Source organism: Peromyscus maniculatus, chromosome 1 (assembly GCF_049852395.1).
Source record: "Peromyscus maniculatus bairdii isolate BWxNUB_F1_BW_parent chromosome 1, HU_Pman_BW_mat_3.1, whole genome shotgun sequence".
Classification (NCBI taxonomy): Eukaryota; Metazoa; Chordata; class Mammalia; order Rodentia; family Cricetidae; genus Peromyscus; species Peromyscus maniculatus.
In genome coordinates this window covers 180,819,882-180,941,777 of record NC_134852.1, presented here as the reverse complement: position 1 = coordinate 180,941,777, position 121,896 = coordinate 180,819,882, and the positions used below count along the sequence as shown (strand labels likewise).

Below are 121,896 nucleotides of genomic sequence, written 5' to 3'. Positions count from 1 at the left end.
AAGCGGTAGGTGCTATTGGTGGAAGTGCTTGACTCATGGTGGAAACTCGTCATGTGAGATCATCTGGTTCTGCGTAAGGGAAGTTCAACTCGGGCATGTGATGGCATCCTTTGTGCACTGAGTCATGCCGTGTCCGAGCCCTGGCAACCGACCCCCTTCCACAGCCTTGTGGTGATCCCCCACTTTTCACTGACTGTCAGTAGGTTCCTACTCTGTGCTCAGTACAGTACTCAACCCTGTGGGGAGAGGGAGGTCATGTTAGGTGCAAGAAATGGCCTGTCCCTATTGGAGTTTCTATCCTTACTAGAGGACAAGATGTCCTAAGTGTGGTTCTCAGAAAGTGTTGCAAGCTAAGACTCTGGGATGATTTGTGACCGTCAACCACAGGAGGTTTGAAATAATGGTGGCTAGGAACTAAAGAGAGATGAACCACCAAATGTCCCCTCCAGTCTCCCATGACATGTTTAGATTCTCCAAATATAAATGTATAACAACAGAAGACTCCATGGCTGTGTTTAGTGGTGTAAAATAATGATACTGATTTAAGTGAGGCTTGTAGAACTCACTTTCATTATTTTTTAGCCAGGTCTCATATTAACTTAGTAAAAGGCAATATCTAATCATGTGATGAAATATTGTTATTTCTCTGTGTTCCAGGAGGTAAGAAACATTGGACCTTTCAGAAAGAAATTTAGGAGAAGTAAAGCATTTGAAGAAGACAATGGCCTGTGTAGTAGGGAGGAGGAATTGTCCCCTGGGGGCATTTTCTAAAGTGTCTTAGATATGAGCCCTAAAGGCTTTAGACTTTGTGCCATGGACACTAAGGTTTAGGGGTGAGAGAGTCGAGTACTTTCTAATGAGCTTGCTTGGAGCTTGGAAGTGGCTGGTCAAGCTTGGAGGTGGGGAGGAAATCAAGAGGCAGCCATCCCATCTAAGTGCTGTTTCAAAGTCTCTGGGTGTGTGGTGGGGGCCAGGATCCCGATCCTCCGAGGAGGCATAGGGCTGGTGACCTTGAGCTGAGCTGTAAGGCAAGTGTGGCATAAGTAATAGGAGCGAAGCATTGGCCAGGAAAATAATCTCCGTGGAGATCGATCTCAGGACATGGGCTCCTTCATTTCCTAACTCTGTGTTCTTCATGAGCTGTGAGGCAAGATGAACTTGGCGACTGGGAGGTCAAATAAAGTCTTTTGGAAAAGGACTCTCTTCTTTTTCTTTTATAGTCTCTTTGTAACAGGGTGGCTAGAATACTCAGAATACTTGGTGTGGGGTACTGAGAGGCAGAACAGGGGGGTTACATGCACTGGAGGCCTGGCCTTCTTTTTTTTAAATCTTTTTGAATTTCATTCTCATTATCAAGGTTTCATTGTCGTAAATATGCTGTAGAGGATTTTCAGGTTCTACTAGCCATGTCTAAAGGGCAAAATCCTGGGCAGCATCTTCAGAATCAACATGGTCTACTCAGGGCTTCCCCATTGAAGGCCACAGAAGAGGGACTCAAATGATTGCACTAACCTCTGTAAACATGGGTACAACTCAGATCCGTTGGATTCAAAGGCAGGAAGAACCATTGCTACCCGAAGATGAGGAGGGGGGAAGGGTTGCATTCTGGAAATACTACTCAGTTCAGGAGAGACTTCTGGAAAAGGTTCTGAGGTTGGTGTGGGGTTAGTTCAGTTTAAAAGCCCAGAAGAAGCTGGAAATGGGATCTGAAGTTTGGCCAGGGCAGGTGACAGCCACTTACATTGTGTGGCCGTATAGTTTTGGTAATCATCGGTGTAGAGTGATAGCTGTGGTAATGGACGGCTTTCTGGTGGAATGGCACGGAGAGACACCAGAATGATACAGAGCTTGTTCACCCATCCCTTAGTATTCACGGTCCCCTGTGCATTTGCCAGAAGCTGAGATCCTGAGTCAAAAGCAGAAGGAGGGGTAGCTTAGGAAGGTGTCAGGAAACGCGGAGGGGAGGGACAGAGAGCTGGATGGTCATAGGCTGATCGAAGTTGATGAGTATTGCAGAAGACCGGAGGCTGATGACTGAGGAAGTGCCTGTTTGGATTTTGCTAACAGGGCATTGGTTACCTTGGAGGTTAGGAGAGCTGTGTGGGTGGAAGGCAGACTGCAGAGGATTAAGACTTTAGCCATGGGGAGGAAATGAAGGCAAAGGGGAAACTGATGAACAGCTTAAAAAGTGTGGAGGAAAAGGAAGAGCAAAACTGGGCTCCAGCTTCTGTTCTGGTATCTGCCAGCCTGCCTCTAATTTTGTAACCGATAGCTCTTCTGGAAAAAATTGGGCTTTGATTGAAGGACGTAAAGGAGATTTGGGTGGAAGGATATATTAATGATATCAAATCAGTTATAAGGAGGGAAGGCCAAGCCATTAGGTGAAAGGAGGGTCATAGATACATTAATTACCCATAGCCAGAATGGGAAAAATGGGGATGGAGAATTTGAATAAGGAAGTTTGGTTGGAGCAAATTAAGTGATGTGAGAAAGCACAAACAACTTAGAAAGAAGAAACTGGATGTTCTCCTGCACCCCTGCCTTGGCTTTGCCAGCATCTTGAAGCCCTGTAACTAATTGGCTAGTCGGGAAGACTTGGAATCATGTGTATGTCCTAGCTGGGTGAACTCGGGCAAGTAACTTGGTAGGCCAATTTCCTCATCTGGAAAACAGGGCAATAGGAGTGTTAAAAAGAACAAATATGATTATATATATATATATATTATTTAGCTCTGTGCCAGCACATGATCAATGCATGATCTCATTAATGTATTTAAATCGCTTTATTGAGGCATGATTGTCATGCAATAAGCTATTTAATGTGTATAATTTCACATAACCATCTGTACAGTATCACCCGTCACCACCTCCAAAGCAAGCTTCCCTCCCTCCCTCCCTCCTCCCTTCCCTTCTCCTATGTTCAAAACCCTTAGCAAAATTGTAAGTATTGCAATGCTTTTTTTTTTTAATTATAGGAATTATGCTGTAAAGCAGATCTCTACCATGATTCTTCAATGTCTTGAAATGTTTGGGTCGCCTGAGACTTGAGTTAAAGTGAATCACATACCACCACCTCTGTTCCTTATGTGACCTTGGGAAAGTGTCTTAACCTTTTGTGCCAACTTTATTTATTTATTTTTTGGAGGGGGCAGGCGTCTTGGGTTACTGGAAAAGATCACTAAGGTGAGAGGGTATTGGAGTTGCATGCCCACCTGTAACAAGTCCTTTTTCTGTCCCACCAGCTAGCTCACAAATAACAACACAGAAACTTCTTCTTAATTACGAAAGCTTGGAGAATTTTTATTAATTATGAAAGCTTGGCCTATAGCTTAGACTTGTCCCACTAGCTCTCATAACTCAAATCTACCCATTTATATTAATCTATGTTCTATCATGGCATTACCTCTCTTCCATCTTGTACCTTCTGTTTCCTCTCCCTGTTTCCTGGCATCTCCTGTGTGCCTAGATTATCTCCTCCTACTTCCCCTCTCTATCTGGAAGTCCCACCTATACCTCCTACCTAGCTATTGGCCATTCAGCTCTTTATTAAATCAATCACAGCAATACATCTTCACATAATGTACAAATATCCCTCAGCACCCACCAGTTGTGTGTCTCTTGTGGTTTCTTGTTGAGCAATTACTAATTGTAGAATATCAGTGCAGATGCGTATCTTATCATCAGTGCTTTGCCAAGGCTGTGCAGAACCCCTTCCCTCCTGCCACAGAGGGAAACTTCTTAATCACCTGCAAAGCCATTATGGCTTCTGCTCCCCTCTCCTGATCAGCAAGTCACACTGTTTCCCATGGTGACCTAAAAACAAGGATGGGTTTTTAATAACCCAGAGAGCTTACAAAAAATCAAAGTCCTCCATTGGTATTGGTAATGACACTCTCTTTTGGGAGAAGGCTAAGCTCATGTACTGGGCCTCTGCTCAGCTGCACCAAACTTTGTTCTAAGGGGCTGTGTTATTGGGAATGTTCGTTCCCACCCCCACATTGCAATCAAGACTCTGTATTCCTGTGGCTAGAAATCAACTGACATTTGTATGCTGCCCTTCTTCAGTGGGGCCCAGGAAACTGTCTGTTCCTTTGATATCTACCATACAAATGAGTCCCCTTCTACAGAACTTGCTTGATAAGTGGGGTGCTCAGGTAGGAGCATGCCATCCCATTCAAGGGCACTTCAAATCCTGCCACTTGTAATTGGTAATCCTATCTCAGAGGGTAGGATTGGCCCTTCAGTGAACCAAATCATCACCCTATTTGAGATATGGCTGCCTTCCATGATAGCAATTTCTAGCAAAATTCTATTTTCATTTCAGCCACAAAATATGAGCTCAACTGTCCATAATGAGCCTGTATTTCAGCCTTGTAATCCTCACTGGTAAACATGAAGGATCAGTATGTTTTCCTCAAGTCCTGACCTCTCATTCTCGGGGTGATAAAGAGTTTTCAAACCAATCGTCTCTGGTTTTAAAGCCAATAATCATAGAGCTTCTTACACTAGCCCCGCATTTTACCTTTCCACACCTACCCAGGTAAATAAGATAAAAAAATAGATAAGAGGCAGGAAGATAAGGGGGCAAAGAGTGGGAGAAATGTTTATTGAGAAGGAAATGGAACATGTCCTTTTTCACGGTTAACAGCACAGGGTGTTAAGTGGCTGGCTACAAGGAATTTGTGAACAGCGCTACCAAACTCTAGTGTCCCTAATGAGAGCCACCAGATAAGGGGGACAGAACCATTCATTTCTAAATTATTCATTCAACTTCATTTCGACTTCCTATAAAGAATACTGATATTTGTACTTCAGATTTCAGAGTCATTGGTCACTGTGACGTTTAGTCGGTAATTCAGTGTCCATTTCTTGTAGCTTTCAGGTGCAGGTGGCCAATCCTGAGCTCTCATTCACCTCCCTGCAATCTTTGGCACAGTTTCTGGCTTCTTAAATATAAAACCACGGGTGTACGGTGGCTAGTGAGACTACAGAAACAGTGGCGTTAAGAATCTGTCTCCATGTCAAGTACAAGTTTTTGTTGAGCTTTATTTACAGGATGAGGGCAGAAGTGTAGACTTTTAATAAGCTGTCTTCAGAAATGAGCAGGAGAAAGACAGAGGACTCGAAGCAGCAAGGCCAAGATTCTCCAAATGATCCTTTCCTAAGGAGGCAGAAGGAAATGGAAACATTTTCCCTGAACCACTGGCACCAGTAGCTCACGGCCTGGGTTTTATTTTATAAGAATTCAGTATAGAGCTGGGCGTGGTGGTGCACACCTTCCAGTCCCTCACTAGGGAGGCAGAGGCAGAAGGATCTCTGTGAGTTTGAGGCCAGCCTAGTCTACATAGTGAGTTCCATGATAGCCAGTCCTATGTAGAGATACCCTGCCTCAAAAAAAGCCCCCAAAGTAAAAAATATATAAAATGAAAAGAATACAGTATAGGGATCGCTTGGTCCCCTTGCAACGTGGCTTATTCAACTTAGGCAGCCTGTCTTGAAGCACAGCTTGGGTGATGGCTTGCCACTATTGTCTCTGCCATCATGGGCAGAGGGAACCAAGAGCAGTGAAGGGGCAGCCTTGTGAAGTGGGCCTGAGTTTCCTTGAAGAGCGAAGCCTTGAAGCCTTCTGTTTGGATCTGAGCACATCCAGCCTTTGGGAGAGCTGCCTTTGCAAATGCATTTACTCAGTGTCCACAGGGACTCCTCCCTGGAGGGAGCTTGAGCCCGGGAGTTGGAAATGATTGGCTGTGCCACCATAGAGTTCCACCATAATACATTTCTGTTTTAGGGGTGAAACACAGTAACCAAGCAACTTGATGTCTTATCCCAGAGCTCCCTGACAATGTTCTGGTGAGCTCCAAAGTATACCTCAGCTGGAATTGCAGGATTTGTTTGTTTGGTTACTTGGTTGGTTTTTTGAGACAGGTTTTCACTGTATAACAGTCTTGGCACTCACTTTGTAGACCAGGCTGGCCTTGAACTCATAGAGATCTGCCTGCCTCTGCCTCCCGAGTGCTGGGATTAAAGATGTGTGCCACTACCACCCGGCTTGGAATTGCAGTTTTGATTCAAGTACAAGGAGAGTGTCTTATTTCACATTGATAGTTCATTACTGATCTTTGTCTTGCAAATTATATGAAAATAATAAATATACACACATATACATATAGTTCTATACCGAACACTGGCTAAACAGCTACCAGCATCCCAATACAGTACATTGAATAAAAAACCCTCTCCCTTCCCCTAAACCCCACAACTATCTTAAACTATTATTGCAGAATTATGCTGATCCTTTTCTTTTCTGTTAGAGTAGTTTGAGAGTGACTGAAGATGAGGTCAAATGGAAAATTTGGCACTTTAACCGGGTAGGGAGGGCTGTTGAGATGCATCATAATCTATAAAAAGTGAGAAGGCAAAGGAAGTCATGCCAATAGAAAGCCTGAGTAAAAATTTGTAGCCAATAATAATAATATTGTTTAAAAACACTGGTCTATGCACAAGAAAGCAATTTCTCTTCCATATCCATCCCCTAATTCCTACAGTTAACTACTTCTTATGCTTCCACACTTTGTTTTATAGAATTAGAAAATCCAGATAACACAGCTTTCTTAATTTTCTTTCATTCTACCCCACCCCCAATTCCCAAACCCAGAGAACAAAGGCTATAAAGCCAAATATAGAAAATAATCTGGAGGTCTGTTTATCAAACTAAATGTACAGTTGACTCTTAGTGTTTCTCTCATTCCTTAATGTTGGAGTTTGCTAAGAGATGGCTCCCGTGGAAATGTCCGTTCTCATCCCAGTCATCGGGAGCTAGGCCTCTAGAACTGTGAGGTCTGGGTAAATGAGATGGTATCAGATTTGTCCACTGCAAATCCGCCATTGACATAGGACTTCTTGGTATCGGAGTCTTCATTGTCGAGGATTGTGGGTTCCAAGGCAAAGGGGTTCACGATGTTGACTTCAGATGAAACATCCATCTGCTCCAACTCCTTCTTTGAGAGTTTCTCCACGATGCCGGTCCCAAATGCGTCACCCAGAACATTCACCATGGTCCTGAACCGGTCCCTGGGAAAGAGACAGGAGAGTCAGAATGAGTCCAGGTTTCATCTTCCTTCACTGATGGATGGAGAAAGAAAGGTTCTGATGCGTCTGGTTAAGATTTAAGTCAATGCACAATGCTGTCCCCTGACTCACCAGATGCCTCACTGGCCTGGGGCAGAAGGTGGCTCCCAAAGGGACAGAATGAGAAAATGGGCTCTACTTGGTCCATGCTCCCAGACAGTAGCAATGACCTTTCCTAGTCTCCAGAAATTCCCTCCTTTCTTCCCAAATAAGAATGGGGTCTCCAGAGATACCTGGAGGGTACTAAGGATGGTTCAGAACTCAAGAACTTGTCTTTGAGCTGACTTCAGTTTTGTGGTTTTCCTAGGTGCCCTGGCATTATGGGCTGTCTTTTGGCTAAGGCGAGGGAATCTGAATATTTGGTTGGGGTGGACGGTGCCAAGTATGTGAATCTCAGGTGTGTCCCCGGTATACTCATGTCTACCAAATAAGGTCACTCCATGAACAACCTGGCAAAGACATGGGAGAACATGGCATCCAGAAAATATAGGCCAGAGAAGAGGCCAGTGGCAGGAAAAGCCTGTTGTGAAGGCCTCCGGAGGGTGTGTCCATTTTGATACCGAGGATTTGGTGAGAGAACTGTGAACATGGGCGCGCTTGTGAGATGGCACTGTGAGACAGGAAAGGACAACAGTGACTGCACATGCCACTGTGGATGCCCTTCTGACAGGAGACGTGCCACAGAGTGCACTGGCCCAGCATCCCTGCATCCCATAGTTTGGACCTTCCACTCATCTTGGCAGTGAAAGTCACTGCTTCTAGGAAAAGCCAGGGTTCAAGTCAGGCCGGTTCTTCCTTTACCTGGGATGCCCATTCCTGTGCAGAAGTCACAGCTCCCAAGCCAGGTACAAGGTTGGCACCTCCACAGCATGACTGTGTCCCTTTCTCCAAACCTAGCTGCTGTTTATAGACTGTACAACCCTGGTCTCTCTCTAAGGTGAGGTTCAGTATGGAGCTGTATTCAATCTGGTGCCCAGGAGCAGAGCCACACCTTGGTACTGGAAGGCAGGTGTGAGTATCAAGACTAAAGCCAGAGACCAGGCTGCTCCACTTTCAATTCGGGGCATCAAGGAGGCATATCCTCAGACAGATGTTCTGTGTATGGTGTGTGTGTGTGTGTGTGTGTGTGTGTGTGTGTGTGTGTGTGTGTGTGTGTGTGTGTATGAGATACAAGAGAGGGTAAGGGGCTAAGTGGTTTGATGCATTGCCATCACAGCAATAGAACTTGCCCTAAGCCAAGCATGTACCGAACTGCCAGGCATACTTCTAGACACCTGGCTCAAATGAACCCTTTTGGTCCCTACAACAAGCCACTGAGGTAGGCATAACTTTTTCCCATTTCACGGATAATGCCATTGAGCCTCAGAGGGGTTAAGGAACATGTTCGAGATCCTAAACCTAGCAAGATACCAGATGAGGATTTAAACACAGGCATATGCTAAAACCTTTGTTCTCGTCACCAGCCCAGAGGATTCCAAGACAGCTGGAAAAAGGCTGGGGTTTCAAAGCAGGTGGTGCCCTGTTTATGAAGCTAACTTGGGGCTGGGATATGTGGGTCTGGCTATGGGGTTTTGTCCCATGCCTCCACTACATTGTCTCATATTTAATCTTGTCCCATACCCAGCCCCTAACCTTAAGTGTCACCAGGCATACCATGAACTGATGGAGTCACTGGCTTTTGAGAAACCCTGCTGAAGTTTCGAAGGGTTAAATTTAAGCATGTTACCAGACAGCTTGGCTAAAGGGAAGTGAAAGCAGCAACAGATGGCTCATTAGGCAACATGAGGAGGAAAAGCAGCACACTGAGAAGATTCTGCATGGCTAGGAAGCTGCCTGCCCAGCCAGCAGAGGCAGGGGAATTTATTCCAACTCACAGGAGCCAGTCCACGGCGATGATGAGGGTGACATCCTCAGCAGGCAGGCCTACAGCGCTCAGCACGATCACCATGGTCACCAGGCCAGCCTGGGGCACGCCGGCAGCTCCAATGCTAGCAGCTGTGGCTGTTATACTGTAGCCAAAACACAATGGCAGGAAAGGGTTAGACCCCTCTATCGCCATCCAGGCCTCAGGCCTGAAACAGGCTCTGTGTTCGTTAGGTTCCTATAGGGGACAGGTAGAACCTATTTGTTAAATATCAGTTCTGACTTTCTGACTCGTGTATCTATTGATCTGCCTAAAATCTGTCCATCTATCCATCCATCCATTATATATATAATGTGTGTGTATAATATATATATGTATACACACACAGATGATGGGAGCTGCTGAGGCTTACGAGGAACAGAATGCCATGGAAGCAGAAGAGCATTTGGCAGATCACCCTAAAGCAAGGAAGTATAGAATAGCAACAAGTGACATCAACACTGAGGCAGAATTACCCAGAAGGATGGTAGGAATTTACCAACAGGAGTTTTTATACAAGGCTTTATCTACCCATCCAATGCCCTGATCCCAAGTGTCAGACCCCTCTCTACTTATGTCCTTCCTCCTCCAGTCTCTGCTGCTCAGTCACATGCAGAGCACTTAGCATATGCCAGGGAAGGTGAGAAGAGCGACAGACAGTAGAGTGGATGGGCAAGGATGCCTGAGGTGAAGGAAAATGGATGAAGCAATGGTTAAGCTGGTTTTACATAATTTCCCGGTATCACAAGATTCTTGCCTTCTCCAAGAACACCTGTTTAGGGCACTGAATTGAGAAACTGTGTGATTCCATCCAAGGTGTGAGCATTCCTGACTGATCCTTCTTTCCAGCAGATGTACTTTGTGCAAAAGGAGGTGAGATCCAGAATCCAGGGTAGGTAGCTGGAGGAACTTCATTACCATGTGTTTGACAAGATCCCCCTTGAGCACCCAGACTAGGGCACAGGGATTCTTCTCCTGGTAATGTGCAGCTTCTCACCAGCAGTGCTTTTATTTTAACTGGGTCATTCCAAGCCATCAAGGCTCCCCAGGCCCTGAAAGTCCTCTGAATTGAAGGAGCAGGCAGGGACACCCACAGTGCTTTCTGAAGTTATGGACTCACCCTCAGGCTAGAGTACCATTTCCAGATGTGGGTGGGCACAGAGTACAGATGCAGAAACTGCTGAGTTCAACGAGATAAAACCCAGATCTAGCCGCAATCCATCTTCCTCTGGGTCCCAAAGGTCTCTGAATTCTCAGAAAACAGATTCCGCTGCCTACTCATCTGTCTAGTGCTGTGTTCTAGAGGCTGCTCATGGGTCAAAAGCCAGCCAGGTTCTTTGCCTAGTACGTGTTCCTTTAGAGGCTATGGCTACCGGTTTACAGTGACTTAGAGAGTTCTGGAGCTGGACCAACATCTCTACATGTTTCAGCCTTACATCATCCATCAGAGCTGTCCTTCCTAAGTCCTCTTTTGAAAAACCCTACATTATTTCAATGCTGGTTGAAAAAAAAAATTAAACAATGCATCAATAGGTTTTCTTTGTCAGAATGGATATGTGCCCAGGCTCATTGACCCCCCTCGGAAGCCTCAATATATCATGGTTAGCCATTCTGAGGCTGGGCTTCAGAATCCATTCTGCCTGCCCTTGAGCCTTGAACTTGCTCACAAAACTTCTATCACTTGACTGGCTTTGGTGTGACATTCAGAACATTGTTATCTTCAGATAAGGGGGAAGATATGAAAACCTATTCATCTGCTTCAACAATATCCTGCTTCAGCAAAAGGGTTTTCAGCTTCTGAGATACCAAGTTCTCTCCTAGCACACTGGCCCAGCAGGATTGGAGGCTGGGCTGTGAAGTAGTGTGGACACAGGTTTCAGAGTCAGACACATCTGGCTACGTTCCAGGTTCTGCCAATTTACTAAGAGCATTTTCTTCAGCAAGATGTTTCTCTGAAGCCCGATAAAGATCAGGAGAGTACCTGTGCAAAACACTAAAAATATGCCACTTTTGCTGTTCGGCTAGGACCAATACACATGACACTCTGAGTATAGCAGCCACTACCAACTTCCTGGTTGAGCATGCTGAGGGACCAGAAGTCTTAACAGCTCTCTGGTAGGCAGGCAGGCAGCGCAAAGAGGCGCTAGGTAGATTAATGTACTTTCCCATACACATTTAACATGGCTGACTTTCTTCTCCCTCTTTAAGACAAAGACAGATGTTTTTCCTGCCAGAGGAGACTCGCGTGCTGACTTTTAAATGAAGGGAGGGGCTCTCATGGTGGGAACCAATCAGCTTTCTTTCTTTGTCTGGATTACCCAATCCATTGCAACATCCCAAACCAGCCAATCCCGAGGGAGAAAGGCAACTCATCCATCCTCAAACATGGAAAGTTTTGGCTCTGCCTGGAGAACTCAGATTCTGGCTTCTGGACCCTCTCTACTACTGGAGGAACCTGTCTCTTTGTGTGTGTGTGTGTGCGTGTGTGCGTGTGTACATGTGTGTGATGTGTGTGTGTGTGCATGTGTGTGATGTATGTGTGATGTGTGCGCGTGCACGCATCAATAAAACCTGGCTGAGTGCTGAGACCATGCTTTTCCTGTTTTTCTATTCTTTAAATCATCAGAGAAGAAGACTCTGTTCCTGCAGCCCTAGTGAGCCTCACCATGATGACGTCAATACCTAATCTGGAAATCCAACATCCTAAATGCTCCAAAATCTAAGACTAATGTGACAGTATGAATGGAAAATTCCACACGTGGTCTCACACAACCGATCACAGGCAAAACCTAAGCACACTACAAATATTTCATATGTATATGAGCACATATGGCTATGTACAATGTATGGCCTGGCTTCATCAATCCTGAGGTCAAGTGGAATCCCAATCTGTCACTCAAAGAGTGCCATCGAACAGAGCTTTCTGTAGTGATGGGACTCTTCCACATCTGTGCTACCCAGTTCAGTCAGCCATTGGCTACACGGGGCTAGTGGCTACATGATGCCATCCTAGGAATCAACTCCAGTGGAATTCACCAATGCCATCCCTACCACTTTCTCACTTTTCATTTGCCTTGAATTCTTTTTGGCATCAGACACTGAACCATTCTAACCCTTAAGAATAAACCACTTGTCTCTAGGTTCCCACAATGCCCTGGCTTCCTCCCACCTCCATTCTTTCTCCCTCTCTTTACCTCCCTCATATCCACCTCTAGTAGGACTTTCTGAGGCTTTGCCTTACTTTCTCCTCTACAAACTCCTCCAGCATAATGTCACCCATTCCTAACATTTCCTGGAGACTCATTGTGTCAACACCAAGACTTTATAAACATCCTCTTTCTTAATTATCATATTTGAATAAATCATAGGCACTGTTATCTCCTCCTTTTACAGGTGAGAAAACAGAACTTAGATAATTCAAATAGCTTGCCCAAGGTTCCAGTTATAACTAGTTATAGTGTTATGGACAGATTCAGACACAGACTCCTGACTTGTAACCCACATGTCTTATGACCACTGATAAGCAGCTGACCCTGATTTTTGGGTTTGTAATTCAGATCTATAGCATCAATCATATCTGCATTTGATTTTTTAAAATTTCCAATGTTTTAAATTTTTTTTTCTTTTTGGTTTTTTGAGACAGAGTTTCACTGTGTAGCTCTGGCTGTCCTAAAATGCCCTTTGTAGACCAGGCTGGCCTCAAACTCAGAGATCTGCCTGCCTCTGCCTCCTGAGTGCTGGGATTAAAGGTGTGTGCCACCACCACCTGGCTCGTACTTTATTTTTATTATTTTGTGTGCATGTGTTTGCGTGTACACATGTGGACATGTGCATGTGAGTACAGGTGCCTATGTAGGACAGAGATACTGGATCCCCTGGAGCTGGATTTCTAGGCAGTTTTGAGCTAGCCAACATGCGAAGCTTCTTGGGTCCTCTGAAAGAGCAGTTAGTTCTCTTATCTACTGAATTATCACTCCAGCCCCTGAATTCTTTTTTTTTTTTTTTTTTTTTTTGGTTTTTCGAGACAGGGTTTCTCCGTGTAGCTTTGCGCCTTTCCTGGAACTCACTTGGTAGCCCAGGCTGGCCTCGAACTCACAAAGATCCGCCTGCCTCTGCCTCCCGAGTGCTGGGATTAAAGGCGTGCGCCACCACCGCCCGGCCAGCCCCTGAATTCTTAAAGGCATTCAAATTGAATGTGTCAAGAAGTATAAACTATTTTCCTCCTGTGTCTCTCGTTCTGATGAGCTCAAACCATCAATCTCAGCCTTTTCCTGTCCCTTAGCCTGAATCCAGATAGTGGCTCTTTGATTCACTAACTCAGAGGTGTGCTCAGTGTCCATCTTGATATAGGTCATTTGGAGACTAACTGATTTAGTTGGTGGTCCTGCTCCCATCCAAGCCTCCCATCATACTGCTAGTTATCTTTTTAAAATGCAAATCTGTCTATGATATGATAAAATGTTATACTAGATCCTCCACACAGGGCTCTTTATGGCCAAAGAATCTTGACTCGGATTAGGCCATGAGCTATTTCTGCTGTTCTCAGCTGTTAGCTTTTGTCTCTTTTTCCTGCTAAAATTCTTGTTCCTCATCTAAGATTCATCTATACTTCCAGCCCCTCTAGGAATCCTTCCCCCCTCTTCCCAGGTAGAGTTGATCCTTCCCTTGTTGGGGCCATCCTGTGACACCCCCCAATCATTTTTTTCATGAGAGTCCAACCACAGATGCAGCATTTATTTGGGTATTTAATCCCCACCCACCAGGGACTCCCATTAGAGCAGGGGCTGATGCTTATTTAACCTTGAGTCTTAGGAGTCTAATCTGTGCCTGGCACTATCTGGCACCTATTGGTCACACTAAACTGAAGAGAGAGATGCTTTAGCTACCCAGATCCTGAAGCAGGAATCATATGTACCACAAGTCTACCCCTTGTCTTCATCTTGGGTGGGGACCTATGAACCAATAGGACATTTCACCTCTGTGTCCTTCTTGGTCTGTCTTCAGGGGTCATGTTAACTTGAGGCAGTCCAGGTAGCGGTGATGCAAAGGAGAGTGACAGACACCGTGCCTCACCTGATGGTGATGATCTGCCCGATGCTCAAGTCCAAGTCATTCAGCTGCGCAATAAACACGGCTGCCACAGCCTCGTAGAGTGCAGTGCCATCCATGTTGATGGTGGCACCGACCGGCAGCACGAATCTTGTGATCCTCTTGTCCACCTGGTTCTTTTCTTCTGCACAGCGGAACGTGACTGGTAGAGTTGCTGAACTGTGGGATCCAGGGGAAAGAATTTAGGTTTAAGAATGCCAGGCCTCAGTCTCCACCCCAAAAGAACCCCTGTCTTCCAAAAATTGAACAAAGGGCCCCATAACATGCTAGTAATGAAGAAAATAGTTGATTCTTATTTTATTTTTATGTGTATGGGTGTTTTGCCCAAATGCATGCCTGTGTGCCTGGTACACTCAGAGGCCAGAAGAAGTTGTTGGTTCTCAGACATTTGTGAGCCAGTATGTGGGTGTTGGGACCTGAACCTGGGTCCTCTCCAGCCCGTGTATGCTGGTACTTTTGGCCAGTCCAGGAATCAGAAGGCGCTGTGCCTACCACAGTTACAGCAGAATATTTTCTGGGTATCAGGCCACAGCAAGAGTATAGGAAGTATTCAAAAGGGTGGAGAAATACATTCAAGGAGATGGACAGAGAATATAGGCACCATCTCTCAAGGGTGTCTATCCAAACTCCTGAAGCTGGAGACATCTCCACCAAGTGACAAAAGCCGAAGAAGCATCATCTGGAGGCTCCTCCAAGACACTCTTCTAGTTACCTGGAAGATATCATGAGAGCCGTCAGGAGAGCCTGGGCCATGCCCAAGGCAAATCGGAAAGGATTCTTGCGCACAATGATGAAATAGATCAGCGGCAGTACTATGGTGGAGTGGATTGCAAGCCTGCAGAGGAGAGGGAGAAGGCCTTAACAGCACTTCCTCAGACCTGAGCCTGGTTTTCAACCAGCCTTTCCAATTATGACATCTTTAAGCTTTCGTAAAGACCCAATGAGATGGGGATGCTGACAGCGAAACCATGTCCCCATTCCACAGGTGGGGATGTCAAGGCTCAGTCAGCAAATGAGACACCTTGTCAAAGTTATCAGCAAATCATGTAGCTGAATAGATTTCCAAGCTCATTGAGGGTCACATCATCTCCATCTCTGTAATTGACATTCCTGCTCAGTGTGCGATGATGTTCCTCTCTGCCACCTTCTACAGAATTCTCTCTCTCTCATTATAGCTCTTATCACAGCCTCCCCCCCACCCCCATCCCATTCTGGACTAGGCTCGTGAATGGTGTCTACTATCGAAGACAGAAGTCAGAGTTTCAATAAGGAGAAACTTGTGCTTTAGGTCCGGCCCTCATTTCTTTATTATCCCTGTCCTCCCAGAGTGCCTCACGCTGGAATCTACAGGCTGCTCTACATGGGGTTGACTAAAGGAGACCCACCAGCAGATGGTGTGGACACGTAAGCACAAGCTGACAGTTCAGTTAGACAAGATTGAATAATAAGCAGTGATTACTACAAATAGGAAGCCTGAGGGTCTGAGGAGAGGGGCCTCCTAGTCCAGGGAATCATGAGATCTTAGCTATGACGTTAGGTTAGACAGAGCAAGAGACAAGCACTCAACAGAGCCCCATTATGAAATGGCTTATCATCCCAGACCTCAGCCGCACCACTGCCCACCCCATCCCTGGTATTGCCTGTCTCAGCAGCTCTAGCGCAGGGCTGGGAGAAGGTAGAAGCCCCGCCTCTCTGATCTCTGTGGTCTAGCAGTTCAACTCCGACCCCCACGCTGTAGGACCAGGCTGCTTCTGGACAGCTAGGAAGCTGTGTTTTTAGCACACCGGGTTAACAACTAACACTGTGTTGTGGGAACTCCTCAGTGTAGCCAGGTTCAGAGAGGGAAACCCATGGCTCAAGCTGGGTGTTTGGCCCAGTGGAAAACTAAATCAGTCATTTACTCATTCTCTTGCCCCACATTTCTCAGTATATAGGACCATTCTGTCCTTGGCCAGGTGTTTGGTGGCACCATTCATAACCTATGACATCTCTTCTGAAGGAGCCAACAGCTGGATTGTAAGAAATATGCAAGGGACTCAACCCTGTCGCCTTCCTGTTTGTTTTATGGATTCTGAAAGGTCTCAGACACTTACTAAATAGCCAGATGATCTCCCTGGCACCCTGACACCCTGGTGACACAAGACACAGCAGTAGCTACCAGCCCAGCAAGAACATCAGAACCAAAACCAGTCCTACATGCTTGAGATGGAATTTATTTAGGTCCTTCTTAATTTCTTTCAGCCTTGGGATATGGGGGAGGCATTCTTTCCTGCTTGATTAGTTTACATTCTGAAGGAAGAAGAGGACAGGCGATAGCCCCAAGAACCTACAAATGAGTTTTTCTCTTGTTTTAAACCCAACCAATAGAGGCAATGGCAAAGTCTGGTCCAAGCTGTTCTGCCAGGAGCTGGCAATTAGCCCAGCATGATCCACCTACAGCACAGCTGTTAAAGGGCAGCCTTGATACTCTCTTATCTCCAAACCCCATCTTTCCCTGCGCAGGGGAGAAAAGCCTCTTCTAACCAGCTACACCCTGGCCTTTCTGCAGGGGATTCGGTTTCTTCTCGAGTCCGACATACCCACTCAGGACCGTGGCCATGTAAAGGCCCAACTTGCGGAATATTTCCCAGTCTTCAACTTCTATGATCTTCCCAGCAATTAGGAACAAAATGCCAATGGGCATGTAACTAGAAAGCAAGCACAAGAAAGACACAATTCAGTCATCAGGGGCTTTCTCAGACAGGTTGCTGGGGAGGGAAGAAGCCAGTGTGGGCATGCTCAGTGTGCATGCTCACTCCACCAGGAGGACCACAGGCTATTATCAGGAAGCCAAGGGTTCAGCTTCAAGGCCGGTATGCCTCTAATGTTCTTAGGACCTGCACGCTCTCTTCATTCTACTCAACTCCAAATTAAGGGCAGCTGACAAGGATGTGCGCTACAGAAGCACACACACAGTGCACATATACCCTAGTGACCATCATAGCTGCTCATCTCCTATGAAACAAATCTCTCCAGCCATGATCATCTTGTTTCTCAGGTGTCATGGATAGAGGCAATGGTAGCAGCAGCGGTGTGACCCGATAGCTCCATTTGTGGACCTCCATTTAGCTATGTCTTACGCTGGGGAAGTATTTTACACACATCATTTCACTGGATGTTCTTCCCCTAGCCCTGGGGCAGGTTTTACTATCCTTTTCTTGCAGGTGATGAAGCTGCGGTTTTAGTGGGATTAAGTGACTTCCTTGGCTGTTACCACTGGATATTTTATTGTCAGTTCCTGCCATTTGGGTTATAAAATGTCGAGCCAATTCCACATGAACTAGGGGAGCGAGGGGCCTCCCAGGAAAGCTGAACTTTTGGGCATCTCAGAGGCAGGACAGACAGGAGGTGTCTCTGGATGCCAGGAGACAGTTTTCTCATTCAGATGTGGTTGTGCCCAGGCTAGAAAAGTTGTGATGTTTTGAATTTCATTTCTGCACTGGAGCCTAAAAGGAAAGCACCTTCTGTTCATATACCCCAGGAACTTTCTGACAGGAATGCTGGGTAGCTGCAGGTTGCTCTCTAGGCCTGAGGCAAGAGATAATGGCTGACAGACTTTCAGGACTAGACTAATTCTAGAGGAGGATGTGAAATTAGTTAATACTTCTGTGGTGATATATTGTGTACCAGCCACTAGATTAGATACAGAGGCCAGGCAGTGGTGGCACACACCTTTAATCCTATCACTTAGGAGACAGAGATCTGTCTGGATCTCTGTGAGTTCAAGGCCACACTGGGCTACATGAGATTGATCCAGTATAGGAGAGAAAAACAGAGCCAGGCAGTGGTGGCACACACCTTTAATCCTAGTACTGGGAAGCACACACGCCTTTAATCCCAGGAAGTGATGTCTGGGCAGAGAAAGGTATATAAGGCATGAGGAAGCAGGAACTAACTCTCTTTAGGCTAAGCATTTCGTAGAGATAAGAACTAGTGGTTGGCTGTTCTGCTTCTTTGATCTTTCAGCTTTTACCCTGATATCTGGCTCTGGGTTTTTTTATTGAAAGACGATCTTAGATTCAAACAACATAGTCCCATGTTGATTTTAAATATCTGCCTTCTCTAGGAAGGACCCACTGAGGAATGTAAGCCTCTTCTTTACAGTTCTGAGAAGGTGTTATCAGGGGAAGCAAAATGGCATTAATCAGCACTGCTCACCACATGATGATCTGAACGATTTTCATGGTTGCGTCACTCAACGCATTGAAGAAGTCCACCAGAATCTGTCCCTTTTCTCCCATCTTTCCAATGACAAGTCCGAAGACAAGGCAAAAGATGATCAAGCCCAGGACATTGATGCCATCCGAATACAGGCCCACGATTTTGTATTCCTTTGTCGTGTTCTGTGGATCAAAACCAAGAAAATACACTGAAGCATGATGGGAACCAGAGTGATCTGAGTCAGAGGTATAATGATAATGAGGAAAGCCTACCCATGAAATGCTCTGCCCCCTGCCACTGAAGTTTAAGGGCTTGTTTTCTTTTTAACAAGCCCATCTGTGAGCATGTCTTTTGAAAAATTCCAGTGCTGCAATGTTGTGATTTTTTATGAATTTTAGAATTGAAGCATTTTTCAGGGTTAACCACTAGCTACATTTGGAGAATTCTTTTTTTTTTTTTTTTTTTTTTTTTTTTTTTTTTTTTTTTTGGTTTTTCGAGACAGGGTTTCTCTGTGTAGCTTTGCGCCTTTTCCTGGAACTCACTTGGTAGCCCAGGCTGGCCTCGAACTCACAGAGATCCGCCTGGCTCTGCCTCCCGAGTGCTGGGATTAAAGGCGTGCGCCACCACCGCCCGGCGGAGAATTCTTTTTTAAAAGATAGAAATTAATAATGCACGAACTACAGAGTGTTTACCAGCATGAACATTGGGAGGACATTATACCATCTGTCCCTTCCTGATAATGAAGCCAAGGGACATTCATCACCTATCTTCAGTCTGATGTGACCAACAGGATTTCAAAGCTATGAAAACCAGCCCGATAGCTGATACTATGAATCATTTCTTCATTCTGAGCAAAAAATAGCACAAGATTTACTAAGAGATAACATAATCTGTGTGGGACAGACCGGATCTATAAAGAATTATCCTGATAAGCTCCTGGGGTACCAGTCATTTCTTATTTATGACAGAACAAATGTTTATGGTAGAATGTTCTAACTGCATAGGCTATGGCACAAGGTTTTAAAATGTAGCTGGAGAGACAATATGAACTGTGAGAAACATGAGCCAATACCAAGATGGTATTAGTATCTTAACTGCACAGCCACAGTATGAGTTACAAGTGTCACACAGAAACTAGGACATAAATGCTATCTGTGAGGTGAGGGAAAGCTAGGCGAGGGTCTTAGTTAGGGTTTCTGTTACTGTGAAGAGACACCATGACCATGGCAACTCTTATAAAGGAAAACATTTAGTTGAGGTGGGAGCTTATAGTTTCAGAGGTTTAGTCCATTATTATCATGGTAGGACATGGCAGTATGCAGGCAGACAAGGTGCTGGAACTGCAAGTCCTACATCTTGATTGGCAAACAACAGGAAGTGAACTGAGACACTGAGTATGGCTTGAGCATATGTGAGACTTCAAAGCCCGCCTCCACAGTGACACACTTCCTCTAACAAGGCCACACCCACTGAAACAAGACCACACCTCCTAATAGTACCACTCCCTTTGGGGGCCATTTTCTTTCAAACCACTGCAGTACTCAAAAGACAAAGAATGTTTAAGAAAGATGCACACCATAGGCAGAAGATGTGATGCACCAGGCCTCTGTAGCCTGTTTCAATGATTCCTCCTCATCCTTTATGGCCCCCAATGCTCCCAAAGCACCCTGGTTTCTCTGAAGATGACATTTGTCACTCCTTGTCTGAGGATGTGACAAGTCTGTCATATGTCACATGATATCTTATCTGTTCTTCCACTATCCTCTTAATGTGGAGCAGCAACTCCAATATGGAGGGTGCTCAGAACACTATTTGTGAAATCTGATCAATAGTTAGTAATAAGGAGCAAGTAAAGGGTGGATCTGAATAGAAGAGAGCCCCACCCCCACCCTGGGAGTCAATAAGAAACCTGGCTACAGAGGACCCATGGCCATAATTGGGAGAAATGGAGGCGTTTTGCAGTAGGAAGCCGGAAGCCAACAATGGCCTACTGAATTTAAATTATATTTTTTCACTTATTTGTTACGTGTGTGTGTGTGTGTGTGTGTGTGTGTGTGTGTGTGTGTTTATGCTATGCATGTGGGGATGCTCATGGAGGCCATAAGAAGGTACCAGATCCCCTGGAACTGGAGTACAGATAGTTGTGAGCTATCCAATGTGGGTGCTGGGAACTGAACTCAGGTCCTCTGGAAGAACAGCAAGTGCTTTTAACCACTGAGCCATATCTCCACGTCCCTACTTATTTATTTAGACAGGGACTCACTTGGTAGCCCAGGGTGGCTTCAAACTCATGACCTTGCCTTAACCTCTTGAGTGCTAGGATTACAAGCACGCACCATCATATCCAGCTTTAATTTAATCAGTAAGTTGACTGAATATTCTTCTTCCTAAATTTCCCTCCTCCTCTCACACTTCTCTCTCCCACTCTAAACACAGAATAAATATTTCCTCTGAGATCATTCAGAAGTCTACTGTGGGCCTAAAAACTACAAATCTGATTCTCTTGAAACCTCAATAGCTCTCACAGTCTATTGATTTTCTTGGTAACTTTATGGTCTACTCTTTTGACAAAATCTCTTCTGAATGGAGATGAGGCCACTGTGTTTCTTACTTGGCAAAACATACATGATTTTGTTATAGAAACATTGGTGGCACTTGATTCTGGAATGGTGCTGGATTCCATGAAGGAACCTGGCACACATGCCATGCGGTCCTTCTGAAGTCTCAGATGATCCGGATTCAGATGCACATACAGGCAGAGAGATTCAGGCAAGAAAGCAAGGGCCTGTATTCTGTGTTTATAGCCTTGCAAACCTAAAACAGTCCCCAAGGTACTCAACTGTATGGAGCGGCCGAGGTACAGTGACAAGGCTCACCATTCTCTCTCTATGAATAATGATGCTCCTTACTCCTGGTAGTCATGTTCTATAAAGTCCCCATGGGGAAATACACAGCCTTGTCAAATCATTTGTATCAAGCAATCAGTGCACGGCATTGTTTCATGTGCATTTCTATTTTAGAGACGATTTTCTATACGTTGATTCATTAACATGGGATTCACAGCTAACAGGACTATACTCACGTCTGAATGAAGCTTCTTTAACACATATATTTTCTCTGCAAAGTGTATCACTGTGTTCTTGTACTTAGAAACATTACAGAGCATTTTATTACTATGCTTCCATCCATTTTATATAGTAAAGTCAACAAATAGCCAATAAAGATATGAAAAATGTGTAATATCTTTCACCATCAGGGAAATACAAATTAAAAGGACACAGAGAGTCCATCCTACCCCAGTCATAATGACTGCTGGTAAGAAAACAAGTGCCAGTGAGCATGCAGGGGTGGAGCAGATATAATCTAGCAGCCCCACTCCTGGGCACACCCTCCAAGTCCCCGTGGCATAGAAATACCTGCACATGGATGCTCACTGCAGCACTAGCCACAACAGCAAAGACAGGGGAGAGGCGCTCACTGACAGATGAAGGGACGGAGGAAATGTGGTGCACAGACACAGTGGAGTTTCATTCATCCATAAAGATGAGGGAAATTGTGTCATTTGCAGGAAAAAGAAGTATACATGGAACAGAAACAAAATATGCCAGACTCAAAGATGAGGGGTATTATACCATTTGCAGGAAAAAGAATTATAGATGGAATGGAAACAAAATATGCCAGACTCAAATATTGCATGTTTTCCCTTACATATGGACTCTAGATTGAAAAGTCTATAGGGCTGGGACATAGCTTAGTGGTAGAGTCACACACACATACAAATATGTATACATATGAGAGTAGATGGGATTCTTAGGGAGGACAGAACAGAAAAGATTATGGGGGTGACTATAAACAAAGTGCACGAGAAATATGTAAGTACCCAAAATTACAGAGAGAGAGAGAGAGAGAGAGAGAGAGAGAGAGAGAGAGAGAGAGAGAGAGAGAGAGAGAGAGAGAGAGAGAATGCATTGGGGGAACTAGCTCAAGGGTAGAATGCTTCTCTGGCATGCAGGAGACCCAATGTTCAATTCCCAGTATCCCTTGCCACCCACACACATAAATAGTCAGGGGAAGAGATTCTCAATGAAATACAGGACAAAATAAAATAAAGAGACCACAAAAATCACCAAGAAAATGCACGAAAGGAAAACAGAAGTGGGATAAAACATATAACAACATGGATGCGTGTTTACTGAATGAAAACCAAAATGAATTAATATATTGTAGCCTCATTCAAGCTCAGTTTGGACTCAGGTACTGTGGGTGACTCAGTTTTGTGCCACTCTGGGGGAGGGGGATGACTGTGAAAGGTTTCTGGGCTGCAGACGAATTTGGAGAAGAGGTAAGTTCACAAACAAAGATTCTGTGAAAAATAAAACTGAACATCTTTCTCCCTCCTGCCACTCAAGACTGGCACATGCCTGCCAGGGAGGGGTGGGGTGGCAGATGGTACCTTAGACATGGTTGTCATGGCGGTGGTGACAGACACCTCTGTGGCATTCCCCCCAGGATCACTGACAGGCTTCACTTCTTCACGCTTGGTTTTGTACTGCACATTGGAGAAAAACAATTGCACCAAAAGTAAGAAGTGTTTTTTTTTTTTTTTTTTTTTTTTTTTTTTAGCATCCAGTTGGGGCTACACCACAGGGATGTTATTTTGGCCAAGTAACTGTCGTTTAAGGGTTCTACTGATGGGGCTTCTGTTGCCTCTAGCTTTTGATGATCCTTCCCAGGAGGCACTGGGACTAACACTGGGATCTAAAAATCCAAACCCCCAGTCTCCCACAACTGCCATTCAGTTCTCTCTAAAATGTTCTCTCCCTTTCACGACAGGGGAAAATGAATGGAGACATAATGCAAACAGAAGCAGGGTTTATCCGGAGGTACTTTCACAGACAGGGAGATTCCTGTCAACCATTTCTGTTTTTTTAAACTCATCATTTTTAATCTGGAAAAATAACCTTAGCAATTTGATAAAAATAGTCACGATGACTAATAAGTTCCGAGAAAGGTGTAACTGAGTGGCTGTGTCCAAATCAACAGTTCCTCCAGGGCTTCGCGGTGAGTGAGATTTCTGTTGAATTTCTCCCATCAGCCAGCCCTGTTTGGTCCCGTGAGGCTTCAATCATGGTGGCTTGAGAAAAAGCTACTTTATTATGATGCTAGAAAGAAACGTCCCCCATGCAGAATCTCTGCCAACTTGCAGCTCTACAAACGACCACTGTAACTGAGCTGCAAAGGCACCCCTTAAATAGAGGTAGTTCTGTTCCTGGTGGGGGCTACGGGGTAGCAACGCAATTGCCATTTCTGTTGGTCTATATAGAGGTCTCTGTCCATGTAATTTATGTAAATGAATACAGCAGTTTGCGATCTACTCAGCTGTCTTAAGGAGCCCAGATAAACAGAAAAGGGGTTTTTAGTGGCTCAAAGACAATGGTAAACATTCATTAGGAAAAAAAAAAAATCTAAAACACCCATGGCTTTGCTGAGGAGCTCCAGTAATGGACACCTAATGTGAAGGAAAAGCCCCAGGTTCTGGGTGGGCTGGTCAACACGGTGTGAGTTGGACACAGATGGTCACCATGAAAGGGATGGGAAGGAAGAGATGGACAGCTCTTCTGTCCACGGCATTGCATCTGCAGGAAGTCCAAGTTCTTTACAAATAGAACATGGCTCTCCAAAATACAAATAAATAAAATAGAGCATGTTGGCAGACTCTTGCTTTTCTCTATGTGAAGAGAAGATCATGCCTGAGAAGAGAACTCTGTCAATAATGGTATGCATTTCATGACAGCCTTCACAGGGATACTTTTTGCTGTCAAGTTTTGATGGGGTCATTTCATTTCTTGTGTCGTTGGGGAAAATGAAGTCTCAGTGGGTTGTGGAATCACAGGGGCAACTCAAGAGCAAAGCCACTGATGTTACCTGCTGAAAACAGGCTTGGACCAGGTTCTCCGGGAACATGTTCCTGTTGGCAACACAGAAAGAATGATTATATCAGGAAACAGATGGTTTTGGTTGTTAAACTATAGATCAATACAATTGGGGGTAGCATAGGATAGATTCTCCAGTTTCTCTTCTAGCTTCTGCTCTGCATAGTATCCCTTGAGGAGTCCCCCTAGTCAACTTCCACTTAACAGATTCCTTAAGTGACACCCATGCTGTTCTTGGGGAAATGCTGCACAGGCAGATGGATACAGAGTTGAGACAGTTTGATTTTCTGTATCTTTCCATTTTTAGAACAGTCTGTCATATTTGTTCTGGAGTACTTAATGCCAGTTGCAAATTCTGTCATAATCACCAAATTAAATATGTGAACTAATAAAATATGGGTGTGAAGAAAACTGTATGGACCCTATAATTAGCTAAGTTACATGCCTTGGAGACTCAAGAAACCCGAGTGACTGTATTTTCTGCAGATAAGTTAGGTATGGTAGGACAGTTGAAATATAAAGAGAAAACTAAAGATTTAAGTACTTGGCTTTCTTGGCAATTTCTCATGATTCAGTTGCTCCATTCTATGGAAATGGAACCTAGTGATTCTAACTATGCATTTATAAGTCAGCAAATTCAGCAGAAATTGAATGAAATTACAGTGTACGGTCACAAGTAGAGATAATCTTAGTCCCCAAACTGCTCAATATGTACATATCCTATAACTTTTTTTTTAACATTTGTTCTGCTTAAATTGATACTTTCAATTTGTTAATTTGCTCGTGGCACTGACCACTTTAGAAAAGAGGGTTTCTCTATATAATAAAAACATGAAATTTTCCAAGTAACCCCCAGAACTGGCCATCTACTTCTTCTGCCCAGCATCTTTACGTAACAAGGGTATTTCCTGCATTTCGGTCCCTGCTAAATCCTCAGACAGGGTCCTGTTCTATCCATGGCTTTCTGAATCTAGCTTGGCAAGTAGAAATGACTGGCAATATAATTTGTAGGATTTATGGCAAATGAAGATGCATATTAATTTAAAAATTATTTAAAATGTTAAGATGTTGGACTGGGGGGGGGATGGTTCAGTGAGTAAAGTACTTGCTCCATGAGCATAGGATCTGAGTTCAAATCCCCAGAACTCATGCAAAGCTGGGCACCTTAGTACATATCGATAATCTCAGTGCTTATATGGTAAAAATGGAGGCAGATACAGGAGAACCTCCAGAAGCTCAAGGGCCAGCTGTCCTAGCACATACAGCACAAAAGCCAACAAAAAGACCCTCACTCAAATAAGGCAGAAGGAGAGGGTCAATTACTGAAGTTGTCCTCTGACCCCCACGTATGTGCACCATACATACATTCACTTAACACACACCTACAAATGCTAAGACATGGGAGCATTACATCACTCATGCGGCCTTGTGCGACTACACGGACAACCCATCCAGGAAATCACCCACCATCAAGGCTCACCTGATCAGGTCCAACATGGCATCCACTGTGCTCACTTCAGGGGTTTTGCCTGTCCTGTTGATTTCACTCACTTTCTGAGTGACACCAGGTTTGATGCTCACGACCAGCACAATACCTGTGGCCAAAGACAGTATTCACAGAGAATTAAAACCTTCCAGGGCATCCTGGGGTGTTAGAGAACCAGTTGACAAGGTGGCCAAGGCAATACTGTGACATGAGGGGCTGCAAGTTCCCTATAAAATGCTAAACCTTAGTTACTACCTTACCCTGCCCCCCACTGAAGTGAACAAATGCATGAACAAAGAAGTCTTCTTGCTTTTCTTTTTAAAGAGTGAGTGACTTCCTAGAAATGCTTCTGGCCACACTAGGTCCAGTTCTTTGAATTCAGTCAGCCACAGAACTATCTGAAGTAAAGGCACTTCATTTGTTTGATGCTTTTCTGTTTTCTACTTGCAGATACACGGCAACCTTTCCGGAACTGTCTTCTACCGCTCCAGATCAATGATCTGGCTTAAGATTATAATAACTCTTGGCCCCTCGTCTTTCTCCCCAGTGATACTGACAGAGCACAGAAATGTCACTTTCTCTCTGTTTCTTATCAGAGACTTTGATACCCAGTACTACGGTCAAAATTCTGTCCTTACAGCATTTTTTTTCACATTAAAGGTATTATACAGACTCAAAGACAGCAAAAGTCTAAGAAAATCTGACAATATTGCTTTCTGGCTAAAAAAAATGTGCATTTTAAGAAGCCCTATTACTTTTTGAACACAAAGTTACAAATACATAGAGGAGGAAGTTAGAAAGAAGTGTCACCGAGGATCACAGCAATGATGGTGGTGCAGAAATAATACACCACAGCTCGCAGACCGATCTTTCCAGATACATTGGAATCCAGTGCAGCGACACCTGGAGGGAGAGGGGAGAAAGGTCAAGTCACGCTAAGGTCAAAAGGCAGATTTCCAGCACAAGGGACTCTAATAAAGAGCTGTGAGGCGCGTCTCACACAATTGATAAGATGTAGCAAACACTTTAAAACTGCAAATTCAGAGTTCAGAAGTGGAAGGCCAGTGGGGCACAAACTCCCTACACAGCTCATTTCCATGGCCATGGCCTCTGGGTTTCTTGGCGTTGGTCATAAAATAGAAAGAGTCCCCCTTCTGCAAGTGATGTATGGATGCTGTCAAGATTTGTACATAATATCACTCAATAGCAGAGACAAACTTCCTTTGAAATTCAGTACTGAGGAACCATTTATCTTGAACCAAGTTAATTGTCTTATTGTGCAGTGACACTCAGGCAGATCACAGTTGTGTTCATCTCTGTCTTTTCTATCAGGAGACTCAGGTTATATGAAGATAACATCTGCCTATAATTATTAAGGTAATAGCTACTGACCACTCCTGTCCACAAACATACTTTATCTCACCAACTGTAGTTAACATTCTACCAAATTTTCTTCTCAAAGTTTTGTAAACATAGATAATTTTATAGTTAACATAAAAGTATTAGTCTTCACTGTCACAAACTTACCCTAAAGATAATTTAAATTGGTATATAATTGTCTGACATGTACCGGGTGGTGGTGGCATATGTCTTTGATCCCAACACTCAGGAGGCAGAGGCAAGCAGATCTCTGTGAGATCGAGGCCAGCCTGGTCTACAGAATGAGTTCCAGGACAGGCTCCAAAGCTACACAGGAAAACCCTGTCTCAAAAAACCAAACCAACCAACCAACAAACAGAAATTGCCTGACATGTGGCTGGACTATAATGTGCTTTTTGGTCCCTTGCTGTTGAATCTTTAGATTGTCTCTGAACCTAAGTGTAGGTGGAAGTTTCTCTCCTCGCCTGTTCCCAAATACCCAGCAGCCACTTGGATTGACTTGGAGGCTGAATATTATTTATAAATGCTTGGCTGATAGTTCAGGCTTATTACTAACTAGCTCTTACACTTAAATTAACCCATAATTCTTATCTATGTTTAGCCATGTAGCTTGATACTTTTTCTCAGAGCAGCATTCTCATGTTGCTTCCTCTCATCTAGCTGGTGACTCCTGACTCCATCCTTCCTCTCCCCAGAATTCTTCTAGTCTGATTGCCCCACCTATAATTCATGCCTGGCTATTGGCCAATCAGCGTTCTACTAAACAAATTTGAGTGACAAATTTTTACAGCATACAAGAGTATTATCCCACAGCATTCCCCCCTTTTTGTCTAGTTAAAAAGGAAGGTTTTAACTCTAAGATAGTAAAACAAAAACAGTTATTAAGTAAGAATTATAGTAACAATATCCAATCATTTGCATTTGACAAAATTAGAGAAAATATTTATCTATCTTATCTTGGTGAGTATAAGTTTTATATCTAATTTACTTTCTATTATAACTAAGGAACACTATAACTATTAGTTTTCGACTCCATCAAAGACCCTAGAAGGGTGAAATGTTACCTAATGACAGGGACATCAGGCTGCCTGGACAGTCGCCAAAGTTCCTCTGCAACATTGGTGCATTCATCTTCAGCCTACAGGCCTAGCATATCTGACAGACTTATCTGTGAAGCAGGATTTTTGAAGGATTGCCCCACTCTATCTTGGAAAAGTTCTGTAGTCACTTTCTTTTGTGTCCTGCTTGTCCAACTTGTATAGCATACTGTCAAATTGTACAGCAGTTGAGGCAAGGGCACTTTCTTTGCCCACATGGCTAGCTTTTGCCATAAAGAAAACAAACCCCATATGGAGTTTCTTTGATGCCCATCATCCTCTTTAAAATAATTGGTGCTGCAAGAGCAGACATGTCTCACTGTTGAGAAAAGTCTAAGTTCTTAAAACATTTTAAATGCCATATTCTGTAGGTCTGTGAAGTGTTTGAAGATTGCCTATCTATCTGAAATATATCCCTGTATGACCTTGAAAACATACCTTACACAACTATAAGTTTGCTGTTATAGATGACTATTAATCTGTATTTTTTAATTATATATTACATTTTTATTATTTATTTATTTTGTTTTTTCAAGACAGGGTTTCTCTGTGTAGTTTTGGTGCCTGTCCTGAATCTCACTCTGTAGACCAGGCTGGCCTTGAACTCACAGAGATCTGCCTCCCTCTGCTTCCTGAGTGCTGGGATCAAAGGTGTGTGCCACCACCACCCGGCTATATTACATTTTTAAATGAGCTGCATGAACATGATACCCTAAACAAGAGTAGAAATATACATACAGTATAACAAAATTAACTTTAAATTTGTATCAATAAACCAAAATCCATACTAATGTAAAATATGCAAGATTAATAGTTGTTTTGTTTTTTTTTTTGGATTAGAGTCAATAATCTACCCTTTTTTCCCTGTCATTTCTATATCCTCCCCTTTTATTTTCAGAACAAGTTCCCTAATCTAATCCCTTTGTTTAGCTTTTTTCCTGACCATTATCCATAATAACTTGTAACCAACCCCCCAAATGATGACAACATTCATAATTTAATTTTGGGAATGTGGGCATAGTTCTCTAGGCTACTTCCTGCTGATTGGGGGTGCTGTTAATCTTATGGGGACCCTCTCAGGGATTAGGATTATGGTCAAGTCCTGACTGGAGTAGTCTGTGAGGCTGGATCATCTCAGCCAGCAGCCTTGAAGCCTTTCTGGATGCAAAACTCAGAGGAAACTGCAACAGAGGCGCTCTGAAATATTTAATCATCTGGGTCATCTGTTCCCATTGGAGATTTTTCAGGGGGTCTTCCTTAATCAAACCTGATTTTTCTTAACACAGAATGAATCCACAGCCTCTTACTTCCTGTGGAAATAAAAGCATAACCTCTTCTCCAAAGTAACATATCTTTTGACTTAAATTTTGAAGTTATTTTCAAAATATATTGGTTGAATTAATCCAGCAACGTTTATAATCAATTGTCTCTTAGCAGCTGTTGCTCCTTCCTTAGCAATCAAACAACTCAAAGACAACACAATAACATACAGTGTCCAGACTCTGTGTATTTTCCATCTTTACATGGCTTATTATATTTTTTATTACTCTATTTCTTTTCTAAGGACTTTCTCTATCCTTTTATTTTTCTCTCTCAAGCCTATGTATATTTTTAAACACATTGTAACCTGTTTAGAAGTTTTTTTTTCCATCTGAATCTATTTTATTGTGTCTCTGTAATCATTTTCTGACCATTGCTTCAAACTGCCGAGGGGCTAGGACCAAAGCAGCCACCCTGGCTGCTGGCTCTCAGTCCTGCAGGCAGAGGCTGGGAGAAGCCTCTTGGTTCTGCCCCCTGTGGGAGGGGCTTCAGAAATCTGCCACACCGCTCAGCTCATGGCAGCTGGTGGCCAGCTCCATCTCTCAGGCAGCTGTCTGGAGATGCATCTCTGTGCTGCTGATGGTATGAGACTGTGAGACTAGGAAGCCCAGTGGGGCTCTGTTTCTGTGCATTCACAATCTTTTTTAAGCTTTTTCGGGTCTATGTGGATCAATGCCCAATGGTGGGCACCAATTGTAGCTGGAAGTTTTCCTGTGTCCTGTCTGACCCACAGCAGCTTATAAAATAATCACTCAGAAGCTTAATGTTAATTGCAAACTGTTTGGTCTATGGCTCAGGCTTCTTGCTAGCAAACTCTTTCATCTTAAATTGACCCATTTCTATTAATCTATGTTTTGCCACGTGGCTTCGTGGTGTGACCTGTGTTCCATCACATCTTGCTCCCCTGCAGCACTCAGCATCTCCTCTGACTCCACCTTCTTCTCCTTGTCTCTCTCTTTGGATTCCCCACCTGGCTCTATTCTGCCTTGCCACAGGCCACAGCAGCTTCTTTAGTAACCAAGGATAACAACACATATTCACAGGTACATAAAGACCATCTCACAGCACCTAATACAACAATAAACCATAGTAATTTCATTATCCACCCTAACATATTTCCCAGCTCTTTTCATAATTTCCAAAACTATTCCTAGATGAACAAATGTATTATACATGTTTGCTACTGTGAGATACCTCAAAAAACCTAAGACTGGAAGAATATAAATAATTTCTCTGGCACTGGAAAGCCAAGAGACTTAATGGCCACATTGTTAGGTCTACTTTCAAATAGTCTTAGCTACCAATAAAATAACCGAATGTTGCCTAGTCTTGAGAGGTTTGTCTGAAGGGATGGCTGTATTACAGTAGAAGGCACTGTGGTGATATTGTGTTCCCCAAAATATTGTGCACCCTAATAAACCTATCTGGGGTCAGAGAACAGAACAACCACTAGATAGAGAGGCCAGAAAATGGTGGCACACACACCTTTAATCCTAGCATTCCAGAAGCAGTGACCCATATGGATCTCTGTGAGTTCAAAGCCACACTGGAAACAGCCAGGCATGGTGACTCACACCTTTAATCCCAGGAAGTGATGGCAGAAAGCAGAAAGGTATATAAGGTGTGAAAACCAGGAACTAGAGCTGGTTAAGCTTTTAGGCTTTTGAGCAACAAACAGTTCAGCTGATATTCATTCTGGATGGGGACTAAGAAGCTTCCAGATCAGCTGAGGAATTGGCAAGGTGAGGTGGCTGTAGCTTGTTCTGCTTCTCTGATCTTCCAGCATTCACCCCAATATATGGCTCCAGGTTTGTTTTTATTTTATTTTATTTATTTTTTTTAAAGATTTATTTATTTATTATGTATACAGAAGAGGGCATCAGATCTCATTACAGATGGTTGTGAGCCACCATGTGGTTGCTGGGAATTGAACTCAGGACCTCTGGAAGAGCAGCTGGTGCTCTTAACCTCTGAGCCATCTCTCCAGCCCCCCAGGTTTGTTTTTATTAATAAGATCTTTTAAGATTCGTGCTACAAGGCACCACCTGTCTCTGCTAGAAACACACCCCTATATCAGAGATGCTTACCCAAATGGAGTCAATTGATGTTCTCTGAGTTTCCAGGAGAGAGATGGGACAGAGTGAGAAACTTTCCAGCATGCTGTCATTTGGATGTTTCAAATTCTACACTGCCTGATTTCCAAGCTGAGAATCCTATTTTAAGCCAAAGTATCACCATAGAAAATGATTTTGCATTTTTAATACAAGTTGTCCCACAACAACTGTGTGCAAATCCTGGAGTTCAGGGCAGCTGGAAAAGGGAAGAGGTTGTCACAAGACAACTCCAAAGGGAAGCCATTGGAGCTGAAGGGCTAGCAGGTTGCACAGGTGGTGTTCAGAGGCATTCCTCGCACCATAAAAGACCTATCCATTTCCTTAAGTGGCTGGAGGATTGTGCTCCTCATATTTCCTGGCACATGTCTGAAGTGCAGGAAAACTCTACAAGGATGTCATTGCTGTTAGGGTGACAGAACAAGTTATTTCTCATTCTAAACAACGTTCTTTGACATGTGGACTGCCCATCTGGAAGGTAAGCATTTGGAGAAGGCCTCTGGCCTTTAGCATCCACCCAAGTTGTTGTTAAGGTCCGTTCACCAACTTCCAGGACAAGACTAAAATTCAGACATCCTAGAATAACCTTGCTATCAGTCTAGTCCTTTGTGTGTGTGTTGATGGGGCGGGGGGAGTGAGCGGGAATGGAGTTTGGTGTGCCGAGGAAAACTTATTTTCCTGACAGTAAGGCAATCAGAAGTAGCAGTTGCAATAGTAAAGACAACCAAAATACCCAAGAGAGCTGAAGGACACAATTCAAAAATGAATAAGCTTATCTTTATGGAAGATGTCATGTGTACTTTACAAGAGTTTCAATGTAATCATGGCTTAAGCTTTGTTGTGCACAAGGGATTGAGTTAATTATCACCAGGAAAAATTTCCCCCAAATTGTGCTGTGCTTAAATATGCCTAAAATAAATTACTGTGAGTCAGACTCTCCAACTTCAAACCAACGTTGGCTACTGAGTCGCACTGAACTAAATTTCCTTCTTGCCCTCCCTGGACTGACACTCTGCTGATCACAGTGTTTGCAGAGATCCCCTCATGGGGCAATCTCATCCCTGGTTCCTCCACTTTTCTCTCTGTTTCTTCTTCCCAGGAGATGAAATACCTCTCATCACCATGAGTTCAGTGCTTCAGCCTCGATTTTAGGACTTAGCTGGCAACAAAAGGCTGTCTAAAAATGGGATTTTGGGTGGAAATGCCTTAGATATATCCCAAGTAACTGCAGCAGCTCTCTTGTGCTCAGCCTTAGGAAGAGCTTTGTTGCGAATTTTTCTCATCTGCCTCAGTCATTAATGTTTCTGAGCCAGACAAAAATTTTGCTAAAATCAACAATCCTACTTTTCTATATTGTTCACTCTCTCTACCATTGTAGTTACAAAAAAAGGGAGGGTACCACAGCCCCCAAACCCAGGTTTTCGGACAACTTACAGTGCATCATGGGGGGGGGGTTGTTGGTGACTACTATAGAGAGAAGGAACATGGGGAAAACAGCTAAATCTTCAAAACTATCACAGAAACAAAGAATTTAATGAGTATGAAATGTCTGTCTGGATACTATAAATACGTCATATCTGATGATGATGATGATGATGGCAACCAACACTGTCTTGAGCGATGACTGCACATTGATCACAGATATCCTTTAATTCTCACTTTAACTCAATGAGGTAGGCATTATTAGCCCATTTTTAGAGAGGACACATCTTTGGCTCAAAGGGGTTATGCAACATGCCACCAAGCTATGGATATGAGTGGTGGAGCTAGGGTCCCATTCTCATGCACCACGACATCTCAACTTCTTCCGTGTGCTATGAAATTCCAAAGCAGCACTGCCCCATGTACCTCCCTGTGCTGTGGAAATTGTGTTTGTCTTGTCCACTGACATAGACTGGAGCTACATACGGCTAGCAAGCACTTGCCAGGTGTCTAGGTAACTGGAGCACTGAATTATAATTTTACTTAATTGAAATTACTCTCTATTCACATAGCCATATGTGGCCCATGACTATCATATGGACAACACAGCACAGTCTCCACACCTTACCAGACTGTGCAGCATTAAGTGGGCATGCAACCATGTCAAGGGAACAGACTTAGACTTAACTCCATTAAGAAAATTCCTTGAACCCACTCTACCTTGCCATCATAGGGGCAGTGGAGAGGAAGACACAATAAACTCCATTCTCTTGCATACGGTCCCCTACTATTTCAAGGCTTGAGCCTCAGTCTTCCCTAGATCATCGGTGCGGTAATTAAAGTACTCTGTGAACGTTTGTACTCCAAGCTTTCCACGTGACAGGAAGAGCTGCGCTTTTTGTTTGTTTGTTTGTTTTTTTGAGACGGGGTTTCTCTGTGTAGCTTTGCGCCTTTCCTGCATCTTGCTCTGTAGACCAGGCTGGCCTTGAACTCACAAAGATCCGCCTGCCTCTGCCTCACAAGTGCGGGGATTAAAGGCGTGCACCACCACCGCCCGGCAGAGCTGCACTTTTATAGGCTATCATCCCCCCAGCTACCCACAGGTCCACTGTGTCAGCTAAGCAGGAAGTCTCCTCAGAAAGCTCCTACACACAGTAGCTTAGTTCAGTTCCCAGAGTGGCCAATGAAAATACTTGTCACCAATAAAAAAGTCCACAAAAGAATGCATTTAACTTCTCAGTGTCCCTCAAATTATTTCCTTATTTGTTTTCCAAGAAGGGTTTCTCTGTGTAGCCCTGGTTGTCTGGAACTTGTTCTGTACACCAGGCTGGCCTCGAACTCACAGAGATCTGCCTGCCTCTGCCTCTGCTGGGATGAAAGGCATGTGCCGCCACTGCCTGGCTCCTCTTCATTACTGTGCACCCACTTCCTAGAGCCATGCAGATGTTTGTTCTGTAATTCCTACTTCCACAAAATGTATTCATTTATCATAGTGTAGACAGGCTAGCTAGATCTGTGGCTGGTTAGAAAGTTCTCCACACCACTTCATAATGAGCTACTTCATGAAGTCCTGGAGCAGAGTCCACAGGAGCAGGAGGTGTCACCGGGGAGAGAACATGACACACAGGACAGAATTGGATGGAAATGCCTAGGGCAAGATCACCATTCATAACCAGAGACAGTTCTGAGGCTGGGCTGTGGCCTGGAAACAGGGACAGAACTCAAGGTTGTCCTTAGAGGTTAAGGGCACCTGCTGGCTCTTTATTTTAGGAAAAAGGCATTTTCTTCTTTATTTACCTCAGGAGGAGGCTCTGAGGAGCAAGCAGGGAGGCTGGCGCTTGGCCAGCAGAATAATCATCTGAACTTTTTATAACCGCGCCACAAAGGAAGCAGGGTGGGCTAAACAATAGCAAGCTTTAAAAATAAATATCCGAGGGCAAGAGACTCCTCAGAGTGCTCTCTGACGAAGCTGCCACCCACCTGAGAATGGAGTTTTCGTGACAGTCGCTCCCTTCTAGTCAAGGTGTCGTGATGAACTCTGTCACCGAAGTCAGGCGTTCGCTAGCGCCTGAGTGGACATAACATCCAAGCTCAGGGTTACACAGGCGTTAAACCACTGTCCGGGTGACTCTAGCTGGGTCACCAGCAGAGAGGCAGGCCAGTCGCACGAAGAGAAATAAGCATGGGTTTTGTCCCCAAGCTCGATGTACTCCTGTACACAGCGGTCTTTAAAAGCCTGTGTCTCCTTCAACTTGCTAGTGAGGAGAAAGCTGGGTGGGCAAGCCCGGCCTGCGCGGCCTGTGAGGATGCCACCTACAACTGCGTCATCAGTGGTCAGTGATGTGTGTCACTGAGCCACAGAACACACGTGATAAGCGTCCTCATAGCCATTCCCCCTCCCTCCATCCTTCATTGCACAGTCGTTCAATATAGCTTTTAAAACGTTAAAAATTTCACACTCCAGTCAGTGTAATCCTCCAGTGGTATTGAGGCTAGAATAGTGAACTCTTACCCTGGGGGATGAGACCCCACAGACATCTCTCCAGCCTGCACGTGTACCTGCTGGATACATCACATCCCCCTGCCCTCTTTGTCAGGCCAAGCTCCCCCTCAAAGCCTTCACTCATGCCCTTCCTCTCCAGCCATTATTCCACACTCCTCATCTGGCTTTTAAGTCCTTTCCTTGGGACCCTTCTCTGAGCACCAAGGGTCCATGCGTGGCATCCTGCTTATTGTGTTTCACTTATAAATGAACATCAATGGACCCATTAACACTTTTCTTACTAGCCTATAAGCCTCATAAAGTCTCTCTCTCTCTCTCTCTCTCTCTCTCTCTCTCTCTCTCTCTCTCTCTCTCTCTCTCTCACACACACACACACACACACACACACACACATACACACACACACAAATATAATGTGTGTGTGTAAATGATTAGCATATTCATGTGTGGTTGTCTACCCCAGTCTTCTGGAAAGCAGAATGTTCTAGAACGGAATTCATCCGTCCCAGGTGCTGCCCTGTGATTAATGTGATCTCGGGAAAGCAGCTTAATCTTGTTCCAACCTCCGGTCTCCTTATCTCTACAGAGGGAGACAAGACTCCGCCCACTTGACCACTTCTTAGGGTTGCAACAAGGAGTAAACAAACGTGTCACCATTTTTAAAACCGTGAAATGTTTTCCTTTCATTTTCTAGGGAAAACAAGGCTGGATATAATCTGACTTTGTTAATCGAGGGTCCTGGAAATCTCAGCTATCAAGATGAATACTTCTGGGATGGAAAAGGTAAAAGAAGTATGCAGAATGTGTTTTTTGTGTGCATGTTTCACTGTGACATTTCTATTTCTTAAAGACACTCATACAAAGAATTTCCTTTAAAACAGGTTGCATCACAACTCTACACTCTGTGAAGTTAACAAAATAAACTCATCCTCAGATAGGATGAGTACTGATCCAGGTTTGATGGTTCAAAGCCTGTCAGGAAACAGTGAGTAGCGTGGGAATACAGCTCAATTGGCTTAAGGGCCTGCTATGTAAGCCTGGGGATTGGAGTTTGGATACTCAGCACCCACAAGAAAAGCTTGATGTGGTGGTAGAAGTTTGCAAGCCAGCATCATGTGGGGGAGACAGGTGGGCCCTGCTAGCCAGCCAGCCTAGATAAAATGGCAAGTTCCAGGTTCAGTAGCACTCCGTTTCCAAAAACAAATGTGTAAAATGGTAGAGGAAGACACTGACCTGTGGACTCCCCATGTGCACAGGTATGCATACCTCTACAACACATCCCACTGCAGTGGGCATGCACACACACACACACACACACACACACACACACACACACACACACACACACAGTGTATGATTCTTCTGCTGTTTGGGTTTTTTCTGTATCACAGAATATTGGAGACACTGGTGTTTGGGGGCAGTTGTTCAGAAGATCCCAGGAGCTCTTCACAGGCTTGTTATTCAATGAATGCATTCAACACAGTACAAAGAATTGGTTCTCAACCTGTGGGTCAAAACCCTTTTGTGGGTCGGACAAACTTTTCACAGGGGTTGCCTAAGACTATTGGAAAACACAGGTTTTCCTATTTCCTAAGACTATTGGAAAACACATTACAATTCATAACCATAGCACAATTACATTTATGAAGTAGCAATGAAAATAATTTTATGGTGGAGGGTCACCATAACATGAATTGTATTTAAGGGTCTCAGCATTAGGAAGGCTGAGAACTGCTGGTACAGAGGATCTGAGTAACTCAACTATTCTCTCCCAATATCCACCCAAAGGTTTTTACAGCAACAGCTAGCACACAGCTCAGTGAGGTGATTTTTGTTTCATAACACAGCTGTAGTGTCCTCATTTTCAGTTCCTAATTCTCTACAATTGGTAGCTGAGGCTTCTAGATAGAACGTATAAGCTGGTGAAAGTCAGGAGCTGTGGAGAGAGTCTTTTAATGTTGGTGGCATTTTTTACTCCATCACCCGTGTTTAACTGAATCCTAATATTGACCATTGTAACTTCTGGTGCCAATTCAGGGACCTTCTAAAAACCTCTGACAGTTGACCCAAAGCACGAGGATCCAGTTTTTACAGTCGCGTACAAGTGATGTATCCAAGGGTTCACAGTTAGTGAATGGTAGAATCGGTGTTGAAAGCCAGGCGACGTGGCTCCCAGGTCTGACTCTCCTGTTTAGCTGTGGTGGATCCTTCCCCATGAGGAGGTTCCTCACGGTGTCCATTTGCACAGAATGACTCAGGTGGAATCACTGCTGTAACTCTCTTCCTGAGTCTGCAGGCTGGGCAGAGTCCTTAATGAGTTACATGAAGTCTTGCGTGTGTCCTTCCATCTTACGCCCACCTCTCCCTTGTTTCTGGAACTCTGGTTGAAGTCTTACATCTACCCTGAGATGTTATGGCTTCTTCCATTCCCTTCTGATTGGAATTCCCTTCCCCTCTCTTTTGACTTCTAGCCTTCCTTCAAACCCCCCTCTTATTTGCCTCTACTGCCTTATTCCCACAGAACACTGCAATATCCTCCTTCTCATTAGAATGGGCCTTAACTTTATGTATTGTGGATGTACCACAGAGCCCGGCTCACTGAAGATGGAATGAATTAATGGTCTCCTAGATCCAGACCCATACTTTTAGAACATTGGAGAGTCACTAAAATCTCTGCAGTATTTCACACTCCTTTATGAGGGGGTTTCTTTTTTTATAATTTAATTTAATTTTACATATCAGCCACGGATTCCCCTGTCCTTCCCCCTCCCACCCCCCTTTCCCTAAGCCCACCCCCCATTCCCATCTCCTCCAGAGCAAAGACTCCCTTGGGGATTGAGTTCAACCTGGTAGATTCAGTCCAGGCAGGTCCATTCCCCTACTCCCAGGCTGAGTGAAGTGTCCCTGCATAAGCCCCAGGTTCCAAACAGCCAACTCATGCACTGAGCACAGGACCTGGTCCCACTGCCTGGATACCTACCAAACAGTTCAAGCTAATCAACTGTCTCAATTATCCAGAGGGCCTGGTCCAGTTGGGGGCTCTTCAGCTATTGGTTCATAGTTCATGTGTTTCCATTAGTTTGGCTATTTGTCCCTGTGCTTTTTCCAATCTTGGTCTCAACAATTCTCGCTCATACAATCCCTCCTCTTTCTCACCAATTGGACTCCTGGAGCTCTACCTGGGGTCTGGCCATGGATCTTTGCATCCATTTCCCTCAGTCATTGGATGAGATTTCTAGCACAACTATTAGGGTGTTTGGCCATCCCATCACCAGAGTAGGTCAGTTCGGGCTTTCTCTCAATCATTGCCAGTAGTCTATTGTGGAGTTATCTTTGTGGATTTCTGTGGGCCTCTCTAGCACTTTGCTTCTTCCTATTCTCATGTGGTCTTCATTTATCATGGTCTCTTTTTCCTTGTTCTCTCTCTCTGTTCTTGATCCAGCTGGGATCTCCCACTCCCACAGGCTCTCTTTCCCTCGAACCTTGCCCTTCATTACCCCCACTCACGTCCAGGTTGTTCATGTAGATCTCATCCATTTCTCTGTCATTGGGTGATCCCTGTGTCTTTCTTAGGGTCCTGTTTTCTAGGTAGCCTCCCTGGAGTTGTGAGTAGCAGTCTAGTCATCTTTGTTTTACATCTAGTATCCTCCTATGAGTGAGTACATACCATGTTTATCTTTCTGAGTCTGGGTTACCTAGTCAAATGGAGCCTTGAAACTCCTGGCTCCAGTTCTAGCTGAAGGCCTGCTCACTTGTGGTTGATACCCTGAGACTCAGGGTCTTAGTGAAGCGAGGCCACTTCTCTGCCACTTTTCATTTTGTCACCGAGCAAGCAGCACATTCATGGGAAGGCTACCACTTTTACAGTATCTGTCCTTTTCCTTGGGTGGAAAGCATTATAGAACCCAAATTAATGTAGTAAATCCTCTAGTGTCAAAGCTACGTCCTTGATCTCTGGAGGATGTCTAAGTTGTCTTTACAAAGCTGCCCTGGCTCATTGCCAAGTTCCCAGACAGGGCTGGGAGAAGGAAAAGGGGGCATTTAAAATGCAGGATGAGCCCACTGGCTCTGGATGTCATGTTGGGCCTCATCCTTGCCTTCTCCAGCCCAGGGTTTTCAGTCTCTAAACCATCTTGAAATGGCAATTTCATAAAAAGAAAAGAAAAAAGAAAAAAACTGAGTGAAATAATGAACTACTGAAGCTCCAGGAGAGCCAGCATGCTTTCTTCCTGATGTTCACGTCCAAGCTGTCAGCCACCTGCTTTTACAAGCAGGTGGCTTCCAGGGAACACCAAGTTGTATGACTAAGTGATACACGCATCTTCAGGTCTGCCTGTCAGGATGGGAACACCCATCTTGGCTATCAGAGGACCTTGGTTCCATGAATAGGTGGGTGGCTGGAATTCACCCTTTCAGAAGTGGGTTTGCTTTCTTGTTAGTTTTCATGTCGTTGGGGTTAATAAGCATTTGTTAATAAAACTGAGTGAACCCTGCCTGAGAGAGGCCCTGGCATGAGTCTTTCTCCTGGGTGTGAGTGTTTCCAGCACACAGCAGACCATGAGTAAATCAAGATGGATAGCACTAAAGAAAGGTAGACTTTGAGTCTGGATAGTTTTGGTGTGTGATGCTTTTTTACTTTCAAGGTGTTTTTTTTTTTTAAATAATAAAGGTTGCATATGAAAAAGAATGCCTTCACCAGCTGAAGCAAGCTGATGGGTCGTGTTTTACAAGACCCAGTGTAAACAGCGAGGCTCTTCAGTTCTTCAGCCCACTTCACTTGGTTCTCGTCCACCCTTCCATTCTACAGCACCGTCTCAAGACATTATATAATTAATAATCCTTTTTCTATACAGCGTCTTAGGTAGCCCAAATTAGGTTCAAACTCACTATGTCACTATGTAGCCAAGGCTGGCCTTGAATTTCTAGTCCTCCTGTCTCCACCTCCCACGTGCTGGGATTACAGGCGTGAGTTACTACACCTGCCTTAAAACCATAAGGTCACAGAAGGCTTCAGTGGTTAAAAAGTTATGGGAAAAGAGGGGTTTCCTTTTATAGTGGAAGCCAAACCTGAAACATTCTGCAATCCTAATCTAGAAGCTAAAGTAACAATCACTTTATAATCTGTAGCAATATTTTTGAGCACAAGTCAAAGTATCTTGGAGAATCTCACCACAGATATACACCCAATCATTCAACCAGTGCTATCCTGGCATGGCTGTTTTTGAAAAATGGAGGGCAGACAGTTTGTACTGATGTCTAGTGTTTGGTGATGTGCCCTGCTCAGGAAAGGGACTCAGTCCTGGGATTCGCACACACGGCCTGGGAGAGACAAGGAGGGAAAGAAGGAGTTTCCTCAGCTCGGCATAGACTTGGAATGCCCCGAGCCATTGGTGAGGGACGTTTCCCAACTCGCCCGACTCATTCTGCGCACCCTTGTATGCTGTTGGCATTTGCAGGCAACAGGAATGAGCTTCTCCCTGACCTGGGGAAGAAATACACACTGAAAGCCAACATTGATCTGATTCACCCTCACCTGGACATTCTCCAGGATCTACTGGCTACGTGGATATCCAACAAGCCAGCAGGTACTAGGCTTAAGTACTTTGATGGTGTTCACAAGCAAAGACCAACCGTTCAAGGCAGCAAAGGAGGCTTTCTCTAAGGTGGATGGATGGTCTCCATTGGTACATATTACAGGAAGAGGACACACTTCCTGGGACAGGACGTCTGGGTGGTAAGGAAGCCTTTCCGCATTAGAATCAGGCGTTGGGTGTTGGGACCAAGGTGTGACATGTTGGAATGCTCTCATGTACAGGCAGAAGCTTTCCACGGTCTTGGAAGCAGGATGGCTAAGCAGAGGGGAGCCCTGTTGAGGAGCACAGACCCCGAAGAGCCCTTTGTGGGAGGGACTGGATACTGATGTCTCAGCTGCTTCTGATTATACCTAAGTTCCTGGCAATGCTCAGTCCTCATGCACTCTGTGGAGAATTGTTGAGCCCCTTGATTAGATGGAGGAATGGAGGGGAACCTTGTCAGGATCAGAGGTGTGATGGCAGCCACAGCACGGGGCACAGGTGTGCCTGATGGAGCACAGCTCACCTGGGTGGTAACTAAGAGCATCCAGGAAGATGTGCCTTAGAATCCCGGAGTGAGATGGGAAGGCCAGTCTTTTCTTGTGCTGCTGGTGAAGACTCCAGCCATCAGACTTACTGTACTGAAGAAATGTGACCCAGATATAAACCCATGAGCCGTGCAGACCTGCTCCTGGGTTTTTGCAGAGCCACAATTCTCAGGCAGCTCCATCATTTCCCCCATGATTTCTCTAGTGGTTTGATAGAACTTAGCTTAGAAACTGAAACTTTCCAAGAGCATAAGCACACATCTCCACCATGGCAGGAAGGCACTCCTTCTTCAGGATGTAAATCATGGTGAGAATTCTGGCTTCCTATGACACCCAGTCTCTGGAAATCCCATCACTAAACCATGCCCCGCCCCCCTCCATTCTAAAGTATACTGGAGATCTTATGTCAGTTCACCTCTACCCAGGTCCATGTGCATTTAGAAAATAAGGGCATTTTGTTTAGATATCTGCACGTCGTTATCACCTCTTGACTAAATGATTAACAGTCACCCCATACCATTTAATATCAAGTCTAGATTCCAGTTTCCCTATAAACATGATTTCCTAACCACACATCACCAAGAAGGATGCTCAATGTTTAAAAAAAAATGCAGCTGTAACATACGCATTTTTAGTCCACAAGGGACATTGATGACAGGTTAGTTTTTCTGTTATTTTGTTTTTTTCTGCAGGAGCTCACTGTGTTGGTCTTGGGTCCGAGTCTTAGCAGTTCTGCCTCTAACTATTCCCAGAGAACTGATTAAATCCCACCCTCAACCGGCAGCTTCCCAGACACTTCCTTCTGTTGTACCCCCACCCCCACCCCTGTCCCCTCCAGGAACAGATTAGGCTATTGCCCTGTGGAAAGGCATTTGTAAGGGGCTCAGCCTATCTCTGGGTGCAGGGGCAAAGATGAGTGCAGGGAAGGACTGGCATGCCAGGGTAAAAGCGGCACTGCTCTGGCAGGGAAAAGAGCTGAAAAGGGAAGGAGGCAGGGGAATAGCAGAGGCAAAGTCTAAAACCCACAGAGAAGAACTCAGCCACTCTCCAATTTCCTTCTTAAACAAAACAAGACAAAGAAACATCATAACGAAATAAGACCAAAAATGTAAAGAAAGCACAGTGGATCATATTTTACTTCTATTCTCATTGAAAGGCTGTTAATCCTTTTGGGGCCAACTTTTAAAAATGCAAATACAATATGATACAGTCCGGACTGTCACACTGTCTTTTGTGTTATATGATCTGTTTCTTCCTTTTGTTCTGAGTTATAGTGGGAACATTCTCATGGGCCATTCGGTATGTAGCCAAGCAGGCCTTTAGCAGTTGCAACATGTTACCGTATGTGTGTAACATGCATTCACAGTTTATCATTATTATGAAAGCACATCGTGAGGGTCCTACACCTGAGTCTTGGAATGGGTCTCTATGAATATACCCCTTTATGATAAAAAACTGTCAAGAATTACTAGCTAGAAGTGTCAGAACATGTTCCCTCCTGTCTTCCAGAGGACTTCTAAGTTGATATGGTGACGGAAAAGGTATAAATGAGTCCTTTTCCCCACACTCCTGCCGACCCTCTCCCCCACCAGCCTGACGATGAGACACATGAATGTGGCATCTCCCTCCCAGTCCCGCTTTTGCTGATGCTCCTCAAACCTTTGATCTTTCAGTGTTTCATATCAAAAGGACGAGGTGTGTCTTTGCTCTGGCTCCTGGCGATCGGTCGGTGAAGGGAAAGAGGCGAGCTATGGGCTATGGTTGGGACAGAGCTGGGCTGTTGATGGAATCTGAGGGCTGTAAATTATTCCCCTGCATAATTTGCAAGGCTAAGATACACACAAAAACTTCCAGACTGCAAATCAGGAAGAGTTATTTACTGCCAAGAATGATACTGTCCAAACATACACTATTATAGAAGTAGCATATTCATACACATATTTTTACCCTTTCTTCTAAATTTTGGCTTACTATATGAATTGCTGTTTATTCTGGACTAGGTTCTTCTCTTTTTCTTTTTCTTTTATTTTTTTTTTACTTTCCCCATAAACCTGTAGACTCAAACCATGTCACACATAGCTTATAAACTTTGTATAGATACATGCAAAATATTCTATATATGCACAAATGTGAATATTTTTCTTGAGAGAGAAGCCCAAGACTTCGTATTGTCTGAAAGAGTATAAGAACTGATTTAAGGATGTTTAATAGGGAGAAAATTCTGTTATAACTGCAGTGCTTACAGGGGCCTGGCAGGCAATGACAGAGTACCGAATAGGGAATGGTGGTTGGTGACTTTGGTGTCCTCAAATGCATTTGTGCCAGCTAAATTGAATAGCTGTCTCTTGCTCCAGGACACTATTGATGTGGGGAAACATGAGCCCAGTGTTTGCTGATTTGATTTTTTTTAAAATGCCAGAAATCTGGGTATTTATAAGAAATCTTCCAAACTTTAAATGCTTTCAATAATTTAACTAAGCAAATATTATATGAGACAAATAACAGATCTTTTGTCCCCCACTCTGACCCCTCAGGCTATTAGGCTTGAAAGAAACTGCTAATTTTTAATCACAATTAAACCCATAAATAAAAGTAATTAAATGTTCTCTTTAGTTTCCAATAAGCCAAGAACACCAAGATCACTTAAGAAAAATAGTCCCGTGGGGCTCTGGTCTGACTGGAGTATAGCACTTGGGAATAGTCAAATGTGACAGCTTTTCAGAGAATGCTCTTGGCGACAGCAAATGCTGACACTCTCCAATGTCAGTCTCAACACACTGAGCCTTTGCCCTAACACTGAGAAGAGAGTTCTGGAAAGAGGACATGTCAAGACTCCTAATTGCATAGTTATATAAAATCTTGCGTTTTCAAGTCCATAACACTAGTGAGAGACATCATGTCACCTTTTACCAAATTTAAGTCAGTGTAAGAAGCACAGAATGCACCCAGCAGCATACCAACTCCAGATAAATGGCATTAAAAAAATCAAGTTAATCTCTACACAAGGACATTTTGATCTGGAAGAGAAAAACCATTTCCAAATTCAACTGCGTTGTGAGTGCAGATTGAAAAATACCAGTCTTCTAGACTAAGATGCAAACTCCAATGAAACCTTTTCCATGGCTCTTGGCTGCTGACGCTATGGCAGACTTGCAGGGCAGGTACGTAGCTAGTGTGGAGGAGAGGAAGTGGGTGAGGAGCCAGGAGGAGAGGCACCCTCAGGAGAGCTGCCCAGAAGTTAGTGGGCAGGAAAACTGGAGCTGGGCACCAAAGGAGCCAGCTACTGAAAGTATGATCAAAACTGACAGCCATATTTTTCCTGAGGACATAAGCTGACATTTCCATGGCCAAATATGCATTTCCCCATTCTGTGCCCTAGATAGGGTTTTACTCATAATACATTTAAAAATGGCATCTTGAGCACAAGACATCACATGTTGGACAAACGAAGGTTTGCACTGTGGTCAACAGTGCCAGAGGGACAGTGACACAATGGAGCAAGGCCACTTTGAGAATCTCGTTAGACTTCAAGTCAAGGGAAATGTGCTTTGGGCTTTGCAAATGAGGGTGCATTCCCCCCCCCCCCCGTGTGTGTGTGTGTGTGTGTGTGTGTGTGTGTGTGTGTGTGTGTGTGTGTGTATCTGTGTGCATGCCTGTATAATGCACTCAATGAGTTTTGATTTTTCCATAATTAGTAAAGAACAACCCAGGTTCTCATGGGCTCCTTAAATAATCAGAGAACACAAGGTACCTGTGATCATGCTGGATATAATCAATGGCAAAATGACAAGCTTCAGCATCCTCATTAGAATTTCTCCAGGAAAAGCAAAGTAGAATTTATCCAGATTTGAGAGCTCACTGTGTCCACGAACCAAGACTCCTATGGCAATGCCTAAGAAAAACAGGGAAGAAAAGGAAACACTTTTAGTTCTCTTGCATATAATTTGGGGGGGAAGTACTGCAGAATGCAAATTTCAATGGCAAGAAAAGCTGTTTAGAGCATCTCTTGCAAATCTAAAAAGTTTAGACTTACAAAATCCAGAAGGTAGTGAATAGGAAGCATGCATTTTAAAAATGTAAAAAATAATATTCTTCACATGAAAGATTTTGTTTTCATTTCCTCCTCATTGGTTCTATACATTGTAATGACACATCAGTAAAGACTAAACCTCATCATCACAAAGTTCTTGCCCCCTTTGTCTGTTTTCTTCTCTCTCCTGTCCCCTCTGTTGTACCCAACAGCAAGTCCAGGTTTCGTGCACACTCAGTGAGTGCCCTAACACTAAACTCCATCCACACTCCCCAAATCCATCATCTTTTGTAACCCACTATAAATCTTTTCACAGGTCACCTTATACTTTATCCATAGCAGAGACCGTCTATGTATTTTATGGTTTATGTATATTTGTATTTTTCTCATAAGTGCTTTTTACAAAATAAATTTTGGGGACTGAAGAGATGGTTCAATGGTTAAGAACACTTGCTGCTCTTACAGAGGACACAAGTTCAGTTCTCAGTACCCACACGGAATGTCTCACAACCACCTGTAACTCCAGTTTTGAGGGATCTGACTTCATCTCACCTCCTTATACACCTGCATGCATGAGTTGCACCACACACACACACACACACACACACACACACACACAGAGAGAGAGAGAGAGAGAGAGAGAGTAAACAAATCAATTCATCTGTTTATGCAGTTTTTATAATTTTAATGGTTCTGTTTGGATTTTAGACAAGTCTCTATGTATTCCATAGGTGGCTTTAACCTTGTAATCCTCCTGCCTTAATGCTGTGTGGTGATATATTGTTTGTAATCTAGGAAACAAAGCTTGCCTGAAGATCAGAGGACAAAGCTAGCCACAGAGTTAGCCATAGAGGTCAGGCAATGGTGGCACACACCTTTAATCCTAGCACTTAGGAGGCAGAGGCAGAGGCAGAGATCTGTCTGGATTTCTGTTGAGTTCAAGGACACCCTGGGCTACATGATTAATCCAGTCTAAAAGAGAAACAGTGCCAGGCAGTGGTGGCACACACCTTTAATTCCAGAACTTGGGATCACACACCTCTAATTCCAGCACTAGGAAGGTTGAAACAGGAAGTGATATGGCTGGGCAGAGAAAGGAATATAAGGTGGGAGGAGATAGGAACTCAGCTTTTTCAGGCCGAGGAGTTGGTGAGGTAAGAGGTGGTGGCTGTGGCTTGTTCTGCTCCTCTGATCTTTCAGCTTTCACTCTGATATCTGGCTCCAAGTTTTTATTATAAGACCATTCAGGATTTGTGCTATAGTGCTGAGATTATAGATGTGTAGTAGTACCACATCTAACTAAATTATTATTACTTTGACAAGTATAACATTTTGGAACACCAATGTTGTCTAATGCTTTTCATTCATTATTCCAGTTATTTCTAAGTCATGGAATACTTAACTCTATCAAATCAAGAGTCTTAAAAAAAAAGACTATTTTTATTTTTAGTTATGTATATATGTGTGTGTATCTGTGTGTGTTGGGGGCATTGCACACATGAGTGCAGTGTCTGTAGAGGACAGAAGAGGGCATCAGATCCCCAGGAGCTCCAGTTACAGGCTGTTGTGAGCTTCCCCAGGTGGGTGCTGAGAATTGAACTCAGGTCATCTGGAAAAGTACTAAATGTCCTTAACTTCTGGGCCATCTCCCCAGCCTCAAGAGTCCTTTTATGAAGTTTCTAGTCTTGATTTCCTTATATTTAGGATTTGTAATTATGTAAACACAAGTATGCTGTCATTATTAAACAATCTGCAGGTCCCCAGAAGTGCAGTCTCATGAAAGCTGCTCTACTTTAGACACCAATCATAAGCCCTGGGTAGTGGCCTGAGTTTCTGGCTGAACCTCTCTAAATCAGGGTGCCTATGGCCCTCCCTTGGGTTCAGTTAGTTTGCTAGAACAGATTACAAAATGAAGCGAACATTAAGGATATTACAAAGCACGGGGATGAATAGCCAGGGGTGGTGACACACAGGCCCACAAATGGGAGAAGGGGCACAGAATTTCCCTGCCCTGTGGCATGCCACTTTCCAAAAACTCCATTTGTTCATTTATTTAGAAGTGTTAAAACCTTTTATAAAAGCCTCATTGTACAAACACGATTGATTACATTATTGACTATGGGTTTATCGACCCTTTCCCCCTCCCCTAGGAATGTCGAACCACATGGTTGGTTCCCCTGGCAACCAAAGGCATGCTCAGGCTAGGAAGGTCTCTCACTAATCTCAATAATGCAAAGATTTTGTGTGTGTCCAGCAGCCCGGGGGTCCCCATCTTATGTACTGTAGTTTCAGTAAACTACATGAATCTCAGTCTTAAAACACTGCATGGAAAAGTGCGGAAATAAATCATAGGTTATTTATAAATTGTTTTTAAAAGAGAAAAAGAAACAAGAAATGTTATAGATTCTCTGAAATCTTGCCTTAAGATGTCTATGTGAAAACCAGCCGCTGTGTGGAGGCCCAATTTAACAATGACTTTGATCACTAAAACTCATAAAATATTAAGATTTTTCTTATATCTTGTTCCAAATCCTTCAAATAACGTCTAATCGCTCTGTTTTGCCCTCCCCTCAACACACACACCTTTTTTAAAATGAAGAAATAAATGAGCTGGATGACTGTCACCCCTTTCTTCCTGCATGTGACATGTTAGCCTGATGAGTGACATGTTAGCTGGAGGGGGAAAATGACTAAATCACGGGAAGTTTCACAGAGGATCTCACTGAATATGCAAATTCAGAAACTCAGATAGTTTAGGAAACCTCCGAGTCATTTGGGCACAGTTAGTCACCACAAGGCAATGAGTTATAATGAACAATATAATCTTTATTCAAATACAGGTATCCATCCTTCACCCACTTCTAGTCTAAGTGGATGAACCCCACAAGATACATTTTGAAGAACCTTAGCCTTTACCTAAATTTTGGTCTTCTATATATTCTGCCTTGACTCGTATTGATACTTAGATATTTCCCAAATTGTAGCTATAAAACAGAAGAACTGAATTATCAATCCAATGCAGTTCCTATGCTAAAACCTAGAGACTCGTAAGTAGTTAAGATACCAAAATATTCAAAATATTTTAAGTAAATTTAAAAGTCATGACATTCTCTTTTCTTGCTTTGCAAATTGCCTGTGTTCAACTGTTTCAGGTAATCTTGGGTTTTTATGTAAAAGGAATCTTGGTATTTAAAAATAAAGGTGTCTGTACTCAAAACCAATAACAAGAGCAGCCACAGACTTGCTCCACTGAGCAGCAGACCCTACGTGTTCGACCTTTGCATTTAAATTAACAATGTACAAGAACTAGGCCTGTAATCATCTCCGAGCCTGTAATCATCTCCTACCCATATGAGTGCAGGCTGGCTAGGAAAAACTGTATTATTCTTTTCAGCCTTTAGCCAGATATGGATTTTTATGGGAGAAACAAAGGAGCTGCTATGTGGAATAGTTGAAAGTAATGCATGATGAGCAAATAGGTCATTATATTTGGTAATTATGATTTCTATCATGCTCGTTTGAAGTTGAATGCCACAGTACCCTAATAGCTCTCCTTTCAAAGAATAGACACGTCAACCAAGTTCTGAGGGAGCAATCAGAGGTTTGCAGCTGGCACCCTGGCATCCTGACCTAAAAGGGTCTGGTGAGTAACCTCAGCCAAGGGGTACAACTTGAGAGTGAGTGTGCTTTACTTTGGTTTCCAGAAAACTTGGAAACATCAGATTCAGGACAATGGTAGCAACTGAAAGCCTATACTCACTAAGGATGTCTGTTCAATGCAACAATGTCGGCTGTAAGGGAAACTCAGAAATCCCTGGGACCACTTGATTCTGGAAGTTCATGAATTATAAAGCTAGGGTGTTAGTGCATAAGAAGAAAGGCATCTTCTGAACTCATGCCCACGACTAATGGAAAGTTCTAGACTTACACAGCTCAGTGAAATGCTTGCCTCTTCCTTTGTTTACTGAGCAACCTGGCCAACTCTCTGGTCAGCACTGGCTCCCAGTTGCTCAGGAGCAATAATTTCAATGAAGTGTTGCCTATCTTGTTTGTGATGTTTAGCTTGTTTCTTATTCACTGTTTCCATGCCAACAAGCGCTGTGGAATAATCCTTCTATACACTGTGAATATGTATTACTCTCATTGGTTAATAAAGAAGCTGATTGGTCTATAACAAGGGAGGGTAAAGTTAGGTGGGACAATTAAGCTGAGGACACTGGGATGAAGAGAGGCAGAGTGAGAGAGTCACTAGCAGATGCAGAGAGAGTAAGATGGGCACACCACACTGAGAAAAGGTACCAAACCACATGGCAAGGCATAGATAAAAAATATGGGTTAATTTAAGTATAAGAGTAGCTTGTAACAAGCCTGAGCTATCGGCCAAGCATTTGTAATTAATAGTGAGTCTCTGTGTCAGTTATTTGGGAAGCAATAGCAGCGAAGGAAAACTCCACCTACAAACAAGTATCCACATCTGGTATCAGGAACCCTGGGCTGGGTGAAGGTGCACAAAGTCTCCAAAGCCAGAGGGTGCTGTGAAGAACTTCTAACCTGGAAGTGAACAGCCAAGTTCACCTAGGAAGGACAGTTCTCCAACTAGGGAGGGCGAAGATCAATGACCTCTCTAATAAGAGAGAACTTTGGCCAGGCCAAGAGAAATCCTCAAAGATATAGTTATTAACTAGACACAAGCTGCCCTAGAAATGGACATATATATCATTCTGGGGTTTCCTTACATCTGCATACATCTGCAAGGTGATCCCTAAGCAGGTTCAGAGGTAGATTAGGAAGAATACTGGCAGTAGTTGAAGGAGCTCAAATTCTAGTTCTACCAATAGTGAACTTAACTTCTTTAACTTAATGCTCCCTTAGGCTGGGGCAACCGTTACATCAGCTGACTCCAAAGAGCCCTCCTACTGCTCAGGAGGCTGGATCTCACTCTAGCTTTGATTCTCTCAGCTTAAAATCAGAACACAGAATGTCTCCTGAAACCTGCCTATGCCTTCTCCAGCTCTTATGCTAACACACACACACACACACACACACACACACACACACACACACACACTTTAGTAACCGAGAAGAAACTAATCAAAACCCCAGCTAAGGATTCTTAAATTTGAAGACTCAAGTTTGAAAGAGAAGATTCAGGGAATGCCATCATTTCATTTTCCATATTCTGGACAAATAATAAAGCAAAAAGCAGGGGTGGTGGTGCAGCTAACATCAGCTCAGTCTATTGTTCCTCCTCTTCCAACCTCAGGCCCTTAAACTTTCCATTTTAAATTATAGTTCACTAGTACATAAATTAATTTGAGCTTGAAATAAACACTACTGACAAAGGAAAAATAATTATCACCGGAATACTTGCGGAGCCATAGCATCACCCTGAGCATTAATGTAACGGGCCTTTTTGGCCTCCTGGAGCGATTTTGAGCCGCACGTTAGTGATAAGCACAGAAGGAACTTTCATTATGGCAAGAGGCATATGCTGGGTGTACAGGGCAGCTCTCTGTCTTTCCCTACACAACAGTGCGCCTGTACCTTTTCCTTATCTTTTCTCGCTCCTAAAGCTCGTCACAGGAGTTTTATCTTAGAAACCAGATGCATGGGTTTGTAAAGCTTTTATTTTTTTGTTTTCAAGTCCTTAAACACAAAACACTGTTCTATCCATATTGGTAAAGATATACTGTAAATAAAATAAGTCCAAAAATTCATCCACAGACTCACCAACTTAAATATGCAAAAGGCAAGATTGTTTTTATTTTCCTATCATCTATCACTGCAGCTACTCATGTATTCTATGTTAGCCATGCACTGAACTACCCATGTTAGCTATGCACTGAACTACCCATGTTAGCCATGCACTGAACTACCCATGTTAGCTATGCACTGAACTACCCATGTTAGCTATGCACTGAACTACCCATGTTAGCCATGCACTGAACTGCCTATGTTAGCCATGCACTGAACTGCCTATGTTAGCCATGCACTGAACTGCCTATGTTAGCTATGCACTGAACTGCCTATGTTAGCCATGCACTGAACTGCCTATGTTAGCCATGCACTGAACTACCCATGTTAGCCATGCACTGAACTACCCATGTCAGCCATGCACCGAACTACCCATGTTAGCCTCTACCTATGTTAGCCTCTACCTATGTTAGCCATGCACTGAACACCTCCAATTGAATTTTCTCTTACATGTCATCTCTTGTCATTTTAATGGGTATATAATTAGAGGATATTTTAGGGGTGTGAGCAGGTGTGTATGGATATTTGTATGTAGGGTACATGTATCTATGCAGGTATGTATGTGGGCAGGTGCATGTGTGTGGGTGTACATACATGTATGTGCACATATGAAGAACCAGCCTGCCTCCATCTTAGGCTTGAAAGCCATTTTGTAGTAAAGACAGATGAGATTCTTCCCTGTTTATGATTAAACCTCTGTTTCTCAAAGATTGGGCTATGCCCCACCTGTAAGCTTAACTACAAACGTTTCTGTACTGCGTGTTCCAGGAAATGGCAACCATGTCTTCATTTCAAAAAGTTTTTATAAGCATTGTGCAACTTTACCTGTGCTTCACAAGGTTATGTGACTACCTGTTATGACTACCTGTTATGATCGCCTTGTTTTGATCCCCTGCTTGTCCTGCTCCTGTTACCCACCTTTCTCCTTTGAGATACTTTTGTCAAAATGAGAAAGAGAAAGGGGTGGGGTGGGGGGCAGAGGACAACGTCTCCATAGAGGAGGAAACTGCCATCTAGTACTCGAGCTGGCTTTGTATGTGATAATTATTGACTTTCAACTTGCAAGCGCTGGGGGGCGGGGTAGCCTGGCTTTGAGATCCCCCTAATGGGGATCATTTACTACCTCCAAACAGGTTTGTCTTGTGTGTTGGACGATTAAATTCTTAAAAAACAAATAGGCAGTCTGCATTAGTTAAAATGTAAAATGATCTGAAAAATGATAAAAATAACAATTCATAATAACAAGTTCTTAAAAATACTACTGAAAGTTGAAGTGAAATGCTAAAATAAACTAATTTTAAAAATTAGAGTTGATATCAAAACTCAAGGTAAATTCTAAAAATGTGCCCCTCCTCATCTCCTTCTCTGGCCCCCCTACTTTATCTCCCACCTATCCCAAGTCCACATTAACTTGTCTCCATCATACAATCCGGTCGGTCCTGAATCCCCTTTGGTCTTAGAGGCAGACATCTCAGTTTAGACTGTCCCTCCCCAACATTCCTAAGGATTTGTGCTGAAAGCCATCTTCAAGCTTAGTTAGTGAGTTTTCTTTTTGGTCATTTGGCTGAGCCTGTTAAACAGAAGTTCTGTGTCCTTGGCTTCTGTTTTTCTGACCAGAACCCCACTAAGTATCTGAGAACCACTGGCACAAAACGGACACTTCTTTAGATACCCTGCTCCCGGGTCACACCGCCTTTCTGGGGACATCCTCATAAACCTGATCCCTTATAGACCCTATTTCCTTACCTTTTAGAGAGCAGCCTGAGACACAATAGAAAAGTACTTCCCCCTCAGCTAGAGAGAGAGAGAGAGGAAGAGAGAGGGAGAGGGAGAGGGAGAGAGGGAGAGAGAGGGGGGATTATCTTAAATCTGTGCTATAAGCTTCACTTTTTGGTCTTCTGTGTTACTCAGCCTTTCTTACATCTTAAAGAAACAGAGCTATATAAACTTGCTACCATCTTTTTCTAAAGCAGGGCACCTAGATTTTGTGTAATTGTGTCCTGCATGTCTGTGATAATTGTTTTCATATGTTGTTTGTGTCAAAATAATTTTTTAACAAGTTGGGACCACTTCAGTTCTCCTTTTTTAAAAAAAATATGTTTGTTATATGCTAAAATTGTATTTTGGCATGCACAATTAAAATGCACATGCAGACTTACAAATCTAAGTATTGATATATTAAAAGACCTAATACACACTATCTTATTAATGTGAGTACTCTTAACATCTTTAGACCTACTAAAATAATATCTTTGGGTATATTAATGTTTCATAAAACCTTAAAATGCTAATTATTTATATAGCATAACATTCATTAGTCACAAGATTTGATTGAGCTATAAAATTTAATGTTATATACATAGATTTTAATAAAGGTTTGTATATATTATAATATGTATATATAATATGTATATATTATAATCAGTATCTCATATAATGGTTAGCATAAGAATCATGATTTCTTTTTCAAAATATTCTTAATATAAAACTTAATTAGAATTTATTTATTAAAGCTGGACTATATATAAATTAATGGATATATATATATTTACTAAAGATTCTTGTATTAATTTTCATTTTCATCATGGAGAGGATTATAGGAAATACAATCCCAACAAATAATAACATTCAAAATCTCTAAAGGTCAAAAATAAAAAGACAACACATTCCTCTGGGGCTTATAGCAGATGCTCCAGTCACAAGGGATAGGCGGCAGCTATCAGCCTACAGGACTTGTGAGGTCACTCATGATGAGTTTAGGCCCTCGGTCCCCAACTTTTCCTCAGTGGACAAGAAAAGCAGTGATGAAACATAAATGGGGAATGGAACATAAGGACCACCTGGCAGATGGCTACAGGAAAGCACAGCCTGCAAATACCGAAGAATACCTAGATGGGGCACTGTCTGGGCATCTGGGCGGAGTTTTAGTGAGACATAATAATGTCCTTTATACCAGAGGTACTGAAGAAGATGAGGAAATGAGAGAACAGCTCTGTTTCCTGGGGATTTTAAAAATATTTCTGTATTTCTACACAATAAAGATTTGTTTGCTTTTTTTTTTTTTTTTTTTTATTTTTTTTTTGGTTTTTTCGAGACAGGGTTTCTCTGTGTAGCTTTGCGCCTTTCCTGGAACTCACTTGGTAGTCCAGGCTGGCCTCGAACTCACAGAGATCCGCCTGGCTCTGCCTCCCGAGTGCTGGGATTAAAGGCGTGCGCCACCACCGCCCGGCTGATTTGTTTGCTTTTTAAAAAGAAGATAATCCACTTCAAAACAAGCAAAGATTTTGAATTCATATATCTCCATATAAGATATAAAATAACCAACAGATACATGAAAAGAAATGATTAGGGAGTTGGGGATTTAGCTCAGTGGTAGAGCGCTTGCCTAGCAAGCACAAGGCCCTGGGTTCGGTCCTCAGCTCCCCTCGCCAAAAAAAGAAAAGAAATGATTAGTTATGAATAAATCAAAATCATAAGTTAATATTTCTATATAAAATATAAAATGACCAACAGGTACATGAAAAGAAATGATTAGTTATGAGTAAATCAAAATCATAATATTTTGTGCTCATTGGGCTGGTCATATTAAAACACCAACAATAACAAACTTAAGTTAGAAAATGTGTAAGGACGTGGGAAACTGGACTCCTTCCATCCTGTGGGTGGGATGTAGAGTGGAGCGGACCCTGTGGAACACTGGCAGCACTTTTAACAAGTTCATCACAGTTACCTTACAACCCAGCGGGGCCACTCCAAGGCGGATAAGATGTCTACCCAGGAAAAGAAAAGACATCCCCACAGATCCCCACAGGAAATGTTCACAGCAATAGTAGTAATGACACCCAAAAAGGGAAAGCCATCTGAATGTCCATCAACTTCTAAACAAAGGAAGGCACATTTCCACAGGGGAATGCTATTCGGCTCTAAGAAGCAATGCAGCACTGACTGGCACACACTCCAGCCTAGCTGAGTCCTGAAAACCTTATATAAAGAAAGAAGCCAAACATATAAGCTATTACTATGTGATTTCATCCGTGTAAAATGTCCAGAGCAGACAAACCACAGAGACAGACGGGAGAATGCTCATTGCCATGGGGGAGGGGAAGGAGAACATGAATAGAAATAGGAAATTAGATAATGATGATGGCTGTATTAAAAAAAAAAACTACACCCAGCAAATACCATTGAATTGTATACATAAATGAATTACATTCAATTAAAAGGATACAAACACACACACACACACACACACACACACACACACACACACACATGAAAATGAAGCTTTCATGAAAAGCTTAGGTTTTAACACTTCTAGATAAATGAACAAATTGATTAAAATGGGAAGAAGAGCCAGGTAGTGGTGGTGCACGCCTTTAATCCCAGGACTCCAGAGGCAGAGGCAGGTGGATCTCTATGAGTTCGAGGTCATCCTGATCTACAAAGCGAGTTCCAGGCCAGCCAGGGAGGGCTACACAGAAAAACCTGTCTGGGGGAGCAGGGAGAAGGGGGGATGGGCGGGGGAAGCAGATACTAACACTGAGTGTGATCCATTTACATTTTGATTGATGAACAACTTGATGGCTTTTCCTGGGGTGGGAAGGATGGTAGCAACATAAGGAAACTTGTTTATTCTTTTCATCATCATATTAACGGCACAATGATTGCCAAAGCTGTGGCATTTGTTCCACTTGGGAGACCGTGTGAGAGCTTATCAGATCTGAACGTCTCACCATCTGGAAATAATAGTTGGAAGCCAGACATGTTTATTAACAGCTTAAAAGGAGACTCGTCGGTTTAAGAAAAGTTGTGATTACAGACTGTGCTTTATAACCTGCAAGGGTAGTGTTTGAGCGTCTCATTTTCACGTATACAGTATAAAAATGAATCAAAACGACCAGTAGAAATCCAGGATTATTGTAAGAGGAATGTTACCTGCAAAGCACTGGAAGACAAACCAATCAAAACAAATGATGTTAAAAAATCATCTGTCATTAGTGAAAGAACGACCTTCATGCCTGTTACTGGCAACCATCTTGCTAAGCTTTGTGGAAGGTCCTGGTCCCTACACGGTTTACAGCCTCAGTGGGTCTGATTTATTTCATGCTTTTCCTGCATGCATGGATGTGTACCACATGTGTACCTGGTGCCCACGGAGGCCAGAAGAGAGTGTTAGATCCCTAGAATTGGAGTTAGGAGCTGCCGCGGGGTACTGGGTACCAAACCTGCATCTCCTGAAAGGGCTCTTAGCCGCCGAGGCATTTCTCCAGCCTCCCTGATTTCTTGCAAGGAATTTCCAGGAGATTTTCCATCCTGGAGCTGAGTCCTCACTTTCCGTTTCAGTGTGACTGCAAACTACTTAACCTCAGTGAGTATCCATATCAGTTAAAGGAGCAGCCAGGCACCTGGCTATTGTGAGTGCTAAATGGCCTAATGAAAGCAAGACTCAGCCCTTCCCCTGTCCCAGGGGAGAGCTCAATCAGTGTGTGCTATGATTGAAGAGTGACAGGGGAGGGGAGGGGAGGGGGTGACAATAATACCAGCAAAAGCAGGCAGAACAGCACTTCCGAAATACTGTATTCCCTAGTACAAATATAAACAGAGTCAGATAACGGGAAGAGAATTCAAGAATCTGGGTTTTAATTCTATTTCTATCACCAAGCTTTGTCATCAAACCTTTCACTTTTGGTTGCTTTGCTCTGAAAACCTCAACAAAGTTATTTAGGAAATAAAAACCGAAGGAGAAAATGCAACATAAGAAACACTTTGCATTCTCAGTCAATATTGTCCACGGTTCGTATTGTAGGACATACAGATCTTTTACAGTTATTCTTACTTCCCAGAAAACCACTCCAATTATAGAGATATTTTGGGTGAAAAACTCGCAGGCCCAAAGACATTTCCCAGTGGATGGCGGAACAAAATTTTCCACTGAGAACAGGAAGAATCCCAACTTCAGTTTATTCCAGCTCAGCTCACAACACACTTCAGACTAACCAACATGTGTGCAAGGCCCAGGCTTAGAGACAAGGCAGAAAGATGCCAAAGACCCCAGAGCAGACAGGAAAGAGGGCAAACTTGGGATGAAGTATAAGGGCAGGCATGTATACAGGCACACGATTGGGCCAAATTCCTAGTTTCAGGCAGAGGGTAAATGGCAGCATCCCTGTATCTTTACCATGTCACAGGTCAGGAAAGATGACACCTGACCCCGAGACAGGTTGAGCACTAGAAGTTGGTAAGACATGCCCCATCCCATTTGTCCTTCTCTTCAGGGAGAGTAGAAACCCATGCTGGAAATGATCAGAGTTATCTGACAGCTCATGATGGCTGCTCCATCTGAAAGCAGCCACAGACATGACATTGGCAGATGGCTGGAGTTGGGAGGGCTGACGTCTCCTCCACAACAGACTCTAAGCAGAGAGGTCCCAGATGGCTGCCGCAGAGACGGTGTGCATGTAACAGCAGAGCCTTCCCATGGCTCCAGGAAATCACACTCCTTTGGTTACCTGTCCTAGACCCCAATAGTTAGCTGAGTCACTTTTCCACACACAGCCCTGTCGATTCCCGACACAGACAGCATGCAAGCCTCTTGGCTCACCCCAGGCTTCCTCCGACCTTGTTCCTCCACTGTTTGAATTCTGCCCATGGCCCTGGGCCTTTGCTCATTGCTCCTCCGCTCTCCTGCTTGCCATGTCGGCTACTATAAAACTCAATATATGGGTGTTTGGAAAACCTTCTCAACCTCCTCGTGATAGCTATCTTCTCCCAACTGAAACATTTCCTCTTAGAAAGAGGAGGGAGGTTCATAAAATTCAGGACGCTAGCCAGGTGGCGGCACATGCCTTTAATCCCAGTACTTGGGAGGTAGACGAAGGTGGATCTCTGAATTCCAGGCCAGCCTTGTTTACAGAATGAGTTCCAGGACATCCTTGACTCAAACAACAATAACAACAAAATAAATACATAGATAACAAAAATAGAAAAAATATTCAAGAAGCTAAAGAAATTTATGAGGTGCAGGAAGACCACAAAATTTACAGAGGTTTAGGAAGCTCAGAATGTCCCTCCCTAAGTTTATATAAGCAATAAACAATTGCTAGGGAAAAGCAGAATCTTTACTATAACTGCTTGTAAGTTGCTCAGGGAACTTCAGGGATTCGGCTTTTGTTCTTAATGATGCCTTTGTCTCTTTGAGACTATCACATAGATGGCATCATATAAACTGTAATTTACTTATTCATTTACTTATTGAAGGACATCTGAGGAGTTTTCTATTTTGAGTAGTTAGGAGTAGGGCTGCCTGTCAACATTTATGTTCCAGTTTTGATATGACTATAAATATTTCTTTCTCTAGGGTCTGTATCCAAGAATGAGATTTTGGGAGATAGTACGGATATATTTAAGTTTATAAAAACCCATGGAAGTGCTTTAAGAGCGGCCCTAGCAATGTGTAGGAGTTCTGGGTCCTCCACTTGCTCATCAACACTTGGTGCTTTATGTTTTACTTTAGACATTCTAATAGGTATCTGGCAGAAGCGGAAGGTTGTCATGTTCAGGTCCCTAGTGGATCTGATGCTAAACATCTTTTCATGTCTTCATTTTCCTTTGTTACGTACTCTTTGGTGAAGCAACTGTCTATCTAGAAGTTGGGTGGTTTGTCTGCCTACTATTGAGTTCTGAAAGTTCTTTCTATATTCTGGATACGAGTGCAGATGTATCGGAGAAGTGATATGCAATGGTTGCTGCCTACTCTGCAGCTTATTGGTTCATTGTTTATGTCTTTCATAAAAAGTTTATTTTTTTATAAAGTAAAATCTTTTTTTTCTTTTAAGAATTTTTTCCTCCAAGTTTTATATTTTGTTCTTTTCCTTTATAGTTGTGATCCATTTGGACTTAGTGGGTTGTTCATTATTATTATTATTATTATTATTATTATTATTATTATTATTATTACAAAAGGTAATGTTTGGTCTGGGGGTCTTTATTTATTTATTTTTTTGACCTAAAATGTCCAGCTGTTCCAAAGTCACCTACTGAAAAGAATATCCCTTCTTCTTTGAATGCACCTTTGTCAAGTGTCAGCTGGGCATAGTTTTGCAAGTTTATTTCTGGAATCACTTTTCTGCTTCATTGAACTGATCTGTGCCAGGCCTTTCATTATTGTTATATTAGTTTAACTAACCGTGTTAGAATAACAGTATGATTCCCCAATTTTCTTCTTATTTACCAAAATTATTTTAGGTCTCATCCATTTGACTTTGGCATAAATTTTAGAACCAGGTTATCTGACTTACCTGAGTAAAGTCCTGGTGATGTTTTGATCAGAATTGTGTTAAACCTATAAACGAGCTGTCGGAGACCTGACATCTCTGTTGTTTTCAGTCATCTAGTCCATGAACCAGTGTGGGTTTCCTTTGAATCACAGAGTCCTTGACTTCTTCCACCACTTCTGTATTGTTCAACCTAATGCTCCCTATTCCACAAAAGATATGACATTAACTGCATGGTATTTTTTGGCATGTGGAATTTTCTAGAATCAGCTGTATGCCCAATCTTTTGCCCTGGAGAGCTAATCTATATATCTAAAAATTTCCATTTCCAGTTGTACATTATTATAATATAGAAATAACAAATGATTTTTTGTATGGTGACCTCACAACCAGCAAACATGCTAATAAGGATTATTTCATAACTTCTTACATAGAAAATTGTGCCATCCATTAGTAAGGACTACCTGCCTGCCTGTCTCTGTGTCTGTGTCTCTATCTCTGTCTGTCTGTCTTTCTCTGTGTATGTGTGTGTGTCTATCTGTCTATGCCTCACACTTCTTTTTCTTGTCCTATTGCACTGTCTAAGGCTCCACTGAGATGCTGAATAGATGTGAGAAGATCTATTGTACATCTTTGTCTTATTCTTACTTCTGGGGCAAAAGCATTCAGTTTCCACCAAAGACATATTAGTGCTATAGTATTTTTTAATGTGTGGATTTTTTTAGTTCTAGTGTTTTTTAATGTGAGGAATTTTTACTTCTAATATTTTTTTAATGTGAGGAATTTTTTAGTTATAGTATTTTTTAGTGTGAGGATTTTCAGCTATAGTAATTTTTAGTGTGAGGGATTTTTAGCTATAGTATTTTTTAGTGTGAGGATTTTTTAGCTATAGTATTTTTTAATGTGAGGAATTTTTAGAATAGAACTTCCATTGTAATCATTGCTTACTTTTCCTCCTCCTGTTATGGTCTGAATGTTTTTGTTCCTGCAAATTTGGTGTGCTGAATGTTTTAAGACATGCTCTCTCAAACTTTACCATGGTTTCTGTCTAAATTTAGTCAAGCTCAAACTATGTGCTACCATAATTTCAATACCCCACCCAAACTCTGCATGCTTAATTCTTATTCTGAGGAGTTAGAGACAAGCCCTGAGAAGCAATGGGGCCATTTAGAACCCAGCCCTCAAGAACTAATCCATTTGTGGATTAAGGGGTTAATGCAGTGGCTCCCAACCTTCCTAATGCTGTGACTCTTTCATAGAGTTCCTCATGTTGTGGTGACCCCCAACCATAAAATTATTTTTGTTGCTACTTCATAACTGTAATTTTGCTACTGCTATGAATTGTACTGTAAATATCTGTGTTTTCTGATGGGCTTTGGCCAGCCCTGTGAAAGGGTCATTCAACTCCCAAAGAGGTCACAACCCACAGGTTGAGAACCCCTGGGTGAATGGGTTATCTTGAGAGTGGATCTATTCTAAACACTAGTTTGGGTCTGTCTCTTGTGAGCATCTTTCTTGCCATATAATGCCAATGCCAACTTGAGATTCTGCAGAAATTTCCAATGAACAAGAACAGTCTTGCAGAAGCAGCTCCTAAACCTTGGAGTTTGCAGCCTCCAGGACAATAAGCAGAATGAAGCTTTGTTTATTCATCACCTAGTCTCTGGTAGAAAATAGATTAAGATGTGGTTAAAATGGCTAAACAGTCACTCCAATGACTTTTCTGACATTATGAATTCAGTAAGATTTAACTTAAAAGTATGTACTAGCCGGGCGGTGGTGGCGCATGCCTTTATTCCAGCACTCGGGAGGCAGAGGCAGGCGGATCTCTGTGAGTTCAAGGCCAGCCTGGGCTACCAAGTGAGTTCCAGGAAAGGCGCAAAGCTACACAGAGAAACCCTGTCTCGAAAAACCAAAAAAAAAAAAAAAGTATGTACTAATTCTTGCCAGGCAATAGTCTAGGCACAGAGCAGATGAAAGTCAAGATGTTTATGGACATCATCATTCAGTAGTTATGGTTTTGGCTGTTAATATTAGATCTTCCAGTTTTCTCATACACCAATAGCAAACTCCCTGAAAAATGAATTAAGAAAGAAAATTCATTTCCAATAGCTTAAAATGATCTAGAATGTCAAGCATAGTGGCACACGCCTTTAATTCCAGCACTGGGGAGGCAGAAGCAGGAGGATCTCTGAGTTCCAGGTCAGCCTGGTCTATATAGAGAGCTCTAGGACAGCCAGGGATACATAGAGAGACTCTGTCTCAAAACAAACCAACAACAAACAAATATAGAAATAAACTTAACCAAGAAGAAAAGCCTCTATGGTAAAAACAAAACAAAACATTGAAGAAAGAAGTCAAAGACACTAAAAAAACAAAACAAAACAAAACCGGAAAGAACTCCCATGCTTATGAATTGGCACATTTAGTATTATAAAAACGTCTGTATTACTGAATGATGTCCATGTTCAATGCAATCCTATAGAAATCCCAACGCCAGTCTTCACAGAAATAGAACAAACAATCCTAAAATGCATGTGTAAGTACAAAAGACCTAGAAGTGCTAAAGCAATCCAAAGCGAAAAGAACAATGCTGGAGGTATCATAGCGCTTGATTCAAAATTATACTACAGAGCCACAGTGACATGGCCATCGTAGTCCTGGCCATGTGACATGGCCATCGTGGTCCTGGTACAAAACCAGATATGTAGACCAATGGTATTGGGGACTCAGAAATAAACGGACACTGTTACAGCCATGTGATTCCTGACAAAGGTTTCGAAAACATGTTGGAGAAAAGACAACTTCTCTAATAAATAATGCTGGGGAACCTGGAGATCCATTAAAATGAGACATCTACCTCTCATCCTGTGCAAAAAAAAAAAAAAAACTGATTCAAAATGGATCAAAGATCTCAATGTAAGTCCTGAAACTTTGAAATTACTGGAGGAACATTATAGGCAAAACTGTTCAAGACATGGCACAGGGAAGGAGTTTCTGAAAAGGCCTCTAACAGCTAAGGAAGTAATAGCAAGAATCGACAATTAGAGTATACCAAATTGAAAAGATTCTAGGCAGCAAAAGAAAAAATGACCACAGTAAAGACAGAGAGGAAAGAATAGGAGAAGAATTTAGCCTGATGGGATTGATACCTGGAACTCAAAGTAATTAGATGGCAAAAGTAATTAGATAGATAATTAGGTAGTAATTAGATAGCAATATGATCAGTAAATGGGCAAATGAGTTGACTAGATAGTTCTCAAGAGGAATATATATATATATGACTAATAAATATATGAAAAAGTGTTCAACATCTTTAATTATAGAGAAAATGCACACCAAAACTACATTGAGATTTCATTTCATCCTACTCAGAATGGCTATCGACAGAAAAACACAAAGTATAATGACGCCTATGTATTAACATGTCACAGTGAAACCCAAGACAGAAAACAAACCCTTAGACACTGGTGGTGGGGATGTAAATAGGCGCAGCCACTCTGGAAACCAGCATGAGGTCCTTCAAAAAGCTGAAAATAGAGCAACTTCATGATTCAGCCACACCACTCCTTGGTATATACCTGAAGGAAGTAAACTTAACTCAGCCATGCTAATCATGACACCATTCCCAATGGTCACGTTGTGGAGTCAACCTACGTGCCTGTCAGCGGAAGAATGGACAATGCTGTGTCTATACACTCAGGGGAGCTAAAAGAAAGCTTATGCCATTTGTAGGAAAACAGATAGAATTGGAGATTATCATGTTAAGCAAAATAAGTCAGACTTAAACAAGTATTGCATGTTTCCTTTCATATGTAGAAACTAGAAAAAAAAACCCAAACCAAAGACATGTAAGTGAAAAGTGAAGCACTATGAAGAGGTAAGGGACCAGGCAAGGAGGAGGGGATGATAGGGATGAAAGTGGTCCAAAGATGTTATGTGCATGTACTGAATTGCCGAGATGAAATCTATCACCTTATATAATATATAATATGAAAACTGGAAATGTAAAAGAACAACAACAAAAACTAGTATACCTCCTAACTCTCAACGGGTTCCAGGAGCAGCAGTCCCCCCACAGCTACTGGAGAAGTTTGAGGGAACGGGATAGGATGAAGGAGTGACTCCATCTGGCCAATTCTGTCTCAGGACTTAGTTGAGGAATGAGTCTATGACCTAATTAAGGTTGAGGGAGCCTCAGGGGAGGCTGGGATGTGTAGCTTGAACCGACAGGATCAGAACCTCTCTCTTGCTAGTGCAGAACAGGAAAACACTGAATACTGGGAACTAGCTCGCTAGCCAGGGGAGTCTTGTGCCCACTGAAAACAACCCCAGAGTGCAGAGATGTGCAGATGAGACACAAGGAAAGAATGAGTTCAGATGACATGGGTTCAATCCCGGGATACAGCTCTACCCAGGATTGAATACACCATATTTTTGGATGCCTAAGTTATGAGAGCCATAGATTCTCATTCTCCTCCATTTCTAACTTAAACCTGTTTGAACTGGGTTTCCTGGCACTTCCAATTGAGAGTCCTAGATTACAGGTGGGAAGCCGGTGAGACGGTGACTATGGTTCTCTGAGTAATTCCTTCATCAAACACACATGGCCTAGTGGCAGTGAAGACAGGCTGGTGATGTGGGTGCAAGGCTTTTCGGATATGGGGCCAGAAATTTGTGGGGCAGGTCAAGGGAATGAAAGTGGTCTTGTTGGTACTGAGCTACAGAAGGGTGGAAGCCATTATTACCTCACCTCCTACAGTGGCCATTAGAGATAGCCACTAATTATCACCAGTATTGTGGAAATAACTCCTGGCCACTCATGGATCTTCTGTTTCTTTTCAATGCTTATTTCTTTGGATAATGGTGTCCTGAAAATGCTTCAGCACAGCATCTGGTGCACTTGCTTCTGGGTGCCTCAGTCTCCACTTGCCTCCCGGGTTCACTCTCTGCCACTCTTTGTCCTGCTCTGTGTGCTGGCCATCTAACCCAGGGTTCCTTGCTCTCTGGTTCTGGATGTAGTCAAGGAGCAATACAAGCTGGAGATCTTGATTGTGGAACCAGGGATGGGTATTTTTTTAATTTTCTCCTTTCTTTCCTTCCTTGCTAGGGTTCTGACAGCAGCTTTGTATACACACAACACACACACACACACACACACACACACACACACACACACACACACACACACACGGTTTTTTGAGATAGTGTTTCTCTGTATAACAATAGCTCTGGCTGTCCCAGAACTTGCTTTGTAGACCAGGTGACTTGGTTTCTTGAGTGCTGTAAAAGCTCTGTCATTTGGTCCCTTGGCCATAACCTCAGCCCATCTAAGACTGGGCTAACGCGGCCTGTTCAGGCCCCAGGGAGATTATAGCATGTCACAGCTGTTGGTCCCTGGGCTCTCCCAGCCTTCCTGGCTCCCTGTAACTGCTGGACTCTATCATAGCCCTGTGATGGGATTCTGTTTGGGGAAACTTGTCTGAATAAGTGTGCCATTGCTTTCTGGTCGGTTACCTAACTGATGCAGGCCACCTTCCCAACCTTGGTCTCTACATTTCCAGTCACCACAAACTCCCTGATTCCTTTTTTTGGAGGAAGAGTTTGAGAGAGGATTTCTCTGTGTAGCTTTGAAGCCTGTCTTGGAACTCACTCTGTAGACCAGGCTGGCCTCAAACTCACAGAGATCCTCCCTGCCTCTGCCTCCCGAGTGCTGGGATTAAAGGTGTGCGCCACCACCGTCCAGCCCAATGCCTCTTAAAGATGCTCTGTCGTGTCTTGCTTCCACGACCCTGTTCACACAGATGCTCCTCTCTGGAAAACTTTTATCCTGTCGCTGCCTCAAGATGTCTTCCCAGTCCTCCTTAAACTGCCTTTCTTTTCGGTCATGCTGGCCCCTACTGAGTCTTATCTGTATGTCACCACCTCTGAGCAGGCCCTGTCTCTCTGTCCCAAGCTGGGGGTTGAAGCTCCGTGTGCCCAGCCCTGTACCCCACCTCCCAGCACTGAGCCTCACATACTGTATGTAGGTCTCTGACACCTGCTATACCGAACTGAACCAGCAATGCTTTATCGTTGCTACTTACTGCGCATGTCCAGGCAGCCACTGTCTCATCCACCTTGCAAGCATCAAACCTGATCGTGACAGGGAAAAGGAAACTGCTGGGAAGTGGCCATTAGAAGAAAGCTAGGCCACAGGAACAAGCTTGGGGATAAATTCTGCCATTTTCCCGTGAAATTCCAGCTCTGAGATGTATCTTAAATGTGACCCAGGCAGCCACCTTGATTCATGGGCTGGTTCTCCCTTGACTGTGGCCAAGGTGCTGCGAGCATGAAGTTCGAAGCTCGGGGATTGGTTCCTACAGCTGGAGGCTTCTCCCAGGCTTCTGGGGGCCCTCCCGTATCATATCGGAGTGAAAGTTCTGCCAGGCTTCTGGGGGCCCTGGAGTCTGGGGAGCCTCCTGTATCGGAGTGAAAGCAGAACTGGCCGGGGAAAGTCAACTAAAGGGAATCCTGTCTCTAGAGCAGGCGCCCCACTGGTTGAGAGGCCTGGCTTGTGGTGACTGCCTCTCTGTCCCGTGTAAGTGTGCCAGTGCTATGAGTGCATGGTTAGGTTAGTTCCTGACCTGAATAATGGGTTCTATACGCATGACCCCAGAGGGGTCGAGACCCCTGGGTTGAGAAGCACTACTTTAATGACTAAGTCCAGTGCTTCAGCACTTTGCTCAAGGTCAGCGGTAACACGCAGCAGACTCAGAGAAAGTGGAAGAGGACAAGCAGAGGAAGGACTCTTGGAGGAGGGGCACCTAGTCGTAAATTCACTGTAAGGTGTAGAAGCAGCTGAACCGCTCCTTTGAGATGTCCGTATGCATCTGCAGCTGCGCCAGCCCGAACTTGAGACCCAGTCATTGGAAGTCAGAGAAATAAGCCACTTTGCTCCAGAGAGCAGGCTGGTTCTTGCTCTGCTTTCATCTCGTGGAGGGAGGGGTGGGGTGTGGTGGGTGGTGCATGCACACCGATGTGGACTCTTCCACGATTCCCAATCCCACCCTGTGGCCGACATCACTAATGAGGACAATGTTCTTTACTACCGAACTCTGTCATGGACCCAGCATCCTTCAAACTGTGCTGTTGACAGCTTTGGTCATGCTGAGCCCTCTCCACGGTGGCTGGGGAGTTGTTAGTAACCAGGCTCGATTTTTCCCTGGGACCTAGAAAACTAGAACTTAGGCTTAGATAACAGTGTCCGCTGACAAGTAAAACTCTCCCGGTAGTGAGCAATAAGTCAGATCAGGCCAAATTAATAACGGGTTCTCACTCTCTTAGCCTGATATATTACTGCAGGAGGAGGCTATCATGAGCTGAGGCTATTTCCTCTATTTCAGCGGTTCTCAACCTTCCTAATGCTGCTGCAGCGACCCTTTAATACAGGTCCTCATGTTGTGGTGACCCCCAACCATACAATTATTATTGTCGCTATTTCATAACTGTAATTTTGTTACTGTTATGAAATATAATGTAAATATCTGATATGCAGGATGGTCTTAGGTGACCCCCACAAAAGGGTTGTTTGACCCCAAAGGGGTAGTGACCCACAGGTTGAGAACCAGTGCTTTATTTCATTTCTTCCAGACACACCTGCTTTTCCTGCTTTTCTATCATGAGCTGACACGCACCTCACAGCCCTGTGCACTTGGACTTGTCAGTTTCCAGAGCTTTGCACTCAAATTAACTATTTTTTCCCAGTTTTGAATTTTACAAGCAACTGAAAAGAATAAAAAATAAATAAAAAATAGTAGTTCCATGCAATTTGAAAATCAGATGTGAAGGAATAAAGCCCTCTGACTCTGATCTTAAACTTCTATCTGACCTTGATATTGCAAATATTCTAGCACACCTGCCCCCACCTGCTCACAGCCACTGCAGCTGTGGCTCTGCTAAGAACCCCCCCCCCAATTCCAGTTCTCCTTTGAAGTCGAGGAATGTTGGAACATCCTTCCAGAATTACCTTCTGTAGTCTCATGTGAGTGATACTTGCACATGTCTTGCTACTAACAGACTGAGGCAATAGATCACAGACATCTGACTCTGCATCTCTTGCCAGTAATGTCCATTCTTGTTCAATTTAAATTGCTTTCCTCGTTGGCTGCTAAATAGATTGATTTTTCCTAGCCATAGACACACTTTTCATCTCATATGCCTATTCTGTTTGATTAACAGTGACTGCCTGGAACATAGTTTAAAGTATCCAAGTAAAAGGTGTTGTCATCAATTAGTAATATCTGCCACAGGGTAGGCTAGGGGGTGATGATGTGAATATTGATAATTCGTGAATATAAATTTGTGGCTATAAGGGTATGAAGAAGGGAGATGACCTCTGACTGAGCAATCTGATAAGTCTATACAATAAAAATAGGAATAAGAGCCATCATCAATAGACAGGATAATGGTAGATGAAACATCTGAGCATTGATGCCACAAAGTCCAACCCACCGTGAGAAAGCAAGTACTAGCTAAATTCCTTTGAGATATAACTTAAGACAGAGAGTTTATGTAAGTTTATGTGGAATAATCTTTGTGTATACTGTGAAGAAGTGTCTCTCAGATTGGTTTAATATAAAGCTAAATGGCCAATAGCTAGGCAGGATTTTCAGGGCAGAGAGAACGCTGAGAGTAAGAAAGGTGAAGTTGGGAGGGGACACCAAGGATGCACAGGAAAACAGCATAGGCAGTATGGAGTAACGGCAATAAAGGCAGAAAGTAAATTAATAGAAATGGGTTAATTTGAGTTATAAGAGCTAGTTAGAAACAAGCCTAAGCTATCGGCCAAGCTTTCATAATTAATAAACGGTCTCTGTGTGGTTATTTGGGAGCCGGCAGGCAGGACAGAAAAATCTGCCTACAGAGAAAGGACTAAAGAGTGTGAAATACTCCAAATTAAAGGACAAAGTAAAGAAGAGTCCAGAGACAGAGCAGGTAGAAACCAAGAGGAAATTCAAGAGCCTTTAACTCCTTTGTAAGAAAGAGGTCTGTTACAGTGTCCTTAACTACCAATTAGGCGCATCAGGATTTCCTCAGATGGAAGAAACCTTGCTTAATGCTAACTTAAACTTTAGAACCAGACAGTCCCAGGTTTGCACCTCTGTTCTTACCCCCATGGCCCAAGGCCCACGTTTCTGTTTTCTCTTCACCGATCGGATGCTTCCTCAACTTACTAGCCACACTGGTGGCAAATGAAGTCCACAGGAAACCAACCCCCTGTAAATATTAGCATCACTTTGCTCAGCCACAGACAAGAACTTCTCAAAGGAGACAGATGTCTCTGAAAGCCTCACAACTCCAGGAATCCTATATGAAACCAAGGTGCCTAAGTGGCTCAGAACCTAATTATATGAGATATGCATAGAAACTGGGTTCATTTTCTAGGACTGTAGAGAGGCAGGAGGTCAGGCTTCCTGCAATTGGATGTTCTAGTGAGGTACCTTTGGTCACCGTTCTTGGCTTAGAACTTTGCTGAATTATAAGTAACCAAATAACTTCCAGACTGTAGCACAGTAGTAGAAAAATAATTTGACTCACCTAAGCTCTCTCCCCTGAGGATTTTCCCCTTGACTGAATACATGCTATAGTTTTAAGCATCTGAACACTGAACCCAGATGGTTCTCTCAGCAGCTTTATAAGAACAAACATACTGTGGACCATCTCTGGGGTGGTATTCTAGCTCCACTCCCCACAGTCACCATTTTATCCCAACACGCAGGCCAAGATCACAAGAAGATGGGGTTGAGACCCTTCCTTGGCACATAGAGCTATGATGAACATTGTCTTGCCTCTGGACCTCAGGATGTAGGAAGGAAGGGGCCCAGGAGCCACAGCCTCGGGCTAAGCAGAAGGCCGTTGGAGATCCTTACTCCTCAGTGCTGGTTCTGGTCAAACAAGGTACATTGTTCCCAGCTGGGCTGAGTGGAGATGGCTCGTTGGAGCTCACACAGCTAGGAGAACCTGACTGGGAGAACCCATTCAGGACAAGCTATGTAGAGCATCCACAAGCTGGGGCAAAGGTCCCCTCCTTCTGGGATATGCACGAGTGTTTGCCGGAAGGTCATGGAAAGGCTGTTGGCAGGTACTGAATCAATGGGGCAGCATTTCTGGAAAGAAGTGAGTCACAGAAACACTTCCTCTCTAACAACAGAGGTGTCACCATTGAGTGTGCTAATGACAACAGAGCACCCTGTCACACTGAAGGCGGTTCCCTCAACAAGTTGAATGAAGGCACTCCTTCTACAGCTACACACCTTGCTAAACTCAGGGCTCTGAAGAGAATTGTGGGTTCGTGGGAACTGTCTCCAATGCTGTCTTCTCTCAGATGCATGTTCAACATGCAAAATACAAAAGGAGTTTAAAGCATTTGCCGCTGTAACGGACACTGTTGCGGGGAGAGGGGGTGTCCAATGGTCACTCCATGTTGTCTGTGACAAGCACATTTCCTTCTAAGTGCTTGGGTCCCCACAGTCAAAGTGACCCTTGGTCTCCAGTGACTCTGGGGAGGTTTGCAGCTCCTTAGGTAAACACTGCTTCCCTGGCACCCGGCCAGTATGGTGCGACTCTCTAGGACATCTATTTTCAGTCTCAGCTCTGTCAAAGGTAATCACAGTTCTCACAAGTAATTAATATGGAACACTTTATCTGTGTGAGCAGGAGCGCGCGAGCACGCGCGCGCGCACACACACACACACACACACACACACACACACACACACACACATACACATACACACTCACATGTTCTCCGTAGCTGAGTCCTCATCCTATTTCTCACACCTTCCTAGGCTTTTCACACACCTTAGCTATTCTTTGAGTGTCAGCATACACTGAATCAGCATGCAGAATTTTCTATAAAGCATGTCTCCTTTTGGAGTTTATTTGTTATGTCCAGTGCTCAAAAGTTTTGGAAGGTAACAGTTTGGATAAGTTAAAACAAAACAAAAACAACAAACCACTGTGTTTTAGATGAAGTAGCATTTAACAAGATATTTAATCTTTGTCAACCATTAGCAACTTACATTTAAAGCATTCTCAAAAGGCAGCCATTAAGAAGAAAAGGACACATATGTGCAGAATTTGGTACGAGAAATCATTTGTAAGAATCATTCTCTAATTTTTGCTTAGATAATTTGTTTTGGGTTTTGATCTAGTAGGTTTGAGGTAAAGAACAACATTCCAAAATTAGAATCTTTTCTGAGATTTTTTTTTTCCAGTCCCGTATGATCTGGCTTCATTTCAAATTGAAAGCAGTCACAGGCGTCTAAAGCCCGTTTTTTCCTTTTCTTTTTAAAGTTTCTTTTGAAGGTTAGCATGCAAACTAACGAGTTGTATTGCTGCATCTTTATATGTACCTGTATCATTTGTTCTCACCCACTACTCCCCTGCTCTCCCCCCACTCCCCTGCTCTCCCCCACTCCCCTGCTCTCCCACCATTCCCCTGCTCTCCCCCACTCCCCTGCTCTCCCCCCACTCCCCTGCTCTCCCCCCACTCCCCTGCTCTCCCCCCACTCCCCTGCTCTCCCCCCACTCCCCTGCTCTCCCCTGTTCTCCCTCCACTCCTCTGTTCTCTCCCACTCCACTGTTCCTCCTTATTCCCCTGCTCTCCCCCCACTCCCCTGCTCTCCCCTGTTCTCCCTCCACTCTCCTGCTCTCTCCCTCCACTTCCCTGCTCTCTCTCCCTGCTCTCTCCCTCCACTTCCCTGCTCTCTCCCCCTGTTCCCCTGCTCCCTTGCTCTCCCCCTACTCCCCTGCTCTCCCCCTGCTCCCCTGCTCTCCTCCACTCCCCTGCTCTCCCCCACTCCCCTGCTCTCCCTACCTCACACCCCCATTTAAATGTTCTCCTCTACAATTGTTTCCTTCGATTTTCTTAACTCTATTCCATTGCCCTCTCTATTGCTGCATCTCTGAAGATCTCTGACACATTTTTCATGACCTCACTTCTAGTTTTGTAACTTACACACACATACACATATATAGTCTTAAATCTAGGTTCCACATGTAAGAGAAAAGGTGTTTGTCTCTCCGAGTCTGGCTTATTTTGTTTAACATAGTGATTTCTAGTTTGGTCCATAGTCCTGCAAATGCCATAGCTTCATTTTTCTTTATGCCTGAATAAAATTCCACTGCACATATGTATTACGTTTTCTTCATCCATTCATCTGTTAATGAACATCTAGGCTGATTCTGTTTGTTAGGTATTGTCAATAGTGCAGCAATAAACATGGATGTGTAGGTATCTCTGTGGTGTGCTTAGAATTCCTCATATACATATGGACCATATATGAGTTAGATGTCTGGGTCATATGGTAGCTCTATTTTTAGCTTTTTGAGGAATCGCCATCCTTATTTCTACAGTGATTGCACAAGCTCACACTCCCATCAGTAGTTGCCCTTTTCTCTACATCCTCACCTGCATTTGATGTCATCTGTGCTGTTGATCATAGCCATTCTGACTAGGGTGAGAGAATTTAAAAAAATTAATTTTCATTTCCCTTGATGGCTAACAATACTAAATACTTTCTAAGTGTTTATTGATCTTTGAACTCTTTCTCTCTAGAACTGTCTATTCAGTCTGTTAGCCCATTTATTGACTGAATGATTGGTTAATCTCTGATGTTTAAACCTTGCAGTTTAAAAGAGATTTTTATTTCATTTTTAATTATGTGTATGTGCATGAGTATGTGCACATGTGAGGAGTTGCCCATATGGGCCAGAAGAGGGCATCAGATACCCTGGGGATGGAGTTACAGAAAACTGTGAGCTGATTGACATGGGTGCTGGGTCTTCTGCAAGAGCAGCAAGCACTCCTGCTGGGACATTCCTCTGGCCACTGGTGTTCTTTTTATGTTCTAGATATTAAACTCCTGTTTGATGTAATATTGATAAAGATTTCCCCCATATTGTAGGCTGTCTCTTTATGCTGGTGATCATTTTCTTTGTTGCAGGGAAGCCTTTTAATTTTCATATAATTCTATTTATCAATTCTCAGGTTTCTTCCCTTTGCTACTGGATTCCTGATCAGAAGAAAGCCTTTGTTTATGCCTGTGTCTTGAAGTGTTCTATGTTTGTTTTACTCTAATAGTTTCAAATTTCAGGTCTTACACTCTCTTTGATCCACTTCAAATTAATTTTTTTTCTTAGGGCTGGAGAGACAGCCGTGGGTGCTGGGAATCAAACTCTTATATTTTTGGTTGTGAGCCTAGCCTTTAACGGCTGAGCCATCTCTCCAGCCCTCAAATTAATTTTTGTACAGAGATAGTTTTATTCTTTTACATGTGGAAATCCAATTTTTTCAGTACCGTTTATTAAAGTGTTTGTCTTTTCTCCTATGTATGTTTTTTGACAAACTTTGTCAAATACTAGATGGCTGTAATTGTGTGGGTTTCTGGGCCCTCTATTCTATAGCTTATCTACATATCTGTTTTTATACAAGCACCATGCCATTTTTATTATCATTATTATTATTATGGCTCTGTTATATAATTTGAGATAGGCTATTGTGGTACATCTAGCATTGCACCTTCTGTTAAGGATTGCCTTGGCTATTTGGGGACATTTGCACTCCTACATGAATTTTATGATTGTTATTCTGGTTTCACAAAGAATGACACTGGGATTTTGATGGGATTGCTTTTGGTAACATAGTCGTCTTCACAATATTAATTATTTCAATCTGTATGCATGGGAAGCTTTTCCATCTTCATCATAAAGATCCTTCACCTTCTTAGGTAGGTTTGTTTGTAGGTTTTTGAACAAACTATTGTGAATGGGATTTCCCCCCTGAGTTCTTTCTTGGCAAGTTCACTATTGGTGCTATGGTGGTTTGAATAGGAATGGCCTCTATAGACTCATGTGTTTGAACACTTGGTTCATAGGGAGTGGTACTATTAGGAGGTGTGGCCTTGTTAGAGTAGGTGTGGCTCTGTTGGAGGAAGTGTATCACTAAGGGGTGGGCTTTGAGGTCTCATAAGCTCAAGCCAGTTTACTTTCTGCTGCCTGTGGATCAAAATGTAGAACTCTCAGTTCCTTCTCCAGCACCATGTCTGCCTGCATGCCACAATGTTTTCCACCGTGACGATAATACACTAAACCTCTGAACTATAAGCCAGATCCAATTCAATGTTTTCCTTTGTATGAGTTGCTGTGGTCATGGTGTCTCCTCACAGCAATAGAAACCCTAATTAAGACAGAAGGATAGATAAGCTACTGGGTTTTTTTTTTTGTCCTTTGTTTAAACTTGATTTTTGTATTATACTACCTCAGTCAAATTGCTTATTAGCTCTAAGCATTTTCTGGGAGTCCTTAGGGTATTTTAAGTTAGGATCTCATCATCTGTAAGTACAATAATTTGACTTCTTCGTTTCCCATTTGTACCCCTTTATTTCTACTTCTTATCTGATGGTTCTAGATAAGACTTTGAATGTGAAATTGAAAGAGCGAGAGAGTGGCATCCCTGTCTCTTTGCAGACTTTAAAGCAAAGGCTCTTACCTTCCCCTCCTTAACTATAATGTTGGGTACCGATTTGTTGTAATAGTCTTTCTTACATTGGTGGATGTTCCTTTTACTCCTCCTTTCTTCAAGGCTTTTGTCATGACGGGATGCTAAAGTTTTTCAAAGGCTTTTTCTGGCATGAGTTGAAATGGTCATATAATTTCTGTCCTTAGGTCTCTATGTGCTGTATTATATGCATTGCTTTTGTTCATGTTAGACAATCTCTAATCCCTGGAAATGAAACCAACTTGGTCATAGTGTGTGATCTTAGTATGTTCTTGAATTTGGTTTGCAAGACTTTCCCCCAGACTTATATTTATGTTCGTCAGGGAAACTGGTTTATAGTTTTCTTTCTTGTGTTTTCTGGTTTGGTATAGGAAGCTGGCTTTGTACGAAGGGTATGATAGTGCCTTGCCTTTCTATTTTGTGGCGGCAGTTTGAGGTCTAAAGCCCAGTTTTCCTGTTTCAGTTCTTCAGTATGTGGAACTTAGACCAAGAAAGACTCCTGGGTACTGCTTAGGCAGATATTGAGGATAGATGAGGATAGATGCTCAATAGATAGGTACTCAGGAAGGGGCAACTTAAGCAGTACTTCATTAACACGTAAGACAATGTGTATATGTACTTAGCCATCTACAAAGTCAATGAGACAAATGTAACCAACAAACTACCAACCTCAACACTTACAGAAAATGTCACAAAAACCCATTGTAATAACCATTATTGCTAATGTTATGTCTGTGGCAAGCTGTGGATTAAATATACTATTGCAAATAGAATGTCCTCCTAAATCAGCAATTTTGTTTTCTCCAGTTTCTAGAAATACATAAACAGAGGGGGTTCTATACTTTATCAAAAGCCCAAATTCTAAAAAAAGTATAAATCTGTTATTTTTGTTTTCCCTACATCAAATTATTTATTGTATGCCACAGAAGTTAGTGATTTTGAACATACAGAACCAAGCTATTCCTATCACGTTAAATAAAAATCCAATAATGTTTTTTATTTTGTAAGTTGGAATAGTCTGTGTTTCAGTAATATTTTAAACTAGAAATGTGTCAAGGCCAAATGCATGTGTTTATTAGCCCTCTGATTACTGTTGGGAATCATCTGACACTGATGTAGAATATTCCTTTGGTTAATAGCCTCACATATGACGTCACTGAACAGCTGGTGGGACATCAAGGTCATTTCATCTTCATGTAATACTCCCCAGTACTTCCTTAGCACCCTATGTAGGGGTTCCTCAGGATCCTAGCAGTGAAATAAGGAGTGACTATACGACCATGGAGCTAAAGGTTCTTAAAACTTGAAGGATCCTCAGAGGTTTCATAACCCAGGAACCAGAATGTAGCACACCTACTACTATGTCCAGCTCTTGAGTCCTTGGGAGACATGGATAATCAATTTCAGAGTTTTTGCTTCTGATGCTTTCTCAATAAACACTGCACCAGGTAAGACAATCTACTACCTATAAATGAATTTACATGTGAATGGACTTTACCTTGCTCTTTTAGATAATATAAACTCCTTTCTTTTTGACAAGAAACAAAGACCCATGGTTAGTGGGGAGGCAGAGAAATCAGAAGACAGACTAACAAACTCCTGACAGGTGTGGGCTTTGTACATCAGGAGGAAGTATGGTGGACAGTAGCAGAGTCTGTGGAGCCAAACTGCCAGGGTTTGAATCACAGCTCTGCCCTTGATCAGTGACCTCGGGCAAGTTTCCTGTCAGTGCCTCAGTTTCCTGGAAATATGCTTGCTGGAAAGATAAAATAGGTTGAAACACATACAGCACTTATGAAAGTGACACTAAGCCCTAGATCTTATCAAAGACAGAACAGGAAGGGAGGGTGCTTTGTATCTCTCAGAAGAAGGTGCATCACTCAAGGTGTCTGTGTTGAAGAATGAGGCTGTGGGATGGATGTAGACAGTGGAAGGTTTGGGATGCCATGTTAAAGAGAGGGCCTCTCTACCCTAGGGTAGCAGCAGCCATAGGCTATTTTAAGGCCCCCAATGAGAGAATCTGATCTGCTTCTAAGCAAGGTCATTTGGACAGCAGTCTCAACTCTTCCCATAGCAGAGATTTCAGTGGTGGCCTCCAAATGGACAGGCTCATGTCTTAGTCTCTGGAACCTATGAACAGCATCCTCTACAGTATGGTGCAAGTTAGCTAAGGATCTGGGGAGGAGTGAGAGCCAGCCAGGCTCTGCCACCAGAAAAGGCAGATCCAGAGGAAGATCAAACATGCAACCCTGTGCCCTGCTCAGGTCAAGTCCTCACCAGGTCCTTCCACCCTGGGGGCAAGCATTCAGTTTTCCTGGGTCCTGTTCTACCCAGCATAATTCATATGCATTCTCTTTTCGTATTTGCTCTCTCCTTCCCCCTCCTCCTCTCCCTCTCTCTCCATTCCTTCCTCCTTCCCCCTCTCATCTCCACCTTTAAGATTGTGTCCTTTGAAATTAAAGCAGACTTAAAACACAAAACAAAACAAAACAAAGCAGGAAAAGGTTCTCTGGCTGTAACACTGAATTTCCACTTTCTGCCAACCCTTTCACACTCCAGTGCCTCCAAAGAGTCTCCTGGGGTTACCTGCCCTCCTCCACTCACAGCAGGACTTCTGAGCATCCCTCTCTAGCCCTGGTTACTTCTGAACTCTGCTGGTGTCTGGTCAGTATCCCCTCTCTGCACTCCTCAGCTCTGGGTCTTTTCATCTCCCTGTTCAAATGGGTTCATCTGTCCCCAGAGCTTTAACCTCTTTCCTGAGCCTGGGAAGTTCTACCTAACATTCCACTCCACTTGCAACCCATCTCCAGACTCCAGACTGCCTGCTTCCTGCTTAGCTTCACCCAAAGGCCCCTGGAGGCTTTTCCACCTTCATATGTCCACACCAAACCCTTTTCTGGAACTCCTGATCCTGCTAGATACAGTCACTCTCACTCTGACCACATTCCACCAGGAATGAATTGGGTGGCTCTCATTCCCTCCTGTTTCCACTGCCTGGATGAGAGAGACCCTTTCTCTCCTTGCTTGGACATGAACCCAGCCCACTCTGTTACCAGGTCCCCTTTTCACCTCCACCTCGACTTTCTAGCCCACCCCACCCCCAACCTTTCCCTGCTTCGTATCCAAGGAGTCAGGATGCCCCAGATATCTGTACAACCTGTTCTCTAGCTGGCCTCACTATGTAGACCAGGCTGGCCTCAAACTCAACAGAGATCTACCTGCTTCTGCTTCCTAAGCACTGGGATTAAAAGTGTGCACCACCACGCCAGGCATCTCTACAGATGCCAGTGAGATGAAGAGCTGGGTCTGGAGTCCTGTGACTCATGGCTGGCTCCAAAAGGAAACAATGAAAAGCCAAGACCAGGTCCAAATGAACACTGTCAGACATACCCAGAGCCATTCCAGGGCAGAAGACACGAGACTGAATAAGGGTGTTTGTTATTCAGAACTGGGAGTAATTAGCTCAGCGCTTGTACAATAGAGAGATGATTGCTTCCTCACAGGGACAGCTTCCCAGTGAACAAGTTTGACAGCTCCGTGGTGCAGTATCTGTGGCCTTTTCTGAAAGTCCCCAAGCTGAGCATTGCAGATTTCTCCACACAAAGCCTGGAGGGGAGATGATAATGCCTGTATCGAATGGGACAGGGAATCCATGTATCCCCCCAGCACTACAAGCTGCCCTAGCCTTGGTGGCCAAATTCTCACACACAGGAATTCTGCATTGACATAATTCCCACCAAGACCACACCATTTCTTCCCACTGACTTTCTGCCTGTAAAGCAAGTTAAGGATTAGTCCATAGGGTAAAAAACAAAGTCATTAACTTTTTTATTCTCTCTTTTTAAAGTGAATAATGCTATAGAAATTGGCATTGGCTTTAATGCCATTAAAACCGTTACTATGGACTTCAAACTATAAACTGGACATTAGGCAGAATAGAGACTCAATTTCAAAACAAAATACTAATTTTCTCCTATTTAAATTCAGATTTTCTTCAATGTAGCATTTACTGAATGCCTATTGTATGCCGTCCACAAACTGGGTGTTTCCACAGTATCTTAATCAACTCTGGTCACATTTTTTAAGATGAGGGAACTGAGGATCCCAGAGAATAAGCAATGAATCTAGATAGCAGCACTAGGTAGAAGAATTCAGGAGTCAAGTCCAGGGCTCCCGACTGTAGGCACTATGCTTATTCTACCGTCCTTTGGGAACGGGGAAGCCAATTAAGATGATCCTCCCAGGTGAAATATTATTTTCACAGTCTTGTAAGGCTTCACAAAAATTATCAAAGACAGTCACCCACTTCATACCAACTTTGCAAATAAGGATTTGTCAAACATTTCTCTCAAAGAATCTCCTTGATCATTAAAAATTAAGTTAACATTACACTAGTAAAAGTGGTCTTTAATTGTATTTTCCCTCACTAGCTAAGTCTCAGAAAATCTGAGGCTTTAAACAGGAGCTCAAGTACACACACACACATACACACACACACACACACACACACACACACACGCACACGCACACGCACGCGCACGCACACGCACACGCACACACACTCGCGTGCACACACGCACGCACAAACACATGCACTCAGAGTTTTCTGAAACAGTCTCATGTAGCTCAGCATAGCCTCAAAGTTACTATGTAGCTAAGGCTGACCTTGAACCCCTAATCTCCCTGTTTCTACCTCCTGATTCCTGGGATGACAGGCTTGTGCCACCTTGCCTGGAAAAAAAGAAAACTTTGCCCTTAGGTTCATTAACCAAAATATTTTACATAGTAATAGCTGCTGACTTATTTGGGGTGTGTGTGTGTGTGTGAATATTTCAATGGCTGTGTTCAGAAGCTCTCACAAAGGAACTAACAGCATTTAACACCCCCCCCCTTTTTAAGGTCTACAGGCCCAAAAACTCCCCAAGGAAGACTTCACAAGAGCTCTGGTCATTTTGCTGGACCAATTAAGGCAGCTGTAGAAAAACTTGACTATGACAACCTAGATAGGGCTGATAGATACTCAGGACAAGTGACTGGGATTTTGTTGCTTATTAAATAGTCAAGCCAGTGTAGACTGAACAAATGCAGGTTAGAGTTTTCACTCAGACCAAAGGGGCTCTGAGTGGCAAAGAGGAGAACCCCAGCAAGTGCCTGCTTGGGCACCCTGATGATATTCTGAGCTGGAGGCGTCTCATACCAGATGGCAACATGCCTAAGTCTGTCTTACTCTTCTCAGAAAGAGCAAGTGGTTGCTAAGACCTCAGCTGGCCACTTGGAATTTTAAATGGTGGATTTATGGTTAAGACAAAATACCAGAACCAAATTCCAATGTGGCTCACTCACACTCAAACTGGGCAAAGGGGTCCACCTGAGACCACCGGCGGTGCCTGTGAAATAGGAAGGAAGCCTTTTCTTGGCTTGAGGATGTTGCTTGTACTACTGGTTTAAAGGCCAGTGTGTAACCGCTGGACTTTCTTTCCAGAGTGGCCTCTGGTGAGTTGGTATGTGAGCTGTGGGGCACCAGCACTCATGCCGACTGCTGGGTTGGAAACACTTGGTAACCAAGTGGAATCTCTGGAGTGCCCAGGGCTGCAGACACACAGAACTGGGAAGGAGACATAAGCTTTAGTCACCCCCAGAGCTTTCAAAGGGATTTAAAAGTAAGTTCTGTTCTCATCATTGGGAAAACAAACAAGGCATGGCTTCAAATCCATTCACTCTTGGTAGGGCCTGTTATTCAAATGTGGTGACGCAAGATACACCTTCCCCCCAAATGCCCTAATCCACTTGGCACCAGGGGAAGTGAACACTACGGCTCTCCTTCCCCCCTTCCTCGTACAAATGTCCCGTTAAGGCGATTCCAGGATGTTATTTATTTACTAGAGGCCTGACTTCCCTTTGCCTAAGGTTCTGGAGGAGCCTGTATGACCCCAAGGATTCTATTAACTTCCAAAGGCATTTTATTTTTGGTGGGGGAAGACCTTGGAGGAGAGAGCAGGCAACACCAAGTATTCCCAGACTCAAGAGCAAAGTGCAATACCCAGGGAGAAGAACCGGCTGCCCCATCCCTTCTCCAGCAGAGGCAGCCGCAATTTCAGACAGAGGGTGGAGGCTGCCTAGGACTCCACTTTCCCTCAAGGTGCACCTGCCAGTACCTGCTGGGCGGCCCCACCTGGGATATAAAGACCCACAGGGTTCCCGCCCTAAAGTGCATTATAGAGCTCACATTAGACAGACAGCCTGGCCAGAAAATGAGATTCCAAACATGAGTAACTCAAACCTCTGAGCAAGGGCTCAGACAGGCACCTAGTCCTGGCTCAGCCATACGTCAGGCGTAGGTCACTTAAACACACGCGAGCGTGAAACCAAATAAAAGCGGCGTATATTATTTTTAATAGAAAAACGTGGTGAGCAGGTAGCCCAGGAAGGAAGAAGGGAGCTGAGTTCTCTTAGCGCTGGATGCTTGTGGCCTCCCTAGAGTCACAACTGCTAGGTGGGAATTCAGGCATGAATCTGATTGAAGGGGAATCCCTTAAGAAGGCATCTACCCTCTGCCAGGGGCTCCAATGTTCCCAGGGGCTCCACCATCCCGCAGGCCCAGATGTATCTTCAAATTCGCCGGAGAACTGTCATTCATACAGTCTCGGCCAGGCACCGAGGTGGTGGTGGTGGTGGTGGTGGTGGTGGTGGTGGTGGTGGTGGTGGTGGTGGTGGTGGTGGTGTGTGAGTGTGTGGGAACAGTTAAAGATGAAGATCAAATTAAACCCTGCTTGTTTTCAAATGACCCCTGTCCACCTTCCAAGCCCCTTTGATCATTTTGGAGAAAGCAGGGACAGCAGCTCGCAGAGCACGGGAATGGGGGTTCCCTGCGAGCATTGTTCCCCCCCGCGTGAAAGCAAAGCGCTCGGGTTGCTCCCAAGCTTGGGGGCCCAGGCCCGGGGGACGCAGGCAGTGCGCGTCACGCCGAGCCCACTCGGCCGGGACACGCGGCCTGTCCCCCGGGCGCGCGCCTCGCCCCCCGCGCGGCTCACCTAGCAGCACGGCGGCCACGGTGGAGAGCAGCAGCCAGTGATTCCGCAGGAAGCGGCGCCAGTCGAATCCCGAGCTCGTGGGCTTCCCCATGGTGGGCATTGGCTCTAGCGGGGACTCCCGGAGCGTGGCGGATGCGGGATGCTGATGCTCGGCGCCGCGGGAACCCAGCGCACGGGCTGCTGTCAGCGTTGCCACCGCCGCTTGGGGACCGAGCACGGTGGTTTTGCGTGGCGGGCGCGCCCGGCTCCTCCCGCCGCCGCTCGCTGCAGCGCCGCGGCCAACCAGCGAGGCAGGGCGGAGCGTCCCGGTGGGGCGGCGCGCGTGGGGCGATCCGGTCCCTCTCTGTTCCGCGTGGAGGCTTCCCACCGGCGGAGCTGCTGACCTACTGTGACTCCACGCCAGCCTCCTTGGGGACACACAGCCCTGGCCCCGTGCGAAGGGATTCGATGTGCGGACGCGTTTCTGCTTTGGGTCCCAGGCCCCGGAGTCACAAGGAGATGGGACACAGTGTGACTTTAGAGGAGGTTTGGGCCATTTTCCCACCGGGTCTCTGATATTCCCCGCGGGATTATTTAATTTTCTGACTGGCGGCTCAGACAGGATCTGCCAGGACCCAGGCTTGGTCGTACAGCCTAAGCGAGGGCCGTGGTCAACTAAACAATTGCCCTCCTTAGGTGACTTGCACAATTTAGCAATTGCACCCCTAGGAATTGCTCTGTGGCCACCCCTCGGTAATTAGGGCTTCGACCCAGGCCAGGCTGGTGTGGGAAGGTGGGCGGGCCCATCCCATCCCCAAGGCCAAAAGCCTTACAGGATGTAGTTGGAGAATCTGGGTTAGTGTGGCCACACACTGCACGAACTGAATTGATCTTTCTCTTTTCACCCTCACTTAAGCAGACTCTTTACTTTCCCGTAGCATGTCACCACCGTAACTAAGCGAGCCCTGTACCTTTTTGGCATTACGGAGTTTACTCTCTAGTTGGGTGTCCGGGGAATCTCCTCATTCAGATTTCTTGATCGCTAGAACCCCATTCCACAATTAGAGACTCATTCCTTTGGTTTAAACTGATTTTGAAAAAAAAAAAAAACTTCAAAATACAGTGGATTAGACTTTATTAACCATGTACATTATAGTATGAAAGATCACCTCCTTTCCAGGGGTTAAACTTCAAAAAAGTCAGGAGAGGACAACTCAAGATCACTGGGTGCCCAGGCTAGAGCTGGAAATAAAAATGGCCAAAGAAGGCAAACTATCAAGAAAAAGAATCATTCCACAGTTAAAAAATAAATAAATAAAAATAAAAATAATAAAAAAGGACAAACTCAAATGCCCAATGTAGAACATGAAGCCATATGTAGTCTACATAAAGAAAATTAATGGAGTCTCTTAGTACCATGCGGTAGGAAAAAAAAGTTTAAAACTACATGTGTAATTTGATCAGATGTATGTAAAAATAAGTCTATAAAACAGAGCTGTGGGATTAGAAAAGACCCAGAGAAATATGCTGGGATTCCTCAGTGGTGCACCACATTTTCATGTTTTTCCTTCTTGGTGTCCTGTGGATTGGAAATAAATGTCCATCATAGCTGTGCTCCAGTGTACTCTACTGCATTTATAAAACCAGCCTGCCCTGGAGATGGGAAGCAGTGGGGGGATCTGAGATGGACCTTGTCTATCTCATAGCCTTTGCTTTGTGGGGAGAAACTCGCTTTCAATCCCTGCACTGCTTACTAGTGAGGTGGCCTGGAGCCTGTTGCTTAATGCTGCTGTCTCAGTTCATCTATGACATGGGTGCTCAGACACTCTGGGGTTTGGTGGAAGTCATGAAAATCAAACCAGATGCTTGCCTTACCTTCATCTCGTGGGTGGGGAAACCTAGGCACAATCGAGTTAAGAACTATGCACAAGTTCTCTGTGTTGGGAGGAGGAGGAGGAGGAAGAAGAGCAGCAGCAGCAGCAGCTCGGATTGAAGTGGGCAGCCTGCCTCCATACCTAGTCATTGAACTAATTCCTCCTGTGTAGGGGGCACACAGCGCTCTGATGGGGAAGTTGTTCTTGAATAACTGGTTTGCTTAACTCAAGGTCCTTAAGGATACATGTCCACTTGCAGAAGAAACTTGAGTATCTGAATGAGCTCTCCTCAAGCCAACAGCAAATCCATTTTATGGGAGCAGGGAGTGAACTTCTGAATTCATTATCCCCATGGCTGGCATCTCATACTTTGGGATTTCTTAGCCTAAACCAAGAAATGCTGGAGGCAAGTACTAGAGGAGTTGGAGATCTCTAATGTGCGCCATCTATCTATCTATCTATCTATCTATCTATCTATCTATCTATCTATCTATCTATCTATCTATCTATCTATCTCTATCAATCTGTAGCTATCTATCTCTATCTACCCATCCATCCATATCTATCTATCTATCTATCTATCTATCTATCTATCTATCTATCCATCTATCTATCTATCTATCTATCTGTAGCTATCTGTCTCTGTCTACCCATCCATCCATCTCTCTATCTCTCTATCATCTATCTATCTATCTATCTATCTATCTATCTATCTATCTATCTATGGCTATCTATCTCTGTCTACCCATCCATCTCTCTATCTCTCTATCATCTATCTATCTATATCTATCCATCTATCCATCTATCCATCTATCCATCTATCTATCTATCTATCTATCTATCTATCTATCTATCTATCTATCTCACTAACCCATCTTCTTATCTTGTAGTCAGGAACACAAATAACATCAGGTGGGATGAGAGTGGAGAGCCATTTCCCCTGTGTGCACCATACCAGTGCCTGAAAGATGACTTTCCTGTGGTACGAGCCAGAAATCAAGAAGAAAGAACCAGTAGAGATTTTTTTTTCTACAATAAATGTGAACACCTCCCTTTTATTCCTAAGTCTATCAATCCAGAGAAATCTTTGTCTGGTTTTCATTACTTAAATTTCTCCAATGTGATGACACCTCCTTCTTCTTCTAAGAAACTTGTGTTCCTTATTGTTTTTGTTTTTCCTTTTTTCTTTTAAACATTGACTCATGGAATGACTAGTTAGCGATTAAAGAAAAGAGACTTTGGCTTTGTCACACAAGGTTAAGCAGCAGGTGACATCCTGGCCTTTTACATCAACGGAGACAGAAATGAAAAAGACACCTGGAAACCAAAGGCCACCTCTCAAGGGCCAGCCCCTTTGGGAGTGATGTGATGGCTGCAGTTCCCCCAATACAAGGCAAATATGGCTGCATGGTGTCACACAGCAGTGATGGAGGAGGTCACAAGCACACACGTGACCTTCAGTTTCTAAGGTGGTCTCCCATGTAGAGTCTGAGGACATTGAATCAGAGGCCATCTGATACAGGACAGTGTATCAGATGCCCTTTGGTATGGGTTTCTCTTTATATTCTGATCTGAATACAAGTTATCTTGGGATTACAAACCAAAGACATTAAATATCACAGTAATCCTCCAAACAGTATTTTGCCAAGTTGATTTGGCTAAAAGGGACTTAGTTTTGTTAGATGCCCTTGAAATCTGGGCTTCAACAGAACTCTGTCACATTGGCTTTATTGCTTACTGGGAAAAACTGATGAACAATTCCATTTCATTTAGGAGATAAAAAGATAAACCTTTAAATTTGCTTAAAGTAAGCTGTGTGACTTTGAGCAACTTACTTAATGTCCTTTATCTTCTGTTTCCTTCTCTAAAGACACCACATAAGGTAATATCTGTCTGTGCAGGATATCTATCTTTCTATAATCTATCTATCATCTATCACCTACCTATCTATCATCATCTATCTATCATGTCACTATCTATCATATAACTAACTACCTATCATCTATCACCTATCTGTCATCTATCTATATATATATATATATATATATCATCTATCTATCTATCTATCTATCTATCTATCTATCTATCTATCCATCTATCATCTACCTATTTGTCTATCATCTATCATCTGTCTATCATCAATGGCCTATCTATCTATCAATCTATCTATCACCTACCTATCATCTATTTATCACCTATCTATCATCTATCTTCCTATTTATCATCTATCTACCTATCTATCCATCATCATCAATCTATCATCCAGCCAGCTAGCTAGATAATATCCTCATCATTATCTATCATCCATCTATCTACCATCATCTATCATCTATCTATTGACCTGTCTATCTGAAACAAAAAAAGTTTCAATTTTATTAGAAATCAAAAAATGCAAATTTAAGCCCCTGCTTGTTTACCCAGTAGACAAAAGTCTTACCATAAAATACATAGTCAGATCTTGTATAATTTTAACATTTGACATTTTATATTTAGGAAAAAATCCTGGAGAAATGGGCAGTAGTATTGTGCTCCACATTTTTGTATCTAGGAAATACTATGATTTTCTTTCCTAAGGATGATTATGCAATTTGTAGCATATTTTGTCAGAACTTCTTGACCAGCTTTGAGTTTTGAGTTTCTGTCACTGAGGACTGCAGCAGGAAGCTTTTCTGAACGGGCCTGATGACAGCTCTAACCTGTGAGCACAAACATAGTATTTAGTTGTTGACAGTCGCAAAACAACAGCAGAGCCTGGGGAACGACCTATGAGCCCCAGTCGTGGCTTTTGCCTGGATTTACAGTACCAGATCTAGATTCCCTCCTATGCAGGAGGCATCAGATGAGAGCCTATAAACAACCTGGTGAGTCTCATCAGGGAAGTCCTGAAAGTAGAGAGGGGGAGCTGGGAGGAGGAGGGGAGCAGTGTTAGAAAGAGTATGAGAGGAACAGGAAAGGGTTATGGGGGTATGAATACAATGGAAACAAATGCATAGTGTACATGTATGGAAATGTCATGATGGAGCCCATTATTATGTATAATTCATATATGTTCAGAGAATCTTTTTTTGTTCTGTTTTGTTTTTCGAGACAGGATTTCTCTGTGGAACAGTCCTGGCTGTTATGGAACTCCCTCTGTAAATCAGGCTGGCCTTGAACTCATAGAGATCCGCCTGCCTCTGCCTCTCAAGTGCTAGGATTAAAGGTAAGCACCACCATCACCTGTCAAGAAAAACATTTTAAAAAACCTGCTTATATTCTTCACCTGCACTAAAACCTGTGAGATTTCTACCAAAACAAACAAACAAACAAACAAACAAACAAACAAAACCACCCAAAGATGTGAGCAAAAGCTGCTTAACCCCAGTCTGTGGAATCGGACACAGAGTGGCAAAAGATTCAGTGTGGAGAGGACCGTTGACAGCAGAGTGATAAGCAGAGAATGAAAACACTGTAGCTGAATGCTGCCTTATAAGCACAAGTGTGCATCTTAATGCTAAAGGAGGCTGAGACAGGAAGTTCTCAAGTTTGAGGCCAGCCTAGGTCACCTAACAGGTCTTTTAAAAATAGGCATATCAAATTGCATGGGATGCACATGGGAAATATTAGGTTGATAAACACAGATGCAAAACTATGGGTGCCTGTTTGTTTTTGAGACAGTGTTTCCTGTAGCCTGGGCTGGCCTCTAACGTGCTATGTAGCCAAGAATGACCCTGAGCTCCTGATTCTTCCATCCCATCTCCCAAGTGCTAGGATTATAGCTGTGTACCATTGTACCTGCTACAATGCTTTGAGCTGTCAGAAGTAAGTTATAAAACTGGGCCGGGTGTTTTCATACAATGAGGCCATAGCCATTTATCACTCATGTACTTGAAAACAATAAATGACATTTGTACAGCACAATTCCAGTGACGTGAAGAACTGTGACATGCTCTTTGTGTGTGTGTATGTTCTTCTGTACCTACCTTTTCAAGCACACACTCTTTGCTCAGCTAGCTGAAGTCTTTATATGCTTGGGGCGGGTGTGTGTCAGAATTTGCTACAAAGGATTCTAAGCTGGTCACCACACTCCTTTCTTGTATATATGAGTGATTAACAATGGAAACCAGTGTTACTCTTACCAGGGACATGCACATTCTTTTGTTATCTCCCCATTAGGTATCAAAAGCCCAGCCTAGAAGGCTGTACCACCAAGTTCTCAATATGTCCCAGAAGATGAATGAGACATGGGGGATGAGAAGAAAAACTCACCACAAGTGACCCAGTAGGAAGAAGAAGGGGGGAGGGGGAAGGGCTAGTGGCTTTGTCCGGGAAGAGGCTGTGTGTCAGAGAGAAGAGAGTGACCACTCCGTACCCTGTTCCCTACCTAGGAAATTGCCTGCTGGCTACTCCTTCCGATCCCAAGAGCACTCATCAACTCACGGCCAGAAGGACAGGTTGATGAAGCTGAGAACAGCATGGAGACTTCATTTCCTGGTGTGGGGGTTTGAATAGGGATGGCCCCCATAGACTCATGTGTTTGAATGCTTGGCACACAGGGAGTGGGACTATTAGGAGGTGTGGCCTTATTGGAGTCGGTGTGGACTTGTTGGGGGAAGTGTGTCATTGTGGGGGCAGGCTTTGGAGGGGGTCTCATATATGCTCAAGCTCTGCCCAGTGTGACACACAGTATCCTTCTGCTGCCTGTGGATCAAGATGTAGAGCTCTCAGCTCCTCTAGCACCATGTCTGCCTACATGCTGTCATGTCCCATGGTGATGATAACGGACTGAACCTTTGAACTGTAAGCAAGCCACTCCAATGAAATGTTTCCCTTTATAAGAGTTGCCATGGCCATGGCGTCTCTTCACAGCAACAGAACACTAAGACACCCAGTTCTCCTATTCTTGATGCCTGTACACTGACCTGGGGGTCACCATGAATGACAGAGGTGACTCAGAATCTGGGGAACCTGAGTGCCCTGTCTTCATGCAGACATGTCCAGATTTGTTCCCAGCACCGGCTGGGGTGAGGCCCTGGGTCCTAACCAGGAGACAGTACAAAATGCATCTTCACAGCCACAGGTGTGGTGATGCCATGCTACAGGGCAAGTCTGCCAGAGCCACAGAGAATAACCAAATGGGTGTCATACAGTAATGTGTGAAAAATCCATACTTTGCTGTCATTATTCGATTCTTTCGTCCTACTTAACTTTTTGAGGCAAGCTCTTATGTAGCATAAGCTGGCCTCAAACTCACTAAAGATGACCTTGAGCTCCTGATTCTTCTGCCTGCACCGCCCAAGGGCTGGGATTACAGGTGTGCGCTGCCATACCTGGCTCATTAATATTTCCAAGTCTTTTATGCTGCAACTGATCATGGTCCCATTTACTTGCTAAAGAGACCGGGTTATCTGTTCTACACAATTCCCCAGACTCTGTATTGCTTCCGCATCGTGACAGCCTGCTTATTCTCTGTCCTCCGTGTTTTCTAGAGGCAGGTGAGTTAGAGGCTGGATATCCAGCAATCTGCAGTTTAACTCGTGAACTCTGACGTCAGCTGGTTCACCTGTGATAATTCCCCGGTGACTTTCTCATTGTTTGAAAAGCATCTTTGGTGATGATGGAGGCCATTCGACCTAATTCATCCTGATTTTATCATTCCTCCCTTGTGCATGGTGCCAAGGATTTTACATGTGCCTCTTTTCCCCTCTTCTTTCTTTCATTTTTTTTTTTTTTTTTAATGTACTGGTACAACTGGCCTCCAATTAAGAATCCCCAGTCCAGGGAAACCTCAGTCTCCCCGGTGAGTGCTGGGTTTACAGTCATGCGCTACCTCACTAGGATTCTTTTATTCACTCTGAGTACATTTTCTGGAATCAACTATCTGGTCAGCCTGAAGTAGATTTTCTACAGAAATGATGGGACAGGCTGGTTTTCTCAGTAATGAACAGGTGCACTAGCAACTTTGGATCGGGATTGCCGGGAACTTTTTAAATGTACCATTGTGGACACGTGGATTTAACGTGTGACGGGTAGATGACTGTGTTCTAGTCACACACTCAAGCTGCCCATATTTAGCCAGTCGAAGCCCTCGCATTTTGGGATCTGAGTTTTAGGCAAGCATTTGCCTACAACTACATATTTGGGGAGAGGGTTCACTGTGGCCATGCTGTCCTTGTTTTATGGGAGAAAGAGGCCTCCTGCCTCCCCACCCCCAGTCAAGTTGGGGACTTGAACTCGGGACCTCATGGCTGCACAACAAGCACTCTACCCCTGAGACAGCTCCCCTGCCCCAAAGTGTTTTGTTTTATTCAGTCATACTAGTTTTAGTAACAAGTCCACTGGCTGAAACTTGATTTCCTGGTGGTTCCCATGGCTCCAAGATGTACAGCATTAGGGGATGCCTCGTCAAAGTGTGTGTTTAGGAGTCATTTCACATAATTCTTCAATGTGATTATGCCCTCTGTCTGACATGCATTTAGGATTATCGTTTCCTATTTGTTTTTAAATTTTAGAAGTTCATTTCTAAAAAATTCAATAAACACTTTAAAAAGACATTTATTTGTTTATCCATTTATTTTAGGGGCCATGTGCATGCCACAGTGTCCATGTGGGAGTCAGAGAGTCTGGGGGAGTCCTCTCCTTCCACCATGTGGGACCTGGGATTGAGCTCTGGTCATCAGGCTTGGTAACTCAGCCTTTAGCTGGGAAGCCATCTTGCAGGCCCTCAATAAGTTTTACATTACGTAAAAAAGAATAATAATAAAAACAACGAACAATGACAAAACCCTCCACATAGCTCAACCACAGCGCGGGAAGAACACGGTCAGGGAGTTCCCCTTCTTCCTCCATCTTTTTTCTGAGTCCTTCCACCGTGTCAGGCAGGGATTAGTTCAGTTTGCATAAGCCTTTGCTCGGCCCTGTTGCTCTGTCTTAGAAAACACAGACAGACACTTCCATTCACACCCCCTCTGTTGACTCCACACAGGTGGCATTTTATGAGCCCTGCCCTGTGCTAGCCTTTCTTTGTTGAACAATACAGCTTAGTGCTCACTCACAGTGAAGAATTCTTCCTCATTCCTTCTTCTGCTTAACCCTGCTTTGAGCCAACCTTGTTCTGGAGGGCTCTTCCTCATTCCTTCCCAGGCTTGCAGAAGCCAACAGTGTGTGGCTGTCCCCGAGGTCTATTTAATACTCTCCCTGATGATGGACATTTGGCTTCCTTCCAGCATTTCACTCTTACGAACAATATCACAAGGAGTAGCATTCAGCCCACTCAGTTGCTTCGGTGGCACAAATGTTTACCAGCAAGCTCTCTGGGGTGAGAGAGAGAGAGAGAGAGAGAAAGACAGAGACAGAGAGACAGAGAGAGACAGACAGAGAGAGACAGATAGAGACAGAGAGAGAGAAATAAAATTGACCCTGATATGTAGCCTCTGATAAATACCCTATTAATTGCTCCCTCTATGGCCAGTCTCAGGTCCACAGCATCAGATCAGGGGATGTGGCATCAGAAAGAGATGTCCAACCTCAGGTTTTTGTCTAGCTATTTCCAATATATATATTGGTTTTTTGAGACAGGGTTTCACTGTGTAGCCCTGGGTGTCCTGGAACTCACTTTGTAGACCAGGCTAGCCTTGAACTCAGAGATCTGCCTGCCTCTGCCTCCCAAGTGCTGATAAAAGGTGTGTGTCACCACGGCCTGGCAACACTCCTCTTTAATAAGAACAGAGTGAATTACAATAGACACCAATCAATCAGTGATTTAATTTTCCAGTTTTTTGATTGTTTGTTTTTAGTTTTTGAGATAGGATTTCTCTGTGTGTAGCCCTGGCTGTCCTGGACCTTGCTTGTTCTGTAGACCAGGCTGGTCTTGAACTGGAATTCAGAGATACACCTACTTCTGCCTCCCAAGTACTGGGATTAAAGGTGTGGGCCACCACTGCCCAGCTTATAATTTTATTTAATTTAGGGGTGTGTGTGAGTGTGTGTGTGTGTGTGCGCATGCATGCATATGTGTCTACATAGTGGAGGCCAGGGGCTGGTGTCAGCTGCCATGCTCAGTTACCTTCCTCCTTATTTTTTTGAGACAGAGTTTATTGAACACTTGATGAGCTGACCAGCAAGCCTCCCTGGTCCTCTTGTCTCTCCTTCCTCAGAACTGGGTCTACAGATGTGCGTTGTCCTGCCCAGCTTATTTGGCCCTCACGACTTGGCTTAAGCCAACGTATCATTCTATCTGTCCCTATCTGTTTTAATAGCAGGACAGGAGGTTCTTCTTTTGGCCTAGGTTGGCTAGCATGAACCTCATTTGAATAACTGTGAATACACAGGTTCCTTTTCTCTCTGAGGAAAAGAAATGTAAAGGCGGGCAGCCTGGGGTCTGCATGGAAGTCTTCTGTCAGCAATCCCGGCTTTCTTTCTGCTCTGCAACTGAGGTGAGTGCCCTTGTGGTTGAAAGTGGGTGACAGGGTACCAGACATCGTGTCCATAATCCAGAAAATAGGAATGGAGAAGTAGGAACTTGCTGCAATGTCCAGGCAAGTTTACTGTTTTTTAAGTTATTCCCTGGGACCCTGTACAGCATTTTGCTTATGATTGGCTAGACACCACAGTGATGTGGTCAGGCTTAGCTGTAAGAATGAATGGGGTCAACTATACACATCTCCTCACAAAAACCAGGGCTTTTAATTGTTCATTTCTGTAGATGTAACCGTCTTGTTAAATAAGAAACACAGAGTCAAATACAGAGTTAAAAGCCAAGAGGTCAGAGCAATAGCTAAGAGCTGAGATTAAAAACCTTACCCTTCACTGCCGCTGCTGTCCTACCTCTCCGCAAGAGACCTACTTCCTGTGTGTTTGTCCTTTTTATTGACCTTTTGTTCTGCCTTCTCATTGGTTGTAAACCCAATCACATGACCTCCTCGTCACTGCCTGTCTGTACAGATCTCCAGGTCTTCTATGGTTGGTATTGAGATTAAAGGCGTGTGATACCATGCTGGTGGGATCCTTGAACTCACATATCTGCCTGTCATGTGATCAGGATTAAGGGCATGTGCTACCACTGCCAGACTTCTGCTATGGCTTGCTATTAGCTCTGACCCCCAGGCAACTTTATTTATTAACATACAAATAAAATCACATTTCAGTACAAATAAAATACCACCATACATTTTAGCTTACTAACTAAAAAATAAATAGAAAATGAGTATTAGTTGGGAAACAAGTAGACTGCATCTTTCTACCTAAATCTTTCAAGGCCCCCTCTAACCACCCCGCCCAAAAGTCTGTATCTGGTCACTTACAGTGCTTCAGAGATGGTCTCGCACACAATATCACATAAAAGCCTTTTATGTGATTATACTGATGTTTCATGTGTGTGCCGGGTTTCCACATTCTAATTCCCTTGTATTTATACACATTTATAAAAGAGAGCACCAGATTTGTATTTTACATATCTTTCCTGCTTCTCTTATAGCTTAAAAGTGAATTGTGAAAAAACAAACAGGTCAGTAACACAACACATTGTTACTGAGGAAAGAAAAGAAACAAGTCAAGGCTCACAGAAGGCTGAAAATATGAGGTGTTCTACATCTCTCTCCTCTTTTACCTCCCCCTCATTCCTCTTATCTTTTTTTCCTTCCTCTGATGAAATGTAAAGAGGAGGCTGACGAAGGTGTGATGGGAACATCTCTCTTTGCTGAGTCAATGCTACGTGCACATTACTGAACATCTTCTGCAGTTGAAGTTGTCGATGGTATCTTGTGGGGGATTAGACTTCCTGCTCTAGGCATTTGCCAAATAACCCTTTAGATACACTCCTATTTTACTACTTATTATTAACATATATTATTTTTCTATCCTTGGGTCTGGCTTCTTTCAATCCATAGTACACATGTGTAATTTATCCATATTGTCTTCATACATCAAGAGTTTCTGTTGTATAACTAGGCTGCAATTTATTTCCCCTTATGCAGTGGACAGACCTTTGGACTATTTGTGGTAGCTGCTAACTATTATAATTAGGTCTGCCCAAACAATCTTACACCTGCCATTATTGTACATATGTGTTGGGTATATGACTACCTGTGGAAGTGCCGGGTCATAGGACATGTGTTCACCTGTACTAGAAACTTCTGGACAGCTTTCCAAAGGGACTGTGCTCACCAACACCCAGAGCTCCCTGGTCCTACACCTTCATCAGTGCTTTATGCACAGACACTTCTTGTAAATCCTCGTGTAGCTGGAGAATTTCTCTCCAGCTCCCGCCAAGTTCCGCCAGTCCCGGAGCCCACTTATAAAATAAACACACAGACTCTTACATTATTTAAACTGCTTGGCCATTAGCTCAGGCCTTTCATTGTCTAGCTCTTACTCTTATATTCAGCCCATTTTTATTAATCTATACTTTGCCATGTGGCTCGTGGCTTATCGGTACCTTACATCTTCCTTGTCCTGGTGGCAGCTCCAGGCAATCTCCCCCTTCCCTTCCTGTTCTCCTCTCTGTTAGTCCCACCTATACTTCCTGTCTGGCTATTGGCCAATCAGTGTTTTATTTATATAGAGCGATATCCACAGCATCCTCAGCTGACAATGAAGGCCCTCACTCACTTCTCTGAGTCAGGTATCACTGTTAAACAGGCTGACAGCTGTGTGCTAAAGCCCTCTGTGCCAACCACCTTCACACAGAGAATGGTCCTACCTGCCTCAGGCAGGTCCAGTGCTGACTCATCTATGGTGGTGGTGGTGAGGATGGCATTGGCTGTGATGGCTCTGGCATGTAATAAATCACGATGGATAATGGCAGTGTCCGCTTTGACAAAAAAATTGAGACTTTGGTAGCATAATTATTCCTTTTGCCCCATGGCATCCTCACATCTCTAAATGCCTTTTCAAGAGAACTTTGGAAAGCAAAACAAATGTTCCCAAGTACAAACTTGAAGGCATCAGTCTGTTCCCTCCAGGACCTGACCTACGTCTGTAGTCTCAGATTTTAGAAGATTGGCTGTGAAGATGAGGAAACGGATCAGTTAGTTAACTACTTTTATAAACATGTGAGACCCAAGTTCTACCCTAGCACCCAAGTAAGATGCTAGACATGGTAGCATATACTTGTTTTTTGTTGTTGTTTTTTAACATAATTTTTTTTATTGATTCCTTGGGAATTTCACATCATGTGAAATCCCACTCATTTCCCAATACCTCCATACCCTCCCTTCACCCTTGTAGCAACCCCCAAAGAAAACTAAGAAAGAAATAATAAAAATAAAATAAAAATAAAAAATACAAATAAGAATATTACTTAAACACGAACAAAAGCCAACAACAACAAACAAAAACCACTCCCCTCCTCTGTCTTTCCTGCCTCTCCATTCCTTCTACATTCATCCTGGTGGCACTGGGAGCTGTTCTGCATCATGCAGTACACCCTTTTGTCCAGACAGTTTTACTTGCAAATGTTCAGTGTGTAATGTGTTGGTCATGTTCAAGGCCTGTGGCTTCCCATACACCAACAATACTGAACCTTCATGGAAACTCCTCTCAGGTATCTCACCAGTGACCCAGTCATGGCTCTGCAGGACCAGTCCCTTTGTGCACTCCAGCAGGTGTGCTTGGGTAGATGTTGGGGTAGATGGGGTAGATGTTTGGGAGTGTCCACCCAAAGCGCTGGATGTGTGCTTGGGTGGTAGCTGAGCTGGGCAGTTTGGCCACTGGGACCACCTATTCAAACTGGTATTATAAGTAGTTATTAGAGCTAGTGAGCGTGCGTCTACAAACCCATTTTCCCAAATGGCCCTGGCTTAGTGGCCAGGCTCTGAGCTTCCATATTTGCTCTTAAAGACCTCTGAATGTACACAGAAAGATTTTCTGTGGTTTTGTTTGAGAATGATTTGAGTCTGTAGATGAACCTGGGGGTAGATGGCATCTCTACAGTATTCCAGTGCATGGGTTTGGTTTTCTAATACACTATCCTAGTATCTCTCTTTATTTGTATTTTCCTTAGGTGTCGAAATAATCTTTTGTAGTTTCTGTGTAGAGGTTTTTGTGAATCTCTTCCTAGAATTTTTTCTCTTGATATTTAATGTGCTTTGATAGTTTGATTCATTTCAAAGCAAATGGTATATTTTTAAATGCTTATGACTTATTTTATGTGGATGGGTGTTTTGCCTACATGTATGTATGTGAGCTTTGTACATGCTTAATGCCTGTAGAGGGCGTTGAATACCCTGGAACTGGGTGCTAGGAATTGATTCCAGGTAATCTGTAAGAACAATTAGTGCTCTTAACCACTGAGCCTTCTCTCTAGCTGTAAGATAATATAAACCTCTTCCTCTCCAAGCTGCTTCGGCCATGGTGTTTTATCACAGAGATAAATAGACATACTGCAAGTTTTTTTTTGTTGTTGTGGTGGGTTTTTTTGTTTTTTTGTTTGTTTTGTTTTTTGTTTTTTGAGACAGGGTTTCTCTGTGTATTTTTGGTGCCTTTCCTGGAACTCACTCTGTAGCCCAGGCTGGCCTCGAACTCACAGAGATCCGCTTGCCTCTGCCTCCCAAGTGCTGGTATTAAAGGCGTGTGCCACCATTGTCTGGCCCATACTGCAAGTTTTATATCTATGTTATAATGTTACATAATTTTATTTTCTCATTATGACTTTTCCTGGTTTTAGAATCAGGGAAATTATGGTCTCCTCTAGACATGGAGATTCTTAGTAGGAGGTTGTTTTCTAAGAATTTATATATTTGTTTGTTTGATACAGGGCCTTACTATGTAGTGTAGGGTGGACTTGAATTTACTCCACAGCCTTTACTCCACAGCACAGGGTTTCCTCTGGTGCTAATGCTGCTATTATAACCTGGGGCAGGTTCTACAACTCAGCTAAATATCAGTTCCTTTGTCTGAAAAGTGAGGAAAACAATATCTTACATCACAATGTAAGAACTAAGTAATTCAAAGTAAAATTGCTTCATGAACTATGACAAATTTTATAGACAATGCATACTTCATGTTTGGTTTCTGAATTTGTGGATGCCTTGCAGGAAGAAAGTGTCTCTTTTTATATTTCTGCAATACCTAACACAGTTCCCAGGACATATTTTGATTTAATAAATATTTGTCAAACTCAAAGTTTTATATATCAGCAGAAGCAATTCTCATACACTGACTCCAAAGTAAAAATGTTTTATATCCCCAAGTCATATATGACCTCTGGATTAACCAAGATCACACTGTTGTGTAGCTTGATTTTTCCTGCCTTGCCCACAGTCAGGACAAATCTTTGTCACCCGCCAGTCCCACAGCCGCTCAGACCCAACCAAGTAAACACAGACACTTATATTGCTTTCAAACCGTATGGCCGTGGCAGGCTTCCTGCTAACTGTCCTTATCTTGCTAACTGTGCTTTTATCTTAAATTGATCCATTTCCATACATCTATACCTTGCCATGTGGCTGGTGGCTTACTGGCGTCTTCACATGCTGCTGGTCACAGCGGCGGCTGCAGTGTCTCTGGTCATGGCGGCGGCTGCAGCCTCTCTGGTCATTGCGGCGGCTGCAGCGTCTCCTTCTTCCTTTCTGTCCTTTTATATCTCCTCTCTGTTAGTCCCACCTATCTTTCCTGCCTAGCCACAGCCGATCAGGTTTTATTTATTAACCAATCAGAGCAACTTGACATACAGACCATCCCCCAGCACAGCCAAGTGCAGACCATCTCAAACACCTGCACTCAGGCCCATGGTCCTAATCATCCTCTATACGGACCTGCTGGGTAACGCCACAAAGAACCTGAGAATGGGCTCCCACAGGACCTACAGAACATCCCACAGCACTTCCCCTTTCTTTTTTTTTTTTTTTTTAAAGAAGGTTTTAACTTTTACACATCTCCAAAGTCAGCTTGGTATATTTGGGAATTTGGGCGTAGCTTCTCTTAACTACTTCCTGCTGGAGGGGGCCGCTGTATCTTATGGGGATGCAAAGAAAATTTTAGGATCATGGAGTAGTCCGTGAGACCGTATCGTCTGAGCCAGTTGCCTTGAAACGATTCTGGATGTTGGATCATCTGGGCCATGGTGTCATCGGAGACCTTTCAGGTGGTCTTGGCTGGTCAAACCTGATGTATCTTAATCTGGAAAAAATCCATAGCCTCTGGCTTTCTGTAGAGATAAAAGCAGAGTCTCCTTTCCAAAGTAACACATCCTTATATCCAAATTTTAAAGTCAAGATATCTTTAATATATACATATTGGTTTAACTCAACATCTTTTACGATCAAATGTTTTTCTGCAGTTAAAAATCCCAAAGACAATATAATCCAAACTCTCTGTGTGATATCCATCTTTACATGGCTTATTTTTTATATTACTTTTACTTTCTCTTTAACGACTTTATTTTTTTTAAACTTTCTATTTCTTTATATAACTGTCTATGTTCCTTTTCCTCTCTCTTCCAAGCCCCAGGAACCCGCCAGTAACTCAAACCGGCGGCTGCCGCTCATTTGAGAGAGAGAATTAGGAACTGTGGGGCGTTTACCGACGTCACCGTTCCTGGAGAACTTATCGACGTCACCGCTCCGTGTGTGTTGAGTTCTGAATCCTCTTTACCACCACGCGAGGATTCTTCTCAGATCACACTTTATTGGAGCGCCTCTTGGTTAAGGGACTTTGTCTTTATTTGTCCTTTTTCTTTAGTCCCTCTTTTTTTTTTTTCTTTTTTTCTTTAGCCCTTTTTTTCTTTAGCCCCACATTCGGGTGCCATATTTAGCTTGATTTTTCCTGCCTTGCCCACAGTCAGGACAAATCTTTGTCACCCGCCAGTCCCACAGCCGCTCAGACCCAACCAAGTAAACACAGACACTTATATTGCTTTCAAACCGTATGGCCGTGGCAGGCTTCCTGCTAACTGTCCTTATCTTGCTAACTGTGCTTTTATCTTAAATTGATCCATTTCCATACATCTATACCTTGCCATGTGGCTGGTGGCTTACTGGCGTCTTCACATGCTGCTGGTCACAGCGGCGGCTGCAGTGTCTCTGGTCATGGCGGCGGCTGCAGTGTCTCTGGTCATGGCGGCGGCTGCAGCCTCTCTGGTCATGGCGGCGGCTGCAGCGTCTCCTTCTTCCTTTCTGTCCTTTTATATCTCCTCTCTGTTAGTCCCACCTATCTTTCCTGCCTAGCCACAGCCGATCAGGTTTTATTTATTAACCAATCAGAGCAACTTGACATACAGACCATCCCCCAGCACAGCCAAGTGCAGACCATCTCAAACACCTGCACTCAGGCCCATGGTCCTAATCATCCTCTATACGGACCTGCTGGGTAACGCCACAAAGAACCTGAGAATGGGCTCCCACAGGACCTACAGAACATCCCACAGCACTGTTGTTTTTTATTATCAATATTTATACAAAAATGCACGCAGTATTATATGTAAATTTCCTGGCATCTTACAGGATTAGCCTTTTTCTTGCATAACTAGAAAAAGTATCTCTAACAATCTGTAAAAGATAGGGGAATCTCCAAGTCCTGCCTCATCCAGGAAGCTGAGGAGGAAATGCCCAGACTTTGGCAATCCAACGGGCAGAGTGAGCAGCACTTGTAAGCAGTTTCCTAAGAGATGTGTCATTGGAGTTAGCAAACTCTAATCAGGTGGCCACACCCCTTTGACCTGATACAAATCTGTCTGTTAGGGAATTAAGTCCACCAGAGACAGCTCTGGACCTCATCTTTCCACGGCACTGGCCTTCCCTTGTCCATGCATGCCTATCTCCCACATCTGATTTAAATTCAAGTGTGAGCTTCATGCAAGTTTGATCAGTGTTTCCTGGCCTCGGTGTTTGGCACAGAACCCTCTTAAGTCTCTGCCATACTTAAGTGCTAGTCATGTGCTTTACTCAAGACTGTCCTATGTAAAGGGGTGCGTCTTAAGAGAAACAACGTCATCATCAAAAATCAGAAGCCAACAACACTCTTCAAGATCATAGTAAAAATAAAAACAGTGGCAATGAAACAATTTTACTAAATGTCACACTGGGACTTCCCTAATGAGGACCTCCAAGGCAAAGGTCTGTTCTCTTTGCTGCAGTGAAAAGTAGTTAGAAATGTGTTAAAGCTTACACAAGCTGGTTTACCTTTACTATAACCAAACTCCCAAAGAAATGGGAACTTGGGTGATCTCTTCACTACCTGCTTTCATGTTGCTTAAATATTTGTGCCCTATCACACAAAGGAATCTCTTGGGCCTTAGTTTGAGATATGCTGGGTCACGTCCCAGACTTCTTTCATCTTGCAACATCTACAGTGTTCTATTTTTCCTCCTCCAAGAGTTAATACCACCCCCTTCAGTTCCCACTCACACAGTGTTCTTGAGCTACGAATGACTCCTTTTTACCTGCTGATGGCCACTTCCTCTCTAGTGCTGACTGTCACTGTGGGGGAAAACAAACCCACCTTGGGAATTTTATGTAGAAATAGTAATAGAGAAAAGTGAGAAGCAGAAAGTGGCTAGTGACCTTGACTCAGACAAAAGTCATGCAGCCTTCCTGCCCGTCAACATTTCCAACCAAGCATGTTCTGTTCACTTTCTGGCACTTTTCCTTTGAAATTTACTTGTATTAAGTAGGCACATTCTTCTAAAGCACCTGGAGTCAGGGCCACTCCAGCATTCTTGAGAGAAAGAACTGCTATTGATCTGTGCTTTTTAAAGAACAACAGACAGAGAGGGGCAGGACAGTTGTGAAAGGATGTCACTGAGACAATGTGAATATGGTCTGCAGATTACATAAGGGTATTTGGAGGAATGAATGTTAATTGCCTGACATTAATAATTTATCTGTGATTTCATAAGAAAATGCCCTTGTTTTTATGAAGTACATACTGACATACTTCGAGTTAAAGGAATCTTTTGTCTGTGTCTTACCACCAAATGGTTGAGAATGATAACAAGTGGATAAACTGTAACAGATAAGTAGAGAGAGATGATTGAAAGAGACAGTGTAAAGAATCCACATTTCCATTTGAGAGAAGTATACATGTTCATTTTTACACTGTTCTTAATTTTTCTCTTCCTCCCCCCCATTCCTCCTCTTCTTCCTTCTTTTATACTGTAGCCTAGGCTGGACTTAAATATTCAGTAATTATCCTGCCTCTGCCTCATGCATAGATTATAGGTGTGAGCCAACATGCTTCTGCAAGTCTGTACATTTTTATAAATAATATGTCCTAAAACTCTGCTCTACAAGATAAATAAAGAGGACTCCCTTATGACGGTTTTGCAGACCTAGTTCACTCTAGACCCACATTTCCCAGGAAGAGCTAGAGGAAGAAAGTAGGTGCCATGGTTTGAATTGTCCCTGAAGTCCATGTGTTAGAAATGTAATTCTTGTTTGTTTTGTTGTTGTTTGTTTATTTAAATTTTTTTGAGGCAGGGTCTCACTATGTAGCTCTGGCTGCCCTAGAACTCACTATGTAGACCAGGCTGGCCTCTACTCACAGAGACCCACCTGCCTCTGTCTCCAGAGTGCTGGGATTAAATGCTTGGCAGAAACTTAATTTTTTATTTTTAATTTATTTAAGTTTACTTTATGTGCATTGGTATGATGGTGTCAGATCCCCTGGAACTGGAGTTACAGACAGTTGTGAGCTGCCATGTGTGTGCTGGGAATTGAAGCCTGATCCTCTGGAAGAATAGTCAGTGACCTTAACCGCTTAGCCCTGAAATTTAATTCTTGAAGCAAGAGTATTAAAGGCTGGGACCTTCTAAAATGTGTTTAGGTCATGCTTCCATGAGGGGATTAATGCTGGTATTTCAGGAGTTAGCTCTCATTGAAAGAAAATCTTCCGCTCGCTCCTCCTTTCCCATCTCATCTTCTGATCTTCTGTCATGATGACAGCAAAGAGTCTTTTGCCAGATACTTCGATATTCAACTTCTCTGTCTTTAAAACTTTAAGAAATAAAAAAAGCTTTCTTTATAAATCACCTAGATGGTGGTAAAGGAATACAAATCAACTAAGATAGTGAATTATCTTAATTGACAGCTGTGATAGCAAATCTTGGTTGTCAACCTGACTGTATGATGAGCAATGAAAACCCAAGCTGCTGGGCCCTCCCATTAGGGGAAATTTTCTTAATAAGATTATTCAAATCAGGAAGACCTCCCGTAATTCTGGGCCACACCTCTGATGACAGCCTAGATGAAAGACACAGAAGAAGGAAGCTTTACTTTTTACCTGCTTGCCCTGGCTCTCACTAGCCAGTTCATCTATCCTGCTGCTGAGACATCCCTTCTCCATATTAGAACATACTCCTTTGGGATTTCAATTTAGACTGAAGATCAGCAGCTATCCAGCAATCTTCCAGGACTCTATGACAAGATTGGGATTGCAGAGATAGCCAGCTTCAGGGACTGAACCACTACCAGATTCCAAATCTTTCCATCTCGAGACAGTCATTGTTGGACTATCCTGCATGCCAATCTAATGAATCATACACACACACACACACACACACACACACACACACACACACACACACATTTCATTTAGGGAACCACAAATAAAACAACAGTCCTCTAAGACTGCTCAAACAGAGAAACAAATCCTTCCTCAAAGTGAAGTAAGATGCTGAACCACAAAAGAAATACAGGATTCTGGCCAGATACACATCCATACTGATCTAAATTGAGTACTTGAGCAAGGCAGTGAGTGCAGTGTATGATAGATACCTTACAAATCACAATTCCTAACCTCACCTCATTTAGAACAACCTAGAGTCACCCTAGTATTCAAATTCTACCTCAGTCGGCATCATCCTCTTTATCTTTAATACCATTCACCTACATCCCTCCCAAATTCACCTTTCAATGGAATCCCTCCACAGGCTAGCCAGCAAAAAAGACATTGGCTTCCACTGAAAGAGAACTTTTGGGAACCTGTGCTGACCTAGTGAGGAGTTGAGCAACTGCAGAACAGCTTACTTTACTGTAGAAGTTTCCAGATGTCTGACTAGAAGTTCCAGGAGTTCCGTTGTGACAACCCTGTTCAAGTAAAACAGATTGTAACATCGCTGAAGTATAATGACCGGAATATCACTGTCATCGGAAGAACCATGGACAGCACCCAGGTTTGCGCAAGTACTTAGCATCTGAAACAGGAAGAAATCTTTGCAGTAGTACATGAAAACTAATCATTTTATAGACAAGAATAAATCTTTCCCCCCAAGGTTATGTATGATTTTTTTCTCCAAGGTTATGGAGAGCTGAAACATGAATCTAGGTGTTTTCATCTGAGTCCATGTCCGAGTGTTTGCCCTCTCTGTTTGCCAGCACTTTGGGCTAGCATGTGAGAGAGGACAAAGGGACAAGCGCAGGGGACAGAAGGGAAATGTTGCTATTCCCCCTTCCAGCCCTGGGCATCCTCTTACTGTGGCAAATCGTCTCTACCCCTGGTTTGAAGAGCTAGCTTTCCCATCCGCACTGCAGGGAACTGACTCCTCTAGCAATTGTTCCAGCTTGCTTTCTGTTGCTCTGATTTTAAACAAAATGATCAAAAGCAACTTGGGGAGGAAAGGCTAATTTGGCTTACAGGTTATAGTCCATCATCCAGTGAAGTCAAAACAGAAACTCAAGGCAGGGACCTGGAGGCAGGAACTCAAGCAGATAATACAGAGGAACGTTGCTAACTGGCTTGCTTCCTATGACATGCTCAGATGCTTTCCCATAAAACCTAGGACCACCTGTTCAGGGATGACACCATCCATAGTGGGCTTGGACCTCCCCCATCAATCATTAATCAAGAAAATGCCCCCCCTTGCCTACAGGCCATTCTGATGGAGGAATTTTCTCATTAAAGTTCCATCTTCCCAGACGACCCCACCTTGTGCCAAGTTGACAAAAAAAAAACAAACAAACAAACAAACAAAAAAACCTAACCAACAAAGCCATCATTATTAACCACCAGGAGAGGGAATGAATAAATGCAGAGAAAATACTTGAAGGATTATTTCCATATTCATCACAAGAGATGATGAGGCCTGGACAACTTTTCAAAAGTTGGTGAAAAGTGATCAGATATTGATTGTTTTGAAGGTAGTCAATATTATATGCTGAAGTATTATATATGGAGGTATGAGAGAATCAAAGATTGAGGACACAAGAAGTTGAAAGTCTGTGCTCTCAAGCTCTCTACATTTCAAGCTGGGAATCTAGGGATCAATGAGCATGGGAAGGAATAGCCAGCAAGCAAGAGAACCAAGAGAAGGAAGAAAGGAACAGGAAGTGGCCAGCCACTGTAAATGCTGCTGCCCGGTAGAGAAAATGAAGTCTGAAGATTAATCAGCCTACAATGGCCTCAGCAGAAGCTAGTTAGTGGAATGATGGAGAACAACACTCTGCAGGCTTGTGCCACTGAATTCTCAGTTCCATTAAAAAATAATTATTGTTCATTTTAAAAATTGTATTATTGTGTATGTGAATGTTTTTTCTTCCCCCTCCCCTCTATTGCCCCCACTTGTCCCCAGTTTACTAATGGAGATCTCCTCTGTTTCCCCTTCCCAAGGTGATCTGTATGTCCCTCTTAGGGTCCTCCTTGTTTCCTAGCTTCTCTGGAGCTGTGGGTTGTAGTCTGATTATCCTTTGCTTTATATCGAGTATCCACTTATGAGTGAGTACATACTATGTCTGTCTTTCTGAGTCTGGGTGTGTGAATGTTTTGCCAGCATGAATCTATGTGCACCATCTGTATGCACTGCCCTCAGACAACAGAAGAGGGTGATGGATCCCCTGGAACTGATGTGAGAAACGGTTGTGAGCTGCCATGTGGATGCTAGGGATTAAACCCAGTTCCTTTGGATGAGCAGCCAGTGATCTTAACCTCTGAGCCATCTCTCCAGCCCCCAGTTCCACTTTTAAAACTCCCAAGACAGAACCTGGTTAACCTAGTCCAGGCCAGGTACTCATCTTTGACTCACCTTTGAATGAAACTATTACGGTCTCCGGGAAGGGCCATCTGATGACTCAGAGATAGGTGCATTAGCAATGCAGGATCTCCAGAGGTCATGTGAGGACTTGGGCACTGCTGTGTGCATATGTGTGGATGGAGAAGGAAGGCAGTTCTTGGCCAGAAATAAAGCCACTCTCATAGCTGTGTATAGGAAAGCAACAGTTGAGAAATGATCTTCCTTACACTGGGTCTATGACTTAATGTTCAATTATAAGATAAGGTAGAAAGCTCACATTTCACAGAATCAGTGTCAGAATTAGATCAATAGGAGAATGTGGTCAGTGAACTCTGTGCCTGCTCTGACTTCAATATGAGGGCAATGATGGTTCCTAACATGTTTCCAAGATGGCAGTTCACACTGCATGGCCCTTCTCCAGCTTCAGGTTCTGTGCTCTGTGCCTCATGGTCCATGAAAAAGCTGCAAACACGTGAAATAAAACAAGCCGAGGTGGATGTTCTGGCTAGTGCAAGAATGTGACCCCCCACACACACCCTCACACCCCCCCTACACTCCCCCACACCCTCAGCTTATATTTCAAAGCACTAGAAGGAATGCTGTTAATATTTTTCTAAACATAGCAGAAATACATCCCAGGAGGAGCTAAAAAGCAACAGCCATATGAGGCCCATAAGCAAAATAAATCACTGCCAAGGAGGGGAAAGAAAAAGGCAAATAAAAAGCCTCCCGTGATTTTGTTCTTCTGATACCTCCATGCTGTGGGGATTTGTCCTTCTTCCCTCTTTCTGGTTCTGACAAAACATTTCACCTAAAGTGCTGTAAAATAAAAAGCGATCTTAAAGATCCACAGCCTCCAATGAGTCCAGTTACTCACAGACTGTATGTTACAGATGTAAGGAGGCTTATTAATTCTTGGTACAAATGAGTCCCATTTGAATTAAGAAAAGCCTGAGGGAATTTTGTTCCGACCTACACAGAATCGAGACTACTTGAGAAGCAGTAGGACAGTGTGACTGGAGTTGGAGATGCCCTGTCTTATGGTACTGCAAGAGAATGTCTAATGAGTCTAGAGCACAAATACGCCACGCCTTGCCTTTCTTTGATACTTTTCAGATGTATTTATATTTTAAGTTAACTTGTGAATTTTTATGTATTTATCATGTGCAATATATTTTGAAGTATGTATACATCATGGAACAGTTACACCTAACAAATGCATTGCCTCCCAGTTATCACTTTTGTGAAGAGAATTCTAAATAGCCACTATCTGAGCATTTTTAAGGCTATAATATGTTACAATTAACTCTAGTCACAATGCCACAGATCTCCTGATTTTAATGATAATTATCCCTCCTCCTCTTGTGTTAGTTTTACCTTTTTAGTGACCACATAAATGAAGATGCTGAAGGTTTGGAACCTCAGGTATAAGTTGAACTGGTATCAGACAGGACTTTATTCTTATTCATATTTACTTTATAATCATGCTTACTTGTGGGAGGCCAGCTCCCACATTTTCCCATTTTTTTTCCTAGGGTACTCTTGAGGAGACAGGGATAAGAAATATTAGATAAAAATATAGTGGGGAGAGAAACAGACAGAAACACAGGATAGCTTCAGGAGGGCCTGGATCAATATTTACTGGCCCCGTCTGTCTCTTCAAAAGGGCTTTTTATAGGAATGTCAAGGGGTGGGGCAAAAGACCTCTCCATAGCACAGCCAAGTGCAGACCCTTCCAATCATGGGAAACCATGCACATGATCAAGCCATCCCTTAATGCAGTCCTGCTAGGTAAAGCAAGCTCAGATCTAACTAGGAAACCTTTGTGGGCCCCCACACTTACCTGTATTTGAGCCTTCTATAATTTTGATGTAAGTATGAGTCTCCATGATGTTTCTCTTTCTAATATAAATTCTTACACAAGGGATACATTTTACATTATGGTGTTTTAGAACAATTTATTGCTATGTCTCACTATATCATGTGGCCAGATAGTATTCCCTTTGGGCCCCTGACAACAGAAGAGGCAGTTATGTTTGCTAGAAGCGACAATGTACCCCTGTCCTCTCCAGTATCCTGTGACTGAATGGAGCCACATTACTGGCTTTAGGGAACAAACTATAAATGCAGATGGTGTGGAACTTAAGAGTAGATGTGGACTCTGGCTTATACCTATCGGGTGATCCTTAACACCCAAGAAATCAAATACAGGAGGTGGATCTATAGCTCTTAACCATTTCTGTCATTGAAGGATGAAAAACTTATATAGTTATTTCAAGCTATGAAATTTGGGAGTTGGTTTGTTGCTACAACAAGGCTCAAACATCCAGTATCCTCTCAATATGTTCCCTTTGATGTGTTAGCTAGAGGGGCTGTTTGTCTATGCAATTAAGAAATCCCGAGTCCATACAGCATTGTTACTGCAATGGTCCTTCAACTGGCTTCCTTGTTATTTGCATCATCTGCCCACCTCAACTCAACCTTCACCCAACTCATGATGGATCATTTACTTCTTCATTATTCACCGACATGACAGAAGCTTGAGTCTTTCCTCATCTGACTGGCTTTATCTTCTTTATCACCTTTTCTCTAGAAGCCCATGTTCTCTATTTGTCCAGAACAGTGCATACTTTGTGTTCTGGGGATCTGGCCATGCTACTTCTTCTCTGAGGAGAGTTTCTTACTTCCTCGTTTCAGTAATATCTGACCCATCTCAAATGCAAGCTGAGTTCTTCTTTAGCCTTTTAAGTGCCGTGTTATTCTGTTTAAATCTGTTTGCACATATTTCTTTTAACTTTAGCCTTTGTTTACTTGTTTGTCTTTTCTATAGAAGCTTTTTAGGAGAAAAAACAAAGTGGCGTTAGTCTTTGGACTCCTCAGCCTAAACATCAGTTGCCCAGAGCCTGATCTGAAATTGACAGCAGTCAAGACTTCCTGTGGAGTGAGGCTGCTATCTAACCTTACAGCTACAAAACTTCATTAACTCCTTCCGATTAGTGCACAGAGGCAGGTGAGGTCTAAAGCAAAGAGAGGGACTGGGAAATGTCTGTCTATAGCCCAGTTCCCCCACATACTCCTGAATGGTTGAGAGCCTCCTTTTCCTCCACAGGTTAGGGCTAATCATATTTAACTTTCAGAGCATTAGGTACAGGATATTATAGATGCCAAGGGCAAACACATCACACTCCTCTCCCCTACCAATGCAGACATCAGGGAAATTGAACACTCAGTGTCAGTCAAAGAAAAAGTATCAGCTCGGGACCCCCAAGGCCAAGTTCTCAGACCAAGCTCTCAGCACAAGGGAGATTTATTTGCCCCAGAGGGATAGAGGCCAGGGATAAAGGACAAAGACGGGAGATAGAGGATGAGGAAGAAGAGGAAGGGGACAAGAGAGAGGGGCAGGGCTATTTGTCCTAGAGGGACAAAGAACTGCCTCTGGATAGAGGGGAGACAGACAGTTTTTAGCAAGACAGGGGCAGTTGGGGAGAAGGGCAAGGCCTGCCAGAGCCACATGCTCGAGTGGGCTAGTGTCCCATGATGACCTACGTTCAACCCCTGGAACCCATATCAAGACACTGGAGGCAGTGGCACACATCTGTATTACAACAACCCTACGGAGATGGAAAATGGAGACAGGATTGCCCTGAAACTCACAGGGCAGCTAGCATGGAGCACTAGGAACATCAGACATACAGAAGACTTTGCCTAAACAAGGTGGAGAATAAGAACTGACTCCTTACAGCTATGTTTCCTGATGCCACACATATGCTGTAACACAAGCATGCCTGTATGTGTGCGGGCACACACATAATAATAATAGTAATAATAATAATAATAATAATAATAATAATAATAATAATAATAAAAAATAAGAGATGGGCTGTCTGCTCCTTCCTATTTCAGAGAAAGCTGCATTTTATCATGTAGTGCCAACCTCATCCCTGGGACATGAACCTTAAGTTCAGAGTGAATAGATTTGGTAGGATTGGGTGCCTTGGGTGCTTGGGGTCACTAGGGATGCCTTCAACTCGGGCAAAGTAGATATTGTTCCCATCAAGGATCCCTCCATTGACATCAAGCACACATAATGCATGTTCTAGTATGACTCCATCACATAGTCATGGCTGAGAACAGGAAACTTGTCATCAACAGGAAGGTTACTTTCATCTTGCAGGGATGAGCTCCCACCAACATCAAATGGGGTGTGGCTAGCACTGAGTATGTTGTGGAGTCTACTGTGTCTTAATTAGCATCTCTACTCCTTCTACTGATGCCCCCATATTTGCAGTGGGTGTGAACCATGAGAAGTATGACAACTCATGAAATATTGTCAACAATGCCTCCTGCACCACCAACTGCTAAGGCCCCTAGCCAAGGTCATCCATAACACCCCTGGCATCATGGAGAGATTCATGAGCACAGTCTATGCCATTACCACCACCCAGAAGACTGCAGACAGCCAACACTTCTAAGAAACTGTGGTTCAATGGCTATGGGGCTACCTAGAATATCATCTCTGGGTCCACTGGTGCTTCTGAGGCTGTGGGCAATGTCATCACAGAGCTGAACAGGAAGCTCACTGGCATGACTGTTCATGTTCCTACCCCTAACATGCAGTGGATCTGACATGCTTTCTACAGAAAGCCGACAAATACAATGATATCAAGAAGGTGGTTGGCTAGGCGGGGGTGGCACACCCCTTTAATCCCAGCACTTGGGAGGCAGAGCCAGGCCGATCTCTGTGAGTTCAAGGCCAGCCTGGTCTACAGAGAGAGAGATCCAGGACAGGCACCAAAACTACACGGAGGAACCCTGTCTGGAAAAAAAAAAAAAAAGAAAGAAAGAAAAAGAAGGTGGTGACTTGGGCATTGACATCAAGAATTACACCAGCTTATCTCTTGAAACTTTAACAGTGATGACTCTGTTTCTTCCATCTTGGATGCTGGGCTGTCAATGCCATCAACAGCCCCAGCAAGATTATTTAACTAGTTTGGCTACAGCAACAGATTGGAGGGCCTTGTGGTTCATTTTTGTCCCCAAGGAGTAGGAAGTCCTGGATTACTCATCGCAGCAAGAATAGGGGAGGAAGAGAGAGGGCCACAGTTGCTGGGGACTCCCTTACAAGCCCCTTCCCTCAGTTTCCAGTGCAGAAACTGAGGAGAGGGGCTACGGAAGCCCGATTTGTCCCACACCATCAATAAAGTTCACTGTGCCCAGAAAAATTAAGTAAGTGAATAGAATTTGAAAATTTAGAAGAAAAAATTAACAGTCTGCATTTAAATTGTGTAGCTATTTGAGGGAAGAAGCTTAGTTTTGATAATTTTTTCCTAACATCGGACTGGTAATTCTAAATTTAAATTCAACTAAAAATTTAAATAAAAAAAATCTAGTAGTCAGTAAATTTAAGAAGAAATTGCTTCTTCTGGAGGATTCATTATAGTTCTGTTTGTATTTAGCTGTTTGATGTGTTAATTTTCAAAAGTCTTGATTACCACCTGAAAGTGGAGTTTCAACCATACAGTCCGGAGCCTCGCCTGGGAACTCTGAGCACTGGGGTGCTTCTCCTCTAGTGATTTTCAACACTTCTTTGCCTGGAAGGCATTAATGGCTGCAAAACACATACTTTATGAAGGACGTTTTCATGTGTTCCCGATTCAGAACTCTTGTAAATTAAGACAAGATCTTGAAACTGAAGATGAAGCATGGACTTCCTGATGGAAGGAGAAATGTGGGCGGAGTTTCACCAAGGCTTGGGAATGTTGCTGCTCCAGGCCAAGACATTACTGATGGGACACCTCCTCTGCTCTGTGCGTTACCTGAGAATGGAATGTCAAAGACTCAGAGTAGAAAGCTAGTCAAGCGTGATGGCACATGTCCCTAATCCCAGTATGCTTAAGGCAGAGGCAGGCAGTTCTCTGTGAGTTCAAGGTCAGCCTGGCCTACATAGTGAGTTCCAGGATAGCCAGAGCTATACAGTGAGACACTATCTAAAAAAAAAGAAAAAAGAAAAAAAGAAAGAAAAGAAAAAAAGAAAAAGAAAACTATTATAATTTAAAATCATAATAGAAAGATACTCTTAAGAATCATAACAATTTCAGATTTAAAAAACAGAAAAGATGGGTGTTGTAGTCCTTAGCCCTAGCTCGTGGGAAGCAGAGGCAAGTGAGTTCAAGGTCAGCCAGGTAGGGTAACATAACAAGAGCCTATCTCAAAAACAAAATGAAACAATAACAACACCCTTTCTACTAATTATCAAATACATATGGTAAATATGAAGTTGTGAGGTACATTTAGAATTCACATAGCTCTGTCATCAACATGTATATGCACACCACCTAGAAAGGACCAGCTATAGTAACAATCCCTAGATGTTTTATGTATTTATTAAAAAATATTCTCTCATAAGCTATACATCCAAGGCAGGCACTAACAAAATTAGTCACAGTCTTTTGGGAAATTAGGCAGTTTGAGACTCCAGGTCAGTGTGGTTCTGTCACTGTTGATGTTGGAAATGAAAAGACATGTAGCAACTAAAGTTTCGGGAGTGATTCAAGCCACTTCGATTCATTGTTATTGTTTTTCCAAAGCAAGCTATAGGGCCACATCTATCCCAAAGCAGGAGAAGCACGCACCACCGTTCTTCCAAAAGACATGGGACATATCCTGTAGTGGTTGTAATGATAACCACCAGGAACAAAAGGAACAGCACTGTGCTGAAGTCGGGGGTCACCTTAAAGACCTGACTGCCTACATGTCACTTCCATAGCTGGCTCATCTTTGACAAGTGGCTCCTTCTCTCATCAGAAGACGATGGTACTGATGTGGTCCTCACTCTCTGTGCTCATAGACTTGGGAATGGAATCCGGCTATCTCTGGATCTAGGCCGACTGGCTCAAGTGTGTGAGTTTATTAGGAATGTATCTGACCGAAGGTTCTTCCATCTCAAGCCAACACTAGATGGAAGCTATACCTGCCCAATGTGCATGTGGAGTTACTAAGGGGTTTAGATCAGTAGCTGAGGAATTTGTCTTAAGAGACAACCAGAGTTAGGAACAGGAAACAAGGACTCATGTGAGAGCTACAGGGAGCTGACTTTAGTGACTTGTGACAGGGAAAGCTAGGCTTCATTGAACAGAGCATGGAAGAAATGAGCAGTGAAAAATAATGCAAGAAAGACCTAAGAAAGAAGCCTCATGTGAAACAGTCTTGTCTTGGTGCTCAACAGAGGGATGAGTCCAAAGAGGCTTGTTGCTTTCTATGATGTCTAGTCAATAGGAGATGTAAAGATCCCTGGTCTCCTGCAGGGGAGTGCTCTCCATCAAGCCATCTGTTGCACAGAAAACTCCATCTCTTCATTAGATCAGCAATACTTAGAGTTAAAGATTAATCTGTAAGAGTGAGGTTCGAGAAGGGAGATAAATGTTCCCATCTGACCAAGAAAGACCATGAAGATCATTAGCAAAGGTTCTGATTGGAACAGACATCAAAAGAGGACTTTCAGTCCTACAAGGTAAACAGAACAGAATGTGTAAAATAGTGTGAGAATACAACAGAGGAACATCTGGGTGGTGGTGCTGTGGTAGAGATTGTTCAGGGACTACTTCCTGGCAGGAACAAGATCCAAATCATCTTAAAAGAAATTTAAGGGAGCTGGGCGGTGGTGGCACACGCCTTTTTTCCAGGACTGGTCCCCTGGATTGGCTCACTCACATATCCACAGTCTCCAGGAATCAAATCTCTTGGACTGTACCTTAGAGAGGCTTGGGGAAGGGAACCACTTCAGTGACAACAAAGTATAGGGACCCCTAGCCTGAACTTAGCAAATGGGAGCCTGAGTAACAGTTTTGATTTCATTGAACCAAGCTCTTGGATCAGAGACCAGATCAACATTTTTCTCTTGGATTTTAAAAACACAATGGCCTTCTGAATTCTCTGCTCAAGCCAGAGTTTAGGTCAAAAGCAGCATTCTTAATGATCACTTGACATATAAGCGCATTATTTCCTTTTCTGCCCCCACAACCACTTCTGAACCAGCTGGAGACACTCTTTCAAGAGTCTCCGACAGTGTGGTCTTTATTCCTATAATCCTGCCTTGTTCCCATTTCAAACCTGTTGCTTTCTTCTCTATCATCCCTCCCTTACTTAATCACCTTAATTGGATGGCACTTATTTCCCATAATCCTTTCCTTTGGTCTTAAATATTCTAACCCCTTTTTGATTTTGTTTTCTTTCTGTGAGTTAATTACTAACTCATGATGAACATGAAGTTTCTTTTAAGAGAGAAACAGCTTCTAGTCAAATTGTAAAAAGAGTTAGTAATTTTGCAACTTTCACTTTAAAACAACTGATCTGAAAAAAATTAGGCGACTATCTTTGAACATTAGAAATGAGCTCATGAGAGGGGCTGGAATTACAGGCCTGTGTGATTCTGGGTCTGAAAGCATGCAATAGCTTACCCCAAACACAGGGATTCTGGGATCTTTTATAGAAGGTGAAGGACCAGACAGTTTTTACTGAAGCCAGGCACTGGAAGGCAACCCTGTTTCAAACACCACCCTAAGGCCTTTTGAAGTACAGTGGGTCGTGTTCTGGACCAGGCTAGGAAAAGAGGAGGAAGCAACTTTCAACCTGCCAGAATGAAGGAAGACAAAGAAAGACGAAGAAAATGAAAACAAAGTCCACCCAATTAAAAACAAGCCTCCAAATCAGGCACTACAAACACATAAGTAAATCTAATGCCAAGAAAGACATAAATACATTAGAAATGAGATCAATTTATGGTGAATTGTAATGATTAATGTGAGGATGCCCATCATATTATCCTTTTAAATCTTAAGATTTTGCAGTGCTTTTTAGACATAAAATATTTAAGGAGAAAAAACTCACAGATACAGACATGTTTGCCTTAGTATGAAGATTATTCATTACAAATAATAAATAACCAGGAAACAAGTGGTCCTCCTTTGCCTGATTCCTTTAGACCACCACCCCATAATCATTTTAATAAGGAGGGTTCCATGAGCCAAAGGGTTTGTAAGATGAGGGCAGTGTGATTTTTTAAAATTTTTTCCTTGACCTCTGTTCTTAATTAATTTTATTATTTTAGTCTAACAGGGACTTTAAGCTCTTTATATTTAAGGTATTCAAGGAGAAAAAGAAAGGCATCCGTTTATCACAAATAAAGAACTATAAAGCCAAAAATAACAAATGAATGGAAAGGAATGAATAAGAAAGCCTGGAAACAGAAATAAAAAAGTATTTGAAAAGTAAAATTTCATCCTCGCAGGGGTAATTAATGAACTGGAAGATAGCGGTGAAAATGTTTTCAGCATACAGCACAGCGGGGCTGAGGTCACTGAGGCACACTGAGGAGGTAACCAGTCCCAGAGAAGGACCAGGCCGGCTTTAGATACATTTTGACGGTGTGTATCCATTCTTAAAAGCTATGTTATATTTAAAGAAAATCTACATATGTAGTAGGATTATGTAAAACATGCAAAGGAATGATAAATGCCAGATCAGGAAAAGCTGTTTCTTCTGAAGTAGGATGGGGCTTGGGGTAAAAACTGCATCCCTTCCCCACCACCTCACCGTGCCTTAGCCTCACGTTACCCTCCTCAGAAAAATATTTCTGAGGCGGCACGCTTCTCCGGGACACACACAAATGCAGTGTCTGTTCACTGGCCTCTCACTGCATGTCATCCCCACAGCCTTCTGTAAATCACCAGACAAATATATTACCTGTAGCTATTCCCCCCTCAAATACTACATATCTAAAGAAGTTTAGTAAAATGTTAAGATTTATTGGGATGGCATGATGGGTAATAGCCTTCATTTTAGTCTCATTGTTGTATCTTTGTCAAATGGAAACATTTCATGTGTAAGTCAATTTATGGAGTAAAAATAATAAGAGGCCAGGTAATTAGCATATGTGTTTCCAGCTCTGTATCTAGACAGAACTGCTCCTACAGTGTGCGAGTCTCCAAATCTCTCTGGAGCTTCGCTGCCTCGTCTGTGCGGTAGCTGTAATCTGGCAAGGAAGAGCAAAATGGATTCCTGCAGCTGTGCCTTGTTCCAGGTACATGCAAATAAACACGTCAGCGACGCACGTGCTAAACGGGCTTCACGGGGCTAAGGAAACCACGTGAGTGATCACGGCGCCTGCTTTTGGTAAAGCAGATGGAAAAGGCTGTGGGAGAAGGCAAAGTTGCCTTCCATCCCTCCTCCAAGTAGCATCACTTTGTTCTGCTTAAAGGAGGAGGAGGAAGAGAATTGAGTTTAGGTCTGGACTTGAAGTGCTGGACCAGGCGCACTGCAGTGAAACGCAATGTGAAACAAAGCCTCATCCTACTGCCCGGCCAGTATCTGTGTGCTGAGCAATCATAGCCATTGCAGCTGCATTAGACCAGATGACTGATAGTTTCCACCACCCTTTTCCTAACATGGGCAGCAGAACAGGTCTCAGGATTCCACCTTCTGGGAAAGGCATGGTACCCAGCATAGGTTTTTGACTTGGATCCCAGTGCCAGGCCATTCATGGTGAAGCCCACCACTCAGAATAACCTGGAGGTTCCATTATATATGCCAGAACCCACAGACAAACCTCTCGACCAGCCCTGGCATATCTAGAGATCTGTGTGCTTGCTGGTAAGACAAACTCAAGTTTTAGCCTACATCCTGTATTGTTTTACCTTCATTACAGGGGCTGTGCTTTAAACAACTAGCAGCCTAAACCGTAGCCTGGGGGAATTCTGTTCCCCCAGATAATGGCTCTGTTGCTGCCACTAAAGGTAGTTCTAACTAAATCTCTACTGTTCTAATAGTTCTAATGGAATTCGAGATTCAAAGGCTAGGGTGAAAAACCTGTGAGCCCAGAGAGTTAGAATAGCCACTGGCTAACTTTCTCTCTTTGCTGGCGTCCTGGAAGCTACTTCCTTCCACACCGCCCCAACTGAAAATATCTACCTTAAGCTCCTCCCTGCTACTTCTTGTCCACCAGTTGCTAACCCCGCCTCTCTGAGCCCACGTTAATTTTATTTAATTAGCACAAATGCAATACATCTTTACATAGTTAATAAATGCAGCATGAGCAAATGTAACACATCTTTGCCTGGTTAAACAAATATTCCACAACAATCTTGTCTAGCTTTGAGTGGGCCAGAGGCAAACCTGCCTCACTCTCCAGACAATATAGATAGGCCTCTGTGGCTGTGAGACTCAAAGATGAAGCTTAGCCTCAACCTTGGTAAGGACTGTGCATTAGCCATCTACCAAGCTCAAATAGTATGGCTATCACTAGCCCAGTCCACAGAGGCTGGGTACTAGATCTTTCTTGGTATCAGGCAAAGACCTGCTTCCTAGTAGCGGAGACTCACATTCTTACCTATTGGTCTTGGCAGGCTATTGGCTTAGGGTATGGCATATCTTGGTAGCACTGGCGACTCCCAGTATGCCATAAAGGCCTGGGACTAGTACATCCACCGTGACTACTCAGGTTTGGGCAGAATTTCTTAGTGTTTAATGCTAAGAACATACAGACCTACCTCTTGTAGGGTATTATTTTAAGGTGTGTTACTTTTGTTTATATTGTATTTGTTTAACTCTGTGAAGCTGTGTTACTGTGCCTATCTAAAACACCTGATGGTCTATTAAAAACTGAACGACCAATGGTAAGGCAGGAGAAAGGATAGGCGGGGCTAGCAGATGGAGAGAATATACAGGAAAAGAAAGCTGGGAGGAGGGAGGAGGATGAAGTAGCCAGAGAAGGAGGACTCCAGGGGCCAGCCGCCCAGCTACACAGCCAGACAAGGACTAACAGTAAGATTTACAGAAGAGAACAGGGAAAGCCCAGAGGCAAAAGGTAGACAGGAAGCTGAGCTAAGTTCGAGCATTCATAATTAAGAATAAGCTTCAGTGTGTGATTTATTAGGGAGCTGGGTGGTGGGGCCCCCCAAAAGAGCAAAAACAACCAACAACCAGACCCAAGGAGAGACTTTTGGCACTAGGCCAATTCTATGTTCTTTCTTGTTTGCTTTGAGCAATACTTGAATAGTGCAGTTTGGGAAAGACCTGGTTTTGGGTTGCCTTCCAGTATTGAAATAGTGACCATGTGTCTGCAGTAGATCCCAGCAACTGTGGACCTGGGCAGCATCCAATGCTGAGACAGTGTGAATGTCCATAGGCTCAAGGAAAATGGAAAGGCTGCTTAGAGTTTCTGGAAAGACAGGAACAAAACAAAAAGCGTTAGGAAGAAAAAAATGAATACTGGTCCCACAACATCCAAGCGATGTCACAAGCCACAAGCACCAAGAACTTTCAGAAACCCACTACCTTCACTAATAAGGTGTCTGAAAATGGCCAAATAGTAACCAGTATGGGAGAACTCTCAGACAATTTACAACTATCTCAACTTCCCAGATGAAACCTTACAGGCCAGGAGAGAATGGCATAAGATTTCCAAAGTACTGTAGTACTGTAGTACTGTAGTACTGTAGGCTGTCGCTTTGCCTTGTTGACCGTATCCTTTGCTCTACAAAAGCTTCTCAGTTTCAAGAGGTCCCATTGATTGATTGTTTGTCTCAGTGTCTGCGCTACTGGTGTTATATTTAGGAAGTGATCTCCTATGCCAAGGCGTTCAAGACTATATAAGGAACTCAAGAAATTAGACATCAAAAGAACCAACAGTCCAATTGAGAAATGGGCTTTAGAACTAAACAGAGAATTCTCAACAGAGGAATCCCAAATGGCTGAAAGACATTAAGGAATTGCTCAACTTCCCTAATCATCAGGGAAATGCAAATTAAGACAACTCTGAGATACCACCTTACGCCTGTCAGAGTGGCTAAGATCAAAAACACTGAAGACACTTTATGCTGGAGAGGATGTGGAACTAGGGGAACTCTCCTCCACTGCTGGTGGGAATGCAAGCTTGTACAACCACTTTGGAAATCAATATGGCGCTTTCTTAGAAAATTGGGAATCAATCTCCCCCAAGATCCAGCTATACCACTCCTGGGCATATACCCAATCATACCACAAGAGCACTTGCTCAGCTATGTTCATATCAGCATTGTTTGTAATAGCCAAAACCTGGAAACAACCTAGATGCCCTTCAACTGAAGAATGGATAAATAAATTGTGGCACATATACACAATGGAATACTACTCAGCAGAGAAAAACAATGACATCACACGGTTTGCAGGCAAATGGATGGATCTAGAAAAAATCATCCTAAGTGAGGTAACCCAGACTCAGAAAGACAAATATGGTATGTACTCACTCATAGGAAGATGCTAGATGTGGAACAAGGATGACTGGACTGCTACTCACATCACCAGTGAGGCTACCTGGAAAACGGGACCCCAAAAAAAAGACACGGAGAAATGGACGAGATCTACATGAACAGCCTGGTCATGAGTTGGAACAATGAAGGGCGACAGTCGAGGGAAAGAGAGTGGGAGATCCTAACTGGATCAAGAAAAGAGAGGGAGAACAAGGAATAGGAGACCATGGTAAATGAAGACCACATGAGAAGGTGAGAAGGGGGGGAAGCAGAGAGCTAGGGAGGCCCACGGAGATCCACAAAGATACCCCCTCAAAAGACTGCTGGCAATGGTCGCGAGACGGCAGGAACTGACCTACTCTGGTGATGGGATGGCCAGACACCCAGATAGTGGTGCCATAAACCCCATCCAAGGACTGAGGAATCTGAAGGCAGACATCTACGGCTGGGCCCCTGGTGGAGCACTGGGAGTCTAATTAGTGAGAAAGAAGAGGGTTTATATGAGCGAGAATTGTTGAAGCCAAGGTTGGATAAAGCACCGGGACAAATAACCAAATGAATGGAAGCACAGGATCTATGAACCAAAGGCTGAGGGGCCCCCAACTGGATCAGGCCCCCTGAACGGGTGAGACAGTCATTTGGCTTGATCTGTTTGGGAGGCAGCTGTGCATTGGTGCCAGGTCCTGGGCTCGTTGCATGAGTTGGCTGTTTGAATCCTGGGACTTATGCAGGGACACTTGGCTCGGTCTGGGAGGGGGGAATGGACCTGCCTGGACTGAGTCTACCAGGTCAACCCCGGTCCTAGGGGGAGACCTTGATCTGGAGGAGGTGGGAATGGGGGGTGGGCTTGGGGGAGGGGTGGGCGAGAGGGGGAGAACAGGGGAATCTGTGGCTATTATGTTGAACTGAATGGTGTTGTAAAATAATAATAATAATAAAAAAAAGAATCTGCTGTTCTGGCCAGCTGGGGCTGGAAAATCAGCTGTGATTAACAAGAGACCAGTACCACTGAAGTAAAACCTTTACTTCATTGGGACAGTTAATGCTGCTCAGCTGGGGCCACGAAATCAGCAGTGATTATTAACAGGAGACGGCATCTCTGGAGTCCTCCAGGAGTATTTCTTCAGGGTTGGCACACAGAAGCTGTGGTCCAGAGGAAGGGGTCAGGATGCATCTTATGCTGGCAACCAAAACTGGTAAGATAATATGAGTCTGCCACGTGGTACTGATTTTGAAGGCATGAAGGGGTCCTGGAGAGCAGCTGAGGCTTGGCACTATGACAGACCAAAAGAGGCCATTGATGAAGATGCAGTCTCAGATGTAGTGGAAGCCACAGGATTGAAGGGGTCATGGAGAAGGCTGAGGCTTTGCAAGGTGAGGGGCCGGGAAGCCATTGTTAATGTGCAGCCTGGAAACCCTAGTATATTGGATGCCAGGACCATAAGATGACTGCTAAGGACAGGAGGAGCCAGCCTGAGTGTACGAATGAGCTATGTGTATTGTTGGCGGCCAAGGTGCTTTGGAACCCTGAGGAGCATGAGTGGAGTCTTAGAAGTCAAGCAGTGAACTTTTTACACTGTTGGAGTTTGGTTTTGCTTTGATTTGATGATGACTATGCCTTGGTTCTTCCTTCTTTGAGTCATAAAGTATGCAACTTATCTTCTTTTTTACTGTTTCCCACTATTGAGAAACTTTTGTCTTTTAAGGAGACATTGGGTTTTTAAAGAAAACTTGAACTTTTGGAGCGTGAGGTTTTGGTAAAGACCGTGGGACTTTTAAAGTTATGCTTCATATTGTGATGTTAATATTGACATTCTGGGCACAAACAAGAAAGGGAAAGCTTATGCTTTCATATTGATGTGTTTGTGTGTCATGTTAACAAGGGGTCACTTGTGTTTTTATCAACTTCACACAAGCTAGAATCATCTGAGAGGAAGGAACCTCTACTGAGATTGGCATATAGGCAAGCCTATGGCGCATATTTTTAGTTGATGATTGGTGTGAAGCCCAGCCCACTGTGGGCAATGCCATCCTTGAGCAGGTGGTCTTGGAGTGTATAAGAAAGAAAATCAACCAAGCTGGGACCAGTAAGCCAGTGAGAAACATTGCTCTGTTCCAATTCCTGCCTCCAGGTCTACCTTGCCTTCCTACCTGACTTCCCTTCATGATGGACTATAAACTACAGGATAAAGTGAAAACCTTGCTCCACAAGTTGCTTTTAGTCATAGAGTTTTATCACAGCAACAGAACCATTCATTAGACAACCCCCACACAACACACGTTGTGTTAGAGGCCTTCGGGGCCTCCCTGACCACTCACTCATGGGAAGATCTCCTACATCTGACATCTAGATTTTCATTTAATAACCCATGCCTTCCGGGGGAAGCATTGTCCATCCAAGCAGGGTACTTCTGTTTAAACTTAGCACCCATGTTCATTGCTGCTCTATTCATGATAGCTAGGAAATTGTTTCTGCCTAAATGTGCATCAAGTGATGAATGGCTAATGAAAACGTGGTCCATTTATACAAGGGAACTTTATTCAGCTATAAAAAGATGAAACTATGAAACTCACAAGAAAGTTGATGGAACTGGAAAGTATTCTAGTAACTGAAGTCACCTGGACCCAGAAAGACAAGTGCTTCACATTTTCAATCATATTTGGATCCCAGTTTTGAATTTTTGATTTGTGTATTTAATTTACAGTGTCTTTAGAGGTCAGGAAACTAGAGAGTGCCTGTGAGGGGAGGTGGGAGTTGGGAGAAACCTTTGGAGGGGAGAAGAGAGTAGAACACAAGCGATATAAAGGCAGGGGTGGGGAATTCTGGGGGCTCAAGGTTTAAGCAGAGATGAGAACAGCTGGATGGGGGATGGGCAAGCCAAAACTGAGAACATATGAAGAGGCTTATGAAAACCCAATACTTGGTGAGCTAATTAAAATTAATTTGGGGGGAAAAAAAGAAAAAATTTTCCATCCACTTTTAATGACTCTGAAGCCTGGCCACACAGATCCAGAGGTGCCCCTGGGCTAACGTTGAGAATTCCTGCACTAGGACGTGTCACTTGGGTCTGACTCAACGTTTTAACACCTAAGCTTGCATACTTGTGGAAGGAAGGGCAGTCTTCCTGCTCCTGCCTGTTCTCAGCACACGCTCATGGAGTGGGTGACCAAATGCTGAACACAAGGCAGCCAGTGAGTTAGTCCTCATAGAGAGTGCCCTTCCCAGGCCAGTTCCAGTAATGGTGAGGTCCTTTGCATGCCACCGAAACCCAGGGAGTGCCCCCCCCCCCACAGCCAACCTAGAGTACATATTTCAGTGATGAAATGTCTCTTCTGGAAAAGACAGAAACACCACCTCTAATTAGGCAGGCCTGGGGAAGCAGAGCTGTGACACTTCCTCAAAGTCCCTGTGTGGCTTTGGTTCTCTGTCCTGTCCTGTGGGAAGAGAAGCCCCCGTGAGACAGCAGCTTACTACACGTACGGTCCTATCCTCTAACAGATTGTTCTGGGCTCTCAAGAATACCAAATCAACGGAGAGGTCAGCCCCATGTGGAGTATTGGGCTCATGGTGCCTTTCTACAAACCAGCACTCACTGACTTTTAGGAAAATTTAGCTGGTGAAATGAGATAAAGTTCACAATTCAGTGCTTTTATATTCGCTGTGCAGAAGCCAACGTTCATCTTTTGAGCGTAGACACTTTTGGTTAACATTAGATATTTATGTAAGTGCAACAGAAGTGAATTTACTAGGGAATGGTAACTAACACAGGGAAGCAAACAAATGTAAAGGGGTGGTGAAAACTACGTGTTTTACTGTGATTGCATGGTGTAATCAAGCTATGCCAATCAAATAGTCAACAGGTTCTGGCTGACCTATAATGCTCACTGTTGTTCTTAATGCCAAACCAAATAGTTACTAATTATATACTTCCTGGGCCCCAATGCCTTACAAGTAATGGTTAAGGCCTAGAGATGCTTTTCTGGCTCTGGCATCATCATCTAATTACCTCTCTTAAGCTCTGTGGGTAGACACTTTCTCATAAGCTAGGCAAGGAAATAGCATACGGATTCGGTGATGGAAGAAAATTATGTCCCTTCTCCTTGATCTCCACAAAACTTCTGTCCTGCTCTGCAAATGTGGGTGCGAGGAACCAAACTTGGTGCTCAGTAAGGGAAGGATCTGAACTTAGTTGCTAGTCTAAGGTAGCTTTTGCCTCAGTAAAAATATTGTATAAAAGAGACCCACTATCAGGCAGGTCTGAAATCTGACTGACAGAGCAATTCCTATGTAACAGATTACACTCCCAAGCTAGTGTGCTAGTTCAGATCTCAGTGGCTTGACATAAGGAAAGCTAACTTCTAACTCGTATTGGTCTATGTGGTAAGAAGGACTGGAAAAGGAGAGTATGCTCCACAGAGTCACTCAGGGACCCAAGTAAGCCCTGACAGAGGCACTGCCATCTTCAGCTGGCTTACAAGGTCACTCTGTGTGCCCCT

The 121,896-nt window shown here is 43.4% G+C and overlaps 2 protein-coding genes and 1 long non-coding RNA gene across 3 annotated transcripts; 2 read left to right on the top strand and 1 right to left on the bottom strand.

Moving 5' to 3' along the window:
- Positions 1 to 4,577: 4,577 nt before the first annotated feature.
- Slc1a1 (solute carrier family 1 member 1) lies at positions 4,578 to 81,476 on the bottom strand. The gene is made up of 12 exons (XM_006991083.4): positions 81,344 to 81,476; positions 45,465 to 45,605; positions 26,570 to 26,662; positions 25,754 to 25,868; positions 24,266 to 24,308; positions 22,794 to 22,889; positions 18,338 to 18,522; positions 16,720 to 16,827; positions 14,853 to 14,975; positions 14,105 to 14,299; positions 9,003 to 9,137; positions 4,578 to 7,071 (listed from the first exon to the last, which is right to left on the bottom strand). The coding sequence occupies exons 1-12, from the start codon at positions 81,441 to 81,443 to the stop codon at positions 6,825 to 6,827; spliced, it is 1,581 nt and encodes a 526-aa protein (XP_006991145.2). The 5' UTR covers positions 81,444 to 81,476; the 3' UTR covers positions 4,578 to 6,824.
- Positions 81,476 to 83,690, top strand: LOC143270796 (uncharacterized). Its single transcript, XM_076561910.1, has 2 exons — positions 81,476 to 81,868; positions 83,456 to 83,690. The coding sequence occupies exons 1-2, from the start codon at positions 81,476 to 81,478 to the stop codon at positions 83,630 to 83,632; spliced, it is 570 nt and encodes a 189-aa protein (XP_076418025.1). The 3' UTR covers positions 83,633 to 83,690.
- A 2,583-nt stretch (positions 83,691 to 86,273) lies between these two features.
- On the top strand, positions 86,274 to 87,692 carry LOC143270801 (uncharacterized). Its single transcript, XR_013048032.1, has 3 exons — positions 86,274 to 86,398; positions 87,352 to 87,457; positions 87,564 to 87,692. It is a non-coding gene; the product is annotated as an uncharacterized LOC143270801 (long non-coding RNA).
- Positions 87,693 to 121,896: the final 34,204 nt, after the last annotated feature.

Bases quoted from the DNA above. Each gene is read 5' to 3' on its own strand.
- Slc1a1 (XM_006991083.4), bottom strand. From the start codon at position 81,443: ATGCCCACCATGGGGAAGCCCACGAGCTCGGGATTCGACTGGCGCCGC. The intron at 45,606-81,343 runs GTGAGCCGCGCG...TGTTTTTCTTAG, and splicing joins CGTGGCCGCCGTGCTGCTAG to GCATTGCCATAGGAGTCTTG. The intron at 9,138-14,104 runs GTGAGGCACGGT...TTTTGGCTACAG, and splicing joins GGGCAGATCATCACCATCAG to TATAACAGCCACAGCTGCTA.
- LOC143270796 (XM_076561910.1), top strand. From the start codon at position 81,476: ATGCGGGATGCTGATGCTCGGCGCCGCGGGAACCCAGCGCACGGGCTG. The intron at 81,869-83,455 runs GTTTGGGCCATT...GTCCACTTGCAG, and splicing joins ACAGTGTGACTTTAGAGGAG to AAGAAACTTGAGTATCTGAA.